We start from the raw sequence: 138,735 nt of genomic DNA, 5'->3' as shown, positions 1-138,735 counted from the left end.
CTACTAACAAATTCCATGTAACAAAAGATTTTCCTTCATCCGCCTCAGACCGGCAAGCTCAAAAAAGCGCTAGGTCATCGATGTCGGGAAGGAATTCTTCCAATCAACAAATGCAGTATTTGCTTATGTATTTGTTAGTTCCAGCAGTTGTTATGTTTTTTTTTTTTTTTTTTTCTTTTTTTCATTAAACGTCAAGTTTAAACGCACAAGGGCAAAGCTCCCACAATGCACTAGGGGCCTGCCATGTTTTAATGAATGGTGCTGACAAGAACCACAAGATAGAACAATTTAAGATGGTCTCGCAAAACAAGGGAGGTATTAAAGGAATGGCCATTCGGACAACATGTGGTGGGAAATGCTTCAAAAAGGAATATAATAATAATAATAATAATAGTAATAATCATAATAACAACACCACCGGTAATACTAGCAATCCATCTGAAAATATGCAATAGTTACAAAATAAATTTTCAAAAGACATTGAATACCTAGGAATTCATTTCTTAATTCCTATGTATGAGCACTGAGTTTGTTAGAACCTTCCTCTCAAGGTGAGTGCACTGTTCTATTCACAGAATGTTCCAGAACTGGCCTATCAGAGAACACCAGCTCCAAGAATATTGTAAAGGGAAAACCGGGAAATACAGGGGACATGAAATTTAACAATATATTCTCCCGATAATATTCTGAGAAAAGTGGCCATTATCAAATAATTTTTTGAATAGACTACATTTATATAATCAAGTAATGTAGTTTACAACTATGATCACATATTCAAGCATATAGCATATACACATATATATCTAGTGAGTTTATGTTATATTTAATTTTACATGTTTACATGATACAGTATTGTTGCGGTGCATTTTCTTTCATAAGGGTTTAAGATAAAGGAAATGTATAGGTGTACGGTTTTCTGTAGATCTGTACACAACTCATACAATTAAAAAAGCAACAAAAAAAAAAAAGAAAGAAAGGAAGAAAGTACAAGTGAGTACAAGCAGTCCTGTAACATGGGTTACTGTGTGTGTCTCTGCAGTTCAGGTAGAGGGATTTTGTGAGCACCATGTAGTCCATAACAACAATCAAAGGAAAGGTGTGGTCTCTTCCGGACAAAACATGCAGCGTCCCATCCACCGCCAGCTGAACCTGGGTGATTTCACCGCTCATATCAGGTTGTCACCGGGGAGAAAGAGAGATAGAGGGAGCTCTGTGGATGCCAAAACTTCATGTGCTGTATACTGGCCGGGAAAACCATGGTCCAGCTCTGTGTGTGTATGTGTATGTGTGTGTGTGTGTGTGTGTGTGTTCACTTGCATCAAGCCATTATTATTGAAACACTGAAATATATACAGAAGATCTGCAGTACAAGACATTCAGTTCTCTCTATCTCTCTCTCCTTTGTTCTCAGACCTCCATGGGACAAACACACACAGACTAAATTCAAGATTAGATATCAAATAAAATGTTTGATGGAACCCACAAAACTGAAACAATCCCAAACGTTTGCCTTTTTTTTTTTTCTCCCTCCTCGTTTCTGCAATACCTCTCGTTTCTTCCAGCACCACTGAGCCCTTTTACATTCTTCTGCCTGGTCATCTCTGATCCACTCCTTTTCACTAAAATATATCTCTATATGTTCTGTCGTAACGTCTTCACATAGCCCTCGTTCTCAGCTAACAGCCATTAGCACCTGTTCCCGCCCATATATAAAATATACAAAAGATTATTTCCAAAATCTCATCACTGGTCTGACTCTACAGATATAAAAATATACAGTTTTCCTATTTCAAAATTGCTTGGCTTACCTTGTCTTCCTGTGCGTCATTATTTCCATTGCTTCTGCCTTTCATCAGTTCAAAAATATACAATTTTATCATAGAAAAAAAATTACAGTTATATCCCCTGGTTTTCCTGATCTGTCAATCATTAGCTTATCTACTTTTAAAAACCTGCTCACTGCCTTTATTATTTTTTCCTTCTGTATTGTCATTGGTGATTCAGAAACACCTAAAACAAGGGGACGTACATAAGGGCTACAAAAGACTGGCACTAAAACGTCCACGTCTTTCGGCCATATTTACTCATCAGTGCTCATAGGCACCTGCTCCCAGGGAAAAGGGGTTGGGCATCGTCACAAGTACACAAAGAGGCCAGGGGTCGGGAACAAGTGTCACAGGCATTAACATTTAGAACCTGACATGGAATGCAGTGCCAAAAGTATGCCCTTCATGCACGCCCCACAGACTTAAGTGCTAGCATGTTAGTTTTTCATTCCTCCACAGTTGGCTTCTTTCCATCGCTTTTCTTCCTCCTCCTCCTCCTCCACCTCACAAGTCTCCATGCCGACTCTCATACTTGTTGAGGATGTTGCGGCAGCGGCCAAGCTCCTTGCGCATGTCAGCCACTTCCTGGCGCAGGGCGGCGTTTTCTCGCTCCAGGAAAGCGGCACGGACCGAGATCTGGTTCTCCTTTAGCCGCCTGGCGTCGCGGGAACGCTTGGCTGCTTCATTGTTCTTATAACGCCGGCTCCAGTACTTATCATCCTACAGGGAGGGTGTGTGAATGTATAAGTATGTATGTTATGTGCATGTATGCGTGTGTGTGTGTGTGTTGAACAGAAAGGTAAATGTGGAGAAAGAGAGAAGACAGAAAAGGGTCAGTTCTGAACCACAGAAGAGTGAAAAGAACACACGCGCAATGGACTGAGCAAAATGCTCTGTGAGGGCTTTAACCGGCTCACTGACATCAGGTGAGACTGAAATGGCACTTTAATGCGCAACATGGTCGTCTGTGGCAAAGCCATTTGCCAGTTCAGAGGCCCGAGTTCAAGGTCCGAGAAGCACAAAATGGGGAACTAAGACATCCATTTAGGACGAAGCCCTCGTCTGCATGTTCAGTTGAGCTCCACACAGAAAGGATTACCATGACAACAACTGAAAATCCATTTGGAAGGTTAGATAGTCAGCGTGATGTAACAGATTTCGTCTAGCAACAACAGAGCTGCAAAAGATTCACGATTTCTCCTCACCAACGGCCCATTTTACTGCTGAAAAAAAAATCGGACTCAATTACCGTATGAGATCAACTTTCAGCACAGAGAGGCAATTATACAAAGGAATTGCTGCACTAAATTAATACACTTAGGTTTAATTCTGGAGTGCTTACATTAATATGATGCACAGTCAATTATGAGTCTAAAATTCTTGCCCTTTTTTTGTCTCTCTGTATGTTACCATAGAGCTGTTTTTCATAAATATAAAGACATTATTGTTCAGTTCACTGGGGACAGGTGAATTATGGGGAACATAATACCTTCTGTTCGTCAGGCACCAGCATCTTGCGGGCCTTCTTGATCATGGGCTGTGGCTTGAGCTCCTCATCTGAAAAGCGGTGCCTCCGTGGGTCAAATGCTTCTTGACCCGGCACACTGGACAAGGCCAGGTCAGCTGGGTCAGGGTCAAAGTTCACCATCACGTCCACTCCACTGGTGCCAGGCGGAGGTGGGCAGGAGGTAGAAGAGGATGTGGAAGGATCTGGTGCCACAGCTTGACCACCTGAGAAAAAAAGGCAAGGATATGAGGAGAAAGGAATAGCAATTTGATCTTTGTCCTTTGTACAGAAAAAAAAAAAAAAATATGACAGCACTGTTTCAGCTAATAACCACTAAATGATTAAATATGACTAAATATAATTGTAAAAACATGATATTTTAGTAAATTTTATTATTGTGATATTTCTCCACTGTGATGAATGCAATTCCTATATTTATATAAGAATTCTAATGCTAGACTATTGCTTTGGCACCACGTAGCTTAGCAAAAGCGCATATTATCACAGCAAATTTAAATGCCTTTGTCATGAAGAACTTGACGTTTTCTGCACATTTCTGACAGAATATTGGCCATAAACGTGTGCAACCTGGAGCTACTTGGCCGACCAGAGGCTCCTGTGTGTGTAAGCGCTTGTGTGTGTCTCCCGGCTAGGTGTTTAGCATCGGACCGTGCCTGCAGTGACAGGGAACAGACACCAGGTGGCAGCAGAGGCCACTGAGCAGACTGAGCTGAGCAGCTGGTGGGTGGTAAGCCCACGATAACCAAAACCTCCACTTCTCACAGCCACCATTTTAGTGCAGCATATTTGAATCAAATTCCGCAAACACCAGAATTTGATTAATATACTATTTGCTATTGTTTAATACAGTTTGCTTCCAATATGACAGATAGCATTAGCTACAAACTGCTCCAATTTGAGATTCATTAAAAAGCACAAGGGTAGCATTTGGTGGAAGAAGCTTTTTAAATGTAATAATCACAAAAGAACTAGGAAAGGAAAACCTATTTTATTTACAGCTTGCCTAAGTGAATTATATTGGCAGCAAATTGTTAAATATCCATAAAACTGCCTTTATAAATCAGGAACAGGACTACAGGACTTGTAGGAAATTACACTACATCAAAGACATAATTACGATGTAAAAATGAATTGCTGATTAAACCAAATATAAGATTTAAGACACTGTATACCAAATATAGCATTAGCTACAAAGTGCATGTTAAACCTGATACACAGTTTTATGTATATTTCACAAGAGATTCGGACTTGCACCGAATCCCCTGAAATTCTCAACTCTGTTTTTCTTTTTCGCATAATTTCGTATTTTAAAAAAACTGTTCTGCATGTAGTATTTATATTATGTGTTCTGTTTATCTATAACAGACATACTGTTATTGATCATTCAGAAAGATTAAATTCCACAAGTACCACGACAAGATTTTAACAGATTGTATATAAGAAAATGAGACTAAAATGTCCTGCAGCCCAGGATGGTTTCTGTTCTTCGAGAAACATTCATGGGAAACACAGGACAGAAACAGAATGTAATACAGGAAGCTTATTACATGAAATGGATTCCTGTCAAACCCCGGACTCCTCAGAACCAATTTCTGAACACAATACTGTACTTCTCTTATCCTCCATCACACACACAAAGAGACACAAAAAAAACTCTTCCTTCCTATAGGCATCTATAAGACTGCCCTCCCCACTAGCGCCTCTTCCGCTCTCCCCGAGTTAGGAACACAAACAGGGAACGCAGCTGTCTGCACAAAGTTCACACTTCGTCACACATGCACACACATGCAATGCAAACCTCATGATCACAAATACTGTACATTCAGTACTGTACAAATAGTGTACATTCAGTTCTGTACATCTCTCTCTCACACACACACCATTTTGCTGACGATGTGAAATACTCCAAGATTTCCATTTCCTGTACAAAATAACCAAGACATTGTGGAGACGGGCCTTAAACAGATTCTCTCAACCCTAAACCAATCCCTCCATATCGCTGCCGTTCCATCGCTCTCCCTCAGGCCCTCCCTCTTTTCCTCTGCCCCTCCTTTCCTCTTGCTCTCTCGCTCCATTGCTCACTGCAGCAGCACGTGACAAGGCGCCTGCACATGGCCCAAGCGTGTGAGAGCGGGAGAGAAAAAGACAGGGAGAGATGGCGAGGGGTTTGCAACCATTATCAAACCCTCTCAACACAGTATTGCGGTAAATTACATTTTCCCTCGTAAATCCCATACTGCCCCAGTCTGCAATATCATTATGGTTTAAGGACGGCTATAATGTTAATTACAGTCTGGTATATGTAAATGAATGGCCACAGAATTTGTTCATCCTTTGGGTGCTGATGAGGCAAAATTACACGTTTGACTAATTAGCTTGTTTGTACTTGAGTGCTCTAAGCTGTAAGGTGGGTTGTGTGTGTGTGTATATGTGTCTGTGTTTATGTGCAGTAAGCTTTGTAGCCCATAATGGCAACACCCTAACCTACATCATTAATGTCAGGGCTGGCTCTATATAAAAAAGCAATAGGCCTTCAAGATGAATAATGAAGAACATCATGATTTTTAGATTTAACAGCAAGTTCCAGCTTTCATTTGCAAATTTAGAAGATGTGAACAGGGCCATTCCTAGGTGTGCCATGTTCTCTTTGAATCACTCCCGTGAAAACCAAAGCATGATAAATGAGATTGTCATGATCTCATCCAGGTATTTCAACATATACTGTAACCTAAAAGTATTACCATCTTATAGGTATGCAGACCATATTCAAACGAATTACTTCAATAGTGCAAATTGTGAGTACTAACCGTGTAGGCACTCGGGGCTTCCCAGCAGCCCCTGAGGGGGTTGTGGAGGTGGTGGCTGTGCCACATCCAGCCCCAGCAGCGAGGAGGAGGAGGAAGATGAGGACATGGAGGAGGAGGAGGATGAGCAGGGCGGTGGTGGTGAGGACGGAGCTGGACATTGTGAGCTCTGGCTGGGCACTGCTGACTGTGAACTCTGGGAAGGGATCTGGGCAGTTGCACTGCTGCTGGAGCCCCCTAGGATGCCCCCAACGCCACCGCCACCCATGTTGGCTCCGCCCCCATGCATGCAGCCCATGCCATTCTCAGTCAGAAACTCCTCCAGATCCATGTATTGTAGCTGAAATAGGCCGCCGTCACAAGGCAACGTGCGTTCCCAGAGCAATGGCCCCAGGAAGGCCGACTGTGAGGTGGAGCGAAGTGTGGAGCTGCCATTGACCCCATTGCTCACTCCATTGCTCACACCTCCAACACCAAGGGAGTCTTCTTCAGAGTCTAGGGACTTGTCTTTCTCTACTGAAAACATTAAGAAACAGTCAGGGTGGTTAGATGATAAAGGCGACAAAGTGCAGGAACAATCTTCATCTAATCATAACATAATAAGTTTTTAAGGGGTTGAATTAATATTTTTGACCCTATATTTGGAGTGGTTTTGTAATGGAGCCTGATTAAGAAGAAATACATGAAGTTTGCCTAAGGCCACCAATGAGATGAGACTCATCTCAGGAATCGGTTGGATGGACGCTGATTGAACACTGTGTTGAACACCAAGGCAGGACCACCACCAAGGGAGCAGTGGAACAGTAATTACCATTGAGCTCAACCTTAGTTACTTCAACACAGGTTCAGAGACAGTATAATACAAATGTGCGGCATTTGGTTCTGAAAAATGCTGGATTAGATACTGGAAAAATTGAGACAGAGAAGTGAACAAAGCCAGTGGAAAAGTCAAGTAAAAGTGCCAATGCAACTGGCATATTGTTACATTCTCTCCCAGTAGCACACGTCAAAATGCAATAATCAAAATCGTTCCTAATAATCGAGTCTGAGTAAAATGTCAGCCGAGGCCATCGCTTTGTGCTTTCATTGCATCCAGGAGCCATCAGTCCATCTTAGCATCACAGCCCCACACAAAAGAGGACCTCTGCTGTCAGTTTGAATTAGCCTGTTCGTTAGCCACTAGGGGGTGCTGTAAAGCGGCCACTTGGAATTTTGACATCTCTGCTCGATTTTATTTAAATATAAATTGCAGTTTGGTGTCGAGTACAGGGTGCTGGCATTTTAGCTTAACCTGTCAAACCCCATTTAAAATTTGGCCCTGGCCTTAGATGGCTTTTGTTGTGTTTTGATCCCAAATATACAGAACAGTACAGGCGGTTGCCATAAGTAACACTGTGAAGGTCCATCAGTGTGGCAACAACCAATGGAGTACAGGATTAATGTGAGTTGCTGGACTAATTTTCCTCCCACTTCATCCTCACCACACAGACATGCACAGAGAGAGAGAGAGAGAGAGAGAACTCACCCTTCATTTCACAGCAATCTTTGCCTCGCTGATCAGCTTTAATGGGCAGTTGCAGCAGGGTCTTAAGGCTCGCCATGGAGTTCAAGTGGCCATTGTGGGTAGTACTCGATGGGACACCAGTCCCGAACTGGGGGCTGGCCCCAGCCGGCAGGTCAGGTGGCAAAAGCTGAGAAATTGGCCTGGACATCGTTGAGCTGACGTGTGTCTCGTTGATGAATGATCAATCGATTGGATGTTGTCCTCTTATTGCTTTCCTGCACCGTGGACTAGTTGGTGGACTATTGCAGTCCACTATTTAAAAGTATAGTGTTACACGCCAAAAAATAATATGAATCCCACGTTCTACGCCGTGGCCTGCCTGTCGGATGCGAATGTCAATCTTTTGATTTCATCTTCCTGTGAGATGCACGGCCGCCTTTAAGAGCGTATGAACCTCCCTCCCTCCGTCGCTCTTTCTCCTCCAGGATAAACAAAGTTGCAGCTCCGTAAATTCGCCCAGTCTATTCTTCCACGCTCGTCATCGCGTGCATCCGATAATCCTCATAGCAAAAATTATTCCTTCCACAAGATCAAGCACTGACAATGACGGTCGTCCATGTAGAGTCAGGATTTCGTGACCAAAAAAGGACGTGAATATAAAATGATTGTACCCTCGCTTACAGAACCGAAATTCAAGTAAATTAAAGTCGTAAGACCACAGTATCAAAGAGCAATGTTTAAAAAATATTTAATCGGATAATTGGCACACGATTAGTTTTGTTACGATTTATGATGAAATGGAACGAGTGTCCGCCCTGTAGTTCGGCCACTCACCTTCTCTTCCGCTCTTTCCCCGCGTCCCCGCTCCATCTGTTCTATCTACACCCATAAAAAAAAGCCCAGCAGTGGACTGAGCCGCGCCGAGAGTCAGCTGGAACGAACACGGGCCGCTCTCGTGACATCACTTCTCACGGGGGAACGGCGGAGGGGGCGGGGCCCGCGAGCATCCACGGGACACACCCCCGCTCATCGAGCGACCATTACGCGCGTTGGGAGAGGGTGCCGCCCCGAAGGACGCCGACCAATGACACGGAGCCTGTGCGTGTGCAACCACGCCCACCCGCCTAACCTCTTGGTGAAGATTTTTTACCTTCCAACTCCCAGAAGCTGTCAGAGCACATGGTCCAGCGATGGCGAGGGTCAATGACAATGTAAAAATGTAAAAATCGGAACAGTGTGTTGATATGTACCCCATCTTTATTGGGGCGTGTGAAGTTACAGTTAAAACAGCCAGAACTCCCGTCAACAAAATCACTTGGCAATGGAGCTCAATCGCTAGATTAGAATGTTTACATTTTATTTTGCAAAGTGATTGGCACAGTTTTAATCTGGACACACTGATGCGCACCGGCATTTCAAAAACCGATATAGGCTATTATGCCAAAAACGTGAGCGATCGCAATTTTGGCCGACAAAAAATACTGTCTTTCCTCCACCTTAACACTAGTCCCCGCACTCGGAGCGAGCACATGTACGAGGCACGCGTAATACTGCCTACCGGCAGGCAGGCGTCGTCGCCATTGGTCCAAAGTAGGTCAGCGTTTGCCCGTCGTAACAGCCCATTGGCCAAAACTAGGTCATTCGCTCCGCCCACCGTTTCCCCCCATGCTAGAGCCGCGTGAGGCATGTGTACAACAACAGGCAGCGAGATTGCACGGATTAATGTTTCACAGGGCGCTCTACAAATCATATGGAAGCTGCCTTTCCTTATTAAAACAACATCTCAGATGCTGCATGATGGCAATTTAGGAATGAATTCTTACACGCAATAAAATGAGCCACTGAGCCATATTCCCCACATAATCAAACGGAAAATGAAAGTATATAGCAATCGACATAAACATGAGTGTGCATAAAATGTCATACAATATGACGAATCAAGCAAGCTTGTAATAACTGATTTAGTTTAACACTCGTCAAGTGAAAATGAGTTGCCTACAGACAGCATTTTTCCAGCAGTTCCTTCCTTTCCTTCTTGCTCAGTATTAAATGGAAGGCCTCGTACTGCCATCTTGCGGTCAATTGGTTGTATTGCAATGAAAAATACATTTGGAATGACCTCGGATTACCTTGCTTTACAATAGCAGTGACAATACTTTTTCCTGCTACCCCATATTTTATATACATTTATATCAAATGCGATATATGCAATTCTCACTAAATACATGCATGGGAGGCTGGTAGCATTCTGAGAGGAAAGGGAAATCTGTCTTACACAATACAGTTCAGTTAGTAAGAAAGGATCGGATTTAAGGATTCACAGATTACAAGATTCTTGAACACTCTTAAAATCTCCTCTAAACTAGCAAAGCACACCACAAATGCAATTACTAATCAAAGTGAAAGCTGGAGGTTGGGAAATGGCTCGACACTGACTACAATTAAAACAAGACACAATGCAACATTTTCAGCTTTTTATTTGTTTGCTGAGGGTCTCAACATCTTTTCAGGTTTAGGGAAAAGGAAAGTCATTTAGTATTTATAGATCATATTTTAGTTGTCTGAAAGGAAAACCTTGGGAAAAGGGAAACTAAGTAAAGAGTTTGTGTTTATATAATAGTGTTGGGAAATGGTTAAATTGTGTGTGCATGTTTTTTTTTTTTTTTTTTCGTTTTTTTTGACAGACAGATCCAGAAGGGTAGGGAATCAATACACTTACACCCAGTGTCTTACAATGACATCCCCTAGGTTGCTCCCCACCCACCCATAAAACAGTAAAAACAATTTTAAAAATGAACTTCTAAATGGAATATAAAAACAAAAGCACAATAATATAATAAAATATAATACGAATTGTACAGTACATGCTGGTTGATCCCATCTTCTCATTTCCACACCATCAACAGCAAAAACACTTGCAAATTTTTACCAAAACAGGCCAATGCATCTCCTATCCAGCAAGTGTGGTTACAACACAGAAAATGGCTTCTATCATGACATCCTATATCTTACCAAAACTGCATTTTTAACTTTTGCACATACTTTGCTGTGGTACTGAAGACTAACGTTTTCAACAAATGCCAGTATTGAAGGCCTATATTATTCACAGAGATTAGTTGCTAAGTAATAGTGCCTAAAAATGCATTATTCTCTGGGATCGTACTACACGTTTTCCAAGACTGATCATTTTTAAACTAGCCACTTTCAGTTACCAGCTGAACATCTGTTTTTATGGAAAAACAAAACAAAACAAAACAAACAAAAAAAAATCCAACAAAAAGTACAATTCCACAACTATCAGTAAAACTACATATATCAGAGTACAGACAGACGATATTGTTTGAATAACAAGGGAAAAAAATAAATGGGTAAAAAGCATTACTTGATTAATTCACTCATATGTATGCATTCATTACGACTAAAACAGGTTACAAAAAAAGGATATCATGAACGCAATTTTATAAGGACAGAGGCTCTACTAACAGTCACACTAGAATACTCTTTCCCCTTTGAGAAATCCATGTTAGTGCTCCATGTCTTATATGGATGATGGTTTTTATGCCAGTCTGAATGTCCATGTTAATGGTGAAATATATTTTGAGGCATTTCTTTCAGCCCCTATGGGCATGCCATGTACCACCCACCCCACCCCCAAACCATCTTAAAAACATACTTGATATCTTAGGCAGAATTTTCTATTTAGCTAAAAAAATAGTGCCTGTACCCAAGTCACAGCTGTTGATCTCACACTTTGGCCCTCACTGACTGTCCCTTTTGGAGACAATTGCAATTGAAAGTCCCATTTTTCAGCTAACACGTCCACCTACACCTCGGCAAAAGCCCCTGTGCCTCTGCAGGAGGGCATAATTCCAGAACCGAGAGGGACATTGTGGGCACGTGAATGAACCTTGGGAAACGTGATATGCCCGATGCCGGAGAGCTCCCAGAAGCCTCCGCGAACGTTTTCCACACTCCGAGCACTCCAGGCGAGCTCTGCGGTTGTGCACCCTCGGAGGGTGCCTAGCTGCGCAGTGGATTAGGAGGGCATCCCGTCTGATAAAGGTGGTGCTGAGACAGTAGCGACACTGGAAGCGCTTCAGGTCGATCTTCAGAGACCGTAACCCTCTAAACCTCAGTTGGCCCGCGCTCCACGTCCCTCCAGCTGCATTTCTTTCCCTAATAATCTGAGACAGAATCCAATTTTTCTTCAACTGTCTTTGGAGTCTGCGTTTTTTCTTCCTCACGCGTCTGTACGACTTGGCGTTTTCCTGGTGGCTATAGCCCATTTCGAGCTCTCCTCCACTGACGTGGCTATGCTTTTTTTTTTTCCTCCGAAAAGGGTCTCCCTGGGATGGTGGGTCTTGCTGTTGCTGAATCGGTGTATGAAAAATTGGTTGATGCTGCTGCTGCTGCTGTTGTTGTTGTTGTTGTTGTTGCTGCTGCTGCTGCTGCTGCTGCAGTTGCTGCTGGTGGTGGTGGTGATGGTGGTGTTGCTGAGAGGCTGAGATTGGGATTAGAGGAGGAGCAGGATTGAGAAGGTTTGAGGAGCTCCCTGAATAAACCTGCTCGGGTTTCAGGCCCAAATGTTGGCTGTTAGAATGATGCGTGGTGGGCGAACTGGAGTAGTGGTGGGGGTGACTCTGAGCACTGGAGCTCGTGGCAAGGGGTCCTGGGTCGGGGACATAAAAGAGTGGTGAATACCCAGCTGACTGTGACAGGGAATGGTGAGTATGTGACAGGGTAGAGTGGGCTTGTGGTCCACCATGAGGTGCACTGTCTGGGGTTAAGTGAAGGAGGGCATTTGTGGCAGTCTCATTTTCAGACACGGATGGCACAGCTCCCCCAGAAGCCGTAGCACTGCTGCCAGAAGGTTGATTTACTGGGCCTACGCGTGACAGCCCGTGCTGGGACAGCCTGTGCCTGGTCAAGCTGTTGGAGTAGGCAAAGCCTTTCCCACACACCTCACAACAAAAAAGCTTTTCCCCGCCGTTCTCATGAACTGTTTGATGGTGAGTTGTTAGATGGAAATGGTTGCGGAAAGACTTCCAGCAGATTTCACACGTGTAGAGCCTCGAAGGGGTCTGATTACTTGTGCTAGCATTGGATCCTTGAGTCTTATCCTGAGAATATGGGTAGTATGAACCAGGGTTTGTCTGATCTCCTTGCTGACTAACATTTGCTCCTTGATTCTGAGCTGAACTGCTCTTAGTGTTACTCCTCCTTGGTCTGAAGTCCCCTTTGAGGTGAAGCTTTCCGTGTCTTTTTAGACTCTGTGCATAGCCAAACTCTTTTCCGCAAAGGGTGCATTTGTAGTTCTTTTCGCCAGTGTGAACAGTCTGATGTTTGGTAAGGTGGAAAGGTTCTCGGAAATCTTTGCCACAGACATCACAGTGGAATGGCTTCTCTCCCGTGTGTACACGATCATGGCGACGGAGCGTCTCACGCCTGCTAAAGCCACGGCCACAAATGTTACACAGATAAGGCTTTTCACCCTCAGCCCGTGGCACCCCTGGGTGGCTCCTTCTGCGTTTGACTACCACTTCGCCAGGCTTCAGCTCCCTTTTTTGCCTTGGCTTGCGGGGTCGCTTGGGCTTTTCATTGGCATTCTGCTGCTGGTTGGGCTGTTGAGCTGGATGGGATAAAGGCATCATGGAGCCACTCATGCACTGATCATTTCCGCTCACCCCAGTTCTGTACGTCTTATCGATTTCCGACGTGGAGGAGGGACCCCCAGGGGAAACGCCCATGGGTCCGAAACCAAGTCCTCCTAGCAAACCTCCAATGATGTCTCTTCGCTCCTCACCCCTTCCTTCGCTGCTATTCACTTCAGGCAAAACCGAAGCAGCCGCTGCGGCGGCAATGGCAGACATGGCACTGCTCGTAACTTCATCCTCAGAGTCGTCCAACAAAGAAGACAGAGGAAGGTGTGGTTGTTGGTGGTGATGGTGTTGTGGTGGCTGCTGCTGCTGCTGCTGACTCTGAGGATGTGGGTGTAGTGTTGGAGCTAATGGCGCTTTACGAAGTGCTGTGGCTGTTATCCCATTTCCACAAGAGCCATCTCCAGAGTAACAAGGTGACGGGTTACTCTGCTGTCGTCGGTAATCATCAACTCTGTATGATGTTTGGTAGCGACTTCGTGAATAGTCGGTGCCATACTTTCCTTCGGTTTTAATAATGCCGTCTGAACTTGCGCTTCTTCCCTGCTGGTACAGGACATCGCATGACAGCACCGCCCCTCCACTGCGTTCCTCTGATTTTGGGTAGCCTAGTGCCACATCGCTAATCTGTGGGCTCTGATATTCACTGCTGCCTCCTCCCACTGGTCCAGGTTTTTCGTCCCCTGAATTAACAGAGCTGCCGTCGCTGCTCCTAGAACGCGAACCCCTTCCCGATTTGCCACAGGCACCGGAGGCAGCATGATTGAGCAAAGACGTGCTCTCTCTGAAACAGCGACCACAAGCAGCGCAGCGGAAAGGCTTATCCTCGTGGATCTTCTCATGTCGAGTGAGGGACTCACGGCGGTTGAAAGAACGCTCGCAGACGCCACAAGCATAAGGACGGGCCCCAGAATGTATGACGCCATGCTGCAGGAGATGCCCTCTTTTCTTGAAACCTTTGCCACACTCTGAGCAGCAATAAGTCTTGTCTGGACTTTCGCAGGAAGATGAAGCATCCGTGTTTGATTGCTGGTCTTGGTGGAGAGGGTTTGGTTGAGAAATACCATCCTGGGTAGAGTGAGGGAGACTGTTGTCAGCTTGGAGCTGATGGCTGGCAGCATTTAGACTAGGGTTGCTACCACTGGCGCCATCGCAATCGTGGTTGCGAATGTGTCTGCGGAGGCTAGGAAGGTGTGTAAAAGACTTGCCACATTCCCCACAGTGAAACAAAGGCTCTGGTTCAGGCTGAGTAGCAGCGGGAGCCATGGAAGCTTGGTTATCGGGTTTGGTGATCTGTGAGACATTAGTAACCAAAACTGAAGCAGAGGTTGAAGAAGGGGCAGAGGAAGAGGAGGAGGAGACAGTTGAAGAAGAGGAGGATGGTGGCGTAGAAGAGAGGATGGAAGAGGGGTCTCCACCAAGACCTCTCAACCCAACCCCTCCACCTCCTCCAACCAGGCCAGAGGGAGTGTCATGTCCATGCCCCGTAGAGCTGCTGTGGCAGTTTGGATTATTACTACCACTGCTACTGGTGCCATCAGGCTTCCTCTGGGGCAAGTAGCCAGCCATGGCTTTCTTTCTCCTGCTGCCACTACCTCCACTTCCTCCAGCCCCAGATCCACTGTCCCCCTTCCCTTCATCCTTGGGTACAGAGAGATGGAGTGGGAGAGGGAGAGGTAAGCCAGCTTCTTGTTGCATTAGAGAAGCTAGCTGATTGGAAGATAGTACTGGAATACCTTGAAAATCAAAGCCTCCCAGGGGTGATGGCTGAGGGGCTGGGTGAAGAGGATGGTGTGGGTGGGCATGGGTGTGAGGATGGGATAAGGCATGTGGTGGCAACTGCTGCTGCTGTTGCGGAGGCTGAGGAGTTGGATGACCATGGGTGTGTGATGGGTGGAGAGCAGGAGGTGGGGCAAGGGCTGAATTTGAATCGCTAGCACCTTGACCTAAACCTAATCCAAGATGGTTATGGGTGCCTTGTTGCACCAAAAACTGCTCCAAACTAGTATTGGCTGGAACACCAGAAAGATAGTACTGATTCGCAGCAAGCATGCAGCTGAACTGCTGGTGTAAACTTCGAGCATCCGACTGAGACCCAACTAGTGGCTGCCCCAAAGAGGCCACTGTGCTGCTGCTGCTAGCAGGGATGTTGGAGGTGGAGGTGGAGCTTGGAGATGGCGAAGACGACGAGGGACCCGGGGACGCTTGGGGTACAGAGAGACCAGGGTGTAAAGGTGGTGGAGGGGGGGCGGATGTGACAACACCCCCAATCACCCCTGAGCCTCCACTACTGCTTCCACTAGTGAAGTCGAAACGTCCCATTCCAGAATGAAGCTGCTCCTGGGCTAGTGCCGCCTCTGCAGGGTGAAATGGGCGGAGGAACTGCGGATATCCGGAGGAGGAACTCCCACTACTGCTGCTACTGCTGCTGCTACTACTCATTTTACTAGATTTTCTAGAACTCTGTGATGAGGATGACTGGGTCTGTTGAGGAATTGGAGGGGGGGGTGCACTCATTTTGGCAAATAGTGATGATGAATCTGTAAATGCATTACTCCTTGTGCCCTGAAGTGATCCCAGGCCCAGACCGGAAAGGACAGAGGCCTCGCTCTGTTGCTGCTGCTGCTGTTGAAGCTGTTGCTGTAGCTGGACTTGTTGTTGATGCTGCAACTGCCTCTCCAGACCAAGACCTTTAAACTGGTGAGCCTGGTGTCCACTCAGCATCTCCAAAATGTCCATTGGGTACTTCCCGAACTGGAACATTTCCCACTTGCAACTGAGACGTGGTGCTGGGGTTGCTTCCCGGTCTGTGATAGTTAAAACTATATATATATATAGATTAAAAATGTAGTCCCTTGCTTAGTCACTGCTGCCCCAGACAAAAACTTGTGTGTTTAAACTGAAGCACAACAGTTGGTGTAACCGGTTCTATTCTAAGTATGGGCACAAGTGGTTTAAGGAACACCAAGGGGGCCTTAAGACCAATGCCTCTAAATATGTTAAATAATGCTATATAAATTAAATGTTAACATATAAAGATATCATAAAAGATATCCCCTTCTGAATTTGCTGAATCCACCCTTCAACACGTTTTTTTTGTGATGCTGTGTCGTTCTTCTTGAAAAGTTCTTGCAATGCAGGAGTCCAAAAGAATAATCAACTCTGCTGTAGTACTAATGCCTTAAGGGATCCAATTAGTTTTGGGTAAGGGATCAAATATCAGTTGAATGCTGGTTAACTGTTCCAAATAAAGGGGGGAAAAAAAAAAGTTCCTCTGGTATGCTTCCCAGGCTATCCAATAAGCAAGTTCCAGAGTCCTCAGTTGGACCTCCAGAGTAGTCCCTAAGAGGGACATAAAAACAAAAAAATAAAACACATACATACATGAACATATTGAACACTCTGGAAAAAGAACAAAGAGCATATGCAATTGATGACTGTTTCTAAAATAGCCCTTAACAGTGGAAAGGTTTTCTATCATTTATAAAGCACAAAATACCTAAAAGGTCTGGTTAAATAAATCATGAATACCTAAAGTTTATTTGCAGGTTAAGGGAAGCTTCGTTACTTAAAGCTGAGCAGCACATTTTCTTTTAAACTTAACCAACAGTGTATAAACTATAGACAGGCATTCAGAAAATAAAGTACAAATTGCATTATAAAATTATAATATAATAAATTAATAATAAAATTAAGAGTTACAGTGATACTATGAAGACATTAAAATGGGTAGTAGTGACTTGGCAGGTAACACACTCACCTATGAACCAGATCACAAATTCCCAGGTTCAAACCCTACTTACTACCATTGTGTTGCTCTGGATAAGGGCGTCTGCTTGTAATGTAATTAAAAAATACTAATAAGATGTATTTGCCTTACCTTGATTCAGTCACTGGCTATCTTGCGTTATAACCATGTAATCCAGAAAACACATGCCTGTTGAAATAAGTAATTTTTGTAATTAGACAAGCATGCACAGACTACGCAATGTGTGGAGGGAAATGTATCTGAAAAATGCACAGCACAGTTATCATAAATTCTTAAACGTGGCACACTGCAACATGGCAAACAATACAGATCGCTCTCTAGAAAACGTTATTACTATTTACATCAAAGTTTAAGCTTCGGAAACATGACAAAATGTTTTTACTAGAGACTATGCAGACTGGCCTCCCCAGCCTCATTTGAAATAATAAAGGGTGAATATGGTTAAAGTGGGTATACTTGTACTTGGCATATTCTCATTTGTTTTTCAATTAGTCATGCTTTTCATCTGACATTCAAAGTATGTCAAATTTAAATCTAAACATATTAAATTATTTGGTTACTGAGATTATAGTAGTTCATTTTTGCCTGATTGCAGTTTTTGGAGGAATGATCCTTCACACATCCACCTCAGTCAACTTAAACGTGTGCCTTCTGTAGGGCACAATGAATGCTCAGCTGCCCTACATAGGGAGTGGCCTGCTCTGAGCCATTTCCCACTGCCCGCCCATCCCATCCCCCCAAAACAGTATTTCTGATCGCTTCAACTGCAACATTGGATTTACTACAAGGGTGGTCTGACTTGGGCCCCTATAGATTCCTTTATTACATAGGACAGTTCACAGCATTCACCAAAAAAAAATAGATTTAAAGCAGAAGAAGTGTGAATTACTTAAATGCGTTCAGTACATGCTTGCCATTAGTAATTACACTCACAACATAATTAACATGTGAGCATTAATGACTTTGTTATCCCTCTCTCTACTGCAATATCTCAAATTTCTCCATATTTATGCTCTCTGATGCAGAAGTGATGAGTCAGTTGCAATCTAGTGGCATTTATTGTTCAGAGATCCAAACAAACTAAAAAAAAAATCTAAAAAGATAAATGTAACAAGATTAGATTCAAAATATACCAGGTAAAATAGTCTTGAAATTATTATTTGGAGACTTATTTTGGTGAATGAGAAAAAAAATACTACTAATAAATTTGAATATGGAATTCATAGCATATGAACAAACTGCTAAACTGTATTAAAGGAAGCAGAAATGTTAAGCCTACATACACACACACACACGAAGAAAATAGATTTTTCATAATAATTTCAGCAGTTACAGGGAGGAAACGCAGACACCTTCAATTCCACTAATAATAAAAATGTTAAGACATCAACAGCACACCAAACGAGGCACATGCATTACCGCACACGTTTTATTTTTTAATTCATCGATTAGAGCAACCTAAACTTTACAACGCTGAGCGGTAAACCGCGCTATTGCGAAAACCAAGCAGGACCGCATCATAAACCATAAAGGAGATATGACCGTGCACCTATACTGTACAATTAGTCCAGATCGGCTGCAGAAGAAAACGAAAATCCTCCTGCATGTACTTCTGACTGGGACAGTTAGATAAATATATCATTTTTAAAAGTAGGATAAATATTTTTTTATTAACGCATTTCTGTGAAACAAGGGTAAGAATTCGTCATTTTGCTTCTGCAACCGCTGTGACGCCCATCTGCTATATAAATATATGTGTGTGTGTGTGTGTGTGTGTGTAGCTGTATAGAAGTCATGTGCGCGACGTCCACGCCGTGTGTTTACACGCACAACACAACACGCGTCCCGCTGGCAGGACTCGCGCTCCGTCGCCGTCTTTCTCCTCCACGCAGCCGAGAACGACTTTGCCGTCCCGTTTGAGGAAAATGGGTCATGTGTTACAAAACAGAACGCATGACCCATCACATTATTTACTATATATAGATGAGGTTTTTTTGTATTCTTATTAGCGGCGAGGGGGAAAAGAAAAGCGCGATGAACCGGCACGGCGTCGTAATTGTATTCCGCAGCCACCCTTACCTGGCGCTTTGGCGGGCCGACAAGGAATCCGAAAGTGGCGATTCGCGACAGGTAGCCGCGTGTGGCAGGAGAAGGGGGGTACAGGGAAGGGGAGAGCCAAAAGTCTTTTGTGATCACATTTCTTGGTGCCACACGATCAGCGTTAAACCTCAAAAATGTTGACGGCGAGCCAAATCCCCAAATAAGGCGACATTCGGCAAGTAAAAAGTGTAGCGGGGCAAAAATTCACGGCCTTCCGTATCCGTCGGAGAACAGACACGTCGGCGTCGAGAAACAAAACCCAAAGTCCGGTTCGCGTGCGAGCTCGTCGGCCTGGCCGATGTATTTTCCACCTGGGTGAAGCCCGGCCTCCGCTGACATCGCACTCGCCGACCGAGCTAATTCGGCTAGCTGGCGGCTAGCGACTTCCACGGCAAACAAACACTCTCGAGGGCAGGGGTCCGCGCCGACGGCGTCAGAGCGAGAGAGGGCCGCGCCGGAGCCACGGGCCGCGCCGAGATCCGGTTTCGGGCGAGCGGGTCATCCTCCTTCTCCCGGCCGAGGGAGAAAAAAAAAAAAACAATTTTCGGGGAGGCCTCTCGCCTGGGCCCGACGACAGCTCGGCTCCAGACCCGTTAACCGAGCCCAATTTCCGCTGGCCTTGTTCGCTGCTTTTCTTTTTTTTTTTTTTTAATACGGCGGATGTTTTCCGTTGCCGACGCGCTGCGTCAGAAACACGTCAGGTCGGTATTTGTAGTCCTTTCGCGTTTCTCATTTTTTTGGCGGAATTCGTATTTATTTTTTTCCGCCCCGTGTCAGTTTTTGGTGTCCCCCGTCTTCCTATGAATACCTAGGTTCACTTCAAAGCGCTCGTTTCCGGCACGACTTTTACTTCCGGGTAGCGTTGTGTGGCGACGTTGCCAGTTCCGTTTATTGTAAGCGAATTTTTAACGTTTTAAACGTGCGTTAAAAATCATTAAACGTAAAGATTATTCTGTAGGAAAATTGTGTAAACCTCTCTGTTTTATGCATATTTTTTACCAGAGTGAAATACATCTTTCTGTCGAAGATTTCATGTAATCACAAATTCATCACGAAATCTGCTAAAACATAATGTGCTGTTATAAAACAGCTCTACAACTAATGGCTTTGACTACACATGTTAAACACGTGACTATTTAATATGCTAATGATATAATATGATGTGATATAATACATATCAAATTCACCCACAGAATGCAGGTAACAAAGACACCACCCCGTGTTGCCGTATTGTAGATGGACTATAGACAATCACAACCTGTAGGTCATAAATCGTTGGTCCAATAGTTCTCCAATAATTTTACCTTTTATAAAACACTTCACCCTGAAAACGGCATAGTTGTGAAGTTTGACATAGTTCCCCAGTTTGACTGACGTTTAAAACTGTAATGTGCTTTGTCGTGCTTGGTCAAGTTGTACATTAGGCCATCTAATGATCTGATGATTTTATACATACGCATATTTACGTACCTATGTGTGTGCGTGTGTGTTTTAGTAAAAATCTAAATTGAAGCTTGATTGAGTTTGGATTCTTTTGGCCAGATTGCGTGCTTTTTAACCCAACACCTGGCAACAGTGTGTGCGGGTTAAAATGTCCGGCTAAACCGATTACGCTTCTGCATTAGCTTTTATTGCATTTTAACTTATTTTAATAAGCCAAACATTGAGTCAGCACATATTACTCTGTACACGTCGACACTGACGTGATAGCCCATATTTACATGCTTGTATTTGCTAAACGAAGTTGCATTGTTCCGACAGACCACAGGTTATACGTTAGAAATCAGAACACTTTAAAAAGTAATCCTATGTTAGACGCTCTATCGATTTCCGAACGAACTGTGTTGGAAATAACCACCGCCAGCGCAATCCGCTCGTCGGTTCACTCGTTTCTTTTATTCGCATGACGTCATACGCGGCGGTCTTTCGCACGGCCGCCTGCGCGTCTTTATGCAGGAGTGACATTCGGAAAGGAAGGCTGGCCTCGCACCGACACGGGCCGACCGTGGGCAGCGGCGGCGGCGGCGGCGGCGAAACAAAGAGAGAAACGTGCAGCCACCGCGTTAGTAAACGCGTTCAAACACGACGCGTCGTGCCCAACGTGCACAAATCAGACAGTAAAGGTGCTCCGGGTAGGTAGGGTTTTTGAAGCCATTTTGCCAGTCTGTCACCCACCCCACCCCACACGAAATCCCCACCGACCCAGACCCTCAAAATGGCGAATGTCGGTAACGCTTCACTCGTCTAACAACGGAAGCGCTGCTGGCTGCGAGGCAAGCGCATGATGCGAGAGCGCCGGCCGAGAAGATTATTATTACTACTACTACTACTAATATTATTATTACTGTTGTTGCATATTACTATGCATGATGAATATGTTTATTTATTAGACCAGGGCTAAAACGTTTAAGACTCATACAAAGAAATCACTTAGGCATGTTTATTGTTTTTAAAAGTTTAACATTACAGTTGGACAAATGTGAGGTTTTGTCTGCAAGACTAGCGGAAGGGACTGGGGTTCGGGCAGGGCCCCCAGTTTTAGGACAGGTGGCTTGGGGTCACCTCCACAAGGGCAAATTTGGGCCTCGTATCAACGAAACATGCTGTTTTTCAATGTTGGATCAGCATCTTATGAGGGTGTACAAACAAAATATTGGACCGCCACATACAAACCCACAGGTAACTTTGGCACTCAGTTCATATGAACACACACACACACTCACACACACACCCTCTAAACATAACAGCCATAAAAATCGGACAGAGTTGAAAATGAACAATTAATTCAGATTTTTCTTCTAATCCAATTAAGGATTTAAATGGGATCATAAGTCTTATTGTATTAGTTTAAATACATTTTCAAGACTACAGTCCTTAAAAATGATCAGGTTATACAGGCAAGCAGCCTAAAGTAACAGTACATTCTTCCCCAAAATAAAAATAAAAAAAACATACTGTTACATCAAAGCAGATCAAATACTTTTCCACAAAAAGTGTCACTATAGGATGATTTATATGTAATCCAACATTTTAATGGATAAGATGTGATATTTTGCTCTGCTTTGCTGCAGCCCAAAGCAAATTTGGGCTGCAAATTTTACTACCAAATACTACCATATTAGTATTCCTTCAATTAAAAAGCCACTTACCTCAACAGTGAATCATAGGTTTTAATATACAGTGAATTTTCCTGAAAATATTTCTCTGACCTTTATACTGAGTCAGATCTAATGTGAGTTTCAGCATTCCCGTAAGACATTGAAGAACACACAGGCACACAAACACAGATGCACACACAGGACACATACACGCCGTGACATCATATGTTAGCACTATGACATCATCAACACCGGTTTGACATCTTCATGCGGTTTGTCTTTTCATTTGATTGCATCTGCTTTTTTAAAGTCCACCAAAACGTAATATTTAAATTCAGGAAACATCAATAAAATAATAAAAAAAAAAACAAGATAAACAGGAAACATAATAATAAGAAATAATAAATCCATTATACTTATAATCATGACCATATATACGCACAGGTATTGTCAGTGTAATAAAAACCTTTGTCAGAAATGTTAAGGTAACAGAAAAGCTTCTGTTCTGGAAGCAGCTCCATTTGGGGTTAACCAGTCTATAACAAGGACTCGTTTTCCCTTCAAAAATACCATTTAAGAGCAGTTCAAATACCTTCATCCACTACCATCAGAAGATCAGACAACTGTACACTTGTGAAAAATAATAAATAGGCTCAACTCAGCTGAGTTATCTGGCAGAAAATGGCCATTGATTGGACTGAGCCCAGTAAGTATAAATACGGGTCATTATTTTTTGTTGTTGTTGGTCTTCCAGGCAATGTCAAAATTATGGGATGGCTTTGCATTGTATTGAAAGTCAATCGCAGGATTTGAAAGTGGCTTTGTTGAAATTGTTGTTCCCCTTTCTTATTTTAAACACCTTCTCTGCTACACATGACCATGTCATAAATATGGACAATGAAAAGAAGAGGTCAACACATTCAGACAGACAAAACAGTTTTCAGAGTAGCCCTTGATGATGTAAAGTGTCTTTTGAATGTCCACATCACCCACCCCCCTGCCCAAAGTCATCGGCTGATGTCTTATCTCAGTTGTTGTCATACCAGCCACTTAGGGCTTCATCCTGAGACAGAGCAAATGTCACAAGCCAGTGTCACCATTTCAAGAGAGAACTGCATTTTGTTTCCGATGTGGGGCACAGGCGCACCCGTAATAACCAGTCCCATCAATGCAGTTTTAATCATACGTAAATAAATATGTTGATCTACTGATCTGTGTTTTTGGTCGAGTGTTTGCAATATCACAGCCTTGGTGATCTTGGTTACAGTCCTCCACAATGCCTGATTTCACTTGTTTTATTATGAGGTCATATGTGAAATCTGGAGCAGGGCTGTAGCACTGAACCAACACGTTCTCAAATTAGGTGTAGCCCAACCTGTCACTTGGATCGCTGTGCTTTCTATTTCGCTGGCTTTCCCTGCTATAAAGATGAGCAGAAGCACAACTCAAGCACCACCACAAATTCTCAGCGTTATGCAATGCATTTCAAGCTTTATAACAAAAAAAAAAAACATTTTCCCAGGATTCATGTATAAAATGAATGCAAACTTAGTTATGGCTGTTATGACGTTGTCTGTAGAATCTACTCATCTAAATACTCCCTGCATCATTGAACCCATTATGCAACCTAACTACATGTCTAGCGATAGCAAAATATCTGACTAGTAACATATGGGGTATCCATCAAACCAATACAAGCAAGTTACAAAAACTCTTCTACCCGAAATCCACACCGGAGGATCTCTTTTGAATGCGGTGCTTCATGGGCCACCTCAGTCCAAGTTCAAGGTCTGGCATGAACACGGCCGTCTTAGACTACAGATCCTACCAATTCACTGGCAATTATTACAATATTCAAAAGCCAATGTCCTCTGCTGATTTCAGAGGCAGCCATCCATTTGCAGAGGAAAGTCTCACATCAGGTTCCTCAGGTTGCTTCAACCTAAGTAGAAACGTTAAGAATATGGCTGAACAGACCAACAGCTATAATACAGACCACATGAGCTAAATCTAGTCATGTACTTCATCTCCCCATTACGGTGTCTTAGCAACAGGCAGTGACTCCTGGTGTTTCTGATATTTCTCCAGAAAGGACCAGACGCCTTCTTTTTTGGCTCAGATGATGTTTCGATTCTGGTCCTCCTGTTAGCCCTTTTCTCCGCCCGCTTTCCTCTTTCATCTCCATCAGAGTCATCCACCTTCTGTCACCTTCTCTGCAGTGTGACCAGTCTTGCCTCATCCTTCTCTCGCTGTCAATTCCCTCTCTTGCTCCCTCACTTGCTCACACAGTCACTTCATTCTTGCTCCCTGTTCTCAGTCTTTGGCTCCCGCCGCCTCCTCCTCCTCCTCCTCCACCTCCTCCTTCTCCAATGCCAGGGATGAAGTGCAGTTGCTCGATGGTGTTCTGCCTCTTTGAAGCAAAGGCCATTCTTCTGGCATTGTGGCCCATTGTCCCTCCTGCTGAAGCATGGCCCTCCCCCCAACCCAAGGTCCCAGCCCCATGAGTGGGCATGGCAGCGGCGCTGCGCTCCTGCTCTCGGCCCGACGTCGGATGCGAGTTCATTTTGATCATGTGGTGGCGGTCCATTGAGGGCGTGACGCACACGTTCTGCTGGGACTGCGCTTTCTGGTGATGCGTCAAGCGCGACATGGTCAGGGAGACCCCCCCAAAGTCACCCATGATGCTCCCCTCCAGTCGGTCCGGAGAAACTAACAGCCGCTCGTGCGACTTACGCAGGGCGGTGCTGTTGGAGCTCTTGCTGGTGGTCATGGCTTTGTAGTACTGGTGCTGCTGGTTCTTGGACAAGCGTGACAAGGTGTTCCCTTCCCCCAGGGCAAGGAGCTGATCCTGGGACATTACCCGTCGTGGAGGCTTGGACAACATCTCATACCTGGGGTTGTACTGTGTGTGCATGGTGGGCTGCAGCGGGTATGGGTTTGGTGTGGATATTTGGATGCGGGACCCGTGGTGCGGCAGGGTTCCCCTCGCACCAAGCGTGTAGTCGCCACCCCAGTGCAGGTGGTGCTGCGAGGAGTGGAAGGAGGGTGGTGCATTGTTGGGCCGCCGTTTGGAGGTGTAATAGCCCGAATAGTCATCTAGATCTTTTTCTGTTATTGTGAAAAAGACAAAGCAAAAGCATGTAATCATAAAGCCGCTTTGTGCGACAAAAATTATTCCCTGGAAGGCCAGATTTTATCACATGCAATATTGTTTACTTGTAAAATAGGGGTATCAAAGCAGTATAGAGATGGAAAGATTGGGCTCCACTGGAGTGAAATAGGCAATTTTGTGTCAGCATATGAATTCTAAATTTTACACATTGACAAAGGTGTTACACTCAAGTGTGGCACAATAACACATTCATTATTGTGCTTTTTGTAAACCAAAAGCTTACTGCTCCTGACAGTTTTATGGTTTCAGTGGCCTTACACTTCACTGAACTGAAGCAAGGCAGACAACAAATATGGATTCAACTTTAATCTACATTCTCCTTGATGTACAAAGCCTCATTAATCTGAGTTGTCTAAATGCACTGCACATAATTTCACCATACTGTAATGGGAGCAACTAAAAAAGGAAATATGTGCTTTTTACGACACTTATTTAAACAGCATTTAATATGAATTTAATGTAGTTTATTGTGATTTAACTTTGTGTTCCAGAGCATTAGAGAAACACTGTAAAAGCAAGCCCAATATATAGCTACATTTAGAATAATGAAAATGAGAGGATGAAAGGTGCCCAGTTAGCTGCAAAAGAAACTTTTACACTTACACTTAGAACCTTTTGAAAAAAGGAAATTCTCCATCAATGAACAGGCATGAGAAAAGATCTGTGAGCTCATTTACCCCACGCAGCCAACTCACCAAGCCTCTTGAGGGAGCAGTAGCGGCTGAGCTCAGGTTTCATGGTAGCCTCGTAAGACTGGGGCAGCTGGGCCAGGTTGTGGAAGGAATGTGAGAAGGGGGGATGCTGGCCAATGTTGTTGTGCTTGCCAGAGAGGAGGGTGGCCATCGGAGGAATCTGGGAGTTTTTCATATTTGGGACACGCTCTGAAAAAAGAGAAATCAATCAGATTTAGACAAATTAAATGCAATTGTAATTTGTAAGTATTAATTTTTCGTTTGACATATGGTGGTTTAAACTGTGAGATTCAAAATGTGAAGTGGCTCATAAAGTGACTACTAAAACATAGCAAATGGCACCATTGAGCTGTAGGGGAGAACCATATTTTATAATTCTTTACTCTTGATTAGATTTGAGCACATTAGTCTTCATTCCTTCATTTAAAGGGGTGTCCAAATGTGGGCATTGAGATGAAGTTCCCTAATAATCGTCTCCAAATGTGCTGTTAAAAAAATGGATTGCCATTCAGTTTGGTGCGGGAAACTTTCTCTTTCTGCCCGTACCTCATTAATGACCTTTATGTGGGCCACAGACGCCCCACATGATGGTTTCTGCGAATTCTGTACAAAAAGCGTTCATTGCTGCACAGTGGGGCACCCTGCCTGAGTTTTGTCAAACCCACTTTCTCTTAAATGAAATCGATGAAATTGTTTCCACATTTGCACAGTATTCTGCAAGAAAGCCCCCTTTAAAGCAGCTTTGAGCTCCTAGACTTGTCATCATGCACAGACAGTGACATTCCACACAGTGCAGAGTCACATTTGCATAGCCATCCATCACACTTTTGCAGGGGTACACAGCACACAGCTCTATAGCGCTACATCTCTATAGCACTATAAAACTTCACAGCAAACATAATGGAGATATTCAGACCACTTGAGTGCATAAGTTGGGACACTGACAAGCAGGAAGTGACAAGGTTATCGTGGGAACAGAATGCCAATACACCAAAAGCAGCAATGGCTACATATACACACAGAAGCTCAGAGGCCTGCAGCACACACACTTCCACAAAAATGTCCTCTTCAAACACAGCCAGTGCCTGTGTTGTTGGCTTACCAAGAGTAGCCGTACGTTTGGGGCTGGACCCCGACAGGGCAAAATTGTGTTGCATGTTCCCAACTGCAAGAGAGCAGAGTGAACTTCCATGTACAACCATTTAACCTAAGTCAACTGGTCCCTTGTGTTTAAACTGTGTGCTAATATTTAATACAGACTGTTTAACTTCGCATTTGTTACAGAATTAGGTTGCATAAAAACTTTTCCGTAATGAATAAATGCAGATGATAACATTTACAGCATTTATCAGATAATGATAATGGTTCCCAAACTGGTCCCTGAGGTACTCCAACCAGAAATCTAGCTGTTACGAAACTCAGAGTCCTTCTGGGAAGCAGATGACCTTGTGCAGCTGTAATGGGACCTTGGATTGTCCCAGAAGACAAACCCAGAAATCACTGGACTATTATGTTACACTGTTTCAAATCAATAGATGAGTCAGAAGCAACTGTATAGCCTGCAAATATTGTTACCTTATCCTTCCTCCTCCTGCTTCTACCTACGTGACTTATTCCTGCATTTTCCTATTTTGGATCACTGAACATCTCCTGGTTATCCTGCCCTCATGTCTTCCTGCCTCTCTTCCCCATGTCTGAGTGACTCACTGCGGTTGTCTTTGCTCTGCAGGGTCGGCGTGTACAGGTTCTTTGGTGGCCGTCCCAGGGTGCCCTCACTGGTGGTTGCAGTGGTCAGGACTGTGCTGTTATTCCTCTCGCCCTGCTGCACTGGGCTGGACTGGTGACGCAAAATGTCCACCAGTGCCCTAAAGGAGGACAGAACAGGAAAAAGCTTGTTTTTGCTGAAAATGTGGGACTGTACATAACTCTCTTGAGGATATGTTTGAATTTTGACACTCACCTAGGCATGTTGATGTCTCTGTGTCGTGGCCGGCGGGTTATCTTGTGGAAAGCAATTTTGACACCCACGGCAACAGCCACAGTGAATGAGATGACCCCGCCAATTACGTACGCCGTATTGTTCTGTGGCTGCACTGGGTTGAAGAAGGGCCTGTCATGGTTGCCTGGCGGCTGCGTGGCCGGCAGCGGGGTGTTGGCCCAGACGGGGGTGTTGTAGTTGTTGCAGGAGTCCTGGTCCAGCCGGTCGCGCTGGTGCTCACAGCAGAAACGGTAGTGGCATGTGCCGCAACAGTAGATATAGGTGCCAATGGTGCAGTTAAAGCTGAGGTCTAACTGGCCCATTACGTCATAGTAATCTCGGCATGCGTCCATGCTAACCAGTCGACGGGGTGGCGGGGCCACCTGGGCCGCTCCCAGAGGGGGCTTGAGTGCATCCACCGTCACATTGTGAGCCAGCATAATCTGTGGAAGGGGCTTGGGTGGGGTCTCTGCTGCCATGGTAGCCGCCTCCTTCACTTGTGGAGGTTTTTGAAAAGCAGGAGGTGGTGGGATCTTGCTTTCGAAGCCCTGTAGGAGGAGCAGCATGGGGTTCCCGTTCGCCGCCATACGGCGTTCAGAGGAGATGGTCACCGTGGTGGTAGCAGAGCTCACCGTTAGGGCAAGCCAGAGAGTAATGGCTGACATTGCTATAGAAGGAGTTTGCTTCATGCTCAGCATTAAAACAAAAATAGTTAATTTTTTCCACAGAAGTTTAAAAAATATCCAGTGTTTTTTTGTCCTCAAAGCAGTTAAATGGAGCACTGGCTGTTAAAAAAGGTTGAAAAACAGTGTCCTCTTTCAAAACATTTTCATCTTCTCAAAAGAAATGTAGACTGTCAGTATAAATGACAATATAAAGCCTTTAAAGACTAGATGTCTTTCTTCGCTTTAAACATGCATGCATTAGTATGCAGATTCAAATAGAATGTATGTTCTACGCAGTTCAATACTCAAGCGGAAAAATATGTACTATGGCACAGTACATAGTACTATGTACTATGGCTATGTTTTCATGTAAACGTATTTTAACAAGATTTTTTTTCTTTGTTTCTACAAAACAAACAAAATTTGGCACAGGACAAAATTTGAAAATTATGGTACAAATATTATGAGGTGTTTATGGCATTGACCCCGTCTAATGATGTTTCGATTAATTAAGCGGACACTACTGCCCTGTAAACAAACTGGATGTGTAGTAGCTGTAAACGTTTTTTTTTTCTTTTTTTATTCTTTAAGATTAATTTTAAATCGAATGAGAGGCCCAAGTTTTTGTCCCCTCAGCATAAAAATGGTTTGTGTTCAAACATGCACAATTCACAACAGCTAAGCGGCACCTGAAAACAGTTTCTACTGAACATTACATTTTGCTGATTGCTGTAGCCTTTGCTTTAGCCATTTACAAATAAAATTGTGCATTTGGCACTTTAGTAATAATTCTGTTTAACCTATTTGACCTATAAACCTTTTCCTGTCATGGGGGCAAATTTTAGAAAAACTATTATATGACTTAATAAGCTCTTCCCTGCAGTTGCTGGAGCTGCGGTTTTGTAAACAGATCTAAGCAGATATATAGCAACCGAGTTGGCAGTTGGAACGAGTATTTCTGGATCAGTTTAGTCAGTTGTGTTTGCATGCAAGGGGGGTTTCTTTTTACTTAAGTGACCTTAAACAAGGGCTGCCTTAACACATAGCCTGGAAACTATTTTCCTTATATATTTGAAATTAAACTTTGAGAAGAAACAGGAAGAAGCTCACCTATCACTTTTGTGCAAGAGACTCAGCACAAGTAATACTGGAAGATAAGAGAATGTAACAGTGGTACTAAGCAGCATGTAGGCTGATCACACGTCTCGCAGCTCATGAGTTAGCATATGTCAAAAATTGACACAGGAAGTTGGGACCCGAGTCACTATTAGGGTCTACCTGTGTCCACTCCCCTTACTGGTGTGTCTCTGTTCTGGGTTTAACTCAGCCCAGCAGAAGAGGACGAAGGTGGGCTTAGGCCCGATTCTGGCAGGACAGGGGGGTTCTGCCCACGGCACAGACATGAACGGAGTCGGATTCATCCGTCAGGTCAGAGCGCATGAAAGGAACCCCTGCTGCGGTGTAGGCTCTGTGTTAAGCGTACTGTACAGATTTAGCACTAGCTACGGTCCAGTAAAGCTCACCTTGGTCAAGGTGCCTCAAACAGTTTTTTCACTTTACACGGGTCTGTACAGTTCCAGATATTTTATACGTTTAAAGCAAATGTAGAAGATCCATTATATGATTTGTCTTCTTTAACACCAACGCAAGATGAGACTACCAGCGTACCCTCAGGTGATCTTTAAGCACAGAACCACCTAATGTTCTCAAATCTGAGGAGGCTAAAAGGCCAGCAAATATTTCATTTTTAACTGTTCTGTGACTTGATGCAGTGGCTTAAAAAAAACATACAAGGCAAGCGGGAATTCAGATGGGGAGACAGACACGAGGGACCGACACCCGGCGCATTGACTGAATTTAGCAGCAGATCACTTTAGAGGAACAAATGTCGCTTGTTTCGCCCATCAGTCGGTCAATCAATTCAGTGGCCAGCATTTACAAAGTCAAAGTAACTGCCCCTCAATGCTACAGCTAATGCACCACTAACAAGTACAGGCCATCAAGTGTAAATTCTTATGTAAAGCACTTTGAACCAGTAATGCACTGATCATTCACAACTAAAGGTTTCTATGAGCAGCAGCTGTTAAAATGTCTTTTTTTTTTTTTTTTTTATGTAAACTTCAATGACTGGTCGTTAGAAAATGGCAGCAGATAATTAACAAAATTTTTAAATGTACCTTAGTTTAAGGAGGTCTTTGTAAAAAGCTTTAATTTTATATATATATATATATATGTGTGTATATAAAAATTGACACCAGCCGAAGACTAGTTTTTGTTTCTAAAAAGGCTTGGTGACATTAATATACACCGAAACAAGTCTACGTTCGTTCAACAGTGTTTCCTTTATGTTTGGCACTAATTTAGTTGCATTGGTTGCATCAAGAAAAAGAGAAAACAACAAAGTGGCAAAAAAAAAATTCAGTCCGTGCGAATCAATGCCTTATGTCAGCGACTCCCGCTTCACGAACGTCTCCTCCTCATTCAGAAGCGACTCGTCTGCTCTCTGGTCGTCACCCGTGCCATCGTGATTCGGGACGAAGGCTCTGCCTGGCGTCTGTGAGGGGCCTTTTGCCTTTTTCTTCCCTGATCTGTTACCAACCTTGAATCCTTACTGTAAGAAAGGGACAGCGGAGGAGAAATCAGTGAACTGATGACCTTCGCACAGTCCAGAGCACTCAATGAACCGTTCCGTAAAGGGCTGCGGTGATCTGGGATCGCTGGGTTATTTCCCGTCATGATCCGCTGGTGATCGAAGATGTTCAGTTTGAAATACATGTTGGAACACGTTAATTAACATTTCCTCCCTTTTTACTTACAGGAGCAGTTAATTAGAGTGACATTTTAATCGGGATTGGTGCACGTTGTGTAAGGTTTAAACTGTGGTATACGGAGGTGGAGAGGGCCAGAGAGCCACAGATGTTGGGGGGCAGGGGGTTACGATGCCTGGAAGTGTCCTGCAGGGCTGGAGGGAAGAGCAGAAGCCATGTTCCTGGCCAGAGCCTTGCTGTGGGTTGCACAGAAAAGATGACAAATTCCCCCTGGGACAGTTTTTCACCCCATCATCCCACCGAAGGACTGAAAGAGAAGTCTGGGTTGGGGGGGGGGGGGGGGTAACATCTGGGCCTGCATGGAACAGATCATTCTGAGTGTGCCGTCTGTGCCCATCTGCAGATGCCCCCCGACACAGACAGAGGCGCACATGGGTCTTAAAGCCACAGAGACACCTTATGTCTGTTTAGTACACAGAGTCAGTGTGCTGACTCTCCCCCCTCTCTCTCTCTCTCTCTCTTGCTCGCACACACACACGGCGCATTCTCGCTCCCGCCCTCCCCGCTTCTCGCGCTGCCCGTGCGTGGGTAGAAGCAGCTGTCTCAGAATAGCACTGCAGCAATGAAAGAGAGGGAGTGAGACATCGAGAGAGAGAGAGAGAGAGAGCGAGAGCAGCTTGTTCCCGCTACTCTACCCATCCTGCCTTCACTTGCATATGCCTTTTTTTTTTTTTTTTTTTAAGCGTGCTGGAGCTCATGCCTCCCTTGGCATCATCTGGTTCCTGCCCTCCAATCTGTGCCCCTATTCTCCCTGACAGGAGCTCGCAGCTGCAGTGGGCCCGGTTCCGCACGCCAGGTGACGGTGACAGCCTTCACAGCCAACAGGCGGAGGACTGGGCACCTTGTCACAGAACACTGACAACGCAGGAAGGCACCGCAAATCGTCTGCGGGGCTGAGACATGCCTGGCAGCGTTTGTTTTCCTGTATGGAACCCGGGATAATTGCATCACTGTATAAATCAATGAGATTATGGAGATTATAAAACGTCCACGAAGCCAGGATGCTTCAGTTTATCACGGAGGGGGGGGGTCTGCAAATTGCCTCAACCCCATCAGCATAAAAAAAGGATTAGTGCGCTACGAGAATGGTAATTAAGAGGTTAGTCCGTGGCTTTTTTTTTCACGAGTGTAACATCCGCACGTTTGCTGAGAAAAGCTGGGACGAGCAGAAATAATTAGCATTCATGCGGCGTAGCGCACCGGCGGCGCCACGCTTGGACACTTAAAGTCCCGCTTTTTGGGGTTTTTTTTTTGTTTTTTTTTTTTTAGTAAAGGATAAAAAAAGGTTAAACGGAGGGGTGAAGCAGGGACGAGGGCTCGATGGAGCAGGGAGGGAGGGAAGGAAGGAACCTGCCTGGTCGCGCCGCTGCATGGCGATGGAGCCAAATAAAAAAAAGAAGGGAGAAGAAGAGAGGAGAAGAGAGAAGAAGGGAGGAGAAGAGAGAAGAAGGGAGAAGAAGGGAGGAGAAGAGAGAAGAAGGGAGGAGAAGGCGCACGGTACCTGCGCGCGTCTCGCTGCGCTCGGCAGGGCGGCTCGGTGTGGAGGAGGCTTTGTGCGCGGCGGCGGTCACCATGTTGCCTGATGTCGGACTGTCAACAGTGCTGTAGTACACGGGCTGGAGCTGCTGATGAATGACGTTTATAATATATATATATATATTTATATATGAATTATTATATATACACACACACAACTCCAGGGGGAAAAGGGGAAAAAAATCTCGTGTTAATACGAAACAGAACAAGACGGCACGCGTTGCGCTTAAATATACACTGACACACACACATATACATGCTTACATATATAGACACACTCACGAGTTTTGTCATTCTTAATATTAGAAAATGAGCAAACTTTTACTAATGGAAAAACAATCATTTGCAAATGAAAGGCATATTTACCGAATCCCGTGAAATTTCTGTGCTCCCCAAATATATATATATGGAGACAGGAGGCTTTGGCATTGAAACAACACCCAGTTTTCACCAAATAAACACCAAGGGCGCTTGCTCCGTGAACCACTTCGCGAACGTGTCCTTGTTTTCAGTCGTCCCTTCGGAGAACAGCAATGAAACAGAATTTCATATTACATCCCACTCAGGTCGACATGCGCGCCATTAGAAACGGTGATAAAACGTGGAGACGTGAAGGAGAGGGGACGCGGCGCCTCCGTGCAATATCGGTTTCATCAGAATTGGAAAAGAAGAAGGAGGAGGGGAAAAAAAGCCCCGCCGCGCTCCTTATCGATATAATGCCGCTCAGCCCGTTCCCCCTCAGCTAATAGAGACGCCACGGCGCCGCTCTCACCACGGTCCGCTCCGCTCGCCTCGCCCACGCTGGTTGGACGGACCGGGGGCTCGCGCGCGTTTTCATTTGCCAAGTGTGGAAAATCGTCGGCCAACCGGCGCCGACGTTTCATTGCCGAAGAGTGATTTTTCGTTTATTGTCGGTGTTGCCAGTGGTGACTTATACGCGGGTTTAGCCCTTTCTCTTCGTTTAAATTCGCTTACAGATATTTTTGTTTCTAGAGAACTAAATTGTACTTCACAGATACACAGACACGCGTGAACGTGAGAATTACTTCTTGTCTGTTATTCAAATGTTAAGTTGCAATGTTTACTTCACTCGATATCTGGCAACACTGTTTACTGGCGTAGCCCGGCCCACACGCTTACGCGCAGAGCTGTGAAACGTTTAAATTGTTTTTTTTAATCGAAGGTGCGCAATCGGTTGTGCGCTTGAGGCACAAATGTGTGCCTTTATTTTAATGATCACAGAAGCCCCGGTGTAACAGTTTCACGCCCAGACACCACTCGGTGCTGAAGCTAGTTTCCATCTGGACAGGAATGATCCTGTGTAGAGCTCGTGCTACTAGTTGCCATGGAAACCATGTCATCTTAAATAAGTAAATGGTTCTGAAGCCAATAAACGTCTCAAGGTTGTGTGACAACGATGGTACACACCATCAAATTCGATTTACATCACAGAAGTCTTGAACTACATACATAATTGCCCCTTTCTCCTCCCCCATTCATCAAAGGATGTTGTTCTTATCCCAATTTTTAGAGCATTAAAGAATATTACATATTATATTATGTGAAAGATTGCCTTGGAGGTTGATAACCTAACCAAACCAACCTAACCAAAGCACACAACATCATAATCGTACAAATTGTGGGCTGAGGTAATGGGAGAGGGTGGGATTTCCTTCTGCTTTGTTTGCATCTCCAGGCATAATGTGCGAGGTCACAGCTGTGACTGTGATGACCCCTCACTGCAGTAAACCTGTCAGAACCCCTCTCACACAAACACGGTACACTGATGACTCAATGAGTCCTCCGGCCATAAGCCTGAGTAAAGTGCGTCACATAAACACAAATACACTAACAGTCATGGGCTATGGGCACATACTTACATCCACACCCCCACATTGCTGGACTTGGTGACTCGGCACTGGTTTTTGCATATGGCAACATAAAAAAAGGCCAACATTTTAGTTCAAAAACATTGCTTATGCCTATTTACATGCCATTACAATATAATTACTATATCCAGTATAGCAACCAATGTTGAAATCTATCTTAATAACTTATCCTAACAGACTTTATTCCACAATAAATTATTTATACCAAATGTGCAAATTCCACTCCCAATGCTTAACCGCTTATTCCTTTTACTCAGGGTCACCGCTGCTGGAGCCCATCCCGGCACACTGGGCACAGGGTGGGAACTCACACAGACCATGCACTCAGACCACAGTGAATTTCAGTGACTTGTTCACTTAGTGGGCATGCCTTTGAATGGCAGGAGGAAACCGGAGAACACAGAGTAAACCCACACCAACATGGGGAGAGCATGCAAACTCTGCGCACACACACAAGGTTCGAGCTGGGATTCAAACTCATACCTTGGAGGCGTGAGGCCACGTCACAAATGATGCCATGTCAAATTTCAATTCTTTGTAAATCAATGAATACAAATAACATTACTGAATGTTAGACAAGGGCTTAGGGAGAAAAAAAAATCTAAAACTAGATGAACAGCAATAAGAGGAGCTAATACACAGAAAACCACAAGGCACACATTTCTGAAAAGTAATTCATTTTAATAATATTTTACAATCCTTTATTTCACTGTAACGTCTTATTTACTTTTTTGTGTTTGTCTCTCCACTTTTCAAGTGTTTATTTCCATGCTGTCCAGGTGACAACAAAATAAAAGACAAGAAGGAAAAATGAAAGTCCACACAACACTTTTTTTTGGGAGGCTGGGGGGACATTCACATTTACGCATTGTGTTCCCTTTGCTCACAAAAAAAAAGCTTAACAAAACATTAAAAGCTGAATTTAGTGAATGGCGCTTTTTTAGTAATTTCAAAAACTCTTCCTGACTGATTAAAAAAAAAAAAAGGCTGACTGAAACAAACAATATATTTGATGGCGCATTTCTCAAAAGAAAAAAAAAAAAAAAAAAAACTTTCAAGATGGCACTCCAAAAGGCGGAGGATCTCCATTCTAAAAGCTTTGTGAAATGAACGGCTTTAGTGAAATGGAAAAGCCTTCAAGGCAGAGGGGGTGACAACACCTCCTTTTAACTCGTGGTGCGAATCCTTTAGGTTCAAAAAGACTCCATACTTTCCAATGTTTTTTTGTTTTTTTGCAAGGTACATTCAGTACTAGCCATATGCTTGAGGAAATGTGGGTCGCTGGAAGTGCAAGCTGAATATAATCAGAGACAGTAAATAAAAATTACTGTTCAATGAGGAAGTCCACTGTCAGTATATATATTTTTTTCTTTAAAATGCACCACCGGGAAGTTGCTCCAATGCTGGTGTTGTTCTGCATGTGGTGTCAGTACAGCATAGACTTGCTTCAGTGGGGCTGCACCGAAACAGATGATTTGTTTCAAAAAAACGCATGTGAGACCGTCCCTGGTCCAAAGACCCTGGTGTCTCCTAATACGCAGTTCACTTTTGACAGAGCTGAATACAAAACTGATCTTCCGACAAGCCCTTAATCACATGGTTTTATTTCCAGGATAGGCGCACACACACCAACTAAATGACCCTCAACTGCAATGAAATGCTGTTGATTAGCATATTCACGGCGGATACAGAACTTGATTAGCACGGCTCTGTGAAGCCGTGTATCTGAATGGCAAGGCTGTCTAAATAGAGGACGGTGGATCGTCTTTGGCTCTTACTTTTCTTGAATGTGTAATTGTGGCGAGGCGAAAAAGAAGATTGTAATTGAATGACGAATAGCAAGGTGTTCAAACGCACCAATCAGGCAGCCTTGTTGGACAGGAAGAGGCGGAGCAGCAACTGAATGGGGAGATTCAATTGATTCTGACAAGGTTTGACAAAGACAAAAACACAAAACATGGAGGAGCATCAAACGCACAATGCACCCATGACTGAAGTGGCCCGTACGCTGCAGCCAAGACTCCCATTTCCAGTGTGTATTGAGCTTAATCCAGGAATGTCAACAGTAGTCCAATCCTGCCTCACCAACACATTTTTATTCTTTGCAGTCACTGGAGATCTCGGTCTTCAAGGTACCTGTATTCAAATGTGAAACCTTCCTTTTTCCTCTGGCCCCATTTCTCGTAGTCAAAGTAAATGTACGTCCCCTGCAGAGACAATAACATCACTGTGAGATTATGGAGATTTGGAAACAGGGAACGGTGGGGAAGGGTGATGAAGTGCCAACCCAAACCTGTTCAAACTCGTCTGTGATGGTCTTGGGCTCCTCATGCCGCTGAAACCACATCATGTACTTTGTGTGGAACCTCCATGACTGCATCTTCAAGGCTTTTGCTGCTAGATACTGAGATTTTGTGCCCTGTGAATGAATGGCACATTGTCATTGTTATAAATCTGGGTGAGAAAATAGAAATTTTACAGTACAGGGACAAATATGACATACTCAATGCAACTGGTTGCCAAATCTTCTTTGAAATCTTTTGCAAAGTTTTATATAATATGATAGTCAGTTTATTGTTGTTAAGAAAACGAGATTAAAAGCTTTAAAAAACTTTACTCACTAACTCTCTCACATTCCTTTATCTCTTGTTTCTAATGAGGGTTGCAGCTCAAATCTCAGCCAATTGTAATAACCAAAAACACATCATTTATGGTCCAACGGCATCCAAATCAATACCTCTAGTTTCTATTCTGGGACTTCAGTGTATTTAGTCTTAACATAATGGTGTGCTTTCAAACAACTTTGGTCTGATGATTAACACTTTACTCACCATGCATTACATATTAGGCACTATACAGTGGTGTGTAAACCAACATGACTATGAAATAAAACAACTTCAGATTTTCTACTTTGTAAATCACGTTTTACCTCTAAATAGTAGAAGATGAAGAACAGGGTTTCGGTGGACAATCTCTGGTAGAATTCCACAGAGTCGGAGTGAGGGGGTGGCATCTGATGGTGAAAAGGCAGCGTGGGGCAGGGGTTCCTCATCAGGTACTGCCTGTTCCAGAGACCGCGTGGTGGAGAGAGGTACAGAGAGAGAAAGGGTGGAAAGAAGTGCTCAGTGGGAGACAGCAACTTGAAGACCAAAAAACCACCTATAATAAACACCAAACTGGACTGGAAAAGCAGCAAAACATAAAAGACTAGGTGTTTCACAAAACAGAAAGATTACAGTCATTAGTCTCCTAATATGATGCTATTAGGAGGGTGTCTCAGCTTGACAGAACGATATATTTTAAACAAGCATATATATATTATATATATATATATATATATATATATATATATATATATATATATACACACACACACACACACACACACACACACACACACACACACACACACACACACACACACACACACACACACACACACACACACATATATATACATATATATATTTAAAAAAATATCCCTATATACACAATACTTCTATAAGGATATCTGTACTGGTAAAAATGATGTCTACCACCCCAGCTTTTAAAACACCCATACCTGATTCTCTCAGAGTCTGAAGGATGTGGCATGTGTGTCCACGCCGACTCCTGCATGGCCTGCTGGTAGAGCTGGTCTTTGGACAGAGGTATAGGTCCCAGAGGGCACACGCCCAGTGTTGGGGGGATGCTGACCTCTGACAGAGAGAGCTGGTGAGTAGTAGGTTGTCCAGGACGTGGTTTGGAGCTAGGGAAGATGTCTGGAGCTGCCAATGGTATCAAGAAGATGGCTAATTAAGATTGCTTTGGCTCCCTCGTCTCTGTTTGACTGCTAAGCTGAAAAACACTAAGCTTCTAAACAGTGGACATGTGATTACGTGAATCTGAAGAAGCTAGAAAACAGATAACTCAATGTACCAGTCATTGTGATCTAAAATGTCCAATACTGTTCATTCAAATCATATATATTCATTATGCAACAAAATCAAAATCCTTTTTTTTAGATATACACTTCCCATGTGAAATGTAAACTAAAGTGACTGGTATATATTCATATTTCTTTTCATACTGTATGTCTTTGACCCATTTTTATAATGTGTAAAAAGTTAAAACATTTTAAATGAATGCATTTCCATTTTTGGTGTTCTCTTACTATAATTACACTTAACATTTTGGGTTCTTTTAAATGTACTCTGTCTCTCTAAACAAACTGAAGCAGCTCCAATCTGCAATTTACACAGGAAGGCTCATTAAAGAAGATATCTGGCCAGTGAAGCTGCTGTGGGTGGTGGTCCCAGGAATCTCTCTGAGGATTATAGCGACTTGTCCACTCAGAAATCAATGTATTCTGCATATCTGAACATGAAGACTGACTGAATAATAAATACACAAAAAAAAAAAAAAAAAAAAAAAACACAAAAAAGCCCAATTCAGAATACTTAACGACATTCAGAGTTCAAAATGAAGTGTAAGACCTCTGCCTGTATTGTCTCTCAGTAAAATGACCACAATGCCAGGTCCACTAATAGCTTCAACTGTAAATATCATTTACCGTCATCATTAAAGTGTCATCTTATATTCAGTCTAAACAAGAAACACAATGCAAACAGATTGCATCACATATGATATGAGTGTTTTGTGGAGTCTAGAAAGTCTTGTCCTATACTCGGTCTGATACAATAATACAAACCCTGCACTGGAACCTTTTTGGAATGTCACAAGAACTGGTTAATAACCTTCCCCCTTGTTTACTGACAGGGTCAGGATTGCATCTGTAAATTGATGTTAATTGATGATTGTTTTGTTGTAGAGACTCACCGTCTGTGAGGTGCAGTGCAGACATTTCTGCCTCCAGACCTGAGCCCAATGCAGCCCTCTCTGCCATGGACTTGAGAGAACTCAGGGGCTCCTGTGGCTGGAGGATGAGCAAAAGAAACAGTAAAACAAAAATAAAAGCTTATTCTGATAAAAATGAAGTGAAATAATACATTTTCTTTTTGACCATATAATGAAAACCGTAGCATATACTGTTATGGGACAAATGTCACATTTGGGCTCACTTAGTGCATTTTTTATGTGGCAGATTTTGTGTATAATCACATAATAATCCTATAATAAACTTAACAGCATCAGCAGTCATCACCTGTCTTTTTTTGCACATTTATTTCCCGATACGAGCGCAGGAATTTCAATACTCCTCTCTATCCGGGAAGACAAGAACAGACTGGGAGGAGACAATGAGGGCCCCAGAAAAAGTCTACTGAAACGAAGTAGTGTGATAATGCAGATGTAGCATTCTGTAGCATAAGAGAGAAGCATACTTGCAAATGTGTGTTTCGTGTGAAGCTTTGCAGGCCCTCACCTTGATGCTGTCAGACGACTGTGTGTAGGAGTGAGGTCCGTTGAGTAAACTCCCCCCAGCAGGCTTGCCCTCACTGTAGGAGGGTGAGGGTGAGCTGGGTGGGAGCGTCATCGGTCCCAGGAGGCTGGAACCACTGTCCTTACTGAAATGTGCACAGAAAAATATGCATTGTGGGTCATATCGAAACCTTACATTTACATTTAAGGCATTTGGCAGACGCCCTTATCCAGAGTGACAACTTACAACAATAAAATGTACACACGGAACACAATAATATATTTATATAGAGCAAAAGCACCTAAACAGATGTACAGGTACAGATGCACCTATAAATTATCAGTGTTGGGCAGTAACAAGTTACACGTAACAGCATTATGTAATTTAATAACAAATTACATATTAGGTAACAAATTACAATTACAAATCTCCATTACACCGACTTTTAGGAATGATTGTCATCCTTCACTGATAATTGATGGCTAAATATAATATTTTGCTTTTGTAATAGCTTTGCGCAAAACCAACTAAAAATGCAACACTTACGAATGGCTGGATGAAGAGCCCAAGGATGTGGATTGGCTGCTCTGCAATTGGTTGGCACTGTTGATGGCAGTATCTGATGTGCTGTCAGCTACTACAGCACTGTAGGCTAAATGAGAAACAGAATTGACAAAACAGTTATTGGACAAGCACAATGCATATAAACTTACCAGTTTAATCTAGAGATTTAACATACGAACTGGAAAAAAATTATTATACACACACTTTTAAAACATCGTAGACAGACTCCCAGAAATGAGCTGAACTGATACCTTTGCACGCTGTGGTTTCCCCAAACCCCCCACACCCTTTTCGTCTGCCTGCACACTGAAACTGGGGCCTGCTGGCTTCAGGTGCATTTAATCTCTGCTCATGTGAGCCGCCTTAATCGTGTTCAGGTGAACGGCAGTCCAGTCAGACTCGACTACAGCTCATTCGCATAAGAGCCAAGTGTGTCCTTTCATCTATTTTTATATGCCAAGTAAATATTTTTAGTATATGCACTCATTCTTGGTATTACATTATTAAAAAATATTTAAGTAAAACTTAAAGATGTCTCTTTCATAAGACTTTCATTGTATAATTTGGTTTCAGGGAGTCTACACAAGAAATGTGTGGCAGTACAGCAAACTCGACAACAAAAGCCATAAATATAAGTTAGTACAACAGGAAGTAGAACTTACTTGTGCTACCATTCTGCTTTTGACTGCTGGGTGGCCTAATCAGGGAGACTCCTCCACCAATGACTCCTCCTCCCAAACTCCCAGTGCTAGAATTCCCACCGCTGCCACCCCCTATCACGCCCAAACTAGTCCCAGGGCCCAATCCTCCTCCAATCAGACTCTGGGAAATCAAAGATGGACCCTGAAAGCCTGTTTGGCCCGAGCCAAGGCCTAAGATCCCACTGCAAATGCTGGGTACCGAGCCCAACAACCCCGCAGAGATGCTGTTCCCGTTATTGTTCCCGCCTGTGCTTCCTACAGCGCTGGAGTTAGTGTTGGAGCTGCTGCCACCGCCGAGGGCCCCCATTCCCGAGGCTGCAGCCTGAGCATAGGGTGCGGGGGTGGAACCAGCCAGGAGTTCCACCATATTCAGGGACGCCGGCATCCCTGACAGGCTAGGAACCTGGTTTGCGCCACTTCCACCAGCAGCAGCAACACTTGCTGATGTCACAGTGCTCTTGCCCAGACCATGACCCAAGGTGAGGCTCAGGCTGGAGGCTGGGGACTGCCCTGACAAAGCCTTGGTCTGGGAGCTGGGTGTAAGGGGTCCCGGTGTGCTGGTATTGGCGGGCGATGAAGCGGAGGACAAGGCCAGGTGGTGAATGTTGTTGGAGGGGCTGGGACTGTTGTTGGATGGAGCTTTTGAGTTTTTCACTTCATGGGACTGCTGCTGAGCGACTGAGCTGTAGCTGCCAACGTTGGAGAGGAGGCCACTGATGTTGCCCAGGAGACTGCTGCTTACTGGAATGGCTCCTGCTCCACAAGCGATCGTTGCCATGGAGGATGAGGAAGAGGATGAAGAGGAAGATGACGAAGAGGACAGTGACAAAGAGGGGTTGCCATTCTTCACAGGTGACTGCAATGACAATAACATCAGCATCTCAGAACAGCATGTAGCCTAATAACAAAAAAACAGTTTTCAATTATACAAAAAGGTGGCAAGTGTAAGATTGTTTGTTTAAAATATGCAACAAAAGAATAACACATGTTATCAAAAATATGTTCAAAAAACAGTCCCAGTTCAGCACAACAGTAAAGTGTTAAGGAAAGCTGAAGAGCCAGTGTCACCTTAATATCACATAGTTTCAGCATTCTGTATGAGCCAATCAAATTCAGAAACATAGACTATCTATAGGAACGCAAAATGGTATAAGAATACTAAAAATGTGTTTACTATGTCAGGGGAATTGTGTAGACTTCTAGCTATTAGTGGCACACATAATACCAAAATGAAATGTAATAACTCATCAGTAATATGCAATATTAGCTGACTGACAATTTCTAGAAGAGGTAAGTGTTGTCTGATTTGGAGTCAGCTTTTAAATTAAGATCTAACATACCTGACTGACTTCACTGTCTGTGGAACGTCCTCTCTTCTTGTCATCCTCAGAGTTCTCCTGAGTGAAACAGAACACAACCCCACTGATACAATCCACTAGCCTTTCTTCATCAGTTCGCCTCCAGAGAGACAGAGTCTGTCTGACATTTCTATCCTGCTCTGTGAGACTGACAGCTGGAGGAAGTCTGTCAGAGTGTGGAACAGCCTCGTTAAAGTTCAAGCGAGAGAACTTAATCAGGTCAGAGCATCCACTAAAATGCTTCCTTAGGCTGGAATGAAAGATTATAAAGGTTAATATTGACAGTTTTAAAATGTCTTGTTTGCCTATGACGGCAATTAGACAACATTTACTCACATAATAGTGGCAGACTGAAAGCGTGCCACATCCTCTTTAATGAGGAGCCCTGCAATTCCAGACCAGGCCACTTCTTGTATGAATGATGTATAGTCATCTTAAATGCCAATATGGTATTGGTACCCAACAGATCAGGTTTGTGTGGGTGGCGTTACGTCTCTCTCGATTCATTATGTTTATGCAGCATACTCATCAAATGTCACACCACATGAAGAGAGCCTGAAAAACAGTGGAAATGCTCACCGTAGTGCAAGTGGCTGGGGACGGAGGGATGGGAGAGGAGGATGTGGAAGTGGTTGGTGTGCTGCTGGAGTGCTGCTGGAAGATCTCGTCTTCCATGATTGAGTTGCCTGGAGGAGAGGGGGGCACCAGTGACTGAGCTGCAAGCAGATGAAGTGTGAGTTTAAGCACGGTCTGAGAGACGAGAAAATCCCAAAACTTCTGGTCTCCATTTAGGACACCGAGTTGTAAAAGCTTGCTTTGTGAAATACACACACACAACACACTTACATATATCCTCCAGGTCTATGTCATCATACAAAAACTCGTTCTCCTCAAAATCTGGGTCCTGAGATGAATCCAGGTAGTACTCCACATCGTCCTTGATCTTGCGGATGGCGTCCACCTGCACAGAGTCGTTGTCCAGCATCCGCAGGATGGTCTCGAGCATGCGAATGTGATACCGGTGCCTCTCAATCAGTCGCTTTAGCTCCTCTATCCTGTCCTGCTTCTGCAGAGGGGAGAGAAAGAAGAAGCAGGGGAGCTCCTGTTATTGCCAACTCCAATGATGTAAGATGTGTTAAATCTTAAAATATACTTTTTGTATATAGTGAAAATTGAAGAAAAATGTAACTTAAGTGAATTTTGAGTGTTTGTGTGTGTGTGTGTGTGTGTGTGGCGGGGGGGATAATTTAACCAGGAAATAATTTGTTTTCATACAATCACATTTCCTGCAATGTAATTGAAGTATTTCTGTCAACTCTACAATGGTTCACAAAATTGATCAGAGTATCTAGGAACATGGCATTAGTAATTCATCACTTCTGGTTTCCCTGGGGTATTACTATGATGTGACACAGAGGCCATTTCTCTCATCCACTCTTCAACATGGGAAAGACAAAGGAACACACAATTCAAGCAAGGCAGATGCGCGTCAACCTCACACACTGAAACTGCCCAGTTCTACTGTCAGTGGAATCATGAAGACAAGTGGAACAGTGCTTCACAAGCCTGGACGAGGACACCTGGACTGTTAAAGAATTGCAACAAATAATTGGGGTCTTGGGTCACAAAATCTCCAAAACATCCAATCAGGTGCTATCTACATGGCAACAAGCTGTTTGGGAGACATAAATCTTTTCTCACTCACAATCATAAATGCAAACATCTGTCGTTCAACTAAGTGGTACTGGGGGTTCAACTGGGACCATGTGCTTTGGTCAGATGAGACCAAGATAGAGCTTTTTGGCAACAAACACCCTAAGTGGGTCTGGCGGAACATAAAAGGTGAGTATGCAGAAAAGCATACTCATGAGGAAGCAGATGATGTTTTTAATAATGCGTTTAGGTTTAGGTCTGACAAACTGGGTAAGCGAGTTTCAAAAAAGGACTAACACCAGCATTATAATAAAGACCGAGTTATAGGTCATCAGTCATAAATCAATGACAAAATCTTCTTCCAAATCATAAAGAGAACAGGAACTGAATAGTTTCAGGCAAACATGGTGTAATTAAAATGATATTTTTGTGATGCTGTATAAAACCCTGCCAGCCCGGGGGAAGAAATTATAGGGGGACCACCCATCTGAACTGCCCAATTAGACCTGGAAAGCAACCATTGTGCAGTAGACAACTCAGGTAGTCTAAGGAATCTAGCATGAAAGGTGTGGACAAGGTACCTTCCAGAAGCACTTCAATTACAAAATCTCCTGAGAGACTTAAAATAAAAAACATAAAACAAAAGATAATGAAGAGGAGTGGGCGAGACATACAAAGGCAAAGAAAGAACACAGAAGAAAGAGCAGGTGAAAAGGAGAGGGTATTCCTCCAGAGGGAAGGGAGATATGACGTGCAAACCTCTTTGTCTCCTTTCTTTTTGCGTGTTTGGACAGAAAGCGACTCCACTTCGCTCTCAAACTGATCCACCTGCATATTAAGGGTGTCTATCGTGTTCTAAAATTCAAAGAGGTGGGGGAAGACAGTCAAAATTCAGTATTCACAGCGTTTAAAGACCACATAAAGAGTTCTTGAGAATTAAAAAATTATGTGCATATTCACGTATATTAATTTTATCGATATGTTCACAGCCATAGGCTGTACGTGATTGGTTGTGATTTAAGCGTGTGCACACACATAAGAGTGAACTGAAGGATCCGAAAAAAACACTTACCGTTAACCACTGTCCAACCTCTTCTTTCTCTTTCTGTGCAGGGTCTACTTTTTGAGCAAGGCCCAGGCCTTCTTTAGAGTACGCTTTTGTCTTAGTTTCCCGCTCCACGATCTTAAAGCGCTCCATTTGCTAATAAAATATACAAAATAATGTGTAACAGTGTCAGTGACTAACTGCCAATTAATGTTGTATTGTTCTACTCCAGGCGGTACGGTATGACAGTTTTACAAATCAAATCTAATTTAAGAGAACACAACTTATTTACTATCTTCATCTCTGCAATCTAACTACAGTTCAGAGGAAGATGACTGATTACTTACCGTCTCAATAAGTTTGCGGTTTTCCACTAGCTGCCGTTTGTCTTTGATCTCATTGGAGGCCACCCATGTTTTAATCTGGTCACGCAGTCGCTGTGGCCGAATGGTCGGAGGAGTCAGGGCAGGCAGGCAGTACAAAAAAAAAAAAAAAAAAAAAAAAACCAGAAAGAGTGTGAAACTGGACTGATTCCAGCAAGTACCACCACGCCCAGTTCGCCAAGCGCAGTGGACATGCATAAACACACACAGACGCACATGGCTTGGGTAGCAGTTGGTCTTCATGGTAACATCATGAACAAAGAAATGACACCCACTGAACCAGTTCAACGAATGAGCAAATAGCAGCCACAGAGCGCAAAAAAAAAGAGCATGTGCATTTAATAATTTAAATAAAAATACATTCATAATGAGCTGGTAACATAACTCACCTGTAATTTTTTAATCTCTTTCTTGAGGTCAGCTTCATATTTCTCCTTCTGATTGGCATTTGCAGCATTATGAAGCTGAGGAGGTAAAACCGAGACTGAAAACTGACACTTGGGCGTGCAGCTCGCATGAAAACTCCCACAAAGCAGCAATAAACTGAAAATAAAACTGGGAATAAGTATACTCAGATGTTGCAGATAGATTTCTGCCGCTGTTACACTACAAATAATACATTCAGTATATAAAACAACCACAAACTTAATTTATCATCCAGTTTTACACCAATATCCATGAAATGATCCCCATCGAAAAGAAAGTAGTTTTTGAGTAAACTTAACATTATATTTGACTTTATTAAAAACAGTTTACATGCATATGGAAAAAAAAGTCATCTTACATAATAAATAAATCTTAAAATTCATTTAATAAATTTAAATCAGCAAAAAAATAATTACGATTTACAGTTTCTATGTACACACCATTCTCACTACAGCTGTGAATATATGACTTCAGAATTCTAAAGTTTTTACCTTTTGCCAGATATCTTCAAACTGCTCCACACCTTCCGCTACTTTTTTCAGACATCGATCTATTTCACCTGTGGCAGAGAAAAACAGGGTTTCGAGAAGGTGATGTGGTTCAGATGAGAACAAAAAAGAACCCAACTTAATGGAGATCCCAGCTGAAAAAGCGGGACCATGCTAGTTGTCTGGCTGGAACAGAGAATGAGAAGGGTGCACTTCCAGTATCCCTCCAGGATTCTGTGGTGTGATTGCAAATTTCAATACAAATTCAAGTCTACTTAATTTTATCCGATCACCACAGCCATTCTGCAAATCTGACAAATATGCATTGTCTCACCCATCAGAGCAGACCACTGATGGTGTCATTACATCCGTTCTGATAAAAATGTGACGACCACTACTGCGCACATACAGATTCAGACTGGAAGGAACGCAGTTGTGGTTCATTTTTTTCTGATCGCCCCAGCTTACTAACAGTGGCATGGTGTGGTGGCCTAGCGGTTAACGAAGTGGCCCCATAATCAGAAGGTTGCCGGATCGAATGCAATCCGCCAAGGTGCCACTGACGTGCCACCGAGCAAAGCACCGTCCCCACACACTGCTCGCCGGGCGCCTGTCATGGCTGCCCACTGCTCACCGAGGATGATGGTTAAATGCAGAGGACACATTTCGTTGTGTCACCGTGTGCTGTGCTTCTGTGTATCACAATGACAAGCACATTTTATTTTTTAACACGATGTGACAATGTGCACATGATTTAATATGTTTTATTGTGTATTTACAGGGGGGGGTTTGCCACAAAACAAAGAGTCGACATGTTCATCAACAGAAACTATGATGTGATTATAATGTTAAGTGTCTTAAAATTATGCCACAAGATGCCCACCTTGAAGTTTTCTCTTATCTGCCATAGCTTATTGACTAGGATGATGTCTTCATGCCTTCTTCCACTGCAAGACAAAATGGGCCGTCAACTTTCCCAAAGCATTCTTTAATCATACAGCGACCAGACTCAGTGTCAACAGTCTATTTAGAATCCGAGCCGAAACCTTCCAGCCAAATATCCAGAGGATTTCAGACCAGGGCACGCGAACAGTCATAGGCCCCAACACCAGTAGTGATGAGCAATTAAAACCAAAAAATCCCCGCAATTATTGCCAACAGCAACTAATTGCACTTTCCACAGCGTTTTACCTGACGGGAAAATAAAAGTCTTTCAAATCCGTCTCAGTTTCCACCATGATGTCCTACACGCTTGTGCCAGGCTGTTCGCTCGCCACTTGAAAAAAGGAAGAGCGATGCAGTGGAAACTAAAGCCTGCACTGCATTCCTAAAAGCGCTGATTTGTCTTTTTTTTGCTAAGGTAACTCTTACCTAATATGATGGATTTGATTTTTTAACACTTAAATAAATTAATATTGACCTATAATAAGGGTAGAGATTATATGCATCTGGTGACACATTATTAAAGTTAAAAGGGAGGAACTGATTTTTTCACCACACTTTTTTTTAGTTGTTATTTGTAACGATATTATCAACTGCACGTCTCGATCCTAATCTGTCCTGTCATTTACATTTACAGCATTTATCTGTACTGTCCATCAAGTATTAATGAGCGACGATAAACCATCCTTGAGTTTGTAAAAAAACAAAAAACAATAAAGGAACAGCGTGTATGTCCCATAAGAGAATAATTAAAGCTGCTTCCTGAGTAAAAGCGTCCTAAAGAAACGAGTTACACGGTCCAGGCTGTCAGAGGGATGACGGACCGAACAGCAGCACAGTCCCGGGCTCCAGAAGTCCGGCAACTCGGTCCGACGCGAAAAAGACGAGGACCAGGCGTGTGGACCCCGCAACATCTGCCTGTCCGCGGGGGACGGGACGCTTTGGGGCAGCCTCTCGGCTCAGCGAGGAGGCGCCGGTCCACACGCCGCACTGGGACACTCGGAACCGGGCTGCTCCGGCTGCGGGGACGCCGAGGGACCGTAACGGTAGCACCGGTCACGCCGCCCGCCGCTTTCCGTAGGGCGACGAGGAGGGAAAAAAACGGCGGTCTGCGCGATAAAAGTGAAAAGTGCCTTTTGTTTTAATGTTTAAAGGACGCGCCGTCTCCGTTCTCAGGTCGCCCGCTGGATACGAGCGAGACCGGCTGAGGTACGAATTTGAGAGGGTAGGAGACCTAATAAACGTGGTGTCGTTTCCTTCACAAATAATAATAAGTTACTTCACCTCAATTGTCCGGAACGCCGTTTCTTCTTTTATTACACCGCTTACTCCAATGGAAATTGTTTCACTTTTAAGCCAATATTTTAATTTTTTTTTAAATATTTGTATTTGCCAAACAATCACTCCGCGCATCCAAGATGGCCACCAGGAACACCTCCTCCTCCGCTGCTGCGTCGGCGGCCCCGCCTCCCCGAGGCCCCGCCCCCCGCGCTCACCTATTGGCGGAGAGCGGGCGGCTTTGAACGTGCAGTGGACGGAGGCGCACGTCCGTCTGAGACGGCAGGTCGGCGGCTTCCGCGGGGGCTGCGCGATGGTCCGTCTGCTTGGAGAGGTAGACCCGGGCTCTGGTGGTCTTCTTTTGGCGAAGAATCGGCGTCTGAACGCACGTATGGCGACCGCTCACGTGTCAGTGAAGGAACGGGCCTCTGACCTTGTTGGTTAATGGGTGGAATTCCACAAATGAAGATTTCTAAGTTAGCTGGGCTATAATAACTTCTGTCCAGTTGGTCAGACATGACTTTTAGCATCTTAAGAAAGTCTGTTTATTCAATTCATCGCTTAATTGTTACTATTTAACTCTTAGTTGCTATATTCCTTTAAGTGTAGGGGCACTGTCAATATATTTACAGATGTTTTGTAACATCCTGGGGACAAATAGTATCATTTAAATAGGGAAGAAAAACCAATTCTAGTCAATAATATAAAGCAAAATTTTGTACTATATATTGTCTGGAATGCCGGTTCTTCTTTTATTGTACCTTTTACTCCAATGTAAATTGTTTCACTGCCAGTGGCCTAATTGGGTAAGGAAGCGGAATCACAATCCGCCACTGAGGAATCTTAAATCCTGCTGTGAAAAAATTGTGATCTTACAAAAGGAAAAACCTACAAAGATTAGTGTTGATATACAGTGCATCCAGAAAGTATTCACATTCTTAAGAAGAAGAGCTCCAGAGGTCTTCTGTCCACAAAGAACCATCTAGGACAACCATCTCCACAGCAATCCACCAATCAGGCCTGTATGGTAGAGTGCCCAGACGGAAGCCGCTCCTTAGTAAAAGGCACATGGCAGCTTGCCTGGTGTTTGCCAAAAGGCACCTGAAGGACTTTCAGACCATGAGAAACAAAACTCTCTGGTCCGGTGAGGCAAAGATTGAACTCTTAAAATGGCTGTGCACCGATGTTTCCCATGGGTGAAACTGGACAAGGGTAGGTGTGGCAGGGTTGTGGCATCATACTCAAAACGACTTGAGGCGGTAATTGCTGACAAAGGAGCATCAATAAAGTATTGGGGCAGTGGTTGGCCTAGCAAGTAAGGTTGCCGGTTCGAATCAAAGTCCGCCAAGGGGCCACTGAGCAAAGCACCGTCCCCACACACTGCTCCCCGGGTGCCTGTCATGGCTGCCCACTGCTCACCAAGGGTGATGGTGAAAAGCAGGAGACACATTTCATTGTGTCACCATGTGCTGTACTGAAGTGTTTCACAATGAAATTCACTTCACTTTTCACTTGAGCAAAGGCAGCAAATACTTATGTACACATGATATCAGTATTTTTATTTTTTAATAAATTTACCAAAAACTCAAGTTAGCATTTTTGATGTAATTATGGGGTGTTGTGTGCAGAATTCTGAGAGGAAAAATGCATCAATTCCATTTTGAGCCAATCCGAAAATGAGAATTCCCCAGGACACGTCAATTTGGTGTCCGTAGCTTTAAATGCTAATTAGGAGGAGAGGTTAGGGGAACTCTTATTAACAATAAATAATCATCATAGAGGACCCTTAAGATATCATTGCTCGTCTTGCCTGAATGCAACAAATTGTTTTATGTTACGTGTTAGAAATACATACCTGCAACTAAACAGAGTTAAAGATTCCCAAAAGCCTTTAACTGAAGTAGCAATCGCTGAGTTCCAAAGCTGGAGGGAAGCAGCCGTATACTGGTTACATTCATTTTTGCTGCGCTAACAGCACACAAAAGTGACCTCATCAAAAAAGCTTGATTTCAGTTATATGGGGTCATACATTAGCAACTGACTGAAAGGGTGCAATCAAGTTTTATTATCAAAAGAGGGCTATTATGTTCAGTGAATCACACACACAACACACAGCACACGTGGTGCTGTACTTGACTGATAACATGTAAAGGCTATTTCTGCCTGTAAGAACAATGCTATAGGGACAACATAAAACAAAAGAATTCTGCAAAAATACAGTTTTACTACTGTTCTGACAAAGCCTCGTATGATTGGAGGCAAAGTGAGGAAATGAAGAAATTAAGCAGCTTGACAGAGAAAAAGAGGTATATGGGAGAAATAAATGGGCAAAATCGTTCTATTTCATCAATGACTGGCACATGGTGAGAAATCAACTTAGGAAAAAATTCAAAAAAAAAAAAAAAAAAAAAAGAGACAAGTGAAATATGATGGGTAGTAGTCCTCATTTTCTCTGTCAAGGAGCACATAAAGCATAATCACCCCCTCTCAAGACTATTTCAACATTTAAAAAAAAAAAAAAAAAAAGATTAATGAGAATTACAGACCCCTCCCCCCCACACACAGATATCCTTAAAATACAAACACAAAATTCAACCCTCATATTTTGAACCAACTTTTGTTAATTTTGTCTCAATCCCTTGGAGAATTCAAAATCCCACCCCTTCCTCAATTCCATTAACTGTTTTAAAGTACAAAAAGCCCTTCTCTCCTCACTAACTTAGCCACCCACCCCTCATCTCCAACCTCCCACATTTCCCTCCTGTCGTTCTACCAGAAGTCTCGGCGGTGGTAAGCGTCAGGGTCGCAGTACTTGGTCACCACAACTCTGTTGGCAAACTTCCTTCCTGTCAATCCCTGCATGGCTTTCTGGGCATCATACACTGACGTGAACTCCACAAAGATCTGCAACAAAGCAAAAATAAAAGCAATTACTGGGGGTCCATTACTGTTTTAAAACCGTTAATGTGACAGTTCTTACCTTCCCAGTGCCTGGCACCTCCAGGCCATCAACAGGTCTTGGGATCTCAATGCTCTTCACCTGCCCATACTTGCTGCACTCTTCCCTGACGTCCTCCACAATCTCCTCGTACTCTTCATCGTCCACCAGCTCCTCAGGCGCCACCATGTTCATGAGGCACAGCACCTCTGTGGGCAGGCCACCCATCTGGGTCATAGAGCTGTTCATCAGCCCTGGTACTTGCAGTGTCACAGGGGTCTGGTTTATACTTGTCTGTGAGAGCAATGTAAAGAGGTGTTCGGTTTGAGTGCAAATACTTAAAATATCAGAAGGTGAATAACCATAAATTGCTGGTTGAGGACACTGTGCATGAGACTCTACAAATCTCCTCAGGAAGCTATGATGAGTCTGATAAATCTGCGCCCTGAGCCACTGGGACTTGTCCTCACCAGAGTGGCGTTCTTGGCCCCGACGCTTGCTCTCTGCACCAGCAACTTCTTATCACCCAGCTGCATTCCGTTCAAACCTGCAATAGCCTGTATAGGGAAAAGTGTGCTTTAGTATACAAAAAACAAACCAGCATGCATTGTACATGCAACATGTTTTGAAGTTTTCTTAAATGACTAAAGGAAAGAACAAATGTGCATTTTAAATGTCACTGGTATATTCCCATACCTGGTCGTTGAGGTTGACGTCCACATACTCACAGAAGGCATAACCTTTGGAGAGGCCAGTGGCGCTGTCCTTCACCAGGTTAAATGCCTTTAGTGGCCCAAATGAAGTCAACAACTCCTTAACCTGACAAAGAAATATGGAGAAGGGGGAGTGTGATTTAGTCTCAAGTTAGACGAACAGACAGCATATATAATTTAGAAATTCAGAAAGCACAACTTTCTACTGCTCTATGCACTTGGTGCAGGAAACACTGACTTTTCGGCTAATTTTATGATTAAAGGTCCCATGACGTTCACTTTGTGAGATTATTTAACATTAATTCGAGTTCCCCCAGACTGTCTATGGTCCTGCAGTGGCTAGAAATGGCGATAGGTGTAAAGAGCGCTTTGGCAATTCTGTTTCACCATTCAGAGTTTGGCAACTCTGACTGTCCCAGTGTGGGACAGATGTTTTTCTAAAATACAATATGAATTGTGTTTTATCTTAAGTAATATATTATTGTGTTATACTATTTTACCAAATGCCTTGGTCAATGTTAAGAGGCTCATATTACTTGTACTGCTGCAAGCCACTAGGGGGCGACTGTGATATTGTGCCGGATTTTGATATGGCCTTCTATTGCCCATTTGCGTGGAGAAAGGGCACCCTCCATTTGCAACATGCACCTGCTGCTTGCCATGGAGCAAGGAGCAGGGGCAGCAGCCACTGATCGGCATGTGATAACCCAGAATGGGGGACTCTCACAGGGCACCAAACACCCCTGATCATTCCCATGCGCACACTGCACTTAGTAAAGCACGCAGTGACTGGCTGATTACTGACAGATTGAAGGCTTGTTTCATTTGATTTATTGGGTATTTAATAAGACCTTTAATCATATTTTTATGATATTTATGATAATGTATATTATGTAAACTGACCTGGTCATCATTAAGGTAGTTGGGAAGGCCGCCAATGAACAGCTTGTGTGCAGAGTCTGGCACCACAGTGGAAACAACTCCTGTTATTACAAAAGCAGGAAAAAATGAGGCAAATCCCAAGACTTCCTGCCAGACCTGTGCAAGAACAAGCACCTTAGCTCATGACAACAGAGATGCTTTGGTCCATAATGGATTTACCTGGCACATAGACACTGGGGTTCTCACTCATTCCTGGCAAGGGCTGGTAGTCGTGCGGCCGACGGATCTTCAAACTCTGGCCCTGGAAGATGATGCCATCGAAGGCCATGGCCTGGGTTGTCTCATCCACTGAGCGAAACTTAAAAGAAATGGGCATGAGGAGTCAGTTTATTGAATGTTCTTCATTTTGGTTCAGTTATTTTTGATATATTGGAATCCTTTGTAGAAGTATTGACTGCTAATTGACTGATCAAGTCCATTAAGAGAAACCGGGAGAATATCCAATTCCTCAATTCTACTTGATTGTCAAATACCTCAAGGAAGGCAAAGTTCTTATCCTGGTTGATCTGCACAGCAAGAACTGGGTTTCCAGGGGCCTGGGTCAGACCTCCCAGGCGCATTTGAGCATTGAAGAAATCCATCATGGATTCCTGTTGAAATAAAACCATATTAAGACACAATAAAATGGCGAATGTCATTGTATAGTTATATGGTAGTTTCAGCTACAATCTAAAGGGTTGATACACATTCAGTAACAAAAAAAAATTCTATAGATTTTTTGGGGTTAATGAGGAGCTTTTAGTGGTAAACAGTCAGAACCCACCTCCGTGATCCCAAATGGGATGTTGCCCACATACAGTCGACGTGCCTGCCGGGTCATCTGGCTGCCCACCACAGGTACAGGGGTTGGCGTGACGGCCAGGCCATCTGGGGTCATGGTGGGCAGTAGGGCAGTGGCAGGAATCTGACCAGCAGCTGAGAACAGTAAGATAGTCATTACTGGCCGCCTCACACCGACGGAATGTTGATCTGAGGTGTGACCCACCACACAGAGCGGTGCTCACCTTGCATGGCCTTGTACTGCATGGGTGTGATGTGTTCAAAGCCCGGCGGCGGGACATCCCAGTACTTCTTAATTTTCTTCTTCTTTTCACGGTGTGGGGAACGGCTTCAAAAAAACAGAAACTTTTAAGCAACGAAAAAACCTCTCCGTCAGAGCCATGCAAAATTTGACATGCTGATCTCGTCCTGTTGGGGTAGCATTTGTAAGTAATAAAGCTAAATCTAATATTACAACAAGTCTGTGAATGTAATTTATAATTATTAATGATTTCACTTAATATTGCATTAAATTAACATTATCCCCATATAAAGTCAGTTAATTCGACTAATATATACATGGGTTGTATATATATATGTGTGTGTGTGTCTCTATGCAATATATGTATGTATGTATATGGGTTATCCATAAACATGTCAAAACACATTGGTGATTAAATAATTTACAGTTCATCCCTATATTAAATAATACAACACATTCACACACAAAAGTCCAGCAGCCAATCAGATTGGGCAAAAATACTTAAGACTACTGGGTGAGCCCTGGTTACCTTGCAGTGTCTTGCGGTTGATTTTGAGCCTGCGCACTGAAATGAAAAAACTCAAGGGTTTGCAAGTTTACTGGAATATACAGTACAGTGCATTTTAACTGCTGTCTGGCCCTCAGCAACACCCGCCACTTACCTCACAGAAATCTAGTAATTCTATGCAATTATAACAAATAATAATTAAACCTTCTATTAAGGTTGCAACTTCAAACTTCATTCATAAATATAGGGAATTTGTAGTAACAAAAATATATTTAGGGTCATGTTCTATTGTTGATAATCAGAAGCTGATCTTAAACCACTGCCAATATCAAAACAATATAGCACTCCCTCTAAAGGAATAGAGAGTTCTTATGTTTATGCAAATACTTAGCCATTTATGGATATTATGTCTATGAAATGCTTGTTCCAGGCCACATCACGTCACCGCATCATCACCTGCGCCTGTGCCTGCGGTCTTTGCTGTGGCTGCGGCGTTCGCGGCTCCTCTTCTCCCGACTCCTCCTCTTTCTCTCCCGGCTACGGCTCCGTGATGGGCTTCGGCGCCTGTGCCGGTTCTCTTTGTCTCGTTCTGGGTTGGAGGAGGGGGAATATAAAAGAGAAAAAAATAAAAGAGATTGACACAGTAACAAGCAACCATTATTAAGTTAAATAAATCATAATTTAAAAAAATTAAAATAAAAAAGGCCGATTCCAGAAAAAAAAAGCAGCAGGACAGACTGTTGAGAGGAGGAGAAAACGGCAGTAATAGCCCAACCCCTACAGGAGGAAAAGCTGTTCATAATATGATTGTGTTACGTTGAATAAGGTCAGAAGATAGAGGGGGGAGGAAGGGAAAGGGGACACACCCCTGACTGTGTTACACCCTTAAAGAGAAAAGAGTTTAGTGTAGAGCCCTGTGTGGCGAGATCTGTAAAAAGTGGGGAGGGCAGGGGAGGGAGACGGGCTGCTTTGCAATACCCACCAAGTGCATTCAGACTCTCAACACCTGTGTGGGAGAAAACAACAGCAGGTCAGTGACATGGAGACACAGATCATTCTGACTCCTCCAGAGAACTGATGTTTATAGTTTTAGGCAGACTGTCTGAACTTCAGCAAACCACCATGCAAAAAAAAAAAAAAAAATACTAAATTCTAATAATAATTACATATAAAAAAAAAAAACCTGGCACAGATTTAACGCAGGTGGGCACTGCAGGCAGGCAGTTCGGAATAACGCCACCTACAGCAGGGTCACTTAGGCCAAGAACAGGGGTGTTTACACACGTGCGCACGCGCATCCTTTAGGGGACACGGTGGCGTCACAGTATTTAGCGGCAACTTAGTCTACTAAATTTCAACAACTGGCCACACAAACCATGCATGATCACAGCGTGCCCTCGTACATGGCCATATTAAAATGCCAATTTCATCCAATTAATAAAGGACGTTTAACATGTAAATGGTAAAGTTAAAAGGAGTGCAGCATAGCTCGAATTTACCGCTGGCCCTGAAACGGTAATAATTATTTCTGCAAAACGTAACGCAGGCAACCTAAAGGCCTGTCTGCATTCCCACTGAAAAACACGCAGATTCTAATTCTGATATGATCATATCGCGATAATTATTATTTTTAATGGCACGGAGACGCGCTGCGCTGCTTTTTTTTTCTCGGCTGAAATGGTTTTAATAAACCGATAAAAAAAAATGGTTGCTGCAGGGCGCCGCCGATCTCCGTTTGTAACCGTGCAAGACGTCAAGCGTTTAAATCCCCCCTTAATCCACGAACAGTCTAGCATCGTCGCGATCTGACAGATGCGGAGTCGATCGCAACGCTCGGATCCCCCGACATTTCGCGGCATCCAAACGCAACAAGTCTGCACACATGACCGCCGGCGGTGAATTAGCCGCTAGCGCACGTCGCACGAACCCACGAACCCACGCACGGCGGCGGTCAGGCGGCATCCCGCCCGGCGGCGAACACGCGGCTCGGCCGTGCGGCGTGCGCGGCCGCTCTCACCTTGTTTGTTTTCGCTCAGCTGCCTCTCGAACTCGTCAAAGTCCGACATCTTGAACTCGCGGCTGAATGAACGGCGGGCGATTAAAGCGGCGACCGGGGCGTCGTCTGTCCTGGAAAAGAAATGCACAGGGAGACAAACAAGCGCGTTATAAACGCGACACGACGCGCCGCGCCGCGCCGCCGGCCGACCTTTATCGCGCCAAACGTCCGGAGACGCGCTCCGGACTCGCCATAAAGCCGCTAGCAGCTAGCATGGCGACGGGCGGCCGGGAATAAGGACGCGAAAATGGCCCCGGCCAGACTCCAGCCGACGCCCTCCCGTACCTTTCGCTCTTTCTTTTATCGCTTTTCTTTGTTTAAAGACAATATTTCCCGATCCCCATCGTTCGGGCCTCGGGCCGCTTTTCGTCCGGAATCTGCCGTAGCCGTCTCCTCGTTGCCGGAAGTCGGTCCTCTTTTCTTCTTTCTCTTTTCCTTTTTTTTCTTTTTTTTTCTTTTTAGTTGTAGCGTCGTCCACTGTGGCGCCTTTTCGTCCTGAAACGGCGCCCCCTGCTGCAATGGGAGCCGCGGCGCGGGGCATTTATTCGTGCAAATTTTAGCCAAACGTCACAGCATGGTTTTAGAAAGTGGAAAAATCTCTATTGCACATGGCAGCCAATCTGTGTGCATTATTATATACATATATAATTTTATTTAATATACAAAAAAAATCGTCAGGGCCACTTTCTGCCATGACAATGTACAATAATAAAGCTTATTTTATCTTATTTGAATCTCAACACCAAAAACCAATGAAAGGTCTGAGAACCCCCTACTGTCGACTCAACCCTCCTATTTCAAAGAGATAAAGTGTTATTATTATACTACTATAGCAGGTAGTTGTTTAGCACTGTTTTTAATATTTCGGGTTTTTTTTATTAATTTGAACAGATTTTTGGTGACAACTGGAATTTTGGTTCCAGTAATCAGCAGTTTACTGAACAATAGTAAACAAGATTAATGTCAGACAGGCACAAGTACATTTTCACCAGAACTGTGTGTAACATGTATGACTGCTCTTCTGTTTTCAGGTAATGCATACACTCCCAATTTACGCAACCATGCTTGTAAAGTATGTTTTGCATGACACTTTCAGCATTGTTTTGACCTTTTTGGCAAAATCTGCTCCACGTGACAAGTTGTGTCAGTGTCGGAAAGTCGGTAGGTTTCAGGTGAACGCAGATGAGGCAACCACTGTTTAATGAGTCATAAGGGTCAGTTTTTTTAAGGTGTTTAACATACATAAAATTACCATTGAATATCCAAAAAAATGCATTTACATTACTTCTGTGAACTATTATTACTCTTCACATGAAGCAATCTGAGTTTTCGTAAAAACAATACAATATCTGTACGTTTTTCATTTAAGACCAGCATCTGAAACACCCACATGGCAACAACTTATATCACCATAGAAACTCAATATGTGTGTTGAGTTACATGGTAGCTTCTATAAGAGCAGTTTCTACACCTTTCTGAACACAACCAACAGTGACAATGATGACACATCAATATCCCACAGTTGGGTTGAGAATGGTCCCAGACTTAAACCGTACCCAGTTACGGGTGGTTTGATAAATGGGCTAGTGGGTTATAATCTGTGTACCGCAGCAGATGGCGACAACATATTACTCAACCCCTGTAAAAGAGGGAGAAGCGTGGGTTCACCCATTTTCTTGTTCATCTTGTTCATCTGGACTCCAGCCAACTCAAGACACTTTGAAGAGAAATATTCCATCTGCCAAATGGAATTGTAAATGCAATTCTAATATATAAATACAGTTAACATAAATTATAGGTTTGTCAATTAGTTTTAAACTACTTAATAGCAATTCATTCTTAAGCCTAAAGCCTGGTGTAGCATTTAAAACTTTCACAGTGACAAATGTGAGAAAGAGGTAGAGGCCGGAACAGTATGTTTACATTTTAGGCATTTCGCAGGCATACTTATCCAGAGCGACTTACAATCAGTAGTTACAGGGACAGTCCCCCTGGAGACACTCAGGGTTAAGCATCCTGCTCAGAGGCACAGTGGTAGCAAGTGGTCTTCTGGTTCATCAGCGACTGGGCTAGTAACACACAGGAACAGTATGCTGGAAGAGCAATGGAGGTGCTTGCCATTCCCTTCGAGTGGGATGATATAATGTGTCACCAAACAGAATTTTGACTCAGTCAAAAATTCAGTGTAAATCTGTAAAACCTACACGCAAAACGCGCTGGCCAAGCAGTTTGTATCATTGCAGGTAAAACAAGGAATGGTTGCCGCTCCTGTGCTCCGTGCACAACAGGCACAATCACCCTCGATACGACGAGGTGAGAATAAAAAAAAAAACCCACAACTGCGTCGATGCTGAGGCTTTAATTCATTTTAAAGCTATAAATGTTGAAAATTAATCACAGTGAATAAGGCATTCATTTGAAAGCCCTCCTTATACTCTTAGTACATTATATGTACACAGACATACACTCTCAAAGCAATATAACACAAGTGCTAAACAAAAGTTACACAATAAAAGGAAATAATCTGACAAGTGAGAATTCAGTCACAGAAACCGTTTTAAAGTGATATAAAATGAAGAAATTACAGTACAAATAAAGAACTGACTGCATGTGCAAACAGCCTAACATCAACATTTTGATTTTGTGTGAAGGGTGCTGAGCTTGAAGAGACACTCAATCCATTTTTATCTGTACAGCGATTTTTACAATCTATATTGGCCTCACATTACAACAGTGCTGTACACCCCCACTGGAGAGTGGCAAGGAAGGAACCTTGAGAGGAACCCTTCCTCAGCACTGCATTACCCTGGGTTGTTGAAGCCAGGTCACAGACATAGCGCAGTGAGAGCGTCATCCAGGGATAACTGGGATAGAAGGTAGCTGCATGCAGTTTTAAAGTCCATTGAGGTAGTAAACAAGCATCAGCACTGGACTTGTGAGACCATTCAACAGTCAACAAGAAGATATTGCTTAGTCAGTCTAAACCAGGATGTTCAAATGTTCATGTATAGAATGTATAGAACAGTTGGTGAGGAGGAAAATTTTCCTAGATTTTGCAACTCAAAATCTAGGAAAACCGAAAGAGAATTGCTGGTGTCTTCCTTTTCTAAGTCACTTTTGGGGAAAAAAAAAAAAAAAAAAAAAAAAAAAAGCATCTGCCGAGTAATGTAAAGGATAGATTAAAATAAAAAACTTTTTATAGATCTATATCTAATATATACACATGACTTTATATTTAACCCATATCATCATGGGTGATTGTTGCATATTGTTGATGCATCAAACTGAAGCAAATATTTTGTAGACAGCAGTGATGTTAAAACATTTAAACCATGTATTAGATAGAAATAGGTGGTGATTTTAGACTGGAAAGCAACAGGCTCGGACAACACACCTATGACAAAGGCATGCAAGCAAAATATATATAATGATCCAATTATTAAAACTGAAGAAATTACACAGGAGACATTACATGCACAGATTTTATGCAGATATTAGACATATGATACTGTTTATACATTGTTCAAGTCCCTTGAACATGAACACTCTTAAACAGAATGGGAGGAGGAAAATAATAATAAAAAATAAAAAAAAAATCCCAACACCACTCACTAAATCAGTAGATTTTCAACAGTACCAAACATTATAAATGACAATCTGAAGAATCTGAACTAACATTACTAACTTCTGACAAATCTAAAAATAAACAGGACTCAACAATATGCTGAGGGTTTTAATACAACATGACCAGGTTCGGTCTTTACATTTGGTTGAGTTAATGTTCCAACTGAAGCAGGTTATTTCTTACATCAGGAAACACTACCTGCACACCTACCACCTGAAGAAAAGACCAAGATCGGTAATTCCCAGTGTCAAGTTAAGACTGCAAGTCTTGTTCTGTTTGTCAGACTAAATTAAACGTACAAAAAAAAATGCTTAATGGAACATACTTTTGCTCTCGTGTGTCAATTTTAGACACTTATTGATAATTGGCTTGTAACCATTTTTCTCCTAAACAATTTAGCGATCAGACACTCCCACACCACTCCCCAAAAAGCTAGATCTATGAAGTAGCTCCTCCTATTCTGGTCACTGTAGTGACCGCAAACATGACAACTATTTAAGCAAGGTATACATTTATGAAACATAACTGTATTTCCGCCTCTTTATTCATGATACAATGTTAAAGTCACGGCAATTTTCATTTACATTTTACCAGATCCGGAATTAGTGTAGAAACACAACTACGTCTATAAATCAAAATTATTTTGGAGGAGACTGTGATCATTAAATCTAGTCTATGTTTCAGGTAAACATGATTTCTTGTAGAAAAAAAAAAAAAAAAAAAAAAAAAAGTCCTTTGTGCTGCTCCAACAAACCGGTCAGAAGCACCGGCACGACCAACGTACAACTTTCAACCTTATAAAGCAACTTAAACGCGAGCTGAGGTAGAACAGATACGAATCCTTGCAGCCCTCCTGAAAATTCGAATGGACCCTTATTCTACAACAAGTCTCTGCTTTTACAGACCACATGTCCTCAACTCGCTCAGTTCCTGAACCGATAGGAAATTGGCAGGAGCAGGTTGGTCTTCTTCAGGGCCTGTACCTTGGCATGCGTGGTCTCATCAAGAGCCTTATAGCAGCGCCGGGCGTAGTCCAGGAGCTTCTCCTTGGACGCGTCAAACTCGCCCACTTCCGAGACCTTCTCTGGGGCCACCAGGAGCAGTTCCGCAATGGGCGTGGTGGAGGCCACGGTGTTACGGTCCACACCATGTACTTGAAAGGCCTTAGACATGCTCTTCAGCTTCTGGTAGGTCACCAGAATTTTCTTATAACGGAGAAGAACACCAGCTGGGTCTTTCACTGCATTACAATACATAAATAAAAGCATATATGTTGGCACAGGAGTTGGCATCATACAAGTTGTAGATGAACTCATGATGTGTTTTTAACGGTCGGACATCACTCACCCCTTTGTCTTTCCATGCCCCGGGCAATCCTGAAGATCCTTGTTCTCTTCACCCGTGGCACCACACACATTTTACTCCCCGACCGACCTTTTTTTGCCTTGCGACCTTTGTCGTCGTCATCGTCGTCGTCGTCATCCTCCAGTAGCTCTTCTTCCTCTAGGTAGCCATCTTCCTCGAGATACTCTTCTTCAACCACCTCCTCCTCTTCTTCCTCCTCTGTTGCTTAAAAAAAAACAAAAAAAAACTAAAGTGTATCTACTGCAATTTACCTGACCAAGTAGTAGAAAATTAGCGTCTCACCTTGAGCACTGTTCACTCGCTTGCGTGTCTGCGCCGCACTCTGGTTTTGGAGGCGAGCAAGGCCTGAGCGGGTGACCCTCGTGGCAGGGGACAGAGTGGACGACCTCCTGGGCTGCGCTTTCTGAGGACTTGGCTGTGGCAGGTCAGGCAGAGGTTCTGGGGTTTCGGGAAGAGAAAGAAATTGAAAATATGAACGAGTGAAGAAAAAATAAAAAAATAAAAAAAGTTAACAACAGAAATCTGCAATCCTAGAGCTGAGTGTCAGGCGTTCGTGGAACGAACATCCCAAGAAGACTCATGCAACGACATCGCATGTACCACTGGCTTCCTGGTTCTTCGTGGTGAAGATAAACCGGTCCAGCTGGCAGCGCAGGAAGTCTCGCTCTTCTTCCAGGTCCTCGATACGCTTCTGCAGCCAGGAGTTTTTCTCCAGGGACATCTGCAGCTGCATGCGCAGGCTGGAGATCAGAAGATACGGGCTGCAGTGGCCAGACTGCCCACCAGACGTAGACACTGTTGGGGAGAAGATTACATTTGGACGAAACGCGGGCACGTGCGCAAAACTACTTTTAATTGAAACCAAACTGTGCACAACGGCAGACCTTCAAACATCTGTTCGGCCTGGCTGAACAAGGCCGACGGCTCGACACTATTCTCTTCAAAGGGTATGGAGATCTCATATCCCTCTTCATTCTTCATGTCACCTAAAAGTAAAAAATAAATAAAAATCCTCCTAAAAGCTAAAAAAATTTGGAGATAAAATGTTGCCTACCTGCAGTGTTTTTTGGGCTTGTCTGGGTCTCGGACATATTTTCGTTTTGCAGGGCCTTCAGTTGGAAATAAAACTTGATCCAGCTAACAGACAGAGAAATCAATGAAAAACACACACAAAAAAAAAAAAAAAAAAAGATAAATCTACACATGACCCTCCTGCTCCTCGACATTCGCACACATGGCTTTTCTAATGCAACTACAAGCGCTGTAACGCGACCGCAGCGACCTTCTCCGTCCAGCAAAACCCCCAAAAAGAAACTTGTCCGCTTCTGGTGGCCAAGTTTGAACTCTCTGCTCGTTTCAGCTCGTTAGCTGGTCACCACGCGGGAGGCGCGGCGGACGTCGGGCGGGACGCGGAGACCCGTGAGGAAGAAGAAGAAGAAGAAAAAGCCCACATTTAAAAACGACCAGCCGAACCCCGCGTTTACCTCCGCGGCTCCGTCCGCGCATCGCGTTTCCTCGTTTTTATCGGCCCGCTGGCCGCGGCACGGTGCGCGTTTCAGACCTCGGTCTCTCCAGCAGGGGGTCCGACCGCACCCACGTGACCCGGCCGGGCTGTTCTGGGGTGGGGGGGTGACTCCCGGGTCACGGCCGCTGATTAAACGCGTTCGCGGCCGGGAGAGAGAGATAGAGAGATAGAGAGATAGAGCTCTCCCGCCAATCACGGATGGTAATTAGCAAACTAACGCGGGGGTTCCAGGGGGAAGAACCCGGAGTTGCGGCGCAGACGAGTGGCCGGAGCACGACCGCAAAAACACAAAACCAAAACGTGTCCAAAATGCGCGACCGACCGTCGTCGCCGAGATGAATAATAGGGGAATTTCGGGATGAGTTGGGCAGGTCGGGACTCCCTCCCCCCATCTTCCGAGTTATTTCCGGTCATCGGCGGGTCGGAGAGGGTCAAAGAACCGCCGCCCGTAAATACAAGATGTTCTTCAAGTATGTAGAAGTCGAGCTTTTATTTTCACTTTTTAATCTGGTGCAACGCGGCATGGCGGACCGAACTCCTGCTTTACTTTGCTTACATGTTCTCAACGCAGGTTGTAGAAACCGGAAGCGGCCCGGTTCAGGTTTACCTGGCGGGGCGGCGTCAGGTGGCCGCCGCGGGGGGAAAAACGACTGGATGCCGGAAACGAACCGGGAAAAAAGGAGAGAGAGAGAGAGAGAGAGAGAGAGAGAGACGACTTTCACACGACTCGGTTCCTGCGGATAAAACGTATTACAGGTGAGGACGCTGCTCGTATTTCACGTGTATGGCGCAAATCGCCATGTACTGAAAAAGGAGGTTTCTTTTGTTGAGGTTTGCGCCTGATTTATAAGCGAGCTTAAACTCCAGACAAACCCAAATAATCAAGGGAAAAAAAATGAAAAGACCCAAAAAAAGCAAATAAAAGCACCTGTACAGTGTGGGTATTCATCCAGAAGGAAGCTGGTGTAACTGAGAACCAGATTATTTAAATAACTGAATTCTTCAAATTCAAATTTATTCAAATTGTATTTGTCACGTACAGTCATACACGGTAGGATATGGAGTGAAGTGCTTTTGTGACTGCTATAGACCTCAATATTGCAAGTATTCAAGTGGAACCAATATGCAAATATTTCCAACGTAACCAAATATTATAATTTCATGTTTTTGGACCTAAAATATGTGTAACAGGTAGCGTGAAGGTGTGCAAATGTGAAAGTAAAGTGAAAATTTGTGCGACATTCTGGAGGGATAGTCCAGAAGTGATTGAAAGTGCTGGAGTGTATTAGAGTTCTGTCCTATGTAGTGTTGCTGTTGAGCGCTCGTATAGACCTCATAAGACCTTCCTCTTTAGACAATATTTAGATGAACTTGTAACCTACATATTGTCTGACTTGTGTACAGAAACTACAACAGAGTGAATAAAAAGATTGTATTCATAGTTGAGGGTCCTTGTGAACCAGAACTGATCACTTCATCGATGGTAACATGAAAGCATGTTGTAAGTCGCTCTGGATAGCCTGCGAGAAGAAGCTCCTCTTCATTCTCTATGTGTTGGACTTCAGGGAGCAAAAACGCTCTCCTGATCGCAGCAGAGAGAACAGTCTGTTGTTGGGGTGGCTGAGGTTCTTCCTGGCCCTGGTCCAGCACCGCTTGCTGTAGATCGATTGAAGGTCTTTGGTAAGATGTGGAGCCAAACATCTGCTCCGCTTGTGGGATTTTAAATGAGTAAAAATAAGCAGTGTGACAAGAGTGTCACAGTGACAACTTGACCACCATCTTTTCCGAGAGCCCAATGACTTCTTTGGGTGGTAGTAGCCTAGTGGATAAGACACCTGCCTATGAACCAGATGACTCAGGTTCAAACCCCACTCCTACCGAGCAAGTGCCTGTAATGGCTGCCTACTGGTTAAAAGCAGAGGACATCTTTCGCTGTGTCACCGTGTGCTGTGCAGTGTTTCACAATGACAATCACTTCACTTTCACCACCTTAATTTGGACAACGGGGACGGATTCCAACAGTCCTGAAGGTTTATTCTGAACACTTTTTCATTTACTCATGCTAATCAGCATCTCAAAAAGCGGCGACTCTGAAAAAAGCAGATTCTTCAAACATAAAGTGAATGTCACGTGTTATACACAGTGAAGTGTGTCCTCTGCATTTAACCCATAACCCTGAGTGAGCAGTGGGCACCTTGGCAGATCGGGATTCGAACCGGCAACCTTCTGATTACAGGGCCGCTTCCTTAGCCGCTAGGCCACAACTGCCCCATAAAAAATGCTGGACTATGCCTCTGGCCCACGGACTGGGAGGTTAGATATCTGGTGACAGAGTTGAAGTAACCCCTGAGCTTCCCAGCCTGACATACTTCACTTTCACATTATACAAGGAATGCTAAATATGTTTCATGCATTGGGTTCTTCAAAATGGCTCCGTCTTAGTCTCCATATCCAAGACAGTGTAGGTCTGTCCTATATATACATATATTTGTGAAAATTCAGCATGGGGTGACATGTTTGTTTTTATTCCTCATATTGACCATACTTTTTTTTTTTTGTAGGGCTGCCATGGCCACCTGTACTGGGCTGTCTCACTGCAAGCTGGCCCTGTCTTTCGCGGTCATCATGGACTTGTTTGGTGTTGCTGCCTTGTTGGTCGGAGTCTTTGCCCACCTTGAGATCAATGGGCGTGACTTTGGCGATTTGCTGGTGTACACCGGGGCACTCCTGGTGCTGATGTCACTGGGTGGCTGGGTTGTTTGGTACAGTGGCAACATTGAAGGCATTACGACGCAGAAGGAGATGGGCCACATTGGTAACATGGTGGACCGGTTGGCCCGTAACCTCAGCCGTAAGATCAATCGCAACCAGCGGGTTCAAAAGGGCCCATAAATGAGCAGTGATGCAGTGGTACGTGTACAATCAGTCTAATGTTTTTTTTTTTTTTGTTTTTTTTGTTTTTTTTAACTACACAAAATAGTCCTTCAAAACAATATTAATACTGATGTATGTTGGGGGTCATTGTCCGTATCCAGACATATTATGTAATAATGTTAAAATATATCTGGGCTTACACATCAACTAATGTCATGTTATACAACCGATGCATTATTTTTATAATAATCAGCTATTCTATGTTTTCTTCACAGGTTTTGCACCTTCTCTGCAAAGAGTCCCCCCCCCCCAATGCATCCCTGCTGTCTAATGTCTGATTCCTATATGTCTTGAAATGTCAGTTTGGAGTGCCATTGTCATAGCAGTATTGATGTATGTTTAGTAAAAGTATTGATTTACTAGAATTATGTTTATTTTATGTATAATGTGCCCAGTACATTGAATGTTTTGCAAGGGGTGATATGTGGAATGAAAAATAATTTTTATATTTTGCCAGGCTACATAATTCACTCCAGCTGCCTGCTTTATTTATTACTTCCTTTTTTGGTTGTCTTTACTAGTGCATGTTTCATTTTTAAAAAAATATTTTTTACACAAATATTTTTTTCACAAAAAAAGTTCTTTTGGATAGAATTTCATTTCTGGTTGTATTGTTGTTTTTTCCAAAATAAATTTCATAAAGTCTGCTTCTTATTTTGATGCACACATCGTGTTTGGTCAAGGCACAGTGGACTGATTTAATTCTTATGAACAATAGGTGGGGACAAAACTAAATAAATCTAGTCACTGTTCTAACCAGTTTCAATGAAAGTGATCATCCTGTGGCATCTTCACAGTGACCATGTACATGCAAATGCATACTGATGCAAAAAAAAAAAGTTATTAGTATCATCAATATTAAATAAACGTGATTCGTTTTAAAATGTTAATTTTTATTAATTTGCCCCATAAATTCCCCTGGATTAAAATCATCCATAAATTCAAGCATGAAATACCTATATGACATTTTTTTTGGGGGGGGCTTGGAGATATTTTCAATAGAGAAAAATCTGGTTAACCCTTGAATAGTTTATTGATCCACTTGATAATAGCATTTAGAGTTTTTTAAGAAACTGATATACTAATAATGTAAAACATTAACGTGGCATTTGTGGAAATATCAGTTATGTTAAAGCATCCAAATGTCCATTTCCCGCTGACATTATTTTAATTTCATATACTTATATGCTGTTTGTTGTATATAGTCTAAAAATGCTTTTTTTTTTTTTTTACACTCATTGCTGATCTATTGTTCGCTGATCTGTAAGTATAAGTTCTCATCCTTTCAGTATATCAAGGAGTTTATATTACAGCATTATTATGGGTGGGTTATTTTGTGTACAACATCAAATTCCTCACAAACAGGTGGCTATTTTAAGGCTTTTCTATTTTAAGTTTGCTAATTGGATTCTGCTCTAGATTATTGCCATATACAGCAACACTAGTCCTCTACTGATCCCCGTCTGTGTGTCAGGAAGGATATAAACAAACGTGTTGTTGTAGTTCAGGGAAAGCATCATTTCTAATATTTAAAGGCAGTAATACAAACATGGAGAAAGCAGAACACAATGGTAGAGTTTAGTTGTGCATTTAACCATAGCTTGACTATACTGATCTTAAAAACAAGTGTTTTTTACACGTTAATGACCATGCATCTTCAGATCCAAACATACATTTTCATTACTTGCATCACTTATACCAGGCAAACTTAACAAAAAAATGTACATTTGAACATCACTTTAGGCAAATGAACAATTTCCATTTTTCAGTCAAACCCCCGAACAATCACCCGCACCATTTGTAGAGCAGTGTCTGAGGTTTTTCTTAATCACTGCAGTTGGTTTAATTGAAATATCCGTAATTGTTGGCCCATTTAAATAGCAGTGATTACATGGTAAGGGTCCATCATTTCATTAAGGCAATTAGACAGTGACTTATAGCAGAGTCATCTTCTGGCTGCTTCCAATACTGGGATTATGGGCTGGTGTGCTAAACCAAGTAAGAATTCAGTAGGTCTCTAAATGTGCACCCCAAAGTTTCCATCTGAATGCAGTAGTAGTTTTTAGTCTGTGTAGGTATTGTAAACATATTTGTAATGTATGAAATTATATTTTATACAGTATTTCAAGACACTATATACTGTTGTACTGACAATAGATCTCTTGAACCTTGAATTTGGGTGGCCAAGCAAAGTTGACCTGGGCAAGCAGTTTATCTGTGCAGTGCTTTTAAGGTGTTTAACTAATCTTATCAGTAATTAACTTGCTTCTGATCACCTGAAATCTCTTGGCAACTCTGAGGTGACTTCCATACAAGGGTCAATATTATGAAAAAGAATCTGAAACAGCCAAATATAATGGAAAAGATGAAAAACAACAATAACACACAAGTGAATAAAGTGGTATAAAGTTTAGATCAGGATCAGAGGGCCTGGTCTACATACTGAACATTAATGATATGTGCAAAAGTTCATTAGGAATGAAAATAGCAGGATATTGAGGTTACTGATGAAGTGAACAAAATGTTTTTTGTAAAATATACATGTGGTGATCATAATGTTATCAGTGTAATACACGAATTTCATGAATGAAATATTTAACAGGTTACATGTGTATGTGTAGGGGTCATGTGTAAATGTTATGTGAAGAGTAAATCTGTGGTAGAACTACACTAGTAGAACTAGAAAGGTTCACACTGGTTCACTGTAGGTCTCAGCCTTTGACCCCAGCCTATCTAATTGACTTAACCCAGCATGCAGAGGTGCCGAGATCCATTTATCCACTTCCTCGTCTTCACTGCTTTAGTCTAGGAGCCATATGTGATTCTTGGTTCTGTTGCTCAGGTAGGTTTTCATCTCATCGATCTATCTAAATAGCTATATATCTGTCTATGTGTGTATATCTATCAAATATTTTTTAAAATATCTATATCTATAATATATACACACAAATACACACACCTATATTTTTTCAGGGTAACTACGAGTTGGGGAACGAAAGAAGAAATACTTCTATTCTGCCATGGGGAATGCAAAAAGTGGGGCTGTCTCTAAGGAGCTTCTTCAAGATCTGAAGCTTAACACCAAGTTCACTGAGGCTGAAATAGCACAATGGTATGGCAATTTCCAGAAGCAATGTCCGACAGGTCGTATCTCACCGGCAGAGTTTGAGGCCATCTACTCAAAGTTCTTTCCCGAGAGTGATGCCAAGACATATGCCCAACATGTCTTTCGCTCCTTCGACACCAACGATGATGGCACACTGGATTTCAAGGAGTACATTGTGGCTTTGCACATGACTTCATCAGGCAAGACAGCTCTCAAGCTTGAGTGGGCCTTCTCTCTCTTTGACGTGGACAAGAATGGGTACATCACCAAGGCAGAAGTGCGGGAGATCTGTCAGGTGAGGAGCAGAGGAGTACAAAGGAAGTAATGATACCAAAACCACCAAACATTTAGGTGGAAGGTTTGGGCTTACATGGGTTTTGATCATCCTCTGCAAATGTTATATGATGTTATATGTTAAATGATATAGGATGACAGTCTGAAGAAGACCTGCAGTGTCCTTGTGTCAGTCTAGTAAATGCAGGGGTGTCAGTGGGTGTGTAGGGCATTGAGTCTCGCCACGTAATCAAGCTTCTTTGTCTTCTTCTAAAATAGCTCAGTATAATGTGGATGGCATCACACAGCAGCAAAAGATAAAGCAGAGTGGCTTAATTAATGAATTACAATTGCCACAATTGCCAAAAAAGTCATGCTTGATCATTGATTGTAGATAGATGCAAAAATTCCAATATTATATACCTTGTGACAAAATGCTTTAGTGCTTTTGGCACAAATATGTCCACAACTTGACTAAATGGAGTCAGTACTGATGAGGTGACCTTTGAGTGATGGGTGCTCTGGCAACTTGAAAACGAATTATCTCGACCTGACCCTTAAGATGAGTGAGTATGGAGTATATATATAGTACGTAAACAGAATCGTGTGTATTACGCAATGTTTCTAGTCTAGATTCGCTGTGTTAAGACACTGTGGGAGGGTCTTTATACACTTCTTTTGACTGGATGAATGAAGGAGTGCATTGGTGTATTGTAGTAAGCGTAAAGCCTCTAAATCAGGCCGTGTAAATGAAGCAGTTGCTTGCCAACTTGCCTAATCTACTTTAATCTTTATGTTTGGGGCTGAAATGATCAGTGCTGCAAGGTCTTGGTAGGATTCTGATGGGTGTTTTGTGGCTTGCACTGTTCATAATTAAGGGATGTAAATATGTGAGACATCTTTGTTACACATGGCTTGCCATATTTCACCAGCGTTCTCCCATTTATCTTTTCCAAATCCCAATACCAAAATGCACCCTTGTGGTGCAGTGGTGGAAAACTTGTTCTAATGTTCCTATAGTTTTAAATCATACTATATGTTTAATATGAATGATTGAAGACTGAAGACTGAAAATGGACTTAAAAATAAAAGCTTGTATACATCTAGGGTCAGACCAAAAAAAAACTTGAGGTCACCTCCAAAAAGGACAAACACGGTTCTTGCTTGACCCAGAAATGATAACAGTGGCATCTTTTTTTATTATTCAACCTCGCTATAATAATCTGCCTTCAAAACAGATTTACCGCTGTAAATGATTTGCTGTGGCCTCGAGGAAGGATTATAAAAGAAGTAGGGGAATTCCAGCACACAGTCTGATAATTGTTCGTAGATTTTAGTGTTGTGTGTATAAGGCCACATGAAAAGATGCAGTTTGAATTCAAAGTCTAATACACTTATTCATGCTTTAATCAGTCTAAAAAAATTCGTTTTATCATTTGTGTTGCTTTCAGGAATCCCACCTCCGATTTTCATCAATAGTAAGCGTTGTGTTTAACCAAGGTGACAGGGAAACAACCAGTGCTCTATCCTCTAAAACGTTTCATGTCCTGTACCTTTTCTACAGGCAATTTTTAAGTTGATCCCGAGGGATAAACAAGCTGAACTGCCCAGTGATGAAAACACACCAGAAAAAAGAGCTGATAAACTGTGGAGCTTTTTCGAAAAGGGTGAAAATGGTAAGCAATCGGTTAAGGTAAATAAACAATTTAAATTTAGTGTAACTGTACGTATCCTACTTGATAGATTGATTTACTTAATGATTTAAGTAAAGATTATTAAATGAAATGTGGCATATTCACTAAAATATGTAGGTATTTAAAAAAGCGCTTTATATCTCAGCTGAGTTTGGAAAATACAGTGGCAAATTTTTTGCAGTGACATTTGCATTTTTGTCTCTTTACAGAGCGAATTGCAGAAGGGGAGTTCATCAAAGGAGTCACAGAAAATAAGGATGCTCTGCGTCTTATTCAATACGAACCCGTGATGTAGTCCTACCCTCACAAAACCCCTAAATTTAGTCAACGCAGTGGTACCAAATCACTTGTGTGCACAGTAATGATAGTGAAATGACACCATTGGCAGAAAGGTAATTAGTGGGAACCTTTAGACACGCACAGAATGGTGTTAAAGATGTGTACAAGTCACTGCATCATCAGAACACAGCTGATTTGTAAAGTAGAGTACAGTACTCTCTGTTTAGATTATGTGGTAGCATTTGAGGACCAACCACTGTGAGAACATAAAAATGCATACATGACATCACCCAAGTGAAAAAAAAAACACATTATCTCTCACAGTGACCTCATTCATGATCTGTAATCCAGCAGTAATTTTTGATCTTTTATTCCATGTTTTTTTTTATTGCAAATAGTATATTCATGTCAAGAACATGATTTGAACATGAAAAAATAAGCAATTTGTGTAGTTTGTTTTTCTTGACTGGTAAAAAAAATGTTCTTCTGTGTGTGAAGACATAATCTTGCATAATCTCTGAGTAATCTTATTTACCCAAAGACTCTTCATTTTCATGCAATTTCAAGACACAGATTAGACATAAGGTGGTCCAGAGTGTAACCTGAATTAGGTGAACATTTACATAAACTATAAGACGATTTGTATCATCTGAATACAAGGAGAAGCACTGAGTTCATGTGCCTCAAATAAATAAGAGTGTAAAGCTTCACCTCCTTTCATTGTCAAATTGAAAATTTGTGTTTGAGGACTAAAACATTTAAAATGTTTAGTTTTCATACAAAAATATATTAATTTAATCATAAATAGATACAACAAGCAACTTCAAACAGTTATCTCTCTTTCTCTTTCCCCTATCGTCTCGACTAGGCAGATTATGGGCATAATCTTCTGTCCAGCATTTGAAAGCATCTGTCTTAACCTCCTGAAATCGCCTTGTTTGTTTAATCTTTGGGACTGCATGTCCTGGGAAGGTTATCTCTATTTTTTGCTACTATTAGAACACTAAATCATGATCTCTGAAGGATGCACTGCCATTAGATCTCTATCTATCATTTACCATGGGAAGACCCTGCAACTTAACCATCCTGAGGCTTTATAAAGGATTTTTAAAATTTACATTGATGTTTTAAATGTTGAATTAAATACTGGTACATAATTACTTGTGAATAAACTTGGACAATTGACTACAGCTATTGTATATACTAAATAACACAAGAATGTGTTATGTACAGTGATGTAAAAAGTGGAATGTGACCATCCATGCCCAAAACAACTAAATAAATCATACATGTCATACAGTGTGCACAGATAAATTTGTTTGCTTCCAAAGATTTTATAATTTTATATTATTTATAATTATATTTATATATTATTTTTACAACTTTTCATGTTGTCATGGTTGCCAGCTGGGGAAAGACGGCAATAGAGTACACTGTTAGATTTCATGTATTAGTAAACAGCAGCATATGAAAGAAAGATATGAAGTTTTGTAGCCTAGAGGTTAACACACTCACCTGTGAACCAGAATTCCACAACGTCACAGGTTCAAACCCCACTTACTACCAGTGTGTCCCTGAGCAAGACACTTAACCCTGAGTGTCTCCAGGGGGACTGTCCCTGTAACTACTGACTGTAAGTCGCTCTGGATAAGGGCTTCTGATGAATTCTGTAAATGTAAGTTTGCTAGTTATCTCCAGTAGTACTGTACTGGATTCTACACACTGGATCTGAGATGGTCTCTCAGTTGAACATAAATGGGGTGAAACGAGGTGTTAGCTCATCAAAACAAAACTATATTGAATCAAAACAGTGTTTACATTATGCAAATGTATACATCACCATAACATTTTGTTTTGTATTTGTTTTGTATTTGCTATGCACCATGTGTTTTTTTTACTTGTTTGTTAAAGTTTAATTTAGAAATTGGAATTGGACCTGTGGCCACAACAGGGTACATAGTTGCATTTTCTAACTAGCTAACTTGCTCATGACCTAGACTTGCTTCTAAATGAGTTGCACTAAATGCCATTAACATCCAGCACCTCTTCCTTTTTTTATGTTGTGGTTCTCAAAGCTGGGTTCAAAGTGGGTTTCAGGGTAAATTGTACAATAATTTGCTTCAGCTGTCTAAGGCCTAACCTGACCAAGCTGCCAAGCTCAAGCAACATCTAACTACATGCAACACAGTGTTGTGTATTACAAATCTATTGCAATGCAGTTTTAATAGCAGGTATTAAAAAATATAATACTTTGCTAGCCTTACTAGAGTTGAAAACTCTAATAGCACCAAATATTTTGTTCAAGGCTTTTTGGTGGTATTAGTTCTCTCCATGTAATTAATTGGCCATTTTATTCTGATGTAACAGTAAATGATCAGTAAACTCAGGTGTACTGAAATAGTTACATTTTTTTACAATTTTCTCAAAGATGAACCTAAAAGCTGAGTTTATAGCTAGAATGGAAAAAATGTCCAATGGTCTTCCAGTTTTATCATCAATCAATTTTTGGTTTGTACCGAGTGTAGTTCAGAGTAGTGTCATAATTGTCTGCCATCTTGTCACTCTCTTACTTTCAGTCAGTGTCATTGCCAACATCTTCACAGTTTTCAATCCATCCTCTCAGCACAAGTCATCCTCCCTCCCTCCGTCCTCCTCCAGGGCCTCCTCCATTTCATCCATCTCTCTCTCACAGTCTTCACACCCTTCTGTCCCACACCCACCCACCAGCACCAGGCTGCGGGGAACCGGAACTCCCCCTGTGTCTGGCCCTCCTCCACTGGCCTGCGGGGTCCACATGGGGTCAATGAGGGTCCCCTGCTGGGAGTTCTGCAGCAGGCGGCCGATGGAGTAGACCCCGCTGCTACCAGACGTCACCACTTCATCATAGGACGGTGCATGGCTGGCCGCGCGTGCCTCCTCTAACCGAATTCTCTGGCGGCGCCTCATTTCGATGATTGTCTTGGTGTAGGAGTTGAGTGTAAAGACAGCTGCAGCCATACAACAGCTGAAGGAGATCCAGGCCATGCTGTAGACGATAAAGGGAAAGAAGATTAGAATTGATCCACATCGTGCAATGTGCAAATTTTATGTAATTCCTGAATAATGCCAGTCCAATTAAATGTAATCACCAGACATGATTAAACAAGGAAAGCAACTAAAATGACACTGACGCAAATGACCAGCCGTAGTCCCAGGTCTGAGGTCTCCAGTCTTTTGGGCCAATGCTCACAGTCAGCTGGAACACTGTGGTGTACATCATATGCGCCACCATTCCCATCATACCTACATGCACAAATACATCAAATCCAGTCATGTGGACTTTAGCAGCAGAATTATTCATTAAATACAGTCATGTGTGTAATATTAGTTCTTTAAACAAATTATGGGAGTCTATCACATTTCCCTTTCTGACCATCATTTGGCCCATGCAGCTACAAGTTGGCTATAGCAGTAGAGGGCTTCAGCTCACCCGAGAGGACGGTGCATACGGCTGCGAAGGCGTTGATCTTCAGCGCATACAGTTCCTTGTTCAGACAGAGAAAGAGAAGCTCAACCCACATGAGCAGGAAGCCCATGGCCAGCAGACTGATGTACATGAACTCTGATATGACCGACAGCCACAGCACCCCTACAAAAGGTCCAGTCAAACATACAAATGTAATGGTTTACATTCGTTCACGCAACCTTTAGGTGTACAGAAAATTGATTGAATAAATGTATTATAACTAACAACAAAGACGATTTTCTGAGTCTGACCTTGTGTTTCTCCTGGCGTCAGCTCAATGAAACTTCTACAGATTTCCTCTGAAATAGAATTATGATTATGACATTCCCCAAACAATTTACCCCAGAATGAGTATATTTGAATAACTGCAAAATTAATTTGCTCTGTTATGTGGACTATGAGGCAATTAATCAATGCACAGTTACTAATCCAAACAACAGGAAGGGTTAGCACTGCTATAGCCCAGCAATAACCCAGTGCTGATTAATTATGGAATGATTAATAGATTAAAACGGCATAGTACAAATGAAACTTACTGTAATGATTTTTACCACGTCCTTACACAAAGGCCACTTCAAACTGCTTACCGTCATTATGTTTCTCACAGGACTGCCAGAAGCCAGTGTGGAAGTATCGCAGCATGTATTTATCTTCACCCGTCTCCCAGATATAGTGCACTGCGTTGGCCAGCTCTTTTTGCCTGATCTTGGCCAGTTCCTCTTTCTGGTTTGGTGACATGGTGACATTGGGCTCTCTCTTTGGATCATTCGTCGGACTCTCTGCGAAGGGATTTTTAAGGGACTGCAGCACTCAGACTTTTCGAATTAGAGGCGTTCCTCAAGGCTCAACTCTTGGACAATTGTTTCTATACTGTGAGTATTTTATATTGATATGATATACTCAGAGTAAATTACTGATCTGCCCATCAGACATAATGCTCATAACTTCAGCTTTTTTTAAACCTCAAAAAAGGCCAATAAAATCAGGAAAGAAAGCACAAACAAAACAAGAAAGTTGTTTTGCACAGAGAAGCAGTGACAGGTTTCCCTAGAAAATCAGTGATTCAAACGAATAACCCCAAATATATTAAAGACAAAAGTTGTTTTGCACAGAGAAGCAGTGACAGGTTTCCCTAGAAAATCAGTGATTCAAACGAATAACCCCAAATATATTAAAGACAAAAGGTGTATTAAACACTCAAAAAATCATTGTAAGCAGCTCCTGTTAATGTATTTTTGCTATAGCAGTTCATGTTTTATACATTTTTTTAAGATTTTATCATTTGAAATAATAATTTAAAGCATTATTTGAATTTTGAACCTTAAAGCGAAACTCGCTACAGTCCTGTTAGATTAGACATCTCTTACCTGTGGTGTAGGGCTGGCTGTTGTTCTGTCCACAGTTCTTCATCTTGACAGGCGATAGACAGAGGGGCTTGACCACCTTGTGTGTCCCCTCACACCAGTAGGAGGTGCAGAAAGCCAAAACGGAGAGTGTGAGGGCAAGGGAGGTGAGGGAAAGGGAGAGGAGGGAACGGGAACGACGGGACATGTGCTTCAACATGGTGGAAAAATACAACAAAAAAAGGGAAAGAATAAAGGTGGAGGACGAAGTGTGAAGGGAAAATGATGAAAGGCAACAAAAAGGGATGTTTGGAGGGTTGAGTGAGGGTTGTGGGCAGAAGGGGTGGGATTTATGAGCAGATGAGTATTAAGGGATCTAACCAAGTGTGAGCTCTGGGAGAGAAAGGCAGATGTGTGTATGTAGATTATGAACGATGAAGAATAAACTGTATGGGGCAGGAGAGTTGAGGACGCCTGAATATAAAGAATATAGAATTGTATAGTAAGGGGATAAGAAAAGGGTCACAAACCAGATGAATGAAGGATTTAGCCTGAGAAAGGAAGAGAGGGAGTGTGAGTGAGTGAGAGAAAAGCACCAGCTGGTCATATCAGTTCACAGTAACAATAAAAAAAGAATTGATTCTTGGTTCAGAAATCATGCTGCATGTGGGAAGATCTCTTCACACCTGACCTACAGAAATCGAACTGATTAGGAAATTAGGAATAATCTGGAATAGTCTTGAATAAAAAAACCTATAAAACACTGGGAATATTGGCAACATTAGACACATATATGAAGAAGGACCTGTCGTGGAGGAGATCTCACAGATTAGACATGTGTCACTTCACGTGACAACAACATCACCAGCAGCATACATCTGTTGATGAATATGAGTAACAACAGAGGCAGCAGAGTTCATCAACTGGGCGCATTTTAACTTGATATTGTCTTAAAGTTTCAAAGATTAGGGGGTTTCTTTTGCCTTCGTAATCACACATCCAATCTCTGAGTCCACCTCTTCACTTCTTTTTGTAATCCTAAAAAAATCTGGGTTAATCTGAGTCAGGTTAATCTTTTTCATTTCTTATCATCTTGCATCCTATCAAGGCATTTAGAAAAAGAAGAGATGAATCTTGTATTAAGATAACATAACATAAGATAAAATAAGATGATTTATTAGTCCCACAAATGGGAAATTTATATTGTCACGGCAGAAAGTGGACAACAGCATGCCGACAGAATATAATATAAAACAAATTAGTATACAAATTGTAATTAAATATTGCACTCAGAAAAAATAAAAGCCAGAAACAAAAACGTGACACTATTGAGCTAAACAGGGACATGGAGGAATATTTATCTCATCTGCATTTATGTGTGATATTTAGGTTGATATATATACTAATATATACTTTGGTCAAAATGTAAATACATCCATATGATATCTTCAATTCTTTCTTGGAGTTAAACCAATATATTTTTGTATAGTGTAAAACAGGATCAGCTTTGTTCTCACACAACATCAACTGTCATTCACAGCATCACAGCATCATTTCTACACCATACAGCAACTTACCTATATCAAACAACAGATCCCATCTTCTGTTCCCTCTTTTCCCTCCGACTTCCTCTCTTCCTCCGTCACTTTCTTCAACTTTATTCTCCCTTACATTCCTTTTTGTCCACGTCTACTGCTATCAGAAAACCCCTTAATCACACCCCCATCTGTTACTCTGGCCTTTAGAGCTCCCTCTCGCTTCGCTCTCTCTCTCTCTCTCTCTCTCCCCTTATTCTCCTTGCCCTTGGCGCAGTTTAATTAATCAGACTCGTTTCTCAGCATCCATGTCTTCTGGTGTCAGACCCCCCATGTTACATGACAGTGTTGCTCTGCACGCTGCTGCCAGTTGTGTGTGCTGGGGACAGTAGGTCTCTTGTCCATCTGTGTCTTTATTAAACTGCCATCAATGTACACCCACATGGTTCATTTCACCATGTTGGATCCCAGTGGATCCTCATTCTTTTGAAACAATGAAATGGAGAGCTGGGGCCTGCAAAGAAACATCAAAACAGATGCGAATTTTCAGTGTGGATTTCAACATAATGGAAGTGGTAATTAAAACGTTATACTGGTCATTATTAATACAGTGTTAGAAGAAACATGACATTAACAGGCTCTAAAACACTCAAATACACAGAATATGGGTCCAGGGTGGTCTGTCTGCAATGATCACCTTTTTGGGGATATTTGGTGGAAAAGTAGGGAGTCCAGTCATCCAAACTCTTGTCTGGAATTTGCTCACAAATCCACCTCTATTTATGTCATACAATGGTTAGATCTGACCAGTCCAGATTTGGCCTTCGGTGAAACTGATCCAACTACGAGTGTGTGTGGTTTAGACTCCCTCTGCTGTTCAAGATGTGTTTCAAGTTAAACTGATGAACCCCAGTTCATAGGTAACAAGGTCATGATCGCAAGTATTTTCTACATCGTATTTGGATTTAGACATGGATGTGTGGAATGATGTGGTTACTAAGTGTGAACCATGGAGGGAACGTTGAAAAATTGTTGTTGGGCTAATTTCTTGTCCTCCTGCATACACGAATGCTTGTTGAGCGTTCAAAAATGAAGACACACTGGACTTCTTTAGTTCCTTGAAGACGTTTCGCTTCTCATCCGAGGAGCTTTGTCAATGAAGGCCAGTTGCCTTTATTTGAACCCTTTTATCAATTACTGTGACCAGGATGACTGAGAACCTTCACCAGATTCTTGTTGATTGTTGTTTAACAAAAATAATTCGATCAACTTTCCATTCAGTTTATTTCTGAAGTGTACACATTCACACAAAACAACACAGCTCTGACATACTGCGCATTGTAAAATAAATAGTTTTTTTTTGTATAGAAAATTAAATTCATAATCATAATAATAATAATAATTACAACATACAGAATTGACATATCAATAATAAAGAGAAAATCCAAATAGTTACATTTGCATTAATTTATCTATGGGTTGGTTAAATAAATAAATAAACAAATAGATAGATAGATAAACAAACAAACAAATAGATAAATAAATAAATTCTACTTAATGACAAATTGGAATGTTCTAGTACTCATCCGTACTGCATCCTGAATTTCCAGTCCTGGCTGTTTCCACATGTGCTTCTTTAAAAACATTTTTACATTTTATCAATAGCATATTACTAAGATTGTTCAATTTTATGAGTCACGACTGAATAAAGTACTGCCATTTACACTATTTCAAATATGATGGCAAATCATTTATTCATCCATCCATCCAATGTCTTCTTTTTCACGACATCTAAACAAGAGGCCTGAAAAAATTAAGCATTTCTATATCTATAAACTTTCTAACTCTCACATTTTTCTCATAAATGGTGATGAGTATGAATCTCCTTCAAAATGAGAATCTTCAAGATGAGCTACATTTGAAATCATGTATATAACTCAGAGGGACGTAAGGTTCAAAATGTTATACTGCTTTTTTACTTTTAATATTGTATGCTTTTTATACACACATATATCATACATATAGAGAAGGTGAGGCTCGGAGGGAAGGAGGGTTATGGGATGGGTGTGATGAGTTGATTATCTCAGAAGATGAAAGGATTCGTCCCACTGGGTCCCTGTATGGGGACCCCTGTCCCCATTGGTGGGTCTGAGGGTCCTGCAACCACCCCAATCGGTCTAACCATCGCTGTTTGTGTCAGGGGGGGTGTCATGGGAAAGCTCCCAGCAGACATGCTTAGATTATGAAGGGGTACAGCTTGAAGAGTGGAGGTATGCTGGGACACTGGCATTCCCATATTGGTGGGTGTGGCGAGGCCAGGTCCAAAGCTGTTCTTCGGGGTGAAACCACATGAGCTAGGAGTGCTGGGAAATGTTTGGTTGAACCAGCTATTAGGCAGAGTACTGCCCATGGGGCAGGTCATGCCTGGGAAATGAAGGAACAAGGGAGGAGAATGGGGTGGTGGAGAGCAAGCAGAGAGAGAACAGAGCATATATAGAGAGACAAAAAAAATTACACTACAACCTTTAATGTCTACAGGACTATACCTACTGTACAGGCGGGAGTATCTACATGGCTAATCCTACAAACAATTGCACAGAAAATAAAAAATACGGCCACACATACAATTCCATTGTATGGCTAATAGATTTCTCTTGTTCTCTCTCTCTCTCTCTCTCTCTTTTTATTCATCTCTCTTTTAACCCTCCTTACCATGAGGGGCAGCAGAAGTGGTGGGGATGGCATTAAGTGGGGGCTGTTTAGGTTTGGGTTTGGTGGAGAGGAGCGAGTCTAGGTTCACCAGCGATGCTGCGTCTCCCAGGAAGGAGCCCCCCGCTTTCGATTCATCTGCCTCAGAGTTTCCTGGAGAACACAAGGGGACAAACACTGTACAGCATCCATGACTGACAAACAATAAATTAGTTGTACACCAGGCCTGTAGGTAAGAGTGAAAAACTTTATGTACCTTAATTTGATACTGAATAAAATGATATCCAGCATGAAAGATACACTGAAATCCATTATAAAACCCAGATCCATTTCTACATACAGGAACAAAACTAGATTCTTATGGACCATGATGTAACATGGGCTAATATTTTTAATTGATTTTCTTAACAAAGTAACAATAACCATATTATTAAAGAAGAATGACAGAAAAGTGGGGCTAACCATTAGTAGCACTTTCAGTCGGGGTCCCCCAGGGGTCTGTGGAGGCGGCATTTGTGGCTGTAGAGCTTCCGTCACCCCATGGGTCATTATTTGCTGCCATGCTGTCTGATGGAGCTGCTGGGGTGCCCCAAGGGTCATTAGAACTGGCTGTCTGAGGGGCTGAGAAGGACAGCATTTCATAGGTTAGTATCGCTCAATGCATCTTAGCAATGACAATTGATTCAGGTCTGAATGTTCGTGTTAATGACTGCAACTAATTATGAATGCAGCAGCATTTTGTTTACTTCCTGTGTGGGGAAGTAAATCCTAGCCATCCTAATCATATTAGAAACAATCCCTACATAAAAGACACAGAGTACACACTTATTTGCCGATAGTTGTGGTGCGTTTGCATGTAGTCGAGGATGGAAATCAGGCATGACCAGATGAAAATATTTAAAAATCACACAAAATCACATTACATTAAGTTTATTTTATGTAATTATATGCTAGCCAGGAGTGCCAGAAAACAAAGCTAAAATACCACTTATGCTGGAGGTAAGCAAGTCACCTGATGACCCCCAGGGGTCATTGTCAGCCTTGGTAGAATCACCAAATGGGTCGGAGGGCGCCGTTGCAGACACGTCCCCTCCTCCACCCCAGGGATCGGACGTAGTTGTGGGTGCATCTGACGGCGCCCCCCATGGATCAGAGCTTGCTGGGTTATCATCAGAAGACGTGTCAGCCACAGGGGCGCCCCACGCATCGGACGTATCTGACGTGAATTCTGCAGGGGCGTCGGAAGGTGCCCCCCAGGGGTCATTGCTGGCTGATCCTGTGTCCTTCGAGGTGTCACCCGCATCACCCCAGGGGTCATTGCTGGCAGGAGCCTCTGTCCCTGTTGCTTCTGCAGGTTCACCCCACGGATCGCTGGAGGCGGGTGGTGACTCTTTCGCTGTGTCCCCTGAGCCGCCCCAAGGGTCGTTGGTGGTGGTGCCTGAATCTTTGGGGACATCGCCCCCATCACCCCATGGATCGTTGCCGGCAGGGGTATCTTCACTTGATCCACCCCATGGGTCATTTTTGGTCTGTGCTTCACCACCCGGAGCCCCCCAGGGGTCAGAGTTCGATGGGGGTGCTGCCGTTGCACTCTGTTCCCATAGATCAGGTTCTGTGTCACCTTCCTTTGCCTGCATATACAGTAGGTTCAGGAGTTCAGCCATGCACATACTAATAAATCCATTTTTTATAATGCAGTTCATGCTGTTGCCAGATCAGGTCTAAGACTAACTGAAGAATCTGTTACCCTTCGCTCTTCTTCTTTTCTCTTGGCCTCCAGTCTCCTCTGCTCCTCCTTCTTGGCGGCCATGCAGGCCGTGAGGTCGGCCACTGACGGTATGTTGTCCAGGGAGGGGAGGCCAGTATACGGGAGAACCACGGGTTTGTCCTTCTCTGCAAGTGCCTCTGCAGCAGCTACAGAAGACAAGTTACATACCAATTTCTGAATATGCTCCTGCACTCACCAATACAGCCAACAACTGACATTTAATATTCCAAATAATCCAGGTCCCACCCCAGTTCTTCACTGCTCCGTACCTGAGGAAGCCTTTGCCAGTTTATCTTTTGTCTTCATTGCTAATTCACGCTCTTCCTTTAATTTCTCAGGATCCTCGATCAGCAGCAGCACTATCTTGGCCTTCTCTCTGACATTGATACCCTGCAGAGGCCAACACACCGTCATCAGGGTTTTGATCAATCTGAAGTAAAAGAATACTTAACAAAATATAACTTGAATATGAATAAGCTTTTAAAATAATATAGCCAGGGGTACTTAATGTGTACCTGATCCTTTCCGTCTTTGTCTGTGAAGCGGAACTCGGTGAGAGGTTTGACAACATGAACATTCTCCTGGCACTGTTGAACGACTCGGTCGGACCCTGTCTTCAGTATGTACTCCAGGAGCGTTAACGACTTTAAACAGAGAGAAAAAAGGTCAGAAGAATGGGAAAAGGGTACTATCTACGTCATTGCATGGGCCTGACTGCAGTCGTTAATTCCAAACAGTTGATGCATCATGAAATGCAGGATGCAACAAGGAAGACCCAAGAGATCTGGGCAGCAAGAATCCTGCGTTAGACAGTAATAACAAGGAAATATCTCGACAACTGGTCTCCTCCGTTCCCAGACAGTTACAAGCTGTTGTCAAATACACACAATGTCTGACTTATTGTAAGAACAGTTATAAGAATAACAGAATAAGATTACCAACATGAGTGCACAAATTGGTTCCTATTTTAAGTTTTGAGGACTTCCACATGTTACACAATTTAAAAAAAAAAACATCACGATAACAATGTTCAGTGGTCAAATGTGTGACCACAGCCAAAGTTGTTTCTCTAATGGTTAGTATAAAGTCTAGTTACCAAAAATAATATTTTACATCTAAACCCATGGAAACACCACTACTCCAGAATTGGATGGATGAAGTTTAGATTTGCTATTTGTTCACTGAATACCTTTGCTTTGCATAATAAAGAATAATAGCTGTAAAATGAAAAGCTGTACATATTTTTAGGGTCCGAAAAGCAAAGAAAATAAAAGTGAAATTTCACCTTGTAGACGTGCCGCCAGTTCTTGGCAATGTCATTCAGGCGCTTAAACAGCATGCTCATGATCTCATTGCAGGCCACCATGTTGTAGGTCAGATCCGAGATGTCGGTCATCTGGGAGCTGGATGGACCCCATGGGTCATTGGAGGTGGCTTCTCTAACCTGCACGACGTCACGGAGGGAACGGCTAAGTGCTGCGTTTCGGCTGTTACTGTGTAGCCAGGGCTGAAATCTTTTTACATAAAACTGGATAAAACTCTTAATGGAACAGAATTTCATGAAATCAGTTTCATCATCTATCAAGCATATGATTTTTAAGAATTATACAGCACCTTGCAGTGTTAGAACACATTTACAGAGTGTATGTCTCATTGGAGAGAAGTGTGTGATAAATATACAGATAAACTTTCTGCTAGTGTCATCTGCTAACATTTCAGCTTGACATCAGCATTTACTCCCAGAATGCCTTTCAAGCAGCAACATTAATGCTGGCCTAAGCACAAAAGCCTTCTTGCCACTGGATGCGACTAAACAAATCAGAACGAAACCTGCTGAGTTTCTGTATCAGTCTCACCTTAACCTCGGCCTCAGAGAAGTTCTGGACCAAGTTCTTCAGCTGTCGCCGCAGCATTGAGTGCGTCATGGTGTCAGGAGTGTCGTTTTAGTAGTGCTGAAAAGCAAACAAAGCCACGTGATTCCTGTTTCAGCTCTAAAAACTACATTTCACACTCATACGTTAATTTAATACTGAATTATAGCCTTTACCTTTATGCCATTTATCAGACCCCCTGTCCAGAGCAACTTACAGCAACTTATCAAGTGGAAGGTCAGGATGTTACATTTATAAATGGATCCTTGCAGGCTAATTAAGAATTGACTGTCTGCAAATCTACAAATGTGTTTGAAACCCAAAAATGGTCCAATGCTCAAATATAGCTGATAATTTTCATTTGCACATAGAGGCCTGTCCTCACCCGTCTGAAATCGGGGTCTCTGTCTCACCAGTCCTGTTCGTGTCTCACAAGCTGCTCTTGCCGTGAGCTTCCCAAGGCAACAACATTTGATCCGATGGTGCAAAGGCCTGAAAGACGACCACATCCAATCATTTTTAATCGACCCTCCATGGAAACAGTTTACAGGCCACCCAGTCATCAGCTATTTCATGACACACCATGTTTCATAATGCACCATGTTCCAAACATACAGAACTTGATGGGTAATTTTGAGTGAATGACAGTTACATGCAAGCATGTAAAAAATACAGTACAAATACAGATGACTGAGTGTTTAGTGGCTTCTTAGTAGACAACTTACTCTATAAATACTGGGACCAAAGTGATTGTTTTTCTCACAATAAATTACCCATATCGACCAGTGCCATGATAGTGTGGACCGATCCAACGTCCTGCGGTTCTTAGGGACGCCAGAGATGAATGTGTTACAGTTAGGAGGTGACATGTACAGAGGGACACCCAACACCCAGATGCAAATCCTTGTAAAGAGAGAAGCGGCTCGACGGGCCTCAGCATGGTGGCTTTTAACGACATAAACGCGTGCATATTCATGCATTAATAACCTGCTCCGCAGCCACCCGGCGGTATCGTCGGTATCGATCAGTCCCCGTTATTGGGGAATATTAGTGCGCCGCAGAGCAGCGGAAGAGGACGGCGTGTGAAGCGGAGGCTGCGAGGGAGGCTGGGTGACGGTAACGTGAGACCCGCTGGGCTGCTGCACGTCGCCGATCGACGCGGTCTACGTCAACGTCAGCAAAACACACTATACACAGCTGTGGCGGGCATATTGTAATTATGAAATGATTTTGATGTCAATATTTGAAGAGAAGTCTACCAACCTTGGGGTGATGGGGATGGGAAGCAGCCTGCGCGCTCCCGAGAATACCGGAAATTTCCGCTTCCGTTTGTCGCCTACCTGTCAAAAGAAATCCACTAGACCCGCCCATTTTGACGTCACAGGGGCGTGGCAATGAGAATAATTCTATTTTATTTTTTCTATTTATTTTTTATGCCATTTTCTAATCCGAATAGAGCAAGAAATCGCTGAGCCGAATCTTAAAAGGCTCTGCGCATTTCTGGGCGTCTGACTCGCATCCGCGCGCCCGTGCCCGCGTGCGCGCGTGCGTGCGCGTTCACGCGCGCATCCCGCATCTCTCGCCGGGAATCTCGAGCAATGTTTTTTTTTTTTTTGCTTAATTCAAGATGGCGGCGGAAGGGGAGTACGAGTCGGTGCTGTGCGTGAAGCCAGATGTCAACGTTTACCGCATCCCGCCCCGGGCCTCCAACCGCGGCCATAGGTGAGAGGTTTACACGCAAAAAAAAATAATAATAATAACGTAACATTGTGTCGTGTATCCCTGAATGAGCGTGAAGAATGTTGACGTCAGCTGATGATCAGCCGTAATTCTCCAGGAAACGGAGAGCGACGCACCTGCTGTTCCCCGCTTACGGTCTCACGCCTGATAGCCTGTTTCATGATGTAATGTCATTATTATTTTTATCATATTTACTTGTTATGTCCTTCTGTCGTGAAGGATGGGAAATATATACATACTTACACACATAAATATATACATACATATATATTTTTCATTTTGAAACTAACAAAGGAAATCATTGCCAGGTTTTGTTCGCCGAATGTAAAAAAAGCAAATGAGTTCAACATATCATAATTCAATTAGGCTACGTGTCCCCTGGTGGGCTGATAAATTAGCTGTGTGTGTGTGTGTGTGTGTGTGTGTGTGTGCGCGTGTGTGTGTTTCCCTGGTAACCCAGATTCTCACACTGACGTGGCTGCTGGTGACACTTCGGTGTAGCCTAATGCCAGATTTGTTAGTTTGAGCAAAATGAACTCATTTAGCTAAATTGACTCTGAACTGCTTATGTCGTTTTGTTTTATTTGTCTGGCTCACTTTTATTATTTTGGTGTGATTTTATATGAGAATATAACAAAATTGTGTGTGTGTGTTAGAAAATATTGATACAGCAATATATCACGATATTTTACGTGGTGATATTGTATCAACGTTTTTTTTATATAGAAAATATGGTGCTGGCTCAGTCCTTTACAAGCACCACACCAACCTTGGATAACTGGATCAGACATAAATGTCTTCTTTTTTTTGTGTGCAATTGTTCAATGTGTTAAAATTCAGTTCTGAGTTATGTTGTTTTGGTTGAATTATTAATGTAATGTGATCCACACAGATCATACAGAGCATCTTGTATATCAGCTCTGTTTTTACGTTTTCAGTGAACTGTAGAATATTGTAATATGTACAGTATCCCAGTATATGGTCATATAATCGTATCGTGACCCACGTATCGTGATACACGGTGTATCGTCCAGAACCTACCAGACACCCTTACGAATGAAGACACTCAGGGTTAAGTGTCTTGCTCAGGTACACAATGTTAGTAAGTGGGGTTAGAACCTGGGTCTTCTGGATCATAGGCGAGTGTGTTACCCACTAGGCTACTACCACAATACAAACGACGGCTGCCTGTTTCAGGGCCGCAGACTGGAAACTTGACGCCCCTGACTGGACTGGTCGCATGCGGGTGACGGCGAAAGGGAAGGTGGCTTTCATCAAACTGGAAGACAAAGTCTCAGGTGAGCGTAAGGCCAGAACATAGTGAAAGGTCAGAATCGGCAGGGCTGATCAAATCTGTCCCCTTGCTGCTTTTTTAGGGGAACTGTTCGCCCAGGCGCCGGTCCAAGAGTATCCCGGCATCGCGGTGGAAACAGTGAGCGACTCGAGTCGGTATTTTGTGCTGCGGATACAGGATGACAATGGTGAGTGATCCAGGAAACGGAGAGCGACGCAGTGATCAGATCAGCTTCTCCCCCATTTAGATTTTTTAGATCCCCCATTTTTTTATTTTCACTTTTGATGTTCCTCAATCTGACCCCCAGGTCGCAGTGCATTCATTGGAGTTGGCTTTGGGGATAGAGGAGATGCCTTTGATTTCAACGTGGCCCTTCAGGATCACTTCAAGTACGTCACAGTTGTTTTAAACAGACGTGTGGAAGTCCTCAGAACCTCAAATAGGAAGCGATTTCCACACTCATGTTCGTATTCTCATTGATTAACTGTTCTTACAATAAGGCAATAAGACAAGTATCATATCAAAGTAACCATTCTGTGTATATGACAAGCAAAAAGTGCAATTTGTGCAAGAATTACATGATTTCATTTACTAGTGATATATATATATTTTTTTCGGGTTATCATAGGTGGGTGAAACAAGAAACTGAACTAAGCAAAAATGCTCAGGCTCAAGACACAAGACCTAAGCTGGATCTGGGTTTTAAGGAGGGTCAAACCATTACGCTCAACATTGGGGTATGCTGTCATCACTGCATCTTCCATAGAAATTTAAAACATTTTATGCATTTAACCTTATTTAGTGAATATAACACTGAGGGAAATAACCAACATTTTTTTTTGCCCCAGCAAGGGAAAAAGAGGGATAAACCCCGTCCACAGAGCACAGGGGGCTTTGGGATCCTCCCACCACCTCCAGGGGGAAAAATAGCTCCGCCTCCAACATCAAACCACAACACAGTACAACCCACAAGTGGTACATCAACCCATATACAAAATATGAACAGTTACCCAAGTAAAAAAATGATGTAATGAAATTGCCCTATTTTTGAGACCTGGACATTGGGTCCGGCTAGGTTTTTAGAATTGTTCGGGTTTTTAGCCTGTCACGTCATGGGCATCCTACACGCCTATTCACATTGTTTTCCCATCTGCACGTGCTAGTGGAAGTATCACCCACTACACACTGAAATGAAAAGTGAACACAGTAAATAGTCTGAAAATTAATTTGTGAAGATCCAAAAGCAGAACGATTGATTTATTTTTCACACTGTTCCCTTTTCAGGTTGTTTGCTTGAGCTGGACAGTAGCAATTCTAATACAGTAGTCCAGTCCACCCCTAGTTCTGATATCTGGGGAGACTTCTCGACCCCCTCAAGGTATAGACTTTTTTTTTTTTTTTTTTTTTTTTTTTTTTTTTTGTGCAAAGAATTTTTAGTTTTAATAATTTTCACACTTTATGCATCTCTAATTGTAGCCTGTCTCCATCCAGCTCTGTCCCACAGCCAACCCCACAAAACTCTTCCTCCACCAACTGGGTCCAGTTTTGAGTCTCCTTCATCAGCATCCTCCATCCGCCTTATCATGGCTGCCATCTTGCCCGATTTAAACAAAGCCCTGCTGCAGCAGCGAGTCCTATAATATCCCATTGGACCCTCCAACCGGCACTACAGCACTGAGGAGCTTTTGCACTGTTCCGACTATATTTAAAAATTATATTAAGAACAATAATGCAGCAGATAATGTAAACGTAACAGAACAAGGGCTAATGTTGTCCAGATCATGATTAATATGATGTGCAGTGTTATGAAGAATGAGGGGTATCAACACAGGATGCTCCTCTGTATTATATTCACATGCTTCATGGTTTCATGATGTTTTTGTGGCTGTTGTTTATGTTGTGGGTTAATTTAACTAAAGTAATGGCGACCTCTAGTGGACGGACTTATTCATACGTACAGGCCACGAGTTGCAAGAGCATTCTGCTTCACAAAATAAGGACTCACTCTTATGTTGTGGGTAGATAGTTGTGGGTTTTCCTGGAGAAAAGGTGGAATGTAAAGATGCCTTTTGTAAAAAGAAGAAGCAAAGCTTAAATCTCAGAAGCAGATTTTTGATTGAATGTATAAAACCTATAGAGAATCTAGACCATATGCAGCTTGAACCGATCTTTTAGTGTCAGATTGAAGAAAGAGGTTATATATAGAGCTATAACTCTGTCCAAAATATAATTTGCACATTCATTTGAGCAAAGGCCTCTTGAAAAATATGCTTTTCACCGTGGAGGCCCAAATAATTTTGCTTTTTGGGATCTCTGAATGAAATATCGTGTAGTGATCTAGTCGGGGTAAGAAAGAAGTGGAACAGGGGCTTTGCAATTACAGTTGTAAAGAAGCTGGAGGGATTTGGAGGTCTACGTGTGTGCAATACCAGTACAGATGCATGCATGGGCAACGTGCACTTCCACACCACTGCAGAGATCTAAAACTTCCTACTGCAATGAAATGCAGGGCTGCCGATGCGCGTTGATGTCCGTCAACCAAAGAGTCTCAGATGTTTCAGCACCATCCTATGCTGTATACGGCTCAGTGCAAAATTAAAAATAAAGTGTTCATGAATTTGGTGTGAAAATAACTTTTTACACTTTATATTCACCGAACAAATAGACAATGAGGATTGTTTTTATTTTCACATTTAAAAAGGTTTCTTGCATTTTAGCCTGAGTGCTTTTAAGGAATCAATATAATATTAAGTGATCATGTCATCTTTGGCCACCAGGGGGAGGACGCGACAAAAAGCCAAAAATGAAGGCATCCTGAGGGTGAAATTATGCAGAAACTGATAACAGCTGGCCAAAATATTAACTTCCTTACCCGTAAAATGACACACGCTCAATTATAACTTCCTGTGTGGTCGTACGTTTCTCCCCCCCCCATTCTTCCCATTCTTCTGCTGACTTATTCACACACAGTTGTTATCGGAGGCATGCTGACCTCAGTGATGGAAACTCCCTCAGAAATACCAAGCTGACCTCAGGGTGGAGTCGGAGGAATAACGGTTTGGGAACTTGGAGGATTGTGAGCAGACACGTTTTGTTGCCCGTCTTGTTGTTGATGATGATGATGATGATGATGATGACAGGTCAGTGTCCGTTTGGAGATTAACATGGTTCAATAAGATCAATTGCAAAATTGCAACGTTTATTAGACCACTTATTACTCACGACAAGCCCTTTTATTATCATTTTATTCTGGGCGTCGTTTCACCTTTTTTAACAACCCAAATTTAGACATGGGTGGCACTATTCTCAACACGTAGAGAATTATGGATCCATCCATTCATTATGCAGATCAATAGACGTTCATTCCGCCATTCTGCTTGTCCTTAACCCGTGTCTTTAACACTTTAAACCCTATCATTCTAAACAGTTCACATGGACTTTTCTGTTGTTTTAACTGTAAAAGTGTCACACACCTGCTGTGAGTTTGTGCCATTTTTCGGGACTGCTTCTTTCAACATGCGGTACTAGTTTGGCTTTAACAGGGTGTAATAACAGAAAAACACAACAAAATTACAAAGGTTTTTACTAAATAAGGCACTCAGAACGCACGTGAATAAAATATGTTGAATGTTCATTATGAACTATGAACTATAAAACACTGAAAAGTACCAAAGTACCAAAGTAAACTTCCAAGGAGAGTTTCTCTCTTTTTTTTTTTTTTTTTGCAGCGTTCTTGTTTGTATTTTCACACAAGTGTCCTAGGACGTCGTCATAGTGCCAGCACTAATATCACTGGAAAATGCTGCGTCTTTTTTTTTTTTTACTTATGCAAATTGTTTGAGAGCTATGGTAACTTAAACGTTCCTCTGTTCAATTTCTGTGCGGTAAAGATAATGATTTCTAAGCATGAGAAATGCCACGTGAACTTGCTAAATGCATGTTTCCACACTATCTTTCCATCTTTCTAACCACTCACACACAAAGAATTTGAGGTAGAATGGGTATTGTTTGAATATTAATGAGCATGGACTGCTAAGGAAGTATGCTTTGTGTGTGTGTGTGTGTGCGAGAGGTATACAGTGATGACGGCTCTGAGCGCATAATAAATGGGGCCTGATGCTATTTTTGAGGCGGCGTGTTCATTAGACTGCAGTAAACAGTGGATTCCAGATTCATTCCACAGACCCCTGATCCCCGCACGGCCAGACTGGCTTTGGTTTGGTTCGTGTTACAGTTCAGAGGGCGGGGTCAGGCCGGACAAGTCTGGCCGTGCGAGGGAACACACATCTGCTGCCCCTCGTCTCCTACGGCCATTCGTCTGAAACCAAACGTAGTCAGTAGATCTTGATGCAAAACTGAAAAGACTGATGTTCTCCGTCTCTGGTTTCACGAGTCGGGCCGCTGATGGACACCGCGACCTTTTCAGCAACGACAGTTCGCCAGCAGTTGGTGTAAACAGAGCAGTCACGCTGGGCCATTGCGCTATTGTAATATACATCACACCCCATAACATCGAAGTCGAGATGCTTGGTTGGTACGTTAGGTCTACTTCTTCGAGTACGGAAAACTGACACACCCTGGCACAGTATCAAAAAATATTAAGCTAAGCTGAGTTTCACACGGATAGAATTTCACACAAACATGCAAGTGAGCATAAGTAGCCTCGCCCTCACCGGCATGTTCATACAGCCAGTTTAATGACGCATATCAGATTAGATGTCAGGAATCGGTTGCAAGGGGGGCATACGCTGTGATCCTGCCCCCGCGCTCCTCCTTCTCATGCACTAATAAAACTGTCCGTGCCTTAACAAGGCCTTTAAAAAACGACCTCCGTCTCTAGGAACAAGTAATAAAATTTTTGGCCGGTCTTTTGATCTCTTAATTTTGTTAGTGAATATTATGTGTATGGAACGATATTATGAAGGGAAATTTGACACTTCATGCCGCGAAATGCCAGGAAACGCAAGAAATGCCAGAGAATCTGAATGCACAGGCCCGCATGCCCATAAAGAAGCTGAGGGTGATGACAGATGTCAAGTGACAAACTGTTCTTATATGCATGTGTGGGTCGACACAATAACGTGTTGTAAGATGCTTCCTCTACTTTTGCACCCAGAAGCCAGTACCGAACAGATATGGACACGTCCTGTGATACGATTAGTAGATCTGTAATTGGACAATGGTGTTAACAGCTCATGGCCACACACCTCCAACGCTTTGAGATTGAATCCCAACTCAGTCCTCGTATGTGTGGAGTTTGCTCTCCCCGCAGGTTTCCTCCGGGTTCTCCGGTTTCCTCCTGTGGTCCAAATCCACATACACTTGGTGAATTGGCGACTCTGAATATTCTGTTGGTGTGAGTGTGTGTGTGGTTGCTCACCGTGCGGAATGAGCTCTAGCAGCCAGTGGTTATGAGGTGATTCTTTTCACCTCACCTTCCCCAAAATCATGGCTTTCAAACATTGTTAGCAACTTATATTGTTGGAAGCATGTAACTGAGTTAGTATTGAAAAATGAACCATGCCAGTGCATCTGGAGGACATCCTCCATTAATAATTCCTTTATTACATGTGAAGTTAGTAACAGTTAGCAAAAAACATTATCGAGGAAAACGCATATGTTCGCTTCCATTGCCACCATGACTCCCTTCAAAGGAAAGTTTAACCAAAAAGGTCTTTACAAGTTGCCACTTGTTCCTTTGACCTGGGAGCAGCTACTTTGAGCAACTTTTATCATTACTGACTAACTTTGTCTGGTTTTTCTTAAGCCAAGCTCCACAGAGGTAGACTGGCACTTTATCAGGCCCACCACGAAGGCAGGGCAGGGGGTGTAACAGCAAAAGGAAGAGAGAGCAGGCTAGTGGCGTAAAAAATCTGAACTGAGGAGCCACGGCGGCGGCAGCAGCTTCCTGCTGAAGCTGGGTCAGTCCTTCTGACCCTCCTTCGTTCCCACTGTTATCCATTTCACTGCCGGCTTTGCTTGACTCAGTTTCAAACCATTCCTTATATTTCCCATATGCACGACTGACAGAGCTGGTCTCTTGCCAGGGTAGAGTCCCAGTCAGCATGGCGTAGAGCAAAACCCCCAGCGCCCAACTGTCAGTGCTGGCGTCCACTGTTACCCACACACGCGTCTTCTTCTTCTTCTCCTTTGGGTTACCATTCTCATCCAAAGTGAGGTCTGTGTTCCCCAGTGCACCCGAGGCAAGGCTTCGTTCCACATCCATTGCTATCTCCGCCTCAGGTGTGCAGTAAGCGGAGCTGTACCAAACGCAAGGCACTCGGGCACCTTTGGCTTTCACCATGCCGAAGTCTCCCAGCTTCACCCAGCGGCAGGCCTTATCACACAGGAAGATGTTCTCGGGCTTGACATCGCGGTGGACAAAACCCAGCGAGTGGAGGTGGGTGAGGGCACCGCTAATCTGCGAAGCCACCCTCTGCACAACCCCCTCCTCCATACCGACCTGGTGACAGAACAAGGATGGTCTGAATTCTTTTTTTTATCTGTAACTATTGTAATAGACAACTATTCATACAGTGTGAATTGGCATAAACATTCTGATTTGATATTAGGCTAGGGAATCGATTGTTGTTTTCTCTCTCTCTCTCTCTCTCTCTATATATATATATATATATATATATATATATAAATCTGTGAACAACCATAACATTGTAAAACATTAAGTTTACAATGGCACCTGGTAGTTGAAAGCTTACATTAAGCAGAAACCTGAACATTTTGTTGACATGTTGGAAGCAGAAAATATAGGCAAGCATTGTATTAGAGCCACTGACAAGTGTAAAAATGGGTCATGGGATGGATGTGAGGAAGGGTGGAGGAACCCTGACCAACCATAAAGTTCCTCATTATTTAATGTTCTTGAATGTTAAATATTGCATTATTTAACATGTATAACTCTATGATCTTAAAATAAAATGAGGTCTGAAGTCTGGCTTTCTGGTTGCAGTTATCATATTATCATTATTAAATTGGAGTAGTCAATTTAATGTTACAACATTTCTAAATGATAAAGAGTTAAGTATATTAATTCATAATTTACTAAATGTATCAAAATGTGATTACTTTCATATAGAAACTGAAATTGTTACACTATTATTACATTTTAAATGGGTAATTACATTTCCAAATTAAATAACATTGGCTATAACGTTTATGTGTGAGCTAACCAGCAAATGTTAACAGTATTGTGACAACCCTACTTTCTATATTCCTGTATTAGTCCGGGGTGGCTTTTTGCTTTCCGTTTGCATTTGCACAACCCACAAGCAAAACAACAGCTACACTATGTCATTTATTGACAAAATCAACATGAAAATGTCTGTAATCATATTTACTGTGTGTTTTACATTGACTTTTTAATACTACTGACTGCTGGAGTTTCATACAAAATGTATGCTTTCTCACATCAGGCTTCTTTAAAGTGAAAGTGAAGTGGTTGTCATTGTGAAGCACTGCAGCACAGCACACAGTGACACACAAAATGTGTTCTCTGCATTTAACCATCACCCTTGGTGAGCAGTGGGCAGCCATAACTGATGTTCATATATCAATGATTGTTGAGAAACAGCTATGGTGAGAACATGACAGATAGGCAGTACTTTCACCAATAGTTATAGAGACATTGAATTATCTTATCAAAAGTGAAAGGGCCTATGTAAGAATGCACCACTAGATGGTGCTGCTGTAATAATAATCAGCTACAAACCTCTGGTACGATGACGTCGTACAGGTCTCCATACAGACAGGCCTGCTGGGCAAAGACATAGTGCGAGGGGGTGGAGAACATGATTCCGAGAGCTGCGGTCAGCGAGGGATGAGTGCAGAAGGCCAGGGACAGATTATACTCCCTTAGGAATGAGAACAGAGAGGAGGAGCTTCGTGGAAAGAACTTCAAAGCCATGGGAGTCCCTGAAGACCGTGGCCAGGGATACAAAAAATGTCAAAAACGAGGAAAATGTGAACAGGGTTAGTATTCAGAGTACGGGTTGGAATGTTGTGATTCACCTTTCTTTTTGTGCACTGCCAGCATGACCTTTCCATATGACCCCTCACCCAATGTCTTGATGACCTGGAAGTGTTCTGAGACCTCCAGTGGTCCCAGTGACTGGACAGTTAGGTGACACAACTCATCCAAAAGCCTTGTGGCCGCCTAACAAGATGGTACAATAAAAGTTGTCAAATGTTATGTAATAATATGTTAATTATTCGAACATCTTTCATTTTCATTCTTACCAGTCTGGTAACTTTATCAAATTAAATCATCATGTACTAAAAAACATATAATGAGATACTATATGCAAAAGATGTACAACAGAGGCAAAAGGTGGGGGAGTTGGGACAAATTTGCATAATAAAGTGTGACATATACAGTATGTCATAAAATGTTTAACATATTATGGTAATATTTCCATTAATAATATTGAACCAACCTTCTTACACAGGGACAGTCCCTGTGAAGCAACTAAAGGACAAGGTTAGGTGTCTTGTTCAGGGACACAGCTGTACCAAGAGGGATTTGAACCTGGGACCTTGTGGTTCCTTTGGCTGACAGGCAAATATGACACCCATTATGCTACCACAATGTTTGCACATACTGTACATAGTATTATATAATAAATATTATATAATATGACAGTGGTAATGCTAGGCCAGGACTGATGGTAAAGCTAATGGGTGAAAGGACAGTGTTACATAATAAAATTGTCACACCTTCGTGATGAAGTACAGGCAGAATTGTGAACTTTTGATGAGAGGGGATTTGTAAATTGGGATTGGATACGTACATATGATGACATGACACTACTATTGGAATTTATGAGAGTATAATATAATTAAACTACTAAAAAAACTTCATACACAAACACAAATAATACAATCTATTAAAAATCATATTCTGTACAGTAATTCAGATTCATTTAATTTACGAAGCATTTAATTGTGCTCGCCATGATTGCTAAATATTTTAAATTAAATTTAAAAGTAAAAAAAGAACCTTGCATTAGCCCCTGTGGTCAATGTGTAAGGAAATGCATGAGAAAATAAAATCTCAAAAAATATTTTTGAATTCTGTAGATTCTGAATTCTGTAGATTAATGTAAATTATCTAAATTATGATAATTGTTAAATATGCTATAAATGTGTTATAAATTAAGCAATAAATTATTTCAGAATTCTGGAATTCTCTCACCGTCATACTGGTGTCAGGATGCTGCTGCCGGCGCTGTGATCCAGATTTTTAGTCAGGAACTTTATAATAAATAGCCCTGAATAATTAGTCAGAACATCCTGTGCTACATAAGCCTGACCGTGTCTGCATTTTGATGTGTCCACTCTTTCCCTCTTCATCATCCTCCCTTCCTTGCAACAGTCCTGCCCACCGCCTGGTTGGCTGCGCAGAGAACCTTTCGATTGCCCCTCCTTCAGGGATCTCATCTGCTCTGTTGTGGAGTCGGTTGCTGTCAATAAAAGATATTTGGAGGCTGGTCCATCACTCAGCTGGTCAACACAGTTAACAGCCAGGCTCCTTCCTCCCCTCTCTGACCCTCTCTATCCCTCTCTTTCACTGCAGCTTGGCCAAACAGGCTCAATAGCCCAGGCCAGTCTGTATTTTGTTGTCAACTCTCCAGACATGCATGCAATCCCCAGCCAACCCGGGGACCCACACCGATGCCCTCCCACCCATTTATCTTTCACACCTAGAGGCTTTCCTGAAATGCTGTTCGAGGGTATGAAGGGTATAGGCCGTTTCTTCCTCTGTCATAACTCACGGTGACAGCATTACTTCAGCCGTTCTGGATCGTGCTGCTGTGCCAAACTTGGAATTATGCTCCGGTGCTTCTGTAATGATGCTATTATCGGTACAGAGCTAACACACCCACTACCTGTTAGAATGTGCAACACTGCTAAGGGCGCATGAAATGGGTTTTGACAGCCAAGCCTATTGATTTGAGTGAACAAAATATTTTAGTCTGCATGACAATACATAACCTTTACTTAATGTGTGCACAAGAAAATATCTGGAAATCTGTAACCAGTGGAGGCGTAAAAAGTGCAATTTTTGCTTGTGCCATTGTAAAAACATCCTAGCCACATAAATCGAGAAAAAAACATTTTTATTCAGAAATCAATGCATAAAACTGCATAAACACATTTAAACTAAAATCAGTGGTGCTGATCAAACTACAAAACCTAAAAAAAAGGCCAAGGAATAAAAAAAATGTTATTGTCACATTGAGCATTTTCATTCCCCTGTGGTTTTAACACAGTCTCCTTAAGGTTCCGATCTATGAGTAACAAACTCATTGTTTGGCATTTTGAACGCTGCATTTTCAAATTTTCTTTTTTCTTTTGGTTAATCACAGTGTATCAAACGAATAAGGGTTCATGGTTATATACATTTAACTGTTTACATACAGTTACAGACTTCAGTAAAATAAGATATAAAAACATATTATTCAATAGATTCACCATAAGGCAATTCATCTGAACACACCTTGACACTAACAGATCTCAATCAGTGTACCTTTGCATTGATTCCCGCCATAGCTGCCCCTGTCCAGTTCCCATTATTACACCCTGCAGTGAATTTAATGCAGTAGAGCTATTGAATGTCTGTTAAATTATCCTTATTATAACAGTACAGGCACCATCTCCGCCCTTTTCTTCCTTCCCCACGTCCTATAATACTGATTTTAGAACCAGTGCTACCTGATGGCAGAGCAGCATCTGGTGGTCAGAACTCATCACAGCAGCCTTCTGGCAAGTCCTTCAGTCACACATGACGTGTAGAAGAAATAACACTGAAGATTTACATGTATAATTAGTAGTTTCATACACACATACAATTATGGACACTTCGGATAAAGTAGCTTCACCAGAAGCCATATGCGAAATGGCGTAAACCATTCAATTCCATCGAACCAGTTTAATGACCTCACAGCCTGGCTCAAGGTCTTTTGTCCCAGTGCAAGAATAAATATGAATGTAAACATACTCCTCCCACTTATAAATACGCATACGTTATTACATAAAGTATAAATATCGGGAAAAAAAGTTATAAATATGACCAATATGACAAGAGAAGTGGAATGTGTGGTAGCAGGTTTGCGCTCTTCCCATTCCAGCGGGAAAGTACCTCGTGGTTTTTACGGCACGGCTTTGCGCAGCAGGGAGTACAGTGTGTGGAGCGACCAGTTGCAGAAGAGCTGCAGTTGCTGGTGGATCACCACGGAGGAAACATGCAAATCCCACGCACTGTGCAGGGCTGGTAGAGACGGATGGTGTGACCAGGACGGCGGGTCTTCCATCTTCGAAGGAAAGGAGGCCAAGTGTGAGACAGTGCGGCAGTAATACAGAATCTACACGGGCACCTCTTGAAAGTGCCTGTTTTACAGTACCTTTAAAAAGTGAACTTTTAAGCAGTTTATGGTCAATTTATTTACCTGATAATGATCATTATTATCAGATCATTACATCATGCTGGGTTTATGGATGGATTCATGTATGACAAGTGGAGAACTAAAGTGAAATATATAGTGTGAGATGTTGAAGAATGTAAACCTATTTGTACAAACACCCACAGTTTGGTTAGTCTCTGAAGCTGTGCTAACTTCTCGCATGAAGAAAATGCCTTTGCGATGAGGCCATTTTGGTCTACTGCTGCTTCGTCTTGAATTTCAGCCCTTCTTTCATGTTCTTTCCCATATTGTGTAAGACCTGCGTCTCCTCACCTGCGACTTTACCAGGTTACTGATGACTGTCAGGAGACTGAGGATCTGCTCAGTCCTGTGCCCGACCGGCTGGGAAGAGTTGTGGTAGCCCTCCCTCAGCCAGTCCAGGTGGAACTTGAAGGACTGCAGGCCGGAGAATAGATGCAGCAGAGTCCGGTTCAGCTGGGCAGAGATGAAAGCGAGAAAGATTTCAGAAAAGGAGGAGCCTAACAGGCGTGGTGGCACCTCTGTTCTCCTTCACTCAAATGGTCATGTTTTTAGTGGGTGGTTCTCCAGGCGCATATGGCAGCAATCTGTGCAAAAACTGATTACGTTTCAAAAGCCCCTCTGCTGACCAGTACAGTCTATGGTTAAACCACAGGCACCGAAATACGGAGTCGAGCATCTGTCCCGTGCATTATGTTTCACAAACAGCATCAGGTGATCACAGCCATGCATAGCAATGTCTGAACACAGGCCCGTCCAGTTCAGTTGCTGATGTTCAGTTGGTGCACGGATTGCCACGGCTGCAGCCCCGATCGCAGGTGGGATTATATAAAAGTTCATTATAAGGAATGCTGGAATTTAGGATGTGAAGACCTGTAGGACCGGTTTCATAAGAAGACAGGAGTCTTAAAACGACCAAACCATTCCATTCGTCATCCATCGTTCGAGCTCTTCAGAGTAAAGCATCGGGCAGTGAACTCACAAACCTGAAGGGTCATCATGTCGCTCGCTCTGTAGTGCATGCTGGGCAGGGAAGCAAGGTTGTGCTCGTAGTTCGTTGACAGATCCTCTCGGCTCTGGGGCAAAAATAAGAAAGGATGGATGTCATTACCGCAGCAAATCCAGATCCAGATCATTTAAGAACTGAAGCCACCAAAAGTCTAATATTAGGTTGTTGTACACTTTTTTAGTACAACTTAAAATGTTCCATTCCATGTTAGAAGGAATGTTAAAGGTAGACATACCTTTGCTTCAGTTCTATGTAATGGAAAGCAGTGGAGACAACCTGAGACGTCCACCTCTGTGCACAACAGAACTCACCAGTGAACCCGGCGCCAGCATCTTGAGCATTTGCATTTGATGGTAGATCTTCCTGAGGTTCTCCCGCTGCGAACTGTGATGGGAGGGACGAGCGAATGAAGCCACACGCAGGAGGACCAACAGCAGCCAGCAGTGAAGAATGACAGAGGTGTAATGGAGCACTGTCAGGAACAAAGAAGGGGGGGGGTTGTAAATCCGGCCACGGCACATCATCTTTACAGCTGTCCGGCCTCATCTCTCTCTCTGACTAAGCGGTTTCAAGCGAGCGCCTCGTGGTGTCAGGAGGACGTGTCGGCCTGAGAAGCTTACGTCGTCATTGCAGCTCAGGGAAATCCCTCCGAAATCAGGGGTTCGGATCCCGGTTCTTTAAATAAAGTGCCTCGTAAGCGGTCCTGCCGTTGGGTTTAGCGAAGAAAATCGGATTCAGCAGCTGGCTGCCAGTGCAGAGCAGACACCTTTTCAGGATACTGACTTGCAAAAGTGACTCTCCAGTCAGGACCACTGGGATGCGACTCAGCAACTTTCAGCTTACACTCCCGTTCCTTCCTGCTGTCCATCCTGAGCATTGACTGGACAAAGAGCTTGTGGGAATTTTTTTCATTGAGTATCACAGTGAACCTTAAACCCCATGTCACTCCGAGAGGAAATTTGCTTAAGGACTAAAAATAACACAAAAGCCACAAAATTTCCACCTCTCAGCTGATTACAGGCAAGTTTATTTTTAAAGCTCAGAAACAGGAGGAGAGCAGTTAGGTCTGGAAGCCCCACGTCAGTGATGTTGACTGCCGGCGCGTGAAATGGCGAGATTTTCAACATGATTTCATCCGAAGCCACTCGTGTGGCACTCCTGACCTCCTCTGAATCGCTCTCTCCATAACAGGAGACCGCATGGTCCACTCATCCTGGACATTTCACAGAAATCCACAGAGTTACAAGATTGCTGACCTGCCTGGGTCTTAATACTGCCAAAGATCGTCTAAAAGAGTGTTTCCTGTCTCATTTGGGTGGAAACCTGTGTCATTTGCCAAGATATGTCAGGTCCACACCACATCCACAGCCTCCACCCGTGGCCCTGAACCTTATCTACACTCGTGCTCTCACGTGGCCACATGCACAATCCATGTCTAGGCATCTGACTGTCATTCACATGGCTGTTGACCTGTCCAAACACGAGCAACTTTATAGAAAAAGAAGCAAACAGAAAAAAAAACATGCCGATAAAATTCCCAAATTGTCCCACAGTGTCCCAGAACACTTACGTTTCATTCTCCCCTCCTGATCCAGGCAGTAGTAAATAAATTATAAAAAGTACTCTTCACCACACTGTCACTCACTCTGCAAATGTTTAGACTGGAGCCTGAACTTCCCCTTTATAGAATGTGTATGACACCATCCTGAGTCATCTCTTCATTCAAACGCCCCCATGTGCACCACCCCCCATTCTCCGACAAGTCACCCTATTCTCACCGTGAAAATGCTTCCATCACTGCGTTCAGCTCATGATGTCACTTTACTGGAGGCTCCTATTTATTTATTCATTCATTCATTCATTTAAAGTATGGAGACTCCAGGATTAACACATCTTTGTGGCTGTTGTGAATGGAAAAAGAGAAAAGCCGAATCACTTCCTCTGCCCTGACAATTGCTAGCAATATTGCTGAACTGAACTCTTGATTAATTTCAAATGTGGTTAATAAAAATGAAAGAGTGAAGAAAAAAGCGTGGAGGGTAATATGAGCGTTCCTATGAATAATTTACATGCACTGCCTCCTTCACAGCTTTTGTAATGAGTTATCAAGTAATTGAAAAAAACATGCACTTTGTTTCTAAGTGTTAATTTACTCAACTCATCAACCAGCAATTCTTACTTTGATGCAAATATTATAACAAATCTAAAAAACATGAATACATGACTTAATAAAGTTAAGTGTCACATGATTGGTTGAGAAAGTGAATAGTCTTGCCTGCGGTTGAAAAGCCTTGCCTGCGGAAGCAGAAAGTGAGCTTACAGTGCAATGCAGGAGGAAGTGACATAGTGCAAAAACTTTCTAGAAACATTTTGAACAGTGAGAATCCTCAGACAGATTCACACGTGTTAAACTGGTAAAAATATGGTATGATACTTTTCAGAGAGGGGATGGGATGGGGAGAAACGTCTTAATAACAAATAATCCCACCTGAGTTGGGGACTGTAGCTGTGGCTCAGCAATCCGTGCAACAAATACATTTTGTCCCGAAGTGGCAAAAGCTGCCTCCAAATTACAGTGAAATTGCATGGATGTGGTTGAAGGGGCTTCTGGTTTTGTGGTTACAGGGAGCTTCTATGTGTAATGAGCTACGATCACGTAAATGAGTCGCACTAAAGAGGATCACTTTGAAGTTCGATACATCGCTCTCTGCCAATCCTAACATCTATGAATGTCTGTGTTTACCATTCTTGTAAATTAGCCAGGACCCTTGTAGACATGCTCCCATGGGTTCCCCATAATTCTGGTACATCAGTCTTTAGCTGTTCTACTGAGCGCACAGTGCAGAGGGAAAATTCTTTTATTCTGAGCAAGAACTGTGGAGAATGTTGTCCAAGAGTTCATGTCTGAAAACCAGGCTGGACAAATATTCTACATCGTCCCCAAAAATTCCCTCCAAAAGTACTCCTATCTGTCTGAAAATGGTTTTGGTCACAGGGTACACGCTAAAATGCCAAAATCTTTACTCAAATTTTCATCAGGAAGATCTCTAAATAAATAAAAAAAGAATATTTGGTGTCTGAATAAAGGAGTCTGCTCTGCACTGGCAGCCAATTTTTTTAGAAGTCACCTGTCAAGTGACACCAGCTCTGCCACATCGTCCCACAGCTAAATGTGTATTTTAGAAAATCTTACTTGGTCATGTTAGACTATAAATTCATTTTGTATTGCACCACAAGGACTTGAGGAATGGTGTTTCGAAACAGGAAACACCGAAAAGAAACTCACTGCTACTTCGCTGCATGGGGTGCGTTCACCCTCCAGCTCCCCAGGAATGCAAGGGACTCACCTCTGCCATTTCCCCTCTTTTGCTCACCATACACTTTTTCGGCAAAAATGTGAGTCTGACGAGTGAAACAGAAGCATTTGGGGGCGTTTCTCCGGTAGGAAGACGTCTGCAGTGACGTCTGGCGCATCATCAGTGTCTGTGGGTTTGTTGGGGGGTGATGAAATGGGTCGGTTTTGAAATTACTATGGCTATTAAGGACAGGATTATCACATGGGCCTAAAACATGTTTGGAAGCCATGATGGTCTGTGGATAATTTTTTGGGGGTATTAATGTTAAATAATCTCACAAAGTGAAATTTTCATGTCAGGGGACTTTGACAAAATTGTAGAGGTTTTGTGCCCCTCTCATCTCTACCTGCCATGGCATGACAGAAAGAACAATTAACAGCCGCTCTTCATTTATCCAGAATGTAAGATCAGTCTTCCCAGGTCTCGGTGCAGTAAACTAAAAAATGAAAAACCCATTGAGCAGTAAAGTGCAGCATCTTATACTTGATTATGGTGGGAAAGGACTGGCTGGCAGAAAGCTGGGTTGTGTGGGCGGAGTGATATGAACTGCTCACACTTCCGTTTAAGAACGCATGATCAAGCAGAAAATGGATACCTATAAATACAGAAAATGATTTGTGTTATTGTGTTGTGCTATTGTCAAATCAGGGGGGCCAGGGAAGAACCACAGGAAGTATCACTCCAAAAGAGAACTGGCAGTTTCTGTTGGGGCTTGAATGATGGCTTAAATGAAGTTCCCCAGACAAGCAAAGATCTCGCACAGCCTGATATGGAGATATTGTTTAGTGATAATCTTGGAGCAAATAGTGGGAAGAATATTGCCAGGAAACCTTGTGGAGATCCTGGTGTTGCCCTCGGGGCTACAGGGGTTCGCTGGCCACAAGACAGTGGAAGAGAGGTCTTGTTGATGTCATTGGCTCTTGAGAGGAACAAGCTGGGGTCCATACAGCTGGCAAAAACAGGATTAGATGATCATCAACTCCCATCTGGGTCACCTGAAGGAAGGAGGTAGATCTGAATAATGATAATGTGTTGAATCTATGCCCACATAAATGAACTATGCCCACATAAATGAATTACTGTCTCCAGGGGGTGTCTGGGCTGGGCTGATCGACTTCCTTTTTTTGGGAGCTCATTACATCCGTTCTAGTTCAGCCTTCAGCATCCTGTCTTAAAGAACAACGGCCAGATTCCACTGGCCAAAAAGCGAATCAACTTCACAATTGAGAAAATAAACTGGGAAACGGGGAGGGTGGGAGAGACAAGCATTACCAGAGCTCGCCTATTTTTATCAACTCTTCACAGGAAAGTATGCAATAATTTCTCTGGAAAATGCGTAATCAAACGTTCTTCCTGCCACATAAGCCCTGCTTGATATGCCACAAATTTGCAGGCAATTAGAGCTGATGCACGACGTTGGAGATAAGGCAGAGACCCTAGAATAGCAGAAACGTATGCCGTGTGCATTTGTCTGTTAACAAACCATGACGTGGTTGAGCAGTGAAGGAGATTGGGTGCAATGGATGAATGGGTGGATGGAGAATTTTTGCACTGACTTTATAATTCTTGGCAGGTTTGTGGGACATGGTGAACAAAATAAAAGACAAACAAGGCAATAGATTAGCGGAGCAATAACAAAAACCGCTGAGCTAAAGAGCATCACTGGTGCAACACTTTACTAAACACAACCAGTGAAACTGGTTATTTAATAGATATCACACCAGAAGTAACAAAATATAATGTTCTAATGAATTTAGTACATGCACACACCAAATGTGCATAATGTGTTATAAATAAAAACAAGTGACTAGTCAGGTCAGTGGAATTATTTAGTGCAGTGAAAGGACCACAGCACACTGATGGTCCAGGATTTGAATCTTTCGATTATGAGTCCACTTCCGAACCTGCAAGGCCACCACTGCCCTGCCAATACATATACAGTTAGAGTATTCATTGCTTTCAACATATTTAAAATTCAGTATTTAATATTGTTTTATTTAATTAGGTTAAAAGTAAGTAATGTTCGAGTAGTTTGTGTCAGTAGTGGGTCATTGTTAGAATGCATTCGAAGCAGATTTATTTTAATTACTTATTTGAATGGCCAGTCTTTAGGTCAGCAAGTGTGAGTTGACTAACACGAATATTAGATTTTAGCCGCACCCCATGTCTGTGTCTGTTGTAAAAAAAAACAGTCATGTACCAAAATATGTGGGGAAAAATGTGGCCCATCCTCCCAGCTCTCTTCTCAAACCATATTGTATCCTGTCTGAGATAAGACTTAACAATAAAACTTAAATTAACTGTTAAACGACAAGAGTTTTTTGTCATAGTAGATGCAAAACCTTGAAAGGGGAAGAGCTACATGAAGAAGAAAATTGCCATATTAGGGTTCAGTCGACATCAGTAATCACCTTACAACAACTCTGTGATCTTGAGCAAGGCTATTACCCTGATTTGCCACATTAAATGAAATTTACTGGATTTAATTGTCCATAAAGTGTCTGTTTACCACCATTTAAAAGTGAAAGAAAGCGGAAGTAAGGTGGATGAACTTGAATGAACTTGTGTGAGATATGAAGTTAAAAGGCTGTTAACCAGACAGGAGGGGGTAGTCACCCTCTCTCGTCTACCCCAGTCTGTCTTGTTTTGGGGGACTGTCATATTTTCAGAATGACCAATCAGACTGACTGCCCACTTTGTTCGTCTAGACGCTGCATCGTCGATGGCGTGGTCACTGTTCAAGGAAAATGCCCCCTTGATCATAAAATCTTGCATACACAGTAAATAAAAAACAACTTTTATTAATAACCTTTTGTTATGAAGGTGAGTGTATATGTGAGCAAGGACATAATAAGTTTCTGGAAGACATAAGTAAATTAAATAATTCAATTTATGTGAATAACATCCAGTATCTGGTTACAGTAGGTGGAAAATATTAGGCAGGAACGTGGGAAAGCAACTTTAACAAGGATCAAACTGTAAAGGTCATCTCCCCTTGGTCATCAATGGCCAGGAACTACCAATAGTGACAAGTTGGGCAAGGATTTAAAGGATGTGCTCCTGACATCTTTGTGCCAGATACAGATACCAATAAAGTCCATGACTTGGAAGGTAAGAGCTGCTCTGGCGCCAAAAAATGAGGCCTACTCAATTTTATCTGGCAGCTTTGTTTAACAAGACTAACTCTAGTGCAAATAATACTACAGTCTATTAAAATCCTACAGGGTTCACTAACCTGACATGAAGTCAGTCTTCTGGGAAATAAATGTAGAAGAGGAGGATGAAAGGGCAAGTAGCCATTCAGCATTTTCTCCTTCTCTCGCTTTCTGTTTATGTGGAAGATGCTGTGTGAAGATTTTTGGCAACACGGGTCTGTGAGTGCAGCAGTAAGAACTATGTCCTGCTTTTTTTCTGTCTACTCAACCACTGTAGAAATAAGCTTTACAGATGGGTAAATGCTAGTCAGGGTCAAAGCAGATTTATGGAAAAATCCCCCAACCTGGGGTGGTTGAAATCCCATTTGTAATTCAGGAGGGATTTTGATAGGCAGCGTTAGGAATGAATGGACTGACCTGCCTGTAATGTCAAGCAAACAAAAAATAATTAAAGGAATTATGATGCTTTCTCTACTCAAAAGACAGTTTGGCCAGTAATTTCTGGCACGCTTCTATGATGAGTTGATGGAAAAAAATGAGGATGGGCACTGAGGGGCAAATGGGGGGTTTCCATGTTTCGTCATCACATCCCCCCTCCTGTTTGATCCTGTTTTTGGTGCAGAATGGAATGCATGGAATGTGCAGGAGACAAAGGAGAAGAGGGACCATTGGGTAGAAATTCATTAAAAGTAAAATTTGAGTATAAAGCAAAAATCATCAAAGCAGGAAGCTTTCTGGCTCTGAACTACCAACACAGGATGAATCATACCGCTCTAACAAAATTGTGGGCAGATTTAGGTCAGATGAATGAGATAAAGGACTGGATAGATAAACACAAGCTTCCTATTTGAACCAATGAGTATATACAAATCCAGATTTACGCCCCACCTACTTCTTTGCTTACAGCGCCACACTAATACCATGACAGCATGGCTAGAGTAGCAATGTATTCATGACTATAAAATAGAACATCTTTAAAATGCCTCCAGCCACAAATGTAAAGTAGGAAAATGATGATGTGATATTATATGGTTTAAATCCCGATCCGCCAAGGTGCCACTGAGGTGCCACTGAACAAAGCACCGTCCCCACACACTCCTCCCTGCGCCTGTCATGGCTGCCCACTGCTCACCAAGGGTGATGGTTATAGACAGAGGACACATTTCGTTGTGTCACCGTGTGATGTGCTGTTGTGTTTCACAATGACAATCACTTCACTTTCACTATCACTAGTCCAGAAACAGGAGCTGGACAAGCTGCATTAAACCTTTTTCTTTATGACAGCTATGGTACACAAAACTTTTAGGAGATTTTTTTCAATTGTTTATACAAATTTATAGATTTTTCAAAAATGTCCCAGTGGTCTTATTGCCAGCACATCCTTCATTTATATTTACAGCATTATCAGACGCCTTACAATCAGTAGTGACAGGGACACTCGGGGTTAAGTGTTTTGCTCAGGGACACAATGGTAATAAGTGGGGTTCGAACCTGTGACTTTGTGGTCTTCTGGTTCATATTCGAGTGTGTGAACCCCTAGGCTACTTTATTTATTTCATTTTTATTTAGACTAAAGTAAACCAGTATTGTCTGTCACGTGACACTGTTCCAAACAGAGACTTGGTCTTGTAGATTAAAGACTCTCTAGTCAAGTCGTCCAGTGACCTCACTTCTCAGGAACATATTTTGGATTTAAAGATACAGAAAGTGCGTTAATTATAACTCAATAACATTAAATACACACACTGCACACAATCAGCAAGATCAGGGAGATAAGCAGCACCACCCAGAGTCAGACCATGACAGGTTCATAGGCAAACATGTCACCCACTGGGCTACTACCACCACCCCCCCTCACACACACACACACACACACACACACACACACCTCCTTCTGACTTATTAAAGCCTTATTAAAAGAAGAAGATCAAGTGGCTTTTTATTGTTCTTCGGAGAAGGCGGCCTGTTGCCACCTACTGGTCCTGTGGTCTGGTTGTGCATTATGACTTAAACCATTGAATCAAAAATCCACCAGTACATGTGTGTACTACACTATTATTGCTGTGGTGGAAATGAAAAAGAGAAATGTACAAAATGAGTAAAATGCACACTTTTTATTGAAAAAACAAGTAATAACGGAATTGGCACTTTTTATGCAGTAACTGCATGGCATTGATGAGTGTCTGGGATTTTGAATTGTATTAATTACCTGTGTGATTAACAGATACAAATTCAGTAATTAGAAAAAATATATAAACACATATTGCCAGCATCTAATAATTTTCTTCAGTGCCAATCTTTACATCTAATAATTCTCTTCAGTGCCAATCTTTTTGAATAAGACGAACAATAACCACAGCTGACATTTCAGTTTTTATGTTGTGTAGTTTATGCATTAGAAATAAAGAGCTGTCTGCGGTGCTGATAGTTTGAGTGCTCACGGGTTAAAGAAAAACACCATTAGTTAAATCCATTTCCAACCTGTTAACATTTTCAACCTTGGATCATTTATTTTTCATATTTTTGGATCATCATTACAGACTCCATTCCAGTTATCACAGAATCACTTCTAGTAAAAAATACTCTAGTATGACTTTGACATCACACACCATCAAATAGTCAACTGTTAACTGCAGTGCATTATATTTCAATCCATTTACTTACATGTTCATCTTGCCAATAGGAACAGGAAGAATAGAAGAACTTCTCTTTGTTCGATATAAACGTGGGTTTCTATAGGAAATGAGGGTGTTTTAGCAACCCCATGTTATTTTATAATGTAGGTAACAATAGATATCATGGTAACTGTAAGGCCAAGGCACTCCTGGCCTTATCTTGTATAAAGTGAGCGATACTGTGATTTCAGCAATTTTCAGTGATTTTCATACAGGGTAGACAGTACATAGTCAAATGGAGCCTAGCGCTATATGTTACATATGAAATACTTAAGCTACATAAAGTGCAGACATGTGACACAGGCAGTACAAGAATACCATTTATGGCAAACAAAACATGTAGACAACAAAATGACAGATAGATGCTCCAAACTAGTGAAATGAATAAAGAAGGGCCAAAGTAAAATGCTACAGTGCAAATTGGAACAGTGTAATAATAGATAAAAAAAAATTATACTTGATAATATGTGTCACGACCGCTGAGGGCTGACAGGTGAAGGAAGCACAGAAACGGGACATCTGGGCAATTGAGGCTTATTAATAATAACAACTGAAAAATGGCATAAGGGCCAAAACAAAGGGACCAAACAAAAGATGAACCAGCAGGCATGAGGCACAAGGCCAGGAACATAAACCAAGACACAAAGGTTAGGGAAACGTCCACATTAATGCAGAAGCGTCTGTCAGCCGCCAAACACTTCCTTATAACAGGGCCCTAACCATGGACGCCAAACCAGCAGCACCTGTCCATGGTTAGACGCCTGCTGTCAGGCACCCAGTCGTCACAACATGATATTTAAAAGAAAATAAATATAACCACAAATATTATTGTTATTATTAATAATAATGATACCAATGGTTTAAATACATCCATACGACATGTGAACCTGTGATACAACATGTCCAGATGCTTCAGGGACATAGCGGACACACTGCAAGCTCAAGCTCCTGTGTTTGAGCACCTTGGCAGCTGAATTGGCCTGAAAACTCGTTCACTGTCCATCGCCATCTTCTCATAAGGATGAAGACGGCTGTGATTCATGGCTGAGTGTACCAGAGTGCAAAGTGCAAGAGTTCATGATTAATTTTAAGACGAGGCTGGAGTGAGTCTTGTTGACAAACAGCTTAGACCAAATGATGCCTGAACATTTGTTGGAGAGTTGAAATGAGAGCAGGAATTGGTCATTCTTATTATTGAGAGCACTGTTTATGTTTGGTTGAAGTATTTTCTAGATCATCTGATCATCTCATCTTGCCCCTCTTGACCATCCCAGCAAACAGACAACAATGTCCTTAGTACCTTAATGGCCTCTGTGGAGTGTTTGCTAGTTTTTACCAAAACACTTTCTTACTATACAGACTATGATTACATTTTTGCTGATACCTTAAATGTATACACACCCAGAGAAACAAGAAAAAAAGTTACAGTTATGTAAGGTTTAACATGTGTTATACTTAAATAAAATTACTGTGTAAACCAATGGCCTGGGAACCAAAGAGCACAACAAAATACACATTATCTGTAAAAACATATCTGTAACAATTTTATGATGTCGAATAGGTGTCAAATATCTCGTTATAATTTCCCATTAGAAATTATTTTAGCATAACATACAGCCTGGTGTGTGTGGATGTTTTTTTTTATTGTGTCCACAAGATGGCGACAAATAGCAACAATACGCTATTTCATACTTGGCGTTTAGTTCATCATGTTACATTATCCAATTTCTATACTAATTGTTGTACTGTTTATTAATTCAGATTGTTAAAAATTCTTATTCAACATACCTTTATGCATACAGTAATGGCTTGGCATAGAACCTGCAAAACAGATGTGGTAAATCTAGCTTTTATAGCTTTTCTAATGATTGTGTGCATAAATATCCAGTATAGAATCCAGTCCTGATTCAGTGCATAATGTGCATGGGAATTATAGTACTGCTTATCACTTCTTACAGTTATTAAACTGGAGGACAGATGTGCGTTTCTGCTTAATATTCTGAGTTCTGAATGAGAGAACGTGACTGCCAGGGGGGAAAAGTTTAAAAAGATAAAAAAAACAAAAGGGGAAAAGCAGATGTCTGTATATTTGTGTCACAGAGTGTCTGAATGTGTGTGTTTGAGTGAGATTGCCTAAGAGACAAGCCTGTGAACCCAGTGCCCACCACCCCTCCACCCCCCACCGCTTTTCCATGGTTACAAAACGGGGCTCCCGGTGCAGGCCGCTAATGTGTTTTTTCGGCAGCGGGGAGCGAGCGGGGTACTAATGCGACTCGGCCTGTCACCATGCAGACAAGCCAATCGATGTCTCACATCCACGGCCCAGCTAACGGACATGGAGGGGGCCGGTGAGTTCTGTGCTTCAGTGGATGCAAACCCAGTGCCTGCGGATGACCCCAGTCTTCCACAAATACAGTGAATCCCACCAGCCAATAACACACTAGTATGTTAGTGATATTGTAATATTTAATCAGTAATTAGAAGGATTATTTTCAACTTCACTGCTATGGGTAAGACACTCATCTATTAACCGGAAGACCACAAAGTCCCAGGTTCAATCCACTCTTACTACCATTGTGACACTTAACCCTGAGGGGACTGTCCCTGTAACTACTGATTGTAAGGCATTCTGGACAGTGTGGTTTTAAAGTGGATGTATCAGAAAACAAGATGATATTTTGTCCTTCAAGTTGATGATTTGGAACAGGATGGGCAAGAGTAAGGATTTGAGCAATGTGTGATTTATGGTAGGCTGCAGGTCTGGGATGCATCTGTTGTGCAGTGGTGGACCAAAAGGTGTTCAATGAAAGAAAAGCAGTGAAACAGCAAAGGGGTCATGAAGAGACAAGATTCAAATGCTTTGGGAAATGTTCTGCTGGGATAAATAATTGTGTCCTGTGGATGTTACTTTGACACGTACCACCTATCTAAACAGTGTTACTGGCCAAGTAAGCCTCACAGTTTCTCAGTGTGAGGAAAAAATTAATTGGTTTCTTAAGTGTTGACTTTGCCTCAAATTTGTCCAGATCTCAATCCAATCAAGCATGTGTAGGATGTCCAATCCATGAAGGCCCCACCTAAAAAAAAAACAGGCCGTAGATCTGCTGCTGATGGCTTGGTGCCAGCATACCGTCTTGTGTTTATGTTTATGCCTTGATGGCTTTTTGTTGGCAGAAATTGGACCTACTAAATATTAGGTGGGTGGTGTTAATGTTCTGATTGATCAGCTGTCTTAGATTCAATCACACACGTTGATAAGGTCACACGCTTACAAGACCGTTATTGTCACTGGAGTATGCCTGAATATACGCTTGGGACTAACAAGTTCACAAATCTCCTTCATATATATGACTAAATTCATTTCTGATTTGGTATCATATTAACTCTACAATGAAATACACAGGGCTTACCATGAAAATGTAAATGCAGTAACCAAATGTTTCAGATAATATACAGTACAATATTTATCTCCATATATATACACACATACACACATATATATCAGATTGTGCTATCTGAGTACCTTTCCCAACAGTGGTGAACAATGGTATATTTTTTGCCTTTGAGTTATGTTTGCAGTGTTTGAGATTTGGACGAGAGTGGATGCAAGTCTTTGCATTTTATTTCTAGGAAATCACTCAAAATAAACCCAATAACGAATTAGATTAAACCACAAATTGAGATTATATGTTTATAACATGTATGGGTTAAGTGTGCAAAGCTATCAAATCAGAGCCAGCAAAACCATTTTTAGATGTCAAATTGGATATTAGTGAGGCTTCATGAGCTGAAAAGAAAGTGATTCCAACTGTACTGCACGTTAAATGTATATTTATTGAGAGGAGACAGAGTGAAAGACCGTTTAATATTTGCTTACATCACCATGCAATCACTTAACTTCAGAGCAGTTGGTGTGAGGAATCATATGAAACATTTTATTATGGTACATAGTCATGAAACACAGTTATTATAACACTGACTCGCTTGACCTTACAGACGCCACTTAAAAGCTGATTACATGACATTTTAAACGTCGGATTTAAACAGACTGCAAACAAATCACTGTGCTTAAAGTAGACCTGGGGGCAGGTAGATATTACAGTCTCAGAAGCAGAGTGTAGGGGTCATGACCCGAGGCTGCCTTCAGATTGGTTGTAGCAAAAAAGGCAGCCTACAGGGACCGTCCCCGGCCGCAGTAAATGCGGTAATGTTTCCAATAAGGACTTGTTGGGAATACGCCACCATGTAAGAGCAGTTTTCCTGCTCATTTCCGTTGGCAAAGCACATGCAGCCTTGTTCCCAAGGACCTCACCTGTGACCTTATATGACATCACAGGTTAAGGGTCTCAGGGACAAAGAGTCATGTTGGATTTTCCATACTGAAATGGAGATGAAATACTCTGATTCAGTAATCAAGTTAATCAAACAACTGATTTCCCTCAGGGACATTATTGCTTCATGGATTTCATGGTTTCATAATAATGATACCATATTAATATATGTCTAGCCTCAACTCCAGTGCTGCACCCCTGATGCAGATGATCAGATCGTCATCAAAACCTGCATTTATGTGACCAGATGGGCTGGATTCACTCTCTAAAATTTGTTGAACTGGAACTTCCCGCTTAGCAGAGCACCTGCGGCAAGGAGGAATTTCAAAATGGTCATCCTGTTCAAAATGGCCGACGCGTGGTGCACAGCGCCTCCGAAGAAAAGACGTACAGCTGATGTGGCATCGGTCAGTATGATGCCACGAGTGTCGGGAACAGATCAACCTATTCGCCCAATCGGGCGCAGGCGTGGGTAACTGCGGTTTTTCCCCTTAATGGGAGAAGGAAAAAAAAAGCTTTGTCAGATATTGACCCCTAGTGGCAGACAAAGCGTCTGACAGACTGACGGCGTGAACTGAATGAACTCCAGACGTGAGGCAGAGTGAAAGAGAGGGTCAGCACTCATCTCGTATGGTGCTCTTTGGTGCAGGATGCAGAGTGCTGTAACGCTCCTGGCTTTAAGACACACGCAAACATGGCAACAACTGAGTAACACAATTTCGTGCGGATTTCGTTTCAGACGAAGCACCAGATGTCCTTTTCTCTACCTGACGACATCCCGCGAACTGTCACAGCGTCAAAGATTACCAGCAAGTTTAATAATGATAAAACGACATGAATGTGGGTGCATTTGACAGATTACCCATAAAGATGGTGGCTTCATGGTGACTCCACAAAACGAGTGGCGTACTTGTCGCCTTGAAATCAGGTGCGTAAGCGTATCATTTTTGTACCTTGGAGTGATCTGGTTAGCCGACCTGGGCCTTCGTAGCCATCCCGGCGCTGTCTGAAGGGGGTAAAAAGGAAAATGAATGAGAAGTGGTCACCCAGTTGTCGCAGCACAGGCTAACATACCTGCGAGGCGGCCGCCGGCATCGAACCCCCGGCAGAACCGGGCTAACAAGACTCCCGTTCTCCCCCGCATTCCCTCTCTCTCTCTCTCCCGCTTGCGCTCTTTCCTCTTTGTCCCTCCGCTGTCCCAGTTTCAACAGCTCTCTTCCGCTTTGTGGCGAGGAACGGAGCGACACGAGGAAGACGGATGAAAAAAGTGATTGGGGGGCTGGAAACGAGGACGGAGGAATAAAGGACGGGAAAGCTCCGAGATTTCTGCGCTCTTCGGAATGACTGTCCGCTCCCTTTTCTTGCTTTGCCTCATGCACAATTTTCCTGCTGTCCCTTTTACCGGCACACAGACACTATGCCGACGGACGACTGCATGCTGCAATATGCACACTTGTAACCACTAAACACACACACACACACACACAAGCATAGAGAGAAACACAATCACATACTGATCTGCAGAAGTCCAGCCGGTCCAGCGTATTCAGTTCTCTGCTGAACCCATCTTCCTTGTCTTCCTTTTTCTCATGGCCGTGTGGACTGTGAAGGGGGTGAAGAGAGAGAGAGAGAGAGAGAGAGAGAGAGAGAGAAAAAACTGTCTCCTCCATCCCCCTCCCTCCCTCGTTCTCTCTGTCTCGCGCTCTCTCGCTCTCTTTCTGGCTGCTAGTGACTCCCTCCTCCTGCCAAGTTACTCCCCTTCAGACCATGGGCGACAATGTCGCTGTTGTATCCCTGCATTCGTGTCTTATGGGCGTGTCGCCGATCGCGGCGCCGTCGCTCGTGGGCAAGTGGGCTGGAGCGTTAGCCGTCACACCGAGCGCACTGCACATTGCTGACAGGCACTGGCTAGCTGGGAGATTAGCGTTATTCCCCGTAACTCACACGATTGGTGGTGTTAGTGAGCTAATTAAACTCCCTAGTGATGGCAAATTTTTCTGTGCTTTCTATTACATATCATATGGTATTTACATAAAAAAAACCCATATGACATTAAACCCACACACCGCACAGCTATTGGTTTATCTTTTTTTTTTAACCATTAGGTTTTTTTTTTTATCAGAAACAAAAGGGATGTCATGCATACTAGGGGTGGGACAAATAAAACATTATGGCGGTAAAACGCGATGCTTTCACGTGACGATCCATTATTGCACACAGTTACGGTCATTTTGCGATGACCACACCCACCTGTGTGTGAGTCTTCAAGTCAGACATCATTTCCAGGACCAGTTATTAAAAATAATAATCAACCTGTGAACCTTCACTAGAATTTTTCATTTTTTTTTATCTCTTTATAAATTGTAACTTATTTTTCTCCTTTGAAGTTAAGTTAATTGAAAACAGGAAACCCAGAAAGCGTATTTTCATTGGAAAAGACAAGCAGATTGTTTCACAAGATTCACTGGTTTGCGATCAAATTTAGAAATGTTTCATTGAAGGGCTGATCCTTTTTTACACGTGTCTCTGTGATTCCCACCCCTGATGCGTGCCACGCACAAAATAACATGCATCCAGCCAAACTTTCCTCATCTCACTCAGCTGTCACTCACAGCGCAGAGAATAAGGGACCTTTTGATACCAATCGAGGGCTGCCGCCGGTCTGACATCCAGGTGACCTGATACAACCCGACAGCGGCGCTCATACGTGTTCGCTCTGACCACGCCGCGAGCTGCTGTAAGAAGAATGGAGGAATCTCTGGTCTTCCGTGCCCCTCGACACCCTGACTGCCACCCTGCCCATCTCACCACGCAAAATACATTTTAGACCAACTGGAGTCACGTCTCTAACGTCTCTGGCATGTTATTTATACCCGGTGTTTTCATAGCCGAGAGCGAACAATAAGGAAAATGTATTCTGGAAAGCAGGAGGAAGAAAATGAGGGAGATCTATGGTGGCAGAGAGGGAGGAGAATGAGGTGAAGCCTCACAGACACACACACACACACACACACACACACACACTAACCGAATAAGGACTCCATGCTTTAAGGTGATTACAGGTGAGCACTTCTCTCGGATGCATTTATCAGGCTCTCACCTATGCTCATATTAACGCAGTTCGCGCGGCACCTCGACTCTTTTTAGCATAATTCACACAACCCCATGAACATTTTCGCACCGACCCCCATACGAGCGAAAAATAAAGACGCCTTTGTGCTCAACTCTGGGACATATACATGCAATACCTGTCGATTGAAAATCAATGACACGCACCATGCAAATTCAGCAACCACGCCCATCGATTCACCGGCATTGACATTGTTGTTTATGCTGACTGCCAGTTAAATCCTTCCATACGGTCAAGAAATCGTACAAGGGCCTGCAAGACCAAGCCTTCTACAAATGAATATATATTATGAGCTCCTCCCGGCGATCAATACCACTGATACCAAACCGATAAAAGTGTTCCTCTGTCAAAAAAAACCAACACCCTGAAAAATCTATCATGTCAGAAACAGATGTCTGATTCCGGCTTGTTTGTTCTATAAATCAATCCGGGTGGCTGGATTCAGCGTGTTCCATTTTGGGAAAACCTTTGAAATATTAGCAGATGGAAGGAGGAAAAGCCAAACTGCAACAAAGGCTTGTGCCGTATCCGAAGAAATGGTCCTCAGAGCTCACATGCATATGCGTTATATATAATTATATATAATATATAATATTTATATAGTTATGTAGGCTCAGTCACTACGAAGGCTCGGCTTTCTCTACTACAGTATAGGGTAGCTGGGAGAATTAATTTGTGTGTGTGTGTGTGTGTGTGTGTGTGTGTAAAGAAAAGAGCAGCGGCTGGCACAGATTGCTGATATATGCTCTTTTTTTTTTCCTCTTCTTCTTCTTCTTCCCCCGTCTCACTCGAGTGCAGGAACGCAATGCGGATACTGGCTGCCTCAGCCGGTAGCCAGACACACCAGGACGACTTGGCGGGGAGGGGAGGGGAGGGTAGGGGGTGTCGGCGGGAGGGGAGGGAGTGAACCTGAGCGCCCAGACACGCACACACTGAAGACCGTATAGCGAGTCGATATGTCGGCGGCCACACGGAGCTTTCGGGATGCCAGACAGCTTAGCGACCGCCGTCAGGACAACGTCAAAAAAAAAAAAAAAAAAAGCCGGTGGCCATGTGAACTGTACTGTTTGCTATTCTCCATGTCAAAGGGGGTCGCTGAAAATTTGCAATTATATTGTCTGCCGCTGCGGCTCACTTTAATGAGACTTGTCCGTCGACAGCCCCAGTGTTGCACATCACCGTTCTCATGGCTCCTCTCGTGCTGCCGCCGGCCGCCTGGGGCGGATGATCACGCGCCGTGGATCTTTGTATTCCGATGACCTTGCACGGCCCTGATATTCACACCGGTTCCATCTCGTTTCAGACGATATTGGATTTTTCTTCTGTAAATGCTAGGACAGCTCGTCTCGGCCACCGTGTAAAGGCTCCAGGTGACTGTTTTAATATCCATGACTCTTCTTTTGGTAATTATTAGATTTCATTTGTTAACAGATTAACTGATGGTATCTGTTGAAATATCTTGATTAGTCCATCACTGTGAGGCATGTACGATACAATCAAGCCTCATATGTCCACACACGGTCTTTTATATTTAATGGACTTTTTTCAAAATTTGTTTAGTTATAATTCAGCTCTCAGCGATGAAAAAAAATGCAATATTTCTACATACATAATCCAATAAATATCAATAAATAAAAAGCTATGAGCGAAATAATAACCAGCGTCCACCTCAGGAATATCAAGAGCAAGGATCAGCATGAACAGAGACGAAACACTGAAAAAGACCTTGAATGTGTTCAACGCGTCGACTCACAGAGCAAAGAAGAGTCCAACTCTCTTTCGTCAATGCACGCAACCTTGGGGAAACCTTGGACAATCACCCGTCCTCGTCCTTTCTTGTTCATGCTGTTTTCTCCTCCAGCATCTGAAGGATTCGTCTGTTTTTAACCTCTCAGCTCGCTCAGGTACTTGTTCAAGTACAGTTCTTGGAGTTGTGTCTCCAAGTGCCATTTGACCTCTCCAACTGATCTAGAGCGCAGCTTGAAAGGCTTGTTTTTAACCTTCTAAAGTTCTCCCACATCAGTAGCTTTCTGTTGCTGCAGAACCAAAATGGACCAACACCTTCTCATCCCACCCACACAGCACCACAGTCCCTCCAGTCCTCCAGCACTGCTAGACCCGTGGCACCATCTCTCAAGATACAGAGAGAGGGGTTTGGCACTGAGCTGGTGGAGCTGTCACACACACAGTGTCTTCAAATGTCAGATAAAGACCAGAAGTACCTGGATAAGCACTTTCTGTACATGCCAATGACAGTATTTGAAGCCCAGAACTTAGTGAACCACTTTCAGAATGTATTCAGAGACAGAAACTTCAAAGAACTTATGTAAGTGGCTCTGGATAAGAACGGCAAATGCCGTGAATGTAAATGTAGACGGGCAACTGTGAATCTAGCCAGAACCACCAATCCTCCAGAACTTTCTAGGCCAACAAGATGCCTTCAGAAACTCTGATGGGAAAAAAACAGACAACAGGACAACAATAGTGCTTAACAAACAGAAGGCGGTGTGAGACCACGTGTGAGAATGATCTGCTGTGAGGATGAGTCTGATGAAGGCCTAAATGTGACTCAAAAAAATACTTATCACACCATTGCATAGCATGGTGGCAGCGTTTTGCTGTGAAAGGACTCCTCTGTGTGTCCTCACGTGAAATGTCCGTGATTTACCTGGTGACAACACAGACTCCTGTTCAACGGTAAAATGGACTTATCATACCTGCACAAAATTCGGTGGACAATCTCTACTCTATGGGGACAATAGACAGGAGCAATTTAATACAAAAAACACATTTCTTTTTTTTTAAGCAGAAGAAAGTATATTTGATGAATACTTCAATTTAAATGGCCTCTTATGTATATTTGAGTTATTAAGCGAGTGGCATTTACAGATCGGTGCCTGATTAACTAAATTAGGCATTTCTATGATGGACATTTCAAGCACTCATGTCATTTGCTCTGGATAAGTGTCTGCCAAATGCTGTTAATGTAAATTAATCTCTTTACATTCATGACTATTTTACACAATATTGGCATCATAATAATAATTGTTTCTGTAATAATGATCATTAATATGAATGAATGAAAAGCAGAAGCCAACAAGTGTTTAACTCTTTTCATCCCCATTGCCTTACTTTAAAAAAGAAATGCTGGCATTTTATTATCATATTATTAATAAATATTAAATACAAATACATTTCAAATGGTAAAATGTGAAAAGTTGAGTACTTTTCTACAAATGATATGCACTTACCGGGTAAATCTTTGGTGTGTGTAGGATTACAGTCGACTTCTCAGCTTTTGTCATGTCACGTTTGCGTTGTCTGGAACCTCCTCGCTCTTCATCATTGGTCAGTTTCAGACCAGAGCATGGCTGCTGACTGGTGCATCATTCTATAACCAAGTCTCTTCGTCACACTGCTGCGTCCAGCGTTAACACCAACATCATCCTAACGTGGCATGAACATCCCGCTGCCTCATCAGTGTCAGTGCTGTACAGTGCCACGCCTTCTTCATCCGGTCAGCAGTGCTCCTTTGTTCCGAAACTGACCCTTGATGAATGGGGGCTGACAAACAGCAGCAGATGGGCTACAGTCTGTAACATGACACGTCTCCTGTGTATTTTGCAGGTTTAGATAGTAGGTCGGAAAAAAAAAGTTGTCTGAAAATACTTTGTCAGTTACTATAAATATTTTAATTAGAAAAAGTTAAATATCAAGTCATGAAGGCAAAAAATAGATGAAATTCATGTACATGTACAGTTACTTTGAATAATAAGTATGTATTCAGTTTAAAATCTGTCAACTATGTGTACTACAGTCTGAATATCTGGTCCATCATACTTACCCAACTGGCCACAGGCTGCTCGTGTATCGCCCGATGCTTTGGTGACACCCGCAAGGAAAGCTAGAAGGTTGTACAGTTATCTCCAGGCTGTTTATGATGCGAAACCATACAACCAACTACCTCACGCTGCAGAGCACACAGTAAAACAGGAGCAGTGACCCAGCCAATGGTCTTCGGGTCCAGCCAGGACTGTCTGTCACCGTCCGTCACTGTCAGTATGAGCTTTTCTTGCATGTCCCTCCAGCTCCAAAGCGCAAAAAAAATAAGCGTAATTTCTGTATAACTTTTAAAAGAAGCGTTAAGAGACTTACAGACAGTCAGTGCATCAGTGGGTGAATAGTCAAAGCGCAGCGTTGTGAAAAATTGTCTGTGATGAGCAGAGATAATGAAAAGAAAGACAGATACTTATCTGCTTCTGACACCACAATCTCAAGCTTTTATAATGCAAATGTGTTGCTTTTATGTGACTTGGCCAGCTGACGACATTTGTGGCTGATGCATTTATTGAATTTTGTCTCCCTCTACTGGTCAGGAAGATTACAGCCGCATTTCTTTTACATCCTCCATGCCCTGTTCTGCTCATTTGAGAGCCAGTGATTGAGGAGTTTAGTTTGTCCTTTTGTTCTGCTCTGCTATTAAAGATTTTTATTATTGAGGTTCGATGAGTCCATGGACAGAAACCAACAAACCTAAAGAACAGATCAAGCTTGAGTAACAATGGCCACTCTATGAAATTCTCACCTTTTTACAAACTGTTTATACGTGTTTGCAGCTACCTGACCTACTTCCGGAGTAATAATGTAATCAGCATGAAATACTCCAAACAAAGAGGTTTTTTTATTCAGGAAACTGGCCTTGCCAAGGCCATCTTCGTCTCAGATTACATCTCAGTGCATCTTCTGAACTCTGGCAAATCCCTCCACCAATAAGCGACCCAGACGTCACACAGGAAAAGTGATCCCTGCCTGTGTCAGTTGTGAGGTGCATTACCTCAATAACGTTCTCACTGAAACTTATACTGCAGGATTTGGCAGCCATGGCCAACTCCATTTAGACAATTCAATGACACAACCAGTGAAAAACAAATCCCAGAACCCAGAATGCTCTAGAATGACAAAAAATATACATGAATCCTCTGCAATGCATTTGAAGATGGATGGAATTTGATGGACGGGTTTGTATTTGAAGGCACAGGGGGGTGGCACTGATCTTTGCCTCCCTCACGTAAGCTGTTGGTTTAGCCGCTATTCATGGTCACCGGGGCTGTTTTGAAATGCCTCTTTGCACCGTCTCCACAGGCACCATCGATCAAGTGGTTTTGTGCACTATGCCATCCGGGCTGAGACTGGTATGCGCTCTGTAACAACCTCTCTGCGCAAGCTGCTTGGCAGCTGCGCCGCAGAAACGCTGCGCATCTCTCCGCTAATCGCCGTTTCGCCCAGCCGTCACTCAAAAGACGAGTGGTCAGGGAGTGCTTTTTAGCCGACCGAAACAAAAACGAATTTGCCCAATGGGGGCTTAAACTCCCATTTATATCAATCTGTGTTGTTCAAAGGTCTGGCAGATACCAAAGCCTCTGTGCTTCCCTCAGATGTAAATGGAACGTAACTATGGCAATGCGGGCTGCGTTCAGGTATTTCAGCTGCCTGTGTTTTAGATGGTGCCCAGACGGTGCCCGCTTTATTCCATCCATTGTTTTGACGTTATTTCCCTCAGTCGCCGCCACTCTATTAGCAAAAGCCAACTGTCTTTCAAGAGGTTTCGTCTGAATCTCACACTCTTTCTTTGGGATGTTTTTTTTTTGGCCGCGTCTCTCCACCCCTTTTCAAACATCCTTGCTAGCTCTCATTCGCAGGCGAATCACGTGTGAATGCGGCATGGTTGTGCCAATGCCAGCACTCTGCCAGTATGTATGGGTGTGCTGGTGTGCCAGCTTGGTGCCGCTGTCCAGACGCATGGTCTCATTCACTGAATAGAGGATGCCAAAGGACAAAGAGGTGATGTTTGAAGCCATGAGAAAGGGGTGTAGCCAACAGTTTTCATTTTAATTTGTCCCGACCAACAAAAACAACAGTGCCACGCTGTTGTCCATACATGTTTTATCCAGAATAAAAAAAATATATATATCTAAATTCAATGAGCCAAACCCATATTGAGACATCAGACCTACAGAAAGTCCTACTGTTTCTTTTCAAAATTAATATTATCAAAATTCAAAATTAATATTATGTCTATAACATATTTCTCAGACAATTGTCTACTTTTACATTTATTTAAAAACCCATTTCATGTAACAAACTAAAACAAATAAAATAAAAAATGCATTATCATTCTATAAATAATCTATGAAATGCAATTTTGGACAGTGTGCAGTTATGCAAGTAGTTAGGCTAAATGCTGAATCCCTGTATTGTTCTGAGCTCCGTCTCCTGACCGGGTGTTTTTGAAGAGCTGTGAAATGACGACCAGACAAATACTTTCAATCGGGCCTTTAGTGCACTCCTCCATTCCCACACTATAAACCGTTTGACTTCTTCTCCCCAAATTCTTCCCTTTCTCTCTCCTTCTGTCTCTTCTCTCAACCTTATTTACAAAAGAATCAAATAGGGTGTTACCATGGGAACATACTGCCTGGCAACCTAGCTGGCTTGGCGAAATGCCCAGCAGTTGCTAGGGCACTGTTGTCAGTGGCTCCTGGGTGCTGTGCCAGCTGTGTGTGTGTGTTGCTCAGATGCACATCGGAATGAATTCCCAGGAGACTAGTCTCAAAGCTGAGAAGTGGAGTAGGTCATCACTCTGCTGTCCGTAATAGCAGCATGCATGTGGGCTGATTATCACACACACACACACACACACACACACACATCTTTATGGCATGACTCTCATAATTACACGTTCACATGCACCCCGTTAAAAGCCGTGCCAAAGTATATCAGCGTCTCAATAAATAAGGCATCTATCTGTCTGTACTTCTCCATAGGCTCTTCACGTAGACAGAAGGAGACTTTTGTTCTGTTCGACATAGAACAATAAAATGGAAGTGGGTGGTGAAAGGAGATAAGGAGACAGAGAACCAGAATTTTTGGAGAGGCTTACCTTCCTCTTCATTTGTATGCAGTCTGCTGTCTGTAGCGGAGATCTGAGATTTCCAGAGTCTGTTCCCATCATCTGGAATTCATAAGGAAGAAAGATAGAATCTGATTATCCTAAATTAATCTCTCAACATAGGTTTCTTATCCTATTAGAGGTGGTTGATAATCATCTATGACTGAAATAAATATGATGTGTGTTTTGTGTTGCAAGACATCCATCTGGGATATATGAGCCAGCAAGTAAAAATGTTGTCCTTCAAATTGACATGGTCAAAGCAACAAAAAAGAGCATGTGTAAGGATTTGTGTGAGCTTGACAAGGACCAAATTATCATGTCTAGACGACTGGGTCATAACATCTCCAAAACTGCAGCTCTTGTGGGATGTTCTCAGTCTGCACTGGACAGGACCTGCCAGAAGTAGCCAAGGCTCATTGATGCACACTGGGTATGCAGACTGGTCATCTGAGCCAACAGAAGAGCATCTGCAGCTCAGACTACTGAAAAAGTTCATGCTGGTTCTAATAGAAAGGTGTCAGAACACACAGTGAGTGGGTATGTATGTGGGTGGGTAGCTGTGGATCAGTCAGGGTGCGAGACCCTTCTTACTGTATCTGTAATTCAGCCTTACTTTAAAACCAACCATGGTAAGATTGTGTGTTAAGTTAGGGTTAAATCATGTGCATCTGAGAAACAATTTCTTATCCAATTCAGAAGAACTAAATGATCTGGCTAACTGAGCAATTTATCTCGAAATGTAGCAATGAATCAGATTCCAGCTTCAGATTCACCTGTGAGAAATAGTTAAAAAATAGAAATATATATTTTTTTAGTAAATTAATTTAGTAAATAAATGACTATTATTTTTAACTTGTTTCAAACGTGTGGGTAATTTTTTTTCAGTTGTTAATATCAGTATTTTTAAAACTGTTCCAGAATTCATATTGCTGTGGTGACCCGACCACATGTGTGAATTTAGGAATCTCCCTCAGAAATCTAAAATATACAACCCTAAATAAATACCATTTATATCTGTTCTTTCAACACTCATTTATCTGTTACAACATTATGTTTTATGTGATTTATGTCTGATTTTAGTGCTGGTTTTACAGCATTCATAGATATATCGGTTCTTCCTATGGATTTGGTGTCTCTGGTCGAAACACTTAGCCAGTTGCATTGAACGGCTATTCTTAGACAAGCAGCCCAGACGCGCGCTCATTCTTTCAACTTAAGAGGATTTATGCTGCCTTTTTTCTTGAACAGACATTTCAGAGGCTGCAGAGAATGAAGTGCAGCCCTAATTGTGTTACCTGCAACATCTCGGCTTGCATCTCGCTCTCCAATTCATTCTGGAGGCAGGAGATCAATATGCCATCTGAGCTTCCATTCAATGTCATTAGCCGGCCCGAGAGTGAAGAGGTGATCATTCTGAAGAGGTGTGTATGTGTGTCTGTGTACAAAGTTAGCAGTGTCAGACCTCGTGGGGACATTTTGCAAGTCCCCAGTAGGATTTTTTTTTTCACAAACCCTTTGCAGTCTTTTTCTTTGTATTGTTAGCTTCTATGTTGCAACTTTTTTATTGTAAAATCTCAATTATCAATTACACAGCAAATCTATTTAACAAATGTATAATAATATGACCCTTAAATCTACCATTTTAGCAGATGAAAACAGTGTAAGCTGTTGTAACACACACAAAACATGAACATTATCACTTTTACATTTACATTTACAAAACACTGCTTTATTTTTCAACTGCATAGTCCACAAGGGTTATAAGAACATAATATTGATATGAAAACATCAATTAGCCTTTCACTCAACTTAAACCATTTGCTAATGTAAAAGAACCGAATGCACAACCCTGTGCACTTCCGCACTCTGTTTTTAGCACTCTTTACACTTAAAGTGCTCTGAGGTGTGTACTTGTCTAGGCACGTGTGTCTTTGTGTTAGTTCAATGCGGCAGAGAGCAGAGTAGCCGATCAATGGGAACCAAATTAATTCAGATCAATATTAAATTGAGCGAGGGAGAATGAAGGAGAGAGCAGGCAGGGCAAGGCTTGGCAGAAGAAGGGGGGGATTGGGGGAGGAGTTCAGGAGCCTCCCAGTTTTACCTGCATAGCACTCGACGTTCCACTAGAAATGCTGTCCGCTGAGGATAATGGGATATGGATTTATAACCACCCACAAACCGCCAGAGGTTGGACTGGACGGCAAATTAAGAACCGTTTACCTTCTGCTTTGTGCTGTAGTTGAAAAATGCCGAATCTGAGCTCACACACGCCTACTGCTCTCGGTTTCACCCGGTTCCACTCACCTCCTGCTGACCTGCAGTATCAATCACGAGCTGTTGCCACACCCTACAGTGACTCCCAGCCGGCATCACATTCACCTCACAACCTCGAGGCACAGCCACGAAAACCCACTGTCACGCTGTTTATTTACACCAGGGATGTGTTTATGATCAGTAATTCTGGTCGCAGTGGTGTCTGTCAAGACCCTGTTGTTCTTAAACATCTGTGGGCGGACGAAGACAGAAATGGAGAAAATAACAGTAATTTAACCCATCTGTGTCATCACTGAGATTCTGTTTAAGATGTGACTCAGAGCTGTGATGAAAGAAGGGCAGAGAGTGAAAAAAGGAGGTGTGTTACTATATTAGGCAACAATGCTGAAGGTTAGAACAGAGATAACAGCTAAAGAAATAATTTGAGCTCATCATATCATCCACACTGACGGCAACATCACTCAGCCCCTCTGCTTCTGTGCCTGTGTTTAGTGAGTACCCACCAAATGAACAATGAAAAGGAAAGACTTCCGGGTTTGTAATTAGACCACCACATTATATAAAGCCCACCAGTTGTTCTACATTGTTCTATTACTAAATGTGTGGGATTGCCCTGGTATTAAATGCTATATGCATCCACATCCATCCAATATTTTTGTTGAAATAAACGTGGCAACTCATTTTTATTCTGTTGTGCTGGTTTCCAAGATGCTGGTGTTCAGAATCCGCCTGGCAACAGACCCCAAACATGGGACGTTCTGATGGTGGGCTGATCAGAGACGGCAAATCATGCTTCACAACCATTTTATCCAAACTATATTTTAGTTGCCTGGCTGCTGTTCTATATACAGTCCAAAATACAAAAATACAAAATGCCATATATGCCAAATATGTCCAGCATGTGAGTTAATTGGTCACTGGTTTGAATTAGGCAATGGTCTCACTTCCTATGAGTGTAAATGAGATCTTAAGTGCTCGTTCCTTCAAGGCCCTTGACCCTTGACCTGGAAGTGACAATTAATCCCTGACAATGAGTCAGACAGACAATCCACCAGCCGAGGGCAATGTCAACTGTCACATTTCCCCTTCCTTTGAATTGCAGAACTGACCTGAAATAAACCTGAAATAAACATGAAATAATCTCTTCCAGTGAATATAACCAATTCTTGAGAATTTGGACAAACATGTTTGGACAAAACGTGATAGAATTTCTTATCAACACAGTAATTCACTGTTATGCTTTTTCTTTTCTTTTGGACCAGAGAACACCCTTGTCTCAGATAAGCATTCATAACTTCAAACATAAAAAATGGATTAAAAAGCTTTCAAATTAAAAAATATTAGTTCTGACCATAAAGGTGTAAAAAAAATACTATTTTTGATTGAAAACTTATTTTGTATAAAAATGTTGTGTCCAGGTCTTTTGTCAAGACAGCTTCATAGGTATGTCTGAAACTACAATAAAATTATACTGTACAGAAATATCAAAAGTAAAGCTCTCTGCTGTACTCGAGAGAAGGTGCATAAATGTCCTTGCTAACCAGGGCAATTGTTCCAATTTTATTTAAATGAATGTTATCACAAACCCCTCAAATGAATGCTCAAACAAAACAAACCAGGCTAATGTTTCATTCAGGTTGTTTTCAGACTCATTGTCTGAAACCCTTACAATGCCCACAAAGGCGCTACACGAGTGTGGAAAATTGCTCTTAAATAGATAATCCATTTTACCCCTTCACTGTAATATGTGTTAACACACAGGGAGATGTGGATCTTTTTTTGAAAGTGCTGCGATGGACAAATCCTTTACTTCCAGGTTATTTTTTTAGGTTGTTTTTAATTATTATCAATCATATTTGAGAATTTAATTACTTGTTATCAATTTTTTTATGAAGTTCATCCCAATATTTAGTTTCTTTCTGGTTTCTGTTCTATTAACTTTTTTTAATCCCTGGTGAGGGTTGAGAGTGAAACACGCACACAAAAAAACCCACTTAACACAGTATTCATGGAGACAGAAAATTACTGCTAGAGAGTTCACAGGTATCCTCACCTCCCCTGCATCCTTCCATTCAGCCAGTCGCTCCTCTTCACCTCCTTGTGCTGTCTTCTCCTATCCGTTCTGCTGTCTGATGTGGGGTGGTGTTCGTACACCTCAGCGCTGCCGTCCCCCTGGCCAGGTCAAACTGCAGAGCAGACAGTCTGTGAGAACTTCAAGAGTCAGGCAGACACACACACACACACACAGCAGAATTACTCACGCTTCACCTTTCATCACTGTCTGCAGCTGGAAGGCATGCAGGCTTGATATCGAGTAAGATGACACATTCTTAACCCACTGGGGTCTGAGGGTGGTCATCAATAACCAAGGGGTGTTAATAAGGTATTGATAAAGTAATTAATATTAATTTATTTCATTTAATTGAACATCATTTCTAATATGCTACAATATTTAAAAAACACTCTAATACTTTATGGAAGTCTTATGCTCTGACCCATGTAGACATCTTTAAAATTTGGCAGACGCCCTTATTCAGAGCGACTTACAACAAAATAAAAAAACAGTGACATGCTAATAAACACTATTCACTTCCCAAAATAATTAATGACCAATTGACACATAATCTGATGGAGGTTGGGCACATAACCAACACATTATCTTATTTTATATCTCGTTATTTATCTCAACACCCCCGACATTTAACTACACGTGGTTTAATGTATCAGGGAACTTGATACCAGTATATTTTATGTAATATTTATTTATTGATATTTACTGTTTTAGATTTTTCAAAAGTTCTTCTTGTACTTTTATTGAAAATTATGCATAAGACACCTAGAATCTTAAAAAAGTGGTGGGACTGTGTCCCCCTGCACCCTCTTCTATATCATTTCCAAATTTACCAATAAAGACAAAAAACAGCAGTTCACAGCATTACTCTTTCCTGGAATGTTTTTATACAGAATGGAGCATGAGATGGTATGGGCCAATCAGAGGACCATGCATGTCTGAGGTCCAGTCTTGTGAGATCTCAGGGATCACAGTAATAAATCATAATCGTCATAACCAACAGTACCAGGCGAATCAAGGTCGCTGCTTCATTAATAACACACAAGGAAAGATAAAAAAAGTGCAGCTGTCTTCATCTCTTTCACTCACACAGTCTGCCTTCCTCCCTGCCTCTGAAATCCAAGTGAAGAGGAGGACAGAGGAGGACAGAAGATACATGGGATACTGAGATGGTACAAAAACTATAAGTGAGTGAAAAATACTATGAATAGAAAAGCATAGGAGGAAAAAGTGACACTGTAGTCAGGAGTGGCGGAGAACAAAAAAAATCTGTGGTCAAGGTTGATGGGGGTAAAAAACAGGATGATGTCGGGGGAGGGGGGTTTAAAAAAAGAGTGTGTGACAAGAGAAAGGGAGAGAGTTATAATAAGAGGCAGGACTGTGACCTACTCACTGAGGAACACTGCACTGAGAAATCCTCCTCAATGAGCCGGACACATACTCTAACATTAACACACCAGCTACAGCACTTGTATGAACATATATAATCCAAATCAGCCAAACACAAAACCATAGAAGGTCTGTGAACAGTTTTTTAATTATTTAAACCATTTTTTTCCTACATAAAATAATCAGGAAAGTGTCAAATGGTCAAATAATTCCTCTGTAAAAACATGCAGTTTGATATATAGTGTGGCAATTAATTACATGTTTGCGATCATTTTTCAACTAATTCGCAACAAATGCTCCTTTGCCTGAAATGTGTGGCTAGAAATATTCTTATCTTACCTCTGAGATTCATGGCCAAGACTTAAAACCAGCACCAGCGGCAGGTGAAGATGTGGTTATGTTCGGCTCTAAAGTAGGTCTCTTACTCCTTGGGTCTTAACTTCAAGTTAAAAAAAAAAAAAAAAGTGATTGTCACATTTGTCCTCTGCATTTAACCCATCACCCTGAGTGAGCAGTGGGCAGCCATGACAGGCGCCCAGGGAGCAGTGTGTGGGGACGGTGCTTTGCTCAGTGGCACCTCAGTGGCACCTTGGCGGACCGGCAACCTTCTGATTACGGGGCCGCTTCCTTAACCGCTAGGCCACCACTGCCCCTAATTTATACCGTTAACCACCAGTTCATGCATTCATTTTATCCTGTTTCATTCAGTTGGGACGTCTGGTGCCTGATGCACCTCAATTCATTTCAGGTCTTTATAAATGGTTTAGATAAGAACGATTCTGCTGGAAAACCCAAGGAAGCTCTCTGGGATGGAAGCAAGAAATATTTACATGAGCACATTTAATTGCTCATCTTGTTGGTTTTAAATATTCTGCTGCAGGAAGAGAAACATCGTATGAAAAACTAGGGCTGTCAACTGATTAAAAATATTTTACTAATTAGTCACACACTTTGCAAAGAATTCATCATGATTAATATTTGAAACTGTAATAGAGATAAATTCGTGTCAACAGAGGTTCACTTTGACATTATGCACTGCCAAACTGAATTTGAGGATCTAGTCTAAAAAATGTTAAACTTTTCAAGCGCCAGCCAATCAATCCAGTTTATGCAAATGTGAGTGTGCTGGCCTTAGTTTAATTTGGCCACGTTGCTGACAGCGTCCTCCATGCCCTGCAGACACGCCCGCCCTCAACGCTGATGACACATACTAGTAGTGTGTGTCTGTGTGGGGTCGACAGACGTCCACGGTGTACTGGGAAAGATGGACGCCTTTCTAGAGGGCTCTGGAACACAAATATGAGGCTGCAAGAAAACACTTTTGCCAGAAGGACAAGTAATTAAGGACCCTTCAGCAAATAATGCAGGTCCTCCAATACGAACTACATTTGGAAAATGAACAAGGTCCTCGAGAATAAGGAGTTCCTCAAGAAGATGGCCAAGAGAATGCTGAAGATTGATTGAAGTGTCTTATTTGTGTTTTTAAAAATGTGTATTACTAGTAATCAGTGTTGCCAGTGAGCGAGCTCATGAGCTTTCGGCTCGTTTAAGCGCGAAGTTTAGTTAAGCCTCTGTATCCGTTGTCTTTTTCATTTCGTCAGTTGAGCCTAATGGGCTGCCAGGCTACCGAGGGAAAACCTCAAGTTTGTGCAATCTGCTGCTGAAGGCTGTGGTCGTGTGTCATTCATTATGAATGAGAAAACTCACAACAAGAGGGAACAGAAAAGGCTGCAGGAAACCCACCGGCGCACACAGCGCTGTGCCGTTTCCCACACGGGAAACGCGGTCAAATGGGAGCGAAGGCGAATTAAAATTCTACTTCGTCTGGCCTGGTGATCAGGAACGGCACCCTAATAACGACATTTCATAACTATACGACAACACCGCATCACAGCGCAAGCCTTCAGCAGGCGAATATGTTCCGAAAGTGTTTATCAACACTGTTACAAGCAGCCCACTGTGCATAATAGCTTTTCTCTCGAGCACCAGTCATTAGTGAGTCACTTGCCCGACTGAAAGCCGCTATTAACCTACGATTCTTTTTTGTCGTTGTTTTCTGCTTATTTTATACAGACGTTTGGTTTGTTTTATATACCCTATTAAACTGTGCAGCATGATTTATGAACAAAAGGGATGCCACAAATGACATAATGACGCGCATGAGAACATTATTAAGCAGATGGACAGGGTGTTACAGTGCAAAATGGGGCTATTGCATCACCTGAAAAATGCATCCAGAATGCATAGTTTCTACTGAAATATAAATTATTTCTCATGGAGTTATTTATGTTAGATTTTATTTGCATCTGCAATATCCCAACCTATGTATGAGAATCAAACCAGAGGCCAAAATGTGGTGGCCTATCCACATGTATTTCATGTAATATTGTTAGGAAAATCCCAAGATGAGACAGTCGAGCTGCATTATGTCTTAAGAGAGATTCTCTCCCTGGTTGTCAACATTTGTTTTGTTCAAGCAAAGGCTATTTGGAAGAACATGAAGGAATATGCAAATACGAAGGCATAAGATGAAACACACGAACTGGAGCAGAAGAGACTGTGACTGGTCACAACCCGTTCTCGTAATAGCTCTAGTTTCCATGGGAGCAATGTGAGAAAATTACTACTGACGTTAACTGGTCACCGGGGGCCAGATTAACAGGTAGACATTTACCATTTTGCTCCTATTCCCACACAGCACATTAGCAGTAAAACAGCAGTAAATGGCCAGCTTTCAGTCCGAGGGGGTGGATTGCTGAGTGATCGATCTCTACTGTTGAGAGTCAGGTGATGATTGAATCATTTTGTCTATTAGTTCATTAGAAAAGGGTGTTCAATTGAAAAAAAAGGGTATTTATTGATGATTGGATGTGAAAATCGGTGACAATGATACTAAGCCAAGTCCCCCACGGACTGTCTGCAACAGCAAGGGTTACATAAGATTACATAACAGCCAGTCGGCGTGAGTAATATTTCATAACAGTGGAGACCTCAGAAACACACAGGCGTCATCCTCGCATCCCTTCATGTCAAAAATCTAAGTGCTGGAAGAGACCAGAACGTGTTGCCCCGGTGGCAGGAAATCAGATGATATTTCTACTTAATGAAAAAACAAGAAGACGCTCGACCTCCTGCATAGGCGAGAGGAACCCCGGTGGACTGGGATCAGACAGTCGTTTTATTTAAATATTCCCTCGCTGTTAACATCAAAGGCACTCTCCTCAAATCCAGCCAATCTGTGCAGAGGGGACGGGAGGTCAGGGAAGGGATACTCAGCACCCAATAACCCGGCCGTGAGCGGTGCTGGAGAAGAATATGCATGCATTCAGTAATAAATAACAACCAAACCAAATATCTCTGTAGGGAACGGTATGAAAAGCAATATTGTTTTAATTGTTTATATCAGGCTTGCATAAATGTTTAATTTAGGGGATCAGACAACAAACGTCTGGCGAGACGTCTCTTCCGCACTAACACATTAAACATGAGGAAGATAATGCGAACAATGTCGTCAGGAGTCGACAGTGATGTTAATGAGCAGGATGTGGATACTATGGTCATGTGGTTTATTTTGCAGTACATAACTGCGATTGTGGACCCCGTCTACAGAGCTCGGATCTTGGTCGAAGTCCGCAGCTTCCGTGCATTTCTGTCACAAACCTGCAGCCCATAAAATTCTGCCCTACAATTTCCAATGATTTACAATGATTATCAGCTACTGTAATTTTTAAAAAATATTTTGGTTCGCTGAAGGCAGCTGGGAACATGCAGCTTTTAAAACAGAACCAGCAGTGCCAGAAAGCTGCAGATGAAAATGGTACAATCTCTATTTATAGTATTAACAGTTATTAGCATTATTAGTCAGTTAAATGGCCTGTTATTTAATCGGTTCACCCGCTCTTGGGTAACGGACCACAAAGTTAAATGAGACAATTTAAGGCTTATAATCAGAAACGCTGGCCTAAAAATGCTCATATTGCTGTAAATTAGTAACGTGTACAAAATCCCACATTTAAATAATTCCCTAATGATAATTTCACGTTTGACATTGACACGTCTCGCCACTTGTCATTTCTGGCCAGGAACACCAACGATCTTCACCCCAGTCTCCTTGTCTGGTATTTGTGTAAATTAGCATGTTAACTGCTTCATAAACTCACCTTTCTGTTCCGCCACGGCCTTAATCTACTGAAGAGCTTCAATTAATATATCTGGAGCCGCGGTATTCTTTACTGAAACAATTCAGCAACATTATGGTAATGTGATGAAGATATGATTAAACGTTTCCTGAGAAGACCGAGCTCTGCCGAATTCATTTTCAGTCCTACTGGCGGAGTTGAATCCCAGACAATCGCCAGCCTTTTAATCACACCCGGTACACACAAAACTGCTCCTTAACGTACAGGAAACAAAGGGACCAAAATGAAGCACCAGAACCTCGCCGGGCGCGAGACGAGCGTGGCCCGCAGCACCGCATGAGACGTCGCACTAACACAATCATCCAGACCGCTGCATCTATTTACAAACACTGACGGCCAATTAGCTCAAAGCACTCGGAGCAGGCGCCCACTGAGACCGGTGCAGCCGCACATGCAATGGCCAGGGCGTGCAACATCAAACCCTGCATGAATAAACTAAACACGAGTACTATACCATCAGGCCGTGTTAGAGAAATATTTCTGGAACCCAGACATCGTACTCAGTGGGAACACAGGGAAAGAATGGGAATTTGTGGGTCCCCTTTCACTGGCTGCGAACAATGTAACATGATATTTGTCAAAAATGCACATACATATACATATACATATGTCTAAATGGGATCGATTAAAGGGTTAAAAGAAGAGGGCATTAGTTTCATCTGGAAATAAAAGATCAGTATTTTTTAAAACGGCCCGCCTGCAGAATTCCTGATATCCTCTAATCCTCGTATGTAAGTCTGATGAATCGGATGATGGACGCCTGGGCCTCGGTTCAAAGACTCAAGTCGAAATATCCACCCCATGGATACGCAGCTTTAGGGATCCAGGATGAATGGATGGGGATCGTAGCAGAGGAGGGATTGGCAGAGGTGGTGGGAGGAGCTTTTGGCCAAGCGATAAACGTCCAAATAAAACAGAATAAAAATATATATTAATATATATTTAACTGTGATTGTCCCCCCCATCAACGTACAGAAGCAAACATTCACACACCAACCTAGAAAACAACTTGCGTAAATTTTGCCTTTATCTTTCCCTCTCTATTGTGGTTAATGAAATGGCACCATTTTTTTTTGTCTGGCCTTATCTACTACTCTAGCTCCCCCATTTCTGGGCCCCCAAAAACCTGGATGTTCTGGGATCACAACCTCCCCGGCCCCTCCTCGAAAGAACCTCCAAAGAAAACAAGCATCTAGACGTTACAGAGCAGATTCGTCCAGCCAGGCTGGAACAGAGGGAGAGCAGAAGAACCTTAACTAAATGAAAACCAGGGGAAGAGTGTAGATGGAACTGCACTCTGTTACATTTTTCTAAATGTAAAGTGTTGAAAAGCGGAGAAAATGCGGTTCGGTGGTATGAGGAGGAGTCCTAGTTTAGAGAAAAATAGAGCCGAAAGGTTACAGGACAGAAATATATTTAATAGATTGTGGAGAAAAGGGGTAAGTGAAGAATGAAAACGCACCCGGGGCAGCCTGTAGTCTCCTCTCCGTTCGTTTTCCCGCGATTTTGGAGATCCCGATTCAGTCATCACTTGCTTGGCTGCTACCCCTTCTCTCCTCCGCTTCTCTTCATGAACGTCAGCCCCTTTTCTCCCTCGCAACATGCTTCGTTTTTTTGACTGAGTCCTTTTCTCCTGCCTTCCTCATCTTTGCCCCCCGCTCCCTCTTCCAGGGGTGTCATCTGAAACGGGGAAGACGTCTATCACAGCGCGGGAGGAAACGGGGAGAAACCAGTCGGCTAGCAAGGCGGCGAGGGCGCGAGAGGAAAATGGAGAAGCGGGACCGCAGGCAGACGCCGGGCCTGTGTTCGCACGGACGCCCTGCTGGTGAAGAATTAAGCAGGTCCCGTCCTTTTGTGCAAAAGGTGCAGAGACGGGAAAAAAAGAGAGCGAGAGAGAGAGAGAGAGAGAGAGAGAGAGGGGGGAGAACGAGCACGAGGTTGAAGACGTTTGGAAGGAATAAAAAAAAAAATAAAAAATGCTGCAGGAGCGGCGAGGAGCCGTCGGAGTCACGTCTGTTCCTGCCGCCGGCGCTGGCGAGAAAGATAGTAGGCACGCGCGCGAAGGAGAACGGATCAGTCGGGCTGCGTGCGTGTGCGTGTGTGCGCGTGCATGTGTGTGCCTGTGGAGAGGTGGGAGGGGAAAGCGAGAGCGACAGAGCGAGCTCATGGAGGAATATCCAAAAGCGAAGAATAGAGGAGGAGTGTTTTTGGTCGGCGGACAGGGCAGAGGGAGGAGGCTGGAGGTGTTCGATTTTCTTGCGCTTGCCCTCCCCCCCCTCCTTCTTCCTCCTCCCTCCATTCCTAGGACTAATACCTCTGCTCGGCCTGAGCTGGTCTGCTTTGTCTCTGCTCCATTCCTTCTGCTCTCCTCCTTCTCTTTTGCTTCTTCACCCTCCTCTCATTTTTTTTAAAACCTGCACTTGAACTCTAAATCCTGTCTGCCCTCCCCTCCCCGCCTGTCTCGGCCCCTGCACAGACAGGGGGGCTGAAATAGTGCTCGCAGGCTAAAAGTGAGCGAGGGAGGGAGGGAGAAAAGGAGAGGATGAGGGGGACAAAAAGGGGAGAGAGAAGTGGAGAGAGGGGGAGGGGAAATGGTTTAGAGGGGCCAATTCAGACGAGGTTCTGCATGTGTGTGTGTGTGTGTGTGTGTGTGTGTGTCTATGACTGTGTTGATTTCTGGTTTCCTTCAATAGGTTTAAGCAAATCTGTCTTCTTTAATTAACCACGACCCTGGTTAAATGTTCAAATAACTTCAATGTTATATTCAATATAACCATAATGTCCCGTAGCCCTGAATACAGTAGGGCGAAAAGTTGTAATAATTTTAGGGACCCACAGCTGGACCAAGGCTCCTCAATAATAGGCTATTAACATTATTACTAACATTATTATTATTATTATTATTAACAGTCTAAAGAGATAGACTGGCTATGGTCCTATCACAATATACACAATATACTCTTTCCAGTTAACCAAGGGTCATTTATGTTGTGGTGAAAACAAGGACCTAAGTGTGTTTCTATAGCAACACAAATTAAAATGACCACATTTGTCACTCATCAGTGATTAAGTTTACAATTGACAGAATTACAAGTGCGGCTGTAAAACCTGAACAGACTTAAATCATCAGCTGAATTTTGTCAACAAAGTTAGAATTAGCTATAAATAGACACACACACAAACACACACACACACACACACACACACACTATATATATTTTTTTTTACAAAGCATTACTAGTTAAGATGGTTGACCAGAGTGTTTTCATGCAGTTTAGCCAGTCAAGACTAGCTTAAACCGGTAACCACCATGCTGCTTTTTTTCAGCAGGGCGACAGAGCACATACTACTCAACACAGTCTAGAAATCAATAAATTGAATTTTAATTACATTTGTATCTACTTTGCTTTGTTAACTCGCCCAGTTGTTTACTCAAAAGTGAGCCAAATATTACAATATTAGCTTTGAGTTCACGTATAGAGAATTGTGCAGAAATATCACTCAAAACAAAACAGAATATTAGAATTTAACACACATATACCCGTCGATATTCCATAATATTTTTAAGATATTTTTTTTCCTCAGATTATTACATTAGTAAATGGCCGGTGCGTTTACTCACCTGCTGTCCAGCCAACTGTGAGGGGTACAGGGTGTCATGGAGAAGCTAAAACGTACGGTAAATACAACAAAAAATGTTCAGATAAAGTCAGTGCTTTTAGCAGCTACCATAATTTTCGGCTTTTGTTAAAGTGGAAAGCCGCTCAAAAACGAGGCTACGCAGCCGCTAAAAAAACAGCACCAAAAAGAAAAAAAAAAAAACACCAACCTAAACAGACGATTTTCTTTGGACTGGACCCTCACAGGACATTCGGATTGTTTGCCCCAGTTTCAAGCCAATCTGAGTTACCTGTTTTTCTAGCGTCAAAATTCTTTACTCTGCCAGTGAACCAGAAGACCACAAAGTCGCAGGTTCAAAGCCCACTTGCCACCGTTCTAGTAAAACTGCACTACCGCTAGAGGGCGCTGAGTGTCTAATATTACGACCACTGACGGGTCATTTCTTATGGTACAGTGGCACTGCCAGTAAATGGTAACCGATTGGCACCTAGTGAACATCTTGTCGTTGAAGCTGATGGGCAAAAGTAAGGATCTGAGTGACAAACTATTCCAAAACTTGTGGGATGTTCTTGATCTGCAGGTGTCAGGCTCCCACCAAGAGTGGCAACAGCATGGGCCCTGTTGCACAGGTGGCCAAAGCTCACTGATGCACAAGGGAGGGCCCATGCTGTCTGATCTGACACAGGGCCATGGTAGCCCACAATGTTAAAAAAGTTCATGCAAACGATATTCCCTGAAGGCAGTGACCTCTTATAACATGACAATGTGCCCTGACATGCTGCATAATTGGTTAAAAAGGGGATCGAGGAGCTGTGTGTTTGAGGTGTTTCAGTGCAGTACAGTTACATAAGTATTATAGTTAAATGCACACAATGCAAATTTGTTCGGTCAGACGTGTCTATTTAACTTAGCCTGTCCCTTTTACAACAGTCACAGAACGGGCACTGTGACACTCGGAGTGAGAAGGATGTCTCAGGTGTTGCCTCATTGGTTATAAAAAAAAAAGTGTTGGGTAAGGTAATTTGTGTGCAAGGCATGTTTGAGGTTTTTTTGTTGTTGTTGGTTTATTATTGCGGTCTCGGCCCTCCTCAGGGGAAGATGCTCTCTCTTGGTCAGCATGTGGAGCGAGT

At 42.6% G+C, this 138,735-nt stretch overlaps 12 protein-coding genes and 2 long non-coding RNA genes across 32 annotated transcripts in view; 3 read left to right on the top strand and 11 right to left on the bottom strand.

The window, feature by feature from the left end:
• The window catches only part of dbpa (D site albumin promoter binding protein a), an 8,923-nt gene extending 301 nt beyond the window's left edge, over positions 1-8,622 (bottom strand). The window contains exons 1-4 of the mRNA XM_028963751.1: positions 7,684-8,622; positions 6,162-6,674; positions 3,316-3,557; positions 1-2,546 (exon numbers count right to left, since the gene is read on the bottom strand). The exon at positions 1-2,546 is cut by the window's left edge and continues 301 nt beyond it. Coding sequence (XP_028819584.1) covers positions 2,331-2,546; positions 3,316-3,557; positions 6,162-6,674; positions 7,684-7,870 — 1,158 coding nt within the window. The 5' untranslated portion in view covers positions 7,871-8,622 and the 3' untranslated portion in view covers positions 1-2,330. The remainder of the gene's footprint in view (positions 2,547-3,315; positions 3,558-6,161; positions 6,675-7,683) is intronic.
• A 1,500-nt stretch (positions 8,623-10,122) lies between these two features.
• On the bottom strand, positions 10,123-20,022 carry znf865 (zinc finger protein 865). Its single transcript, XM_028963676.1, has 3 exons — positions 19,168-20,022; positions 17,200-17,256; positions 10,123-16,661 (listed from the first exon to the last, which is right to left on the bottom strand). The coding sequence occupies exon 3, from the start codon at positions 16,080-16,082 to the stop codon at positions 11,469-11,471; it is 4,614 nt and encodes a 1,537-aa protein (XP_028819509.1). The 5' UTR covers positions 16,083-16,661; positions 17,200-17,256; positions 19,168-20,022; the 3' UTR covers positions 10,123-11,468.
• Positions 20,023-21,614: 1,592 nt separating this feature from the next.
• On the bottom strand, positions 21,615-33,953 carry shisa7b (shisa family member 7). Of its 4 annotated transcripts, none has more exons than XM_028963698.1 (7): positions 33,524-33,949; positions 33,123-33,246; positions 28,111-31,404; positions 27,858-28,015; positions 27,253-27,315; positions 26,154-26,339; positions 21,615-25,394 (listed from the first exon to the last, which is right to left on the bottom strand). In XM_028963698.1, exons 3-7 carry the CDS (start codon positions 28,824-28,826, stop codon positions 24,568-24,570), a joined length of 1,950 nt encoding a protein of 649 aa, XP_028819531.1. In that variant the 5' UTR covers positions 28,827-31,404; positions 33,123-33,246; positions 33,524-33,949; the 3' UTR covers positions 21,615-24,567. The 4 variants fall into 4 exon arrangements, with proteins under 4 accessions (XP_028819531.1, XP_028819532.1, XP_028819534.1 ...); XM_028963699.1 differs by having other exon boundaries at positions 33,123-33,243; XM_028963701.1 differs by lacking the exon at positions 27,253-27,315 and having other exon boundaries at positions 33,524-33,953.
• Positions 33,954-36,032: 2,079 nt separating this feature from the next.
• Positions 36,033-49,399, bottom strand: cnot3b (CCR4-NOT transcription complex, subunit 3b). Of its 5 annotated transcripts, none has more exons than XM_028963685.1 (19): positions 49,250-49,399; positions 47,907-47,970; positions 47,027-47,094; positions 46,499-46,573; positions 46,074-46,163; positions 45,754-45,882; positions 45,441-45,536; positions 43,875-44,094; positions 43,608-43,714; positions 43,011-43,067; positions 41,632-42,526; positions 40,952-41,057; positions 40,409-40,550; positions 39,865-39,961; positions 38,609-38,813; positions 37,976-38,108; positions 37,340-37,465; positions 37,183-37,253; positions 36,033-36,502 (listed from the first exon to the last, which is right to left on the bottom strand). In XM_028963685.1, the coding sequence occupies exons 2-19, from the start codon at positions 47,929-47,931 to the stop codon at positions 36,418-36,420; spliced, it is 2,727 nt and encodes a 908-aa protein (XP_028819518.1). In that variant the 5' UTR covers positions 47,932-47,970; positions 49,250-49,399; the 3' UTR covers positions 36,033-36,417. The 5 variants fall into 5 exon arrangements, with proteins under 5 accessions (XP_028819518.1, XP_028819517.1, XP_028819519.1 ...); XM_028963684.1 differs by having other exon boundaries at positions 36,040-36,502; positions 43,011-43,064; positions 43,608-43,744; XM_028963683.1 differs by having other exon boundaries at positions 36,042-36,502; positions 43,608-43,744.
• Positions 49,400-51,771: 2,372 nt separating this feature from the next.
• On the bottom strand, positions 51,772-57,854 carry u2af2b (U2 small nuclear RNA auxiliary factor 2b). Of its 4 annotated transcripts, none has more exons than XM_028963721.1 (14): positions 57,707-57,854; positions 57,383-57,492; positions 56,348-56,371; positions 55,822-55,954; positions 55,387-55,422; positions 54,841-54,944; positions 54,600-54,751; positions 54,310-54,426; positions 53,996-54,134; positions 53,798-53,877; positions 52,878-53,000; positions 52,652-52,738; positions 52,224-52,475; positions 51,772-52,147 (listed from the first exon to the last, which is right to left on the bottom strand). In XM_028963721.1, exons 2-14 carry the CDS (start codon positions 57,429-57,431, stop codon positions 52,013-52,015), a joined length of 1,431 nt encoding a protein of 476 aa, XP_028819554.1. In that variant the 5' UTR covers positions 57,432-57,492; positions 57,707-57,854; the 3' UTR covers positions 51,772-52,012. The 4 variants fall into 4 exon arrangements, with proteins under 4 accessions (XP_028819554.1, XP_028819556.1, XP_028819557.1 ...); XM_028963723.1 differs by having other exon boundaries at positions 57,383-57,487; XM_028963724.1 differs by lacking the exon at positions 56,348-56,371.
• A 3,035-nt stretch (positions 57,855-60,889) lies between these two features.
• ccdc106b (coiled-coil domain containing 106b) lies at positions 60,890-64,511 on the bottom strand. 4 transcript variants are annotated; one of them, XM_028963750.1, is made up of 7 exons: positions 64,493-64,511; positions 63,466-63,548; positions 63,296-63,397; positions 63,012-63,206; positions 62,694-62,849; positions 62,394-62,615; positions 60,890-62,286 (listed from the first exon to the last, which is right to left on the bottom strand). In XM_028963750.1, exons 2-7 carry the CDS (start codon positions 63,500-63,502, stop codon positions 61,970-61,972), a joined length of 1,029 nt encoding a protein of 342 aa, XP_028819583.1. In that variant the 5' UTR covers positions 63,503-63,548; positions 64,493-64,511; the 3' UTR covers positions 60,890-61,969. The 4 variants fall into 4 exon arrangements, with proteins under 4 accessions (XP_028819583.1, XP_028819580.1, XP_028819581.1 ...); XM_028963747.1 differs by lacking the exon at positions 64,493-64,511 and adding an exon at positions 64,259-64,471; XM_028963748.1 differs by lacking the exon at positions 64,493-64,511 and adding an exon at positions 64,259-64,471 and having other exon boundaries at positions 62,394-62,609.
• On the top strand, positions 63,971-64,608 carry LOC114770135 (uncharacterized). Its single transcript, XR_003743312.1, has 2 exons — positions 63,971-64,406; positions 64,508-64,608. It is a non-coding gene; the product is annotated as an uncharacterized LOC114770135 (long non-coding RNA).
• A 3,643-nt stretch (positions 64,609-68,251) lies between these two features.
• On the top strand, positions 68,252-73,517 carry rcvrn3 (recoverin 3). Its single transcript, XM_028963781.1, has 4 exons — positions 68,252-69,712; positions 69,844-70,271; positions 71,814-71,925; positions 72,153-73,517. The coding sequence occupies exons 2-4, from the start codon at positions 69,891-69,893 to the stop codon at positions 72,236-72,238; spliced, it is 579 nt and encodes a 192-aa protein (XP_028819614.1). The 5' UTR covers positions 68,252-69,712; positions 69,844-69,890; the 3' UTR covers positions 72,239-73,517.
• A 911-nt stretch (positions 73,518-74,428) lies between these two features.
• Positions 74,429-79,034, bottom strand: LOC114770105 (germ cell-specific gene 1-like protein). The gene is made up of 7 exons (XM_028963755.1): positions 78,648-79,034; positions 77,095-77,621; positions 76,315-76,506; positions 75,979-76,026; positions 75,692-75,850; positions 75,393-75,504; positions 74,429-75,247 (listed from the first exon to the last, which is right to left on the bottom strand). The coding sequence occupies exons 2-7, from the start codon at positions 77,288-77,290 to the stop codon at positions 74,842-74,844; spliced, it is 1,113 nt and encodes a 370-aa protein (XP_028819588.1). The 5' UTR covers positions 77,291-77,621; positions 78,648-79,034; the 3' UTR covers positions 74,429-74,841.
• An 879-nt stretch (positions 79,035-79,913) lies between these two features.
• epn1b (epsin 1b) lies at positions 79,914-86,370 on the bottom strand. Of its 3 annotated transcripts, XM_028963702.1 has the most exons (11): positions 86,217-86,369; positions 85,339-85,445; positions 84,939-85,034; positions 84,368-84,526; positions 83,598-83,726; positions 83,352-83,472; positions 83,062-83,228; positions 82,327-82,945; positions 81,777-81,935; positions 81,318-81,467; positions 79,915-81,029 (listed from the first exon to the last, which is right to left on the bottom strand). In XM_028963702.1, the coding sequence occupies exons 3-11, from the start codon at positions 85,005-85,007 to the stop codon at positions 80,689-80,691; spliced, it is 1,914 nt and encodes a 637-aa protein (XP_028819535.1). In that variant the 5' UTR covers positions 85,008-85,034; positions 85,339-85,445; positions 86,217-86,369; the 3' UTR covers positions 79,915-80,688. The 3 variants fall into 3 exon arrangements, with proteins under 3 accessions (XP_028819536.1, XP_028819535.1, XP_028819537.1); XM_028963703.1 differs by lacking the exon at positions 85,339-85,445 and having other exon boundaries at positions 79,914-81,029; positions 86,217-86,370; XM_028963704.1 differs by having other exon boundaries at positions 80,887-81,467; positions 86,217-86,370.
• A 152-nt stretch (positions 86,371-86,522) lies between these two features.
• Positions 86,523-90,617, top strand: necap1 (NECAP endocytosis associated 1). The gene is made up of 8 exons (XM_028963774.1): positions 86,523-86,675; positions 87,891-87,991; positions 88,070-88,174; positions 88,295-88,376; positions 88,616-88,724; positions 88,836-88,962; positions 89,272-89,365; positions 89,479-90,617. The coding sequence occupies exons 1-8, from the start codon at positions 86,581-86,583 to the stop codon at positions 89,534-89,536; spliced, it is 771 nt and encodes a 256-aa protein (XP_028819607.1). The 5' UTR covers positions 86,523-86,580; the 3' UTR covers positions 89,537-90,617.
• A 2,897-nt stretch (positions 90,618-93,514) lies between these two features.
• Positions 93,515-97,505, bottom strand: LOC114770106 (serine/threonine-protein kinase SBK1). The gene is made up of 4 exons (XM_028963756.1): positions 97,196-97,505; positions 96,013-96,157; positions 95,714-95,916; positions 93,515-94,450 (listed from the first exon to the last, which is right to left on the bottom strand). Exons 1-4 carry the CDS (start codon positions 97,199-97,201, stop codon positions 93,701-93,703), a joined length of 1,104 nt encoding a protein of 367 aa, XP_028819589.1. The 5' UTR covers positions 97,202-97,505; the 3' UTR covers positions 93,515-93,700.
• A 598-nt stretch (positions 97,506-98,103) lies between these two features.
• il11b (interleukin 11b) lies at positions 98,104-102,329 on the bottom strand. Of its 3 annotated transcripts, none has more exons than XM_028963777.1 (5): positions 102,023-102,329; positions 100,764-100,924; positions 100,430-100,519; positions 99,738-99,899; positions 98,104-99,314 (listed from the first exon to the last, which is right to left on the bottom strand). In XM_028963777.1, the coding sequence occupies exons 1-5, from the start codon at positions 102,027-102,029 to the stop codon at positions 99,153-99,155; spliced, it is 582 nt and encodes a 193-aa protein (XP_028819610.1). In that variant the 5' UTR covers positions 102,030-102,329; the 3' UTR covers positions 98,104-99,152. The 3 variants fall into 3 exon arrangements, with proteins under 3 accessions (XP_028819610.1, XP_028819611.1, XP_028819609.1); XM_028963778.1 differs by lacking the exon at positions 102,023-102,329 and adding an exon at positions 101,073-101,387; XM_028963776.1 differs by lacking the exon at positions 102,023-102,329 and having other exon boundaries at positions 100,764-101,387.
• A 20,965-nt stretch (positions 102,330-123,294) lies between these two features.
• Positions 123,295-137,955, bottom strand: LOC114770136 (uncharacterized). Of its 2 annotated transcripts, XR_003743314.1 has the most exons (5): positions 137,814-137,955; positions 137,607-137,651; positions 130,125-130,224; positions 128,379-128,511; positions 123,295-124,111 (listed from the first exon to the last, which is right to left on the bottom strand). It is a non-coding gene; the product is annotated as an uncharacterized LOC114770136 (long non-coding RNA). The 2 variants fall into 2 exon arrangements; XR_003743313.1 differs by lacking the exons at positions 130,125-130,224; positions 137,607-137,651; positions 137,814-137,955 and adding an exon at positions 135,447-135,867.
• Positions 137,956-138,735: the final 780 nt, after the last annotated feature.

This window comes from Denticeps clupeoides, chromosome 20 (genome assembly GCF_900700375.1).
Source record: "Denticeps clupeoides chromosome 20, fDenClu1.1, whole genome shotgun sequence".
Taxonomy (NCBI): Eukaryota; Metazoa; Chordata; class Actinopteri; order Clupeiformes; family Denticipitidae; genus Denticeps; species Denticeps clupeoides.
The sequence above is the reverse complement of the archived record's forward strand: the minus strand, read 5'-3'. Positions and strand labels throughout refer to the sequence as shown.

What these genes read in the sequence shown, in the direction of transcription:
- LOC114770106 (XM_028963756.1), bottom strand. An exon ending in GGCAGTGCACAAAAAGAAAG is followed by an intron (nt 95,917 to 96,012) that starts GTGAATCACAAC and finishes CACGGTCTTCAG; the next exon opens with GGACTCCCATGGCTTTGAAG. An exon ending in ACGACGTCATCGTACCAGAG is followed by an intron (nt 94,451 to 95,713) that starts GTTTGTAGCTGA and finishes TTCTGTCACCAG; the next exon opens with GTCGGTATGGAGGAGGGGGT.
- cnot3b (XM_028963683.1), bottom strand. Translation starts at nt 47,931, where the DNA reads ATGGCAGATAAGAGAAAACTTCAAG. An exon ending in AGTCGTCTGACAGCATCAAG is followed by an intron (nt 39,962 to 40,408) that starts GTGAGGGCCTGC and finishes CTCATCCTCCAG; the next exon opens with CCACAGGAGCCCCTGAGTTC. An exon ending in TGCACTGCACCTCACAGACG is followed by an intron (nt 38,814 to 39,864) that starts GTGAGTCTCTAC and finishes TACCATTGGCAG; the next exon opens with CTCCAGACATCTTCCCTAGC.
- LOC114770105 (XM_028963755.1), bottom strand. Translation starts at nt 77,290, where the DNA reads ATGTTGAAGCACATGTCCCGTCGTTCCCGTTCCCTCCTCTCCCTTTCC. An exon ending in CAGCCAGCCCTACACCACAG is followed by an intron (nt 76,507 to 77,094) that starts GTAAGAGATGTC and finishes ATCCCTTCGCAG; the next exon opens with AGAGTCCGACGAATGATCCA. An exon ending in GACTACGGCTGGTCATTTGC is followed by an intron (nt 75,248 to 75,392) that starts GTCAGTGTCATT and finishes TATCGTCTACAG; the next exon opens with CATGGCCTGGATCTCCTTCA.
- znf865 (XM_028963676.1), bottom strand. Translation starts at nt 16,082, where the DNA reads ATGTTCCAGTTCGGGAAGTACCCAATGGACATTTTGGAGATGCTGAGT.
- il11b (XM_028963776.1), bottom strand. Translation starts at nt 100,976, where the DNA reads ATGATGTGCCGTGGCCGGATTTACAACCCCCCCCCTTCTTTGTTCCTG. An exon ending in TGCTGGCGCCGGGTTCACTG is followed by an intron (nt 100,520 to 100,763) that starts GTGAGTTCTGTT and finishes TTTTTGCCCCAG; the next exon opens with AGCCGAGAGGATCTGTCAAC. An exon ending in GTAACCTGGTAAAGTCGCAG is followed by an intron (nt 99,315 to 99,737) that starts GTGAGGAGACGC and finishes TTTCCTTCGAAG; the next exon opens with ATGGAAGACCCGCCGTCCTG.
- epn1b (XM_028963703.1), bottom strand. Translation starts at nt 85,007, where the DNA reads ATGACGCACTCAATGCTGCGGCGACAGCTGAAGAACTTGGTCCAGAAC. An exon ending in GACTGAAAGTGCTACTAATG is followed by an intron (nt 81,468 to 81,776) that starts GTTAGCCCCACT and finishes TGTGTTCTCCAG; the next exon opens with GAAACTCTGAGGCAGATGAA. An exon ending in CACTTCTGCTGCCCCTCATG is followed by an intron (nt 81,030 to 81,317) that starts GTAAGGAGGGTT and finishes TTCATTTCCCAG; the next exon opens with GCATGACCTGCCCCATGGGC.
- necap1 (XM_028963774.1), top strand. Translation starts at nt 86,581, where the DNA reads ATGGCGGCGGAAGGGGAGTACGAGTCGGTGCTGTGCGTGAAGCCAGAT. An exon ending in GCCTCCAACCGCGGCCATAG is followed by an intron (nt 86,676 to 87,890) that starts GTGAGAGGTTTA and finishes TGCCTGTTTCAG; the next exon opens with GGCCGCAGACTGGAAACTTG. An exon ending in GCGGATACAGGATGACAATG is followed by an intron (nt 88,175 to 88,294) that starts GTGAGTGATCCA and finishes TCTGACCCCCAG; the next exon opens with GTCGCAGTGCATTCATTGGA.
- rcvrn3 (XM_028963781.1), top strand. Translation starts at nt 69,891, where the DNA reads ATGGGGAATGCAAAAAGTGGGGCTGTCTCTAAGGAGCTTCTTCAAGAT. An exon ending in AAGTGCGGGAGATCTGTCAG is followed by an intron (nt 70,272 to 71,813) that starts GTGAGGAGCAGA and finishes CCTTTTCTACAG; the next exon opens with GCAATTTTTAAGTTGATCCC. An exon ending in TTTCGAAAAGGGTGAAAATG is followed by an intron (nt 71,926 to 72,152) that starts GTAAGCAATCGG and finishes GTCTCTTTACAG; the next exon opens with AGCGAATTGCAGAAGGGGAG.
- ccdc106b (XM_028963747.1), bottom strand. Translation starts at nt 64,350, where the DNA reads ATGACCGGAAATAACTCGGAAGATGGGGGGAGGGAGTCCCGACCTGCC. An exon ending in AAGCCCAAAAAACACTGCAG is followed by an intron (nt 63,398 to 63,465) that starts GTAGGCAACATT and finishes TTTTACTTTTAG; the next exon opens with GTGACATGAAGAATGAAGAG. An exon ending in GGCCGAACAGATGTTTGAAG is followed by an intron (nt 63,207 to 63,295) that starts GTCTGCCGTTGT and finishes TCTCCCCAACAG; the next exon opens with TGTCTACGTCTGGTGGGCAG.
- shisa7b (XM_028963698.1), bottom strand. Translation starts at nt 28,826, where the DNA reads ATGCTGAGCATGAAGCAAACTCCTTCTATAGCAATGTCAGCCATTACT. An exon ending in AGAGACATCAACATGCCTAG is followed by an intron (nt 28,016 to 28,110) that starts GTGAGTGTCAAA and finishes GTCCTCCTTTAG; the next exon opens with GGCACTGGTGGACATTTTGC. An exon ending in GCAGAGCAAAGACAACCGCA is followed by an intron (nt 27,316 to 27,857) that starts GTGAGTCACTCA and finishes GCTCTCTTGCAG; the next exon opens with TTGGGAACATGCAACACAAT.
- u2af2b (XM_028963721.1), bottom strand. Translation starts at nt 57,431, where the DNA reads ATGTCGGACTTTGACGAGTTCGAGAGGCAGCTGAGCGAAAACAAACAA. An exon ending in GCTGAGCGAAAACAAACAAG is followed by an intron (nt 56,372 to 57,382) that starts GTGAGAGCGGCC and finishes TCTCCCACACAG; the next exon opens with GTGTTGAGAGTCTGAATGCA. An exon ending in TGAGAGTCTGAATGCACTTG is followed by an intron (nt 55,955 to 56,347) that starts GTGGGTATTGCA and finishes CCTCCAACCCAG; the next exon opens with AACGAGACAAAGAGAACCGG.